This window comes from Lithobates pipiens, unplaced genomic scaffold, assembly GCF_037356315.1.
Source record: "Lithobates pipiens isolate NorthernLeopardFrog02 unplaced genomic scaffold, aLitPip1_a1.2 Scaffold_16, whole genome shotgun sequence".
NCBI lineage: Eukaryota > Metazoa > Chordata > Amphibia > Anura > Ranidae > Lithobates > Lithobates pipiens.
The window spans coordinates 640,414,682-640,544,940 of record NW_027507748.1 but is presented as its reverse complement, the minus strand read 5'-3'; the positions used below and the strand labels follow the sequence as shown (position 1 = coordinate 640,544,940).

At 43.3% G+C, this 130,259-nt stretch overlaps 2 protein-coding genes across 3 annotated transcripts; one reads left to right on the top strand and one right to left on the bottom strand.

Moving 5' to 3' along the window:
- The first annotated feature begins 23,319 nt into the window (after positions 1–23,319).
- TRIM13 (tripartite motif containing 13) lies at positions 23,320–60,195 on the top strand. Its single transcript, XM_077484282.1, has 2 exons — positions 23,320–23,813; positions 47,361–60,195. Exons 1-2 carry the CDS (start codon positions 23,805–23,807, stop codon positions 48,588–48,590), a joined length of 1,239 nt encoding a protein of 412 aa, XP_077340408.1. The 5' UTR covers positions 23,320–23,804; the 3' UTR covers positions 48,591–60,195.
- Positions 60,196–66,479: 6,284 nt separating this feature from the next.
- Positions 66,480–124,657, bottom strand: CDADC1 (cytidine and dCMP deaminase domain containing 1). Of its 2 annotated transcripts, none has more exons than XM_077484279.1 (9): positions 124,490–124,657; positions 116,201–116,304; positions 114,037–114,217; positions 112,404–112,973; positions 111,054–111,103; positions 102,862–103,034; positions 92,587–92,776; positions 74,491–74,553; positions 66,480–73,769 (listed from the first exon to the last, which is right to left on the bottom strand). In XM_077484279.1, exons 1-9 carry the CDS (start codon positions 124,554–124,556, stop codon positions 73,758–73,760), a joined length of 1,410 nt encoding a protein of 469 aa, XP_077340405.1. In that variant the 5' UTR covers positions 124,557–124,657; the 3' UTR covers positions 66,480–73,757. The 2 variants fall into 2 exon arrangements, with proteins under 2 accessions (XP_077340405.1, XP_077340407.1); XM_077484281.1 differs by having other exon boundaries at positions 114,037–114,214.
- Between the last annotated feature and the right edge of the window lie 5,602 nt (positions 124,658–130,259).

Sequence of the window (130,259 nt, the reverse complement as noted above, 5' to 3'; positions counted from 1 at the left end):
TATTATTAAACAAGTGTACTTTAACTGTACTTCTGTCTAGGTCTGATTCATGGTGTCTGACACTCTCCTCCGCTATGTGTCTTTCGTGCTCTACCTTAGTCTAATTGCACCCTTACATTTCTTGTTGCATTCTTAATAAAGTCTGGATGCTGATGATGATCCCTCAACCATGCATTTTTTGAAGGCCTTCTCCTTTGCTTTTATGTGCATTTGTACATTGGAGTTAAGCTTTCCATGACTTTTGTTCGCTCTTTTAAATGTATTACCCAATGACATGCACTGACTAATACCCTTATTTAATATGCTCTTAAAGCACCCCCATCTCTCCTCGTGTTCTTTGTGCCTAAGGTTTGTTCCTAAGATTTTGTCATAATTCATGCCTTCTAGCATTCATGCCTTCTAAAAAAAATGCCAGCGGTATACAACCACTTTAACCACTTGTGGACCGCCCACTGTACATTTAAAGCAGCAGGGCGTCCACTCTGTGCCTAGATCACATACGTGATCTGACACTTCCTGGGTCTCAGGCATGTGCACGTTGCCACAGGCGACTCACTCCCGCACACACAACGGGAGGCCAGAAGTGGGTACCATGGACTCAATGTCTGCCGGTACCTGCCGATTAGACAGTGCACTGGCAGAACTGCAATTTGCCTATGTAAACAAGGCAGATTGCCGTTCTGTCAGAAGGAATGGCATTGATCCTGTTTCCCTGCAAAGCAGGGACATGGATCAATGCCTTTCCCTAGTCAAAGTACCTCCCCCACAGTAAGAAAGCACTGGCTAGGCACACAGTTAACCCTCTGATCGCCCTGATGTTAACCCCTTCCCAGCCAGTGCCATTAGTACAGTGACAGTGCATATTTTTAGCACTGGTCACTGTGTTGGTATCACTGGTCGCCAAAATGTGTCAAAATGTCAGTTGTCCAATTTGTCCACCGCAATATCACAGTTCCACTATAAGTTGCTGATTGCCGCTATTACTAGTAAAAGAATAAAAATATCCCATAGTTTGTAAACGCTATAACTTTTGCGCAAACCAATCAATATTCGCTTATTGGGATTTTTTTTTTTTTTTACCAAAAATATGTTACAGAATACTTATTGGCCTAAATTGATGAAGAAATTAGATTTTTTAAATTTTTCTAGTGAGTATGTTTTATAGCAGAACGTAAAAAAAATTTTTTTTTAAAACTTGTCAGTCTTTTTTTTGTTTATAACGCAAAAAATAAAAACCACAGAGGTGATCAAATACCCCCAAAAGAAAACTCTATTTGTGGGAAAACAAGGACAAAAATTTTATTTGGGTAAAACTTCGCACGACCACACAATTGTCAGTTAAATTAATGCAGTGCCGTATTGCAAAAAATGGCCTGGTCATGAAGAGGGGTAAATCTTCAGGAGGTGAAGTGGTTAACCACCTCAGCCCCGGAAGGATTTACCCCTTAACCACTTCAATACCAAGCATTTAGACACCTTCCTGCCCAAGCCAATTTTCAGCTTTCTGTTGCAATTTGAATGACAATTGCACGGTCATGCAGCACTGTACCCTAACACATTTTTTATCATTTTGTTCCCACAAATAGAGCTTTTTTTTGTGGTACTTGATCACCTCTGCTATTTTTATTTTTTGTGCAACAAATAAAAAAAAGACCGAAAATTTTGAAATAAAGAAAAAGATTTTCTTTGTTTCTGTTACATTGTTTTGTAAATAAGCAAGTTTTCTTCTTCAATGTCGGGCACTGATATGGCTGCACTGACGGGCACTGATAAGGCAGCACTGATGGGCACAGATGAGGTGGCACCAATGAAGTGCCACTGACGGGCACTGATAGGCGGCACTGATGGGCACTGATCATTGGCACTGGTATGTGACACTAATGGGCATTCATATGTGGCACTGATGGGCACACGTAGGTGGCACTGATGGGTACTTATGGGTGGCACAGATGGGCACTGATAGGTGGCACTGATGGACACTGATGGGTGGCATTGCTGGGCATCCCTGTTTTGTAATGTGCCACAGAGGTGCCAGTCAGTGCCCATTTGTGGGCACTGATTGGAATAATTTGGCATCTTTTTTCACATGTGAATGGCCATGGGGGATGTACCTGGCCATCCACATGCTGGGGGCTTCCCTGGTGGTCTAGTGTGGGCATCTGAGGGGGGGGGGGGGGCTGCGCTGATAAACATTCAGCGCAGACCCCCCATCAGGAGAGCCGCCAATCGGCTCTCCTTTACTTGCGTCTGTCAAACGCGAGTGAGGAAAAGCTGATCAACGGCTCTTCCTGTTTACATCGTGATCAGCCGTAATTGGACATGGCTGATAATGCGGTAAAGAGCTCCTGTCGGAGGCTCTTTACCGAGATCGGTGTAGCTGTGTGTCAGACTGACACACCACAACACCGATGGCTGCGATGTGGTGGCTGTTATCCTGAAGGATGTCAAATGATGCCCAGTCAGGATAACTGAACCACCGCCCGGCCGTCATTCTGCTATAAGCTGGATGGGAAGTGGTTAATGACCAGGCCATTTTTTTTTAGATATTGCACTGCGTTGCTTTAACTGACAATTGCGTGGCCATGCGACACTGTACCCAAACAAAATTGATATCCCTTTTCCCACAAATAGAGCTTTCTTTTGGGGGACTTTACTTTCTGCTATAATATAATAAGGAACTGTGACATTACGGCAGGCAAATCTGACCCCAGTGACATTTTTTGGGGACCAGTGACACTATTACAGTGATCAGTGCTAAAAAATGCACTGATCAATGTATAAATGACACTGGCAGGGAAGGGGTTAACAGTAGGGATGATCAAGGGGTTAGCTGTGTTCCCTTGGGGCGTTCCAATTGTGTGGGGGATGGGCCTACTGGATCAACGCAGAGATCGCTGTTCCTGATCACTAGGAACAGCCGATAACAAAAAAATCAAAACAAATAAATATGATATACCTTCCTGTCTACAGTATCTCACAAAAGTGAGTACACCGCTCACATTTTTGTAAATATTTTCTAAATTCTATCTTTTCATGTGACAACACTGAAGAAATCACACTTTGCTACAATTTAAATTAGTGAGTGTACAGCTTGTAGAACAGGCTAAAATTGCTGTTCCTTCAAAATAAACAGCTGGCAACAAAAGTAAAAAAGTCCAAATTGGGCCAAAAGTGTCAAAATTTAGTGTGGCCACCATTATTCTCCAGCACTGCCTTAACCTTTTTGGGCAAGGTGTTCACCAGAGCTTCATAGGTTGCCACGGGAGTCCTCTTCCACTCCTCCATGATGACATTACGGAGCTGGTGTATGATAGAAAAGTTGAGCTCCTCCACCTTCCGTTTGAGGATGCCCCACAGATGCTCAATAGGGTTTAGGTCTAGTGACATGCTTGGCCAGTCCATCACCTTTACCCTCAGCTATTTTAGCAAGGCAGTGGTCATCTTGGAGGTGTGTTTAGGGTCGTCATCATGCTGGAATACTGCCCTGCAGCCCAGTCTCCAAAGAGAGGGTGTCATGCTCTGATTCAGTATGTCACAGACAGTACATGTTGGTATTCATGGTTCCCTCAATAAACTGTAGCTCCCCAGTGCAGCCCCAGACCATGACGCTCTCAGCACCATGCTTGAATGTAGGCAAGACACACTTGTCTTTGTACTCCTCACCTGGTTGCCGCCACACACGCTTGACACCATCAGAACCAAATACGTTCATCTTGGACTCATCAGACCACAGAACATGGTTCCAGTAATCCATGTCCTTAGTCTGCTTGTCTTTAGCAAACTTTGCTGGCTTTCTTGCACATCATCTTTAGAAGAGGCTTCCTTCTGGGACGAGAACCATGCAGACCAATTTGATGCAGTGTGCGGCATATGATCTGAGCACTGACAGGCTGACCCCCCACCCCTTCAACCTCTGCAGCAATGCTGGCAGCACTCATAAGTCTATTTCCCAAAGACAACCTCTGTATATGACGCTGAGCATGTGCACTCAACTTCTTTGGTCGACCATGGCGAGGCCTGTTCTGAGTGGAGCCTGTAGTTCTAAACCGCTGTATGGTCTTGGCCCCTGTGCTACAGCTCAGTTTTCAGGGTCTTGGCAATCTTCTTATAGTCTAGACCATCTTTATGTAGCGCAACAATTCTTTTTATCAGATCCTCAGAGTTCTTTGCCATAAGGTGCCATGTTGAACTTCCAGTGACCAGTATGAGAGAGAAATGAGAAATGTCCAATTTGGACATTTTCACCTAGGGGTGTACTCACTTTTGTTGCTAGTGGTTTAGACATTAATGGCTGAGTGTTGAGTTATTTTGAGGGGACAGCAAATTTACACCGTTATACAAGCTGTATACTCACTACTTTACATGGCTTTACATGGCTTTCACTACCATTCATATGCTGATGACACCCAAATCTATCTCTCTGCCCCTCAGCTCACCCCATCAATCTCCTCACGCATCACATCTATCAGTCCATCCCAACATGCCAGGGTGCTAGGGGTAACCTTAGACTCTGAACTGTCCTTTCAGGCCCAAATACAATCCCTGTCCAAATCATGCCGCCTTAGACTCCGCAACATTTCCAGAATACGCCCCTTTTTAACTAATGACACCACCAAGCTTCTAATTCACTCCCTGGTCATCTCTCGCCTCGACTACTGAAACTCCCTCCTCATTGGATTACCTTTACATAGACTATCCCCCCTTCAGTCCATAATGAATGCAGCTGCCAGACTCATCCACCTTACCAGCCATTCAGTGTCCTCCACCCCTCTCTGCCAATCCCTCCACTGGCTTCTACTCACCCAACGAATAAAATTCAAAGTACTAACAATAATTTACAAAGCCATCCATAACTCTGCCCCTAGTTACATCACGAACCTAGTCCCAAAATACCAACCAGGCCGCTCTGTTCGGTCATCCCAAGACCTCCTGCTCTCTAGCTCCCTTGTCACCTCCTCCCATACTCGCCTCCAGGATTTTCTCCAGAGCTTCTCCCATCCTTTGGAACTCCCTACCCCAATCTGTCCGACTGTCCCCCAATCTATCCATCTTTAGACGATCCCTGAAAACCCTTCTCTTCAAAGAATCCCATCCTGCTTCTAACTAAAACACTGTTTTACTTCCTCCATCAGATCATCTCCCACAGCTATTACCTTTTGTATTAATTGACCCTTCCTTTTTAGATTGTAAGCTCTAACGAGCAGGGCCCTCTGATTCCTCTTGTACCAAATTGTAATGTAACTGTAATGTTTGCCCTCGTGTTGTAAAGCGCTGCACAAACTGTTTGCGCTATATAAAACCTGTATAATAATATAATAATAATAATTGTACCAAGTTGTAATTTCTTCAGTGTTGTCACATGAAAAGATATAATAAAATATTTACAAAAATGTGAGGGTTGTACTCACTTTTGTGAGATACTGTATTTATTTGCTTTTTCAATGACCATATGCTTTTTCTGAATATTGTTCACGTTCATTTTGTCATTAATTTCAAATTCTCGGCTTTCAGCGCTGTTGCAATTTAAATGACAACTGCGCAGTCATGCAACACCGTACCCAAACAAACAAACTTTTGTGAGATACTGTATTTATTTGCTTTTTCAATCACCATATGCTTTTTCTGAATATTGTTCACATTCATTTTGTATGTATTTAGCGCCAACACCTTTACATTTGATAATTTATATGGTTCAGTGTTTTCACTTTCTTAAAGGGGCAGCTGTGTTTTAAAACAATACACTAGGTGCTATTTTCAACCCACTCTTCATCACATTATGTTGATAATATGCTTATTTATTTAGAGGACCCACAGTCATCCCTACATCATTTTTTTTCATACAAATAGAGCTTTCCTTTTGTGGTATTAGACTGGGTTTATTTATTTTTTGCCATATAAATGAAAAAAAAACAAGTTTTTATAAAATTTTGCAGACATATAAATTTAGGTCAAAATGTATTCTGCTACAATTCTTTGGTAAACAAAAAAAATAACCCAAATCCGTATATATTATGTAGTCTGTTGAAAGTTATAGAGTTTACAAACTAAGGTATAAATATTTGAAAATCGATTAATCCTGATGTACTGATGGCCTATCTTATTTCTTGAGGCCCTACAATGCCAGGACAGTACAGTCCAACATATTTAGAAAGAGGCATAGTAAGTTTTTTTAAGTTGTATTTAACCTCCCTGGCGGTACGATTATTTCAGATTTTAGGTGCTAAAAGCGGTACAATTATTTTGCATGAAAATTTGGCGTTTTATATTGTAGTCCTGTAATTCTTAGCAATAACTCACTTAAATCTGTCCAAACCAGAGTCTAGCAGACATCCCGGGTATGATAAAGTTTGAAAAATGAAATCATAAATTATAATATAATAAATAATTATAAATAATTGTACCAAATAACAATATAACAATAATAAAAATGATTCAATAATGTAATCAAATCAAAAACACTGACATTTGCTCAGTGGCAGAATTGTCACTGTCATTACTTTTCAGTATTTGATGACGGATCTCCCCACAAATCGCTATCACTCAATTCTGCGAGTGATTCTAATTTATTATCGCTGTTTTCTAGCTGGTCTAAAATAATTTTTGATGTAAAGGGACAGTTTTGGTTGCTATGGACAATCTCCAGTTTCCAGGCATAAAGAACAGTTTTTATTATATAAAACTGCATGTAGAACACTGGGCAGACCACTAGGGACAAAGGGGATGTGAAATTATTACATACAGCAATGTAATCTGTAAGATTACATTATACTGTATATATAGTGAGTGTTTCACTTTTTGAATTTGGTGCCGATCTCCGTCCCCGTGCGTCGCAACGCTCGCAGGGAACGGAGATCGGCTCCGTGATAGATCGAGCAAGACACGGCTCGCTCGTACAGCATGGGGACATCGCTGGATCCAAGGGAGAAGGTAAGTAAACGTCCTCCTGGATCCAGCGATGTGGTCCCGAGTCTGGCTTGGGGTTACCGCTTTTGGTATAAAAATTCCACCCCGAGCCAGACTCGGGAATACCGTCAGGGGGGTTAAATAACTGTTTTATTTTTTTTTATATATCCTGTCACAAATGCAGTACAGTGTAATCATCTGACTGGTGTGGTGGTGATCGGGTATATTGATTGGTAACAGTAAGTTAAAAATAAAAAATAAAAAAAGTTTTCTGAGATTTGGTGTTCACAAGTTAAAAACTGTTTTTTTGCTAGAAAATTACTTAGAAAGAAATATATATAATGTTTTGTGGTTCTAACACCCTAGAGAATAAAATGGCGGTCATTCCAATACTTTTTGCCACACCATATTTGCGCAGAAAAGCGTACTTATTTTGGAAAAAATACACTTTTTTGAATAAAAAAAAAATAAGACAACAGTAAAGTTAGCCCAATTTTTTTATATTGTGAAAGATAATGTTATGCCAAGTAAATTGATACCCAACATGTCATGCTTCAAAATTGCGCCGCTCGTGGAATGGCGACAAACTTTTACCCTTAAAAATCTCCATAGGCGACGTTTAAAAAATTCTACAGGTTGCATGTTTTGAGTTACGTATGCGTTTGCTGCTGCATGCATGCTTGGCTGGACGGGGCGCGTTTAAATTTTTTAAATTTTTTTTATTATTTATTTGACCTTTTTTTTTTTTTTTTTTTTTTTTTTTTTACACTGTTCTTTTTTAATAAAAAAAAAAAAGTCACTTTTATTAGGATTGTAAACATCCCTTGTAATACAAAAAAAATCAGGACCTCTTAAATATGAGATCTGGGGTCAAAAAGACCCCAGATCTCATATTTACACTAAAATGCAATAATAATAAAAAAAAATGTGAATGTCATTTAAAAAAATAAAAAAATGAAAATGTTGCTTTAAGATCTATGGCATTTAAGAGCTAGTGACGTTTTGACGTCTGCAATGGTATTGAAATGGGTGGGGGCCATCTTCCCCTCACTTGTCTCCGTACCAAGCCAGGAAAAGGACCCGATTGCCTCCATCGCCACCAACGGCTCCGGCAAGCAGTGTAGGGCACCGGGGAGCGACGGGGGACCACTGCAGACACCACTTTTATCTGAAACCGGATCACTCACTGAATAAGAGGATACCGGGGTTATGGTAGCTAGCTGCTGCCTTAACGATATCCCTCTTCAAAGTGCCAACATATATCGGCGTGAGATGGTTTTAACATTATTTTTCTTTTTTTACTATTTTTTTTTTGCATACTTTCATCAGAGTACTTCGGTGTCACCTTAGTTACACTGTACTACTCTGAGTGGTGATCAGGGATTTTTTTCTTCACTTTTATTGCTTATAACAGTGATGTACACTGTTATAAGCAATAGTTAACTGTCATTAATGGAAAGTCATGCTCGCTATTGACATGCTGTGATTAGCTACAGCTAATCACATGGGTGCTGTGTTTAGCCCAGGTACCATGTGATAGCTGTGGGCCAATCACAGCATCACAATACAGTCATGAATGAAAGCCATCAGTGACTGTTTTGTGAACATTGTAATCATGTGATCAGTATGACCAACCATAGCAATCACATGATACCTCGGGCGTGCACTAAGCGCCGTGATCCACAGCTATCATGGAATCACACTGTTGCATGCTCCAGGCATGTGCTACAGTGGCATACCGGTATCGCCTAGCATGGCTGTGCCGCCTGTCCACAGTAATGCCGCGTACACACGACCGGACTTTCCGGCAGACTAGGTCCGAAGGGATTAGTCCGTCGGACAATCCAATCATGTGTGGGCTAGTCTGATCATTTTTCTAAAAAAAAAAATCAGACGGACCTAGAAATAGAACATGTTTCAAATCTATCCGACAGACTCAAATCTGACGGACTAAAATCAGAAAAACGGTTCGTCTGTGTGCTGGTCCAACGGACCAAATATGACGCAAGGGCAGCTATTAGCTACTGGCTATTGAACTTCCTTGTTTAGTGCCGTTTATGTCATCAGGTTCAAAACGAACAGACTTTTGAATGGACTTAGTCTGTTCGTGTGTGGCCAAGTACGTTAGTTCGAAAAGTCCATCGGAACTCCGCCGAAAAAAAACGTCGGGAAGACCAGCGGACCTAGTCTGCTGGAAAGTCCAGTCGTGTGTACGCAGCATAAGTGTAGTGTGGGTGAGCAACAAGCAGTTAATGACAAAGCGTGTAACACTGTGCTTTGTGTTTATGCTATGTATATTGCTATTGTATTGCCCATGACAATGGTGCTACTTCTGCTCCTCTTTAGAGGAACATTTATTAAATTATTATGTGCAGGCCGCCAAAAGAACAGTGTAAATAGGATTAGATGGTATGTGCAAACACAGACAGTTCTTACTTCAGGCTCTTTGACAATAAAGGTCATTGGTGTAAATGGCTTCCCAAAACTGGAGCTTCACTGCATAAACGTGTGATTTATTTTATGGATAGTCGAGCAGTTCTATATTTTCACCAGTGGGTGCCACTGTGACTCTAATTTACTAGCCAAGTACTGTACAGGACACAGATAAAATAAAATGTTTTGGCTTAATGCGCATTGACTAAAAAGAAAGACATCATAGACTGGTTGTAGTGAGATACAAATTTTGAATATTTAAGTGCAATTATCTGTATATATGGGTATATAAAAATGCAGTTTAATTTATGAATGGAAGTGTAATGCCCCGTACAGACGATCGGACTTTCCGACAACAAAACCATTAATTTTCGTTCGAAGATTGTTGGCTCCAACTTGTCTTGCATGCACACGGTCACACAAATGTTGGCCAACAATTACAAACATAGTGATGTACAAGACGGCTGTGATATCTCCATTACGAACGCTAGTTTTACAAGACTGAGCGCTTCCGGCTCGTACTTGATTCCAAGCATGCGTGAACTTTTGTGCTAGGGGGTTTGTGTACTCATGATCGAAAAGTCTGACAACAAAATTTGAGAACCTGCTAACCAACATTTGTTGGCGGAAAGTCAAACCACAAATGTTCGATGCAGCCAACAAGCTCATATCCAACATTTCCCACCGGAAAGTCCGATCGTGGGTACGTGGCATAACTCTCATTACAAAGTACAATCATTAAAGCAAACCAAGCAAAATACTTTCCAGCAGACCCCCCTCCCAACCCCCCCCCCTTTTTATCTTCCCTTTCTTATGACCCAACCCATATTGCCCTGTTACCCCCCCCCCCCCCCCGGGTCCACTAATCTGTAAGAATTCTAACCTTAGAAAAGACTTTAGAGAAAAAAGAGACAAGACCACACCTGCAGGGTCAGCCACGCCACCGCTCTCCTCGCCTAGACGAGCCATACCCCTCCCCAGAGGGGACAGTGTCGGCCATGGAAGTAATTTGTGTTCAGGTGGCCTTACGCTCTAAGCCCACCTCATGGTGAAGTCTTTTGTCGCGTACACAGGGGCGGACTGTATGGCCTACTTAGTCCGCCGAAACACATTTCAGCGGACAATCCACTCGTGTGTGGGTTTCAGCGGACTTTTTCAGCGTGCAGTCCGGCGTACTAAAGCCGCGTACACACGGGCGGACTGTATGGCCTACTTAGTCCGTCATACAATCCAACGGACAGTCCGTCATACTTTCGAATGAACGGACTTGACCACACACACCACTTTTTGAGCGGACTAATACGGCGTACTAAGTCTGCCATACTATCCGCCCTACTTTTGAAATGAACGGACTCGCCCACACACGCGGAGGAAAGTCCGCTCATTTCGAGCGCGTCTCCAGGTAGGCAGGGCCCGCGAAGGAGACGTCGCTGACCCCGCCGCCTGGTATGGACTTAAAGGGGAACCCCAACGCCGAAAAAAATCGGCGTGGGGGTCCCCCCAAAGTCCACAACAGACCCTTGTCCGAGCACGCTACCCGGCCGGCCAGGAAAGGGGGGCGAGCGAGCGCCCCCCCCCCTCCTGAGCCGTACCAGGCCGCGTGCCCTCAACATGGGGGGTGCCTTGGGGAAGGGGGGGCCGCGCAGCCACCCCACCCCAAAGCACCTTGTCCCCATGTTGATGAGGACAAGGGCCTCTTCCCGACAACCCTGGCCGTTGGTTGTCGGGGTCTGCGGGCGGGGGGCTTATCGGAACCCGGGAGCCCCCTTTAATAAGGGGGCCCCCGGATACCGGCCCCCCACCCTATGTGAATGAGTATGGGGTACAATGTACCCCTACCCATTCACCTGTAAAATAAAAGTACAAAAAAAACACAACACACGAGATAAAATACTTTATTGCACAGCTCCGGGGGTCTTCCGTCTTCGGGGGTCTTCTCGCCGGACTCCTCCGCTATCTTCTTGTAGCTCTTTTGCTAGCGGAGGAGTCCGGCTTTCTTCCTCGCCGCCGGCCTCTTCTCCCGACTTCGGGGGTCTTGTCCCCCTCTTCGGTTCTTCTGCCGGGCCACCGCGCCTTCTTATAGCTCTTTTACAGGCGGTGGCCCGGTCTTCTGTCGCCGCCGCCGCCGCCTTCCGTTCTTCTTCTTCTTCTTCTTCTTCTTCTCCAGGAGATGTTGCCTCCTAAACCGTACCAGGCCGCGTGCCCTCAACATGGGGGGGTGCCTTAGGGAAGGGGGGGCCGCGCGGCCCCCCCACCCCAAAGCACCTTGTCCCCATGTTGATGAGGACAAGGGCCTCTTCCCGACAACCCTGGCCGTTGGTTATATATTTATTAGTCCGCTCAAAAAGTGGTGTGTGTGTGGTCAAGTCCGTTCATTCGAAAGTATGACGGACTGTCCGTCGGATTGTGTGACGGACTAAGTAGGCCATACAGTCCGCCCGTGTGTACGCGGCTTTAGAGACGAGAATCCCGCCTGAGTCAGTATAGATGTATAGCCGTTTGTTTAACTACAGTTGTATTGTTGTCCATACTGTTTGTTCTGATCCCTGTATACGGGTCTTCTTGTGTTAAATAAAAAATTTGAAAAAAAAAATTTAAATAAAAATACTTTCCAACAATTCCTAAATGACCAATCTTTAGCATAAAACCCATGCTGAGAGAATGTTCATTTATGTTCTATATTCAAACTAGAAGAGTGCAGCATTGCAGCATATCCAGCATTTTATTTCCAAGACTACAATGTTACTGACAGCTCCAAGTCTCTACTAACCATTCTGAATGACTCAGTGATTACCTTCACAGCCCATCATAATAATCACATGGGTTTGTTTATAAAACAATACTGCACACTGTAATTTTGCTTCACACAAAGAGAGGAATGTTGACAGTAGCTGGAAAGGTTCTCATTAAGTGGTGTGCGTGCAAAAATCACAGCTGATCACGATGTAAACACACTTGCCGGTTATCGGCAATTCTTTTCTCATGCTGTCACAGTACAAGGAGAGGAGAGAGCTGGTAACCGGCCAGTGTGAAAGGGGACACCTACACTGATAATCAGGACACTGATCATCAGTATCCTGATGATCAGTGAACCCCCAACAGTGCCCATCAGTGCTGCCTATCAGCCAATCAGTTCTGCCAATCAGTGCCTCCTATCAGTGACCTCCAGTGCTGCCTATTAGTTCCTGTCAGTGCCCACCAGTGCTGCCTCATCAGTGCAACCTATCAGTGGCAACCAGTGCTGCCCATCAGTGCAGCCTATTAGTGCCCATCAGTGCAGCCTCCTCAGCACACATTAGTGAAGGAGAAAAATTGCCTGTTTTGCTAAATTTTATAATAGAATCTAAGAAAATTTTGGATCAAAAAAGGTGTGCTGTTATCCCTTAAAAATCCAATTAATTTAATCCATCATTTGTCATTTCCAAGGGTTCTTTTTTAAGTTGATCTAATAGATGATAGCCTATTCTCATTGATATACCGACATTTATATCAAGCCCTTTTTGTGATCAGTATGTTGGGTCAGATGCCCCTTTTAGTGAAATCTGAAATCACATCTGCTTTTTGTCTGTTCTTGTCACGATCGATCGACCGTCCCGATCGTACATAGAAAACTCACCCGCAGGTTTCCTGTACAAGAAGCTCGTCGGTGTCCTCGGACGCGGGCTGGCGCGAACGAACGCACGCGAGTGCACGTAGTCCCTAACAGGCGCACGCGGGTGCGCGTTGACACGAATGAGCGCACGCGGGTGCACGATGAACCGAACGGGCGTACGCGGGTACGCGGGGTCACGAACGGGAGCACGGTTGCCGGCGGGGGCACGCAAACTCGCCGTGCGACCGTTCTTGGCGCCCAACAGGCTATTTAGGGAATCAGCTCCTGTTCTCCCGTGCTGTCCTGTCTACAGCGTTCCTGTGACTTCTGCTACCAGTTCCTGCTTGTTCCTGATACTGTACCCGGCCTGTTCTTGACCTTGTTTGATTGCTGCCTGCCTCCGACCCTCTGCCTGACTGACCACGTTTCTGCCTTCTGCTGTGTACCTCTGCTGCTCGCTAGTTGCCGACCCGGCTCGCCTCTGACCACGCCTGCTGCACCCACCTGAGCATCAGCACCTGCTATTCCTGCTGTTCCTGCCTGACTGCCAGTGCCAGCTGTTTCTGCCATCCCTGCCCGGTTGCCAGTGCCAGCCGCTCCTGCTGTTCCTACCCGGCTTCCAGCGCCGGCTGCACCTGCCGTTCCAGTCAGCTACCTGTTCCTGCTGTGCCCGTTGTCTACTGCATTACGTCCTCTGCCTGACCTCCTGCACCAGCTGGTGGTGGATCTCCGTTGCTGCAACCCGGCTTGGCACTTGTGCCCTCCGAACTCTGGAATCCCTGTCTCCATCTCCAGGGGCTCTCGAGCCGGAGGTTTACGAGGCGCCGCTCCCTGCACTGTTGGGCTCTCCAACCAGGTACGTGACAGTTCTCTGCTTTTTGTTGTGGTCGGATATTGTGGAAGCCAACCCGTGTAATGTACATTATTGATGGTGAATCGTTTTTAGGTTTATATGCCCGTGTTTTATTAAATTTTGTACAAAAAAACAACTATTTTACTTACCACTGTCTCCTATGCTGAGCCTCTAAAGTCCGGTTTGTGAGTGAGTGAGTGACTTTGTATATGCGGGTTCCAGTTTATCTGGCCTGCATTCTTTTTTGATGGTAGACTATGGATGTGGCTCTAGACAAATTTTTCTAAGAAAGTTTTAAAAAAATAAAAAAATAAAAAAAAACAGTGTTAATTAAAGCGAAGTTCCACTCGTTCTTCAGTTTATTAAAAGTCAGTAGCTACAAAAAGTTTAGCTGCTGACTTTTAATAAACACACACTCACCTGTCCTATGGTCCAACGATGCGGCCCGCCATAGCCTTGGATCTCTTCCCCCCCCCGCCTCTCCTATGCACCGGCATCACTAGTGTGGACGGATCACGCTGCGTTGTTATGAATGGCCAAGCAATCTTCTGGGGCTGTGACGTGTCCCAGAAGATTGCAGGGAGGAGGGGGGAGCGGAGGAGTCGCCTAGCTGCCGCGGGTGGAAGTGGGAGCTGTCAAAACTAGGTACCCTCCCCCCTAAAAATGACATGCCAAATGTGGTATATAAGGGGGTTAGGAATCCTTAAAGTTGAAGTTCCACTTTTGGGTGAGACTCCAATTTAAATACCACCAAAAAAGGCATAATCTTTGTGGAATCTCCACTGGTCCATCAGGGCATCCACTCTGAAGGCCTGAGGGCAACGACACCTCGTGTAATATTTCTCCAGTTTGAAATTGCACGGGGAGGCAAACAGGTCCACTTCCGGTAGGATCCCCAGAGACAGAATCCAATCGAATACCTCGCTGTGGAGAGACCATTCGTTGTTGTCCAGGGAGAATCTTGAAAGAAAATCTGCCCTGGACATTTTGAACTCCTGGGAGATAAACCGCTGTCAGATCCATCAGATGCGACTGGGCCCAGGACATAATCGGGCTTACTTCCCTCAGTAAAGAGAGACTGCGAGTGCCCCCCTGTCTTTTGACGTAAGATACAGCTGTTGTATTGTCCATTCGAAGGAGAACTGAAGCTCCTGACGTCAGGTGAAGAAAGGCTTGCAGCGCTTGAAAGGCGGCTCATAGTTCCAGCACGTTCGATACCACGCTCTGGACAGGGAAATCCCAACTGCATTGGGCTACTTCCGAGAGACAGAGAGCACCCCAACCTCTGCTGCTGGCATCCGTTGTCACTGTGACCCAGGAAACAGGTACTATGGAATGACAATGAAGAAGATTTTTCCACTGTAGCCACCAAGGGAGGCTCTCCCGCATGGAAGGGGTTATCCGGACGAGATGATCTCGAGCCCCTGGATCCCACTGTTGGAGGAACCCTTTCTGAAAGGGACTCATCTTCCATTGTGCCCACTTCACCATAGGGGCTGTGGCTACCATAGTGCCGATTTATCTTTTGACATTGAGAGACTCTGAGGGGAGAAGAGGACATTGCAAGACGAATCCTGTTTCGGATCACCGGAATTTTCTCCAGGGATAAGGAGATGGTCTCATTACCGCGTTGAACTGGGCTCCGAGGAAGATTAGAGACTGTGTTGGCTCTAGATGGCTCTTCTCCTTGTTCAGGAGCCAGCCGAACTCCGTTAGGGTAGAAATAACCTGTTCCCAATGAGACAACAGTTGCTCCTTGTCTTGAGAAAGTAGGAGCAGATCGTCCAGGTAGTTGTCAGGGCTCTGCACGCGCGGTTGGACAGACCGGGCATCGGCGTGTGTGTGCGCGTCAGTGTGCATCCTGGGCACGCGCATCGCGGGGGCGTGCGTGCACGCGCTAGCGCGGTTTGGCGCCAGCGGGCCTATTTAAAGGTGACAGCTGCACTTGTTCAGTGCTGTTTTGTCTGCAGCTGTACCTGAGACTTCTGTTACTTGCCTATCTATTTACCGTTATTGACCCGGCTCACGTCTGACTCTGCTGCCTTCTCCTGCTCTGATCCCGGCTTGCCTGACCCTGCTTATGGACTGCTTATCCTTGTTGCTGAACCTCCGCTAGCCTGTGACCTTGCTTCTGCCTGCCGCTCCTGCTTCCTGCCTGCCTGATCTGACCCGGCCTGTTTGACTAATCTTCTGCTTGTTCCAAGTGTGCTGCATTCCTTCCAGGATCCACTACCACTGTTCCAGTGTCTGCTGCTATCCGGCCGTGTGATCGTCCTTCTGTTCTACCAGCTTCTGCCAGTTCCAGCCGTCCAGAGGACTACTCCCACTGCCTGCATCAACTGCTTCTTCCAGCTCAGACACTCCTACCCCGCTGCGCTCACGGGTCCACTGTCCCACTCCAGTGGACCCTGAACCAGAGTCGAAAGAGAAGTCTTCTCCACCAAGTCAGGCTCACCTCCCAGGTACCTAACAGTAGTGATGTAACCGGATGCGTCTGATCCTGATTAAAGCCAAGACAGCCAGTAAGAGTTTTGAAAATACTCGAGGCGAAGTAGAAAGCCAGAACGGGAGACATGTAAACTGAAGATGCACCTGATCTACTGCAAACCTGAGATACTTCTGGTAATCTTCTGCAATCGGTACGTGGAAATAGGCATCCTTGAGGTCTATTGAGATAAGCCGGTTGCCTGGTTGAATAGCCTGGGGTATTGTCAGCAGAGACTCCATTTTGAATTTTTCCTTTTTTATGAAGGAGTTTAGATGTGTCAGATCGATGACCGGTCTCCAGGAGCCATTCTTTTTGAGGACCATGAAAAGAGGGGAGTAAACTCCTTGAAATCTTTCCTACGCTGGAACCGGAATGGCGGCTCCTTGAGCCATCAGTGATTCTGTGTATGATACAAGAATCTGTCTTTTTTCTTCTAAATGGGGAAGAACCATTGGCATAAACTGGTGAATGGGTGGATTGTTGAAGACCCAAGAATGTCCTGAAGAGACCGTTTTGACGGTCCAGTAGTCCTGAATCGAGGCTGCCCAGATGTGCTAAAAACTGAGTAAACGAGCCCCGACTTGCTCCGCCTGGACAGACCCCGTATCAAAAGGACTTCGAAGCCTCCCGACCACCAGAAGAAGAAGCTTTTGAGGACTTTTGACCTAAAGGCTGGCTTCTTTTCCAGTTCTTCCTAAACTCGTGACCAGGTCTGTAACGACGTGCGTCCCTAGCACGTTCCAGTTCTTGTCTGGGGAGAACTCTTCTCTGACCCATGAGACGACGATCCTGGGGCAGAAAACCAGATTTTCCCCCGGTAGCACGGGTAATAGCTGAGTCAAGTTTGTTCCCAAAGAGGGAAGATCCCTCGAAAGGAATTTTACCCCATGCCTGTTTAGAGGCAGGATCCGCAACCCATGGGCGCAACCACAGGGCACGTTTGGCCGTGACCGAAGAGAGCATTACGCGAGCTACCAGACTAATCATGTCCAGGGATGCCTCCCCCAGGAAAGCCGAGGCCATCTTCAGTTCATGCACTGGTGAACTCTTGACCAGCTCCTCAGAAATGCTTCCTAAGGTCGTACCTATATCATCCGTCCAGGATTCCATGGCCTTAGATAACGCAGCGAGGGCTAGGGCTGGTTTACAAGCCACGCCTGCAGTAATGTAGATGCGCTTGAGGTCCGTATCTATCTACCTCTCCAGACCATCTTTGAAGGAAACAGAATCTCCCAGAGGGAGAGTAACATGCCTCACCAACCTCATTAAAGCGGCATCAATAAGAGGTGCCGACTCAAGATGTTTAACCTCATCGCTCTTGAAAGGGTACATTTTTGCTACCTTAGAGATCAAGGAATTTTTCCTCTCAACTTTGCTTCACTCATCAGAAATAATTTCACCAAGTTCTTCCAGAAAAGGAAAATTTGGATGGTCTTTCTTGAGATGCTTGAAGTATTTGCTCTGCTTAGAGGGAGCTTCCACCAGTTCATGCCATTTTAAAGCATCTTTGACTGCTCTGACTAAGAACGGAACCTGAGAAAATTCAAAACCTGCGCCAGGTTCATCCGTCTCCACCTCGCTATCCACTAATAGAAAGGCTGTGATGAGAGGGACCTGGAGCCTCAGGATCAACCACATCAGTAACTAGGGCTGGAAGAGAAGGAGGATTGAAAGTATGGCTGGAAGCGGAGCGGCCGAATGAAGAAATGCCGTTGTAAACAGCATTTCTCCATTCTGCCTAGCAACTAGTGACGCTGATCTCTGCTCCATGTGATTGGAACAGAGATCAGTCTTCACTAAATTAAAGCCCAACCCCCCCACAGTTAGTAACACACCCCTAGGAACCCTTAACCCCTACACTGCCACCCACTGGTTAACCCTTTCACTGCCAGTGTCATTTACACAGGAATCACTGCATTTATATAGCAGTGATTACTGTATGAATGACAATGGTCCCAAAAATGTGTCAAAAATGTCCGATGTGTCCGCCACAATGTTGCAGTCACAATAAAAATCGCTGATCGCCGCCATTACTAGTAAAAAAAAAAAATAATAAAAAATTATTAATAAAAATGCCATAAAACTATCCCTATTTTGTAAACGCTATAACTTTTGCGCAAAGCAATCAATAATCGCTTATTGCGATTTTTATTCACCAAAAATATGTAGAAGAATACGTATTGGCCTAAACTGAGGGAAAAAAATGTTGTTTTATATATTTTTGGGGGATATTTATTATAACAAAAAGTAAAAAATAATGCATTTTTTTCAAAATTGTCACTCTATTTTTGTTTATAGCGCAAAAAATAAAACCCGCAGAGGTGATCAAATACCACCAAAAGAAAGCTCTATTTGTGGGAAAAAAAGGACGTCAATTTTGTTTGGGAGCCACGTCGCACGACTGCACAATTTTCAGTTAAAGCGACGCAGTGCCGAATTGCAAAAAGTGGTCTGGTCTTTGACCAGCAAAATGGTCCGGTCTGTAAGTGGTTAAACTGCTTTTTGATAGGAAGGAAGATCAAAGGTCCAGGTGCCAGAGGGGGCAACCATCCAGAGGAGCGCCAAACAGGTACTGGGATTTCGGAGGCTTTCGCCCAACCAAAGACTTCAGAAGGCACTGGAGGGGTACTGTTAGGTTTCCTGGTGATGAGCCCGACTTGATGGAAGAAGACTTCTCTTACAGCTCTGGTTCAGGGACCACTGGAATGGAGACAGTGGCCCCGTGAGCGCAGAGGGGTAGGAGTGTCTGACTGGAAGCAGCGGCTGGTTCTTCTGGATGCTGGAACTGCAGAGAAGTTGGTAGACAGGCAGGCAGCGATCAGCAGGCAAGGCAGTGGCAGCAAGGACTGGGTGCAGCACACTTGAACAGCAGAAGAATAGTCAGGCGGGCTGGGTCACAATGGATAAGCAGGCAGGTAAGTACAGCAGGCAGAAGAGAAGTGCAGGCAGGCAGAGGTTCGGCAACAAAGGTACAGTCCAAAGCAAGGTCAGGCAGGCCGGGGTCAGAGCAGGAGAGGTCAGCGAGGTCAGACGGGTCAGATATCACAACAGCAGGCAGATAGCAAGTAGTTCGGGTACAGAGCTGCAGACAAACAGCACCGAGTAGATGCAGCAGCCTTCTTTAAATAGGCCCACTTGCGCCAAACCGCGCTAACGCGCACGCGTACGACGCGCACGCGCGAACCGCGCTCCGCGCGCGTGCAAGCGAACACCGCGAACGTCGCGATCGCGTACGCGCACATCGCGTACACGCACCTGCGCATTCGCCCGTTTCATGCGGGAGAAACCCTGACAGGTACACAGTCAACCTTCGTAAGATCGCAGCAAGCTAAGACCCCTGCGGCTCCCCAAGATACCCAGGAGCCCTTTTAACGCCAGGAGGCAGTCTCCAAAACTACCTCAAGAAGCTGAATCTATTTATTCGGAAAGACTCAAGATGGAGTCTCTCCATACCATAATCCAGGTTATTCAACCAGGAGACTGGAGGACTTCAATATGCCTACCAGCATGTCCCGATCCTTCAGTCATACCAGCAGTTCCACAGATTTGCGTTGAGGGACAGGCATTACCAGAGCCAGCTGGAGCCTACACAGAATATGGTCTACCCAATTCAATACTCAGGTGGCCACAGTTTCTTTGCCACCTCAGAAACGCCCCAAAATCAGGGAGAAGTTCCAATAGGCATTGGCTGCACCAGTGATGTCAGCATCCCAGTGCATGAGTCCTCTTGGAACGATGGCTTCATGTATTCTGATGATCCCCTGGGCTCACTGGAAACTCAGGGTTTTCCAACAAGGCTTCCTGATGCAGTGGAAGAGTTAGCTAAACAGCATGGTCCATTAGGGAAGCAGCCATGGATCATTGTTACCACAAATGCCAAAGCAGCAGGGTGGGTGTGTATATATATATATATATATATATATATATAATGTATTTATAAAATGTTTGGGGTACTAAGTAATTTTCTCGCAAAAAATACAGATTTTAACTTGTAAGCAACAAGTGTCAGATAAAAGCCTGGTCTTCAAATGGTTAAAGGAATTTCTTGGGGACCACCAGTTCACCAGAACTAGTGTCCCCATTAGAAGATTTCCCCTTGATTACTTTTCTGGGGACAACCCAAGATTTGGGTTATTCTTTTACTTTCAGCCTGGGTTCACATTTGTGCGTTGCAGACACCGCATGTGATTCTCACAGCTGTAGATATACCAACTATAGGCTACATGCCCACGGATGTTTTAAAAAACGAGCTGCAAAGCTAGTACTGACACCAGGAAAAAAAGCGGCGTTAAAAACACAATTTTTTTTTCACGTTTTGTATTGGCGTCAATGTGCGTTAAGCCACGCTAGCTTTCAGCCGCCTATCTCTGTCTATATTCAAAATCAATGGTTCCCTATGGAAGCCCATTGATTTGAATAGAAGTCGCACCAATAGTTGGATGACTTGTTGTGTTGTTAGCGTGAGGGGAAAAATAAGCCAATCACCGGCTTCTGTCAGAGGGACATCGGTCCCTCACAGAGAGTCACGGCTGCTGCCTCATCTGTGCCACCTGCCAGTGCCATCTACCAGTACCCACCCGCGCCACCTACCAGTGCCCACAGTGCCACCTACCTTTGCCCAACAGTGCCACCTATCAATGCCCACCAGTGCTGCCAATCTACTTATTTTGATTGAATCTAATCCTAATTGAGTTTAAATCAATTTCCATTTTTAGATTTTGATAATTTTGATCGATTGGATAAAAAATTTGAAGTGTGTATGGCCACTATAAAGGTGGTCATTTACTATACAATCTGATTGTCCGATCCCTGTACAATCTCATTTACCAAAACTATATAATATGAGGGCAAACCTATACAATCCAATCAAGTTCAATGATGCAATGAAATGACACTTCATTCAACGATATGTTCCATAGTGCATTGCGATGTGCCCCAGTGACATGCTGTGAAGTGTGGTGCGTAGAAATACAATGCAACGCAATCAGTCTCAACGCAGTGTTATGATGTGAACAGGGGACAAATAATAATAATAATAATAATAATAAACTTTATTTTATATATCGCCTTTTAAAGGTAGTTTCTCAAATCGCTTTACAATGAAAACACAAGAAAAACACAGGATAACATAGAGGGAAAAAAGGAACAATTAAGTGAAAGTTTGCCTTAAAAAAAAAAAAATTTAGATTTGATTTGAATATGAGTTTAGAGACTCTCTGATGTTGAATTCCATAGTTTTGAAGCATAGCAGGAGAAGGCTCTGTCCCTCATTGAGTCTAGGTGAGTAGAGGGGACACTCAGAAGACCAGAATTTGAGGAGCGGAGATTACAAGGGGGGGGGAGTAAGTTGCTAAAAGTTCATAGAGATAATGGGGTGCCAAGCCATGAAGTGCCTTATCGGTGGGCCAGAGGAACTTAAAGTCTATGCAAGGGGTGCCCAACCTTTTGAAGAGCGAGGGCCGCTTGAGCAACTTGGTAACCTGTTGCGGGCGACAATGAGCGGAGCGGACAGATGAAAAGCCAATAATAACACGTTATCTCCTCCGATTCTGTAACATGGCTGGTTGACGAACGGCCGTTCAGAAACAAACTGAAAAGTGCAAATTGAAAAGTGCGAATTGAAAAGCACAAAATTAAAAGCGTGAAATGAAAAGCACGAATCAACACTCACCAAACTTCTACTAGCATGACATTAGCAGGAGTCCAAAGGGTGGCACCAAAGAGCTGAAAAACCACATAGTACGTCACTACGTTGGTGTTTGTTGGCTGACAATTCCTTGCCATTTGTATGCAAGACAAAATCCACAGGTTTTGTCTGCAGAAAATCCGATTGTGTGTACAATGCTTAAGGTACACTGTGCTGCACCTGCGGATCAGTTTAAAAGCAGCCCAGTAACCTAACCACTACAAAACAGATCTGCCCATATATAGACTATGATTCTAGCAATACACTTGCCTTTAATAACAGTCTTTCATTCGGGTATCCATAAAAGAATAAATAAACCTCACTGTCTCTTTAAATGATATATAGTAGCATCCAGTACAACAAAGTTTGTATAATAAGTAGACTATGTATATAATAAAGTGCAGCGCTATAGTGATATCAGTGGGATAAACCCCAACCAAACAACCCTATACTCAGTACAAGGACCTCATAAGTATATAGAAAGTATATAGAAAATCATATAAAACGATGTTTTATAGTAGATAATCACACAATACTTTGCATGAACAATAATAAGAAATTGGTTGAAATATAGTGAACAAATAATGTTGTAAAACAAAAGGTAAATGTGATAGGGGTAATAGGATCGCTTGTGTCAGACCTACTCAGGATTCTGGCTGCAGAATTTTGAACATATTGAAGTCTATTAACAGTGGATTTGGGTACACTAGCGAGCATTGCAGAAGTCGGGAGAACACAAATGTATGGATCCGCTTTTCAGCTACAGTGTATGATAAGCGGCTTGCTATGGGGGGCACCCACGCCGAGTCACAGCTCCCTGTGTCCATTTAGACACAGAGCTGCAGTCTGACCCCCTCTCTATCCTGATTGGCCAACTGACATTGACAGCAGCGGGAGCCAATGGCACCGCTGCTGTGTCTCAGCAAATCAAAATGGGAGAATATCAGATGGCTCAGACACTCGTGGACATTGCTGGATAGAGATGGGGCTCAGGTAAGTATAAGGGGGTCTGAGGGCGGCTGCTGTACACAGAAGGTTTTTCATGCATAGAATTCATTAAGATAAAAAAACCTTCTGACTTTACAACTGTTTTAAACTAACATCAAATATCACCCCTAGATTTTTCAATCTAGACTGAAGCTTAAGTACAGTGCCTTCTATAGATAAGATTTTAGGACTGGCCTTAAGTAATTGATTTGGGGTGCCAATAAGCATGACTTCAGTCTTGTCACGTTGTCACAGTTTAATTAAAGGAAATTATAGACCATCCAAGTTTTTATATCACAAATACAGTTAGATAGGAGAGAGGCCGCCAAAGTCGAAACTGGTATACTGAGTGTCGTCAGTATAGGAGTGATAATTGAGCCCATCTGATCTAAGCAACAATTGCTATCTGTGTGCCTTTGCATCAATCCATATAGATCAATGCAGCTCTGCTGATATGCTGTGAACGAGCCCTAAAGCGTCTCCAGTGTCGTAGAGCACGACAGAGGAGACTACACTTCCCATGATGCTCCAATCATCTTTGGGCGGCGTGATGATGTCAGATCCCAGCCAGCATCTTTCAGATCCTGCTGTGGTCTGCCTGTAGTAAAAGCATGAATGTGTGTGTGTGTAGGTTACAGCAGGCCAGGGCTGCCTGAGCTTTCTAAAACTCCCCTGGGGCCAGATCTCTTCTCTAACCTTCTCCTGAAAGACATTGATCATCAATATTCTGCAACAGAACACCATGATCACAGCAGTAAGGATCTCTTTGTAGTAAATCCATGGACAGCACAACTTCCCTATAGAATGATAACGAACCTTTACACGTGGGAATCTGGGATCTGTGAAAGACATCGGCTTCACAATGACTGCGGTGAGTTCGAATGAAAAATACGTTTTATTGATACGGTGTACGCTGCGCCTGCGTGCCATAGAAAGCAGCAAACTGGAGTTGTTTTAGCTGCTAAGGCTGGCCCTACACTTCTTCATTTTAGGAATGCTTATTTGATTTTCTAATTATTAGTGGGGTAAAATTAACATTCGTTTTATTTCATTCGATGGAAACTTTTATCTCGAACAAATGAATTTCTAAAAGTGTATGGGGTTTTCTTTCAGCTAAGTCCATTCATTCTGAAATCAAATGTTAAAAACAAACAAAAATTTTGAAGTACTTTTGAACGACATTCATCAGGTCATCAAATGTACTGAGAATTTTCATGCAAAAGTCTACTGTACTAGTGTAGGCCAGCTTAAGGATCGATGGAATAGTCCAGCTAAATATTTAGGAACTTAACCGTGTTGGAAATGTTACACTGTAGAAAAATTTAACCAAAAGTTGGTGATTTATTGTTTCATTGTTCTTCAGGAGAAGACAGATCAAGGGAAGCTGAGGAGTAAGAATGAGCTTTGGCGTGTTCGCATACTCCACGTGCAGAGCCCTCCAGGAAGGCAGCGCATCGCTGCGCTAATCACAGGCAGTGAGACATTGTCCCGATGCGCGGCCGCAGAAATCGTGAAATGTCTCACTGCCTGTGATTAGCTCAGTGCCGACTTCTTGGTGGGCTCTGCACGTGGACTGTGCGTACACACCGGAGCTCACCCCTACTTAGAAGGTAGGAGAAACTCAAAGGCAAATATAAAGCCATCAGTGCCCATCCTAAGGCCTTGCCTAGGCTTGCAGTTGGGCAGCAGCAAAAATGCACGGTTGAGCTGCGTTTTTGCTGCCCACCAACCACCTCCTCCTTAACCACTTTCTTACTGGGCACTTATACCCCCTTCCTGCCCAGGCCAATTTCCAGCTTTCAGCGCTCTCACACTTTGAATAACAATTGCACAGTCATGCAACACTGTATCCATATGATTTTTTTTCACACAAATAGAGCTTTGATGGTATTTAATCACCATTGTGTTTTCTATTTTTTTTGCTAAACAAACAAACAAAAAAAAAAGACTGAACAATTATTTTATTTTTTTCATATTTTGTTATAACATTTTGCAAACAATAGCCAGCACTACAGATTTATCTATCTGTGCTGTATAGTGTGGATGGAGGAATCTAGAAAAATAAAAGAGTGACAGCAAGAAAAAAGAACAAGTGGACCATCTAGTCTGCCCCATAATTTATGTATTTTTATTATTTTTATTTTGGTCTAATTATAGATGTATGTTTGTCATAAGCATGTGAATCTACCTACTGTTAGATTGATTTTTTTTTTCAGGTCGAAGGGGAAAAAAAAATCATTATATGGCCAGATTAAGCTGAACACTGCTTTGTGTGCAGACTTAATTTTTTTTTATTTTTTTTTTTTTTTTTTTTTTTTTTTTTAGCGTCAATGTAATGTGTTTATTTCATATACTGCAGTCCTTCAAAAACTTTTAACACAGAGGAACCCTTGAAATAATTTTCAGGTCTCTGGAAACCCCTGCTAATATTGTCAGTGTCTGCATCCCACAGTTAGCATAAACTGCAAGTTAAAGCGGAGTTCTACCCAAAAGTGGAACTTCCACTTATTGTACTCCTTCCCCCCTCTGGTGCCACATTTGGCACATTTCGGGGGGTGGAGAGGCGGGACAGGATACCTATCTTTCACAGGTATCCTGTTCCCATTCCGGGAGCCTCTGCGACGGATATTTGTGTCACCGATCGGACTCCCTCTTCCTCCACCGGCTTCTGGGCCAGTAGAGAGAGGAGCAAAGCCTCGCGCATGCGCAGTAGGGTTCCCAGCATGCAGCCGAAAGGCTACCCTGCCGGGTTCCCTTACATGCAATGGAGGCAGGACAAAAGAGGCAGTTGCCCTGGGCCCCATCATTGTTGTGGGGCCCAAAGCAGCTGCCTCATACTTGCCAACTATCTCAGTTTAAATTCACTTATCCCTTGAAGTTTTAGTCCCTTACTGTGTCCTGATATCTCAGTGTAAAGTTCTGTTGCTGCTGCCCAGCCCTGCTCTATTGCCATGTACAGATGACTCCCCTGCAGACCTTGTGTTTATATGTAAATAACCGGCATTGATAAGCAAATAGTGGCGGCATTAATGCGTTAAAAGTCAGGGGCTGCTGTATTGATATGTAAATAGAGGCAGCATTCATATGTATATCATGTCCCCTTGAGGTCATGTCTACCATCACTTCTGCTGAATGCTGCTCACTGGAGAGGTAAAGGAGCATGCTCAAAAGTCCTGCCTACAACTGTGGTCATTCAGCCTAACATCAGCCTGTTCTGCAAAGGTAAGAAAATCGGAGATGGAACCCTTCTTCAGAAAAACATGGTGCCACAGAACCTGAATTTTGGTGCATGTGAATACGCACATCACAGCCGATGCATGAGGGTGTCATTAACAATTGTCCCCTCGCCTCCCCAGTTCATGGTGTGCAGGCAGTGAGGAGATGATGTGCTGTAACTTTTAGCAATCAATCAGTGAGCAGTAATGCTGTGCACTAACCTCTTGCAACCAACCATTGAGCGGTAAGGATATGCAGTAACCTCTAGCAACCAATTAGTGAGCAGTATTGATGTACAGTATTCTCTAGCAACCAATCATCAAGCAGAAGTCTTGTTCTGTAACCCTTTAGAAAATAAACAGTGAGCCATAAGGTGTGCTGTAACCTCTAGCAGCCAGTCAGTGAGCGGTAATGCTATACTGTAACCTCCGGAAACCAATCGCAATCGCTGCCTGATCTGATTCAGTAAACTGATTTTGAGTCTAGCTGATATTTATTGTATGTCTTAGAGCAGGTGGAGAGTGAAATTGCATGGAAGAGGTTGCCCAAGAAAATGTTTGCCCAGGGTCCAGTCAATATTAAAGATGGCCCTGAATGGAGGCAGCAGCACCCGCCAGCTGATGGAAACATCTGCTGCGGTGCCGACATCGCTGGACTCAAGGACAAGTAAGTGTCCGATAATTAAAAGTCAGCAGCTGAGTATGTGCAGCTGCTGGCTTTTAATTTTTGCAGCGGTGGGTAGACCTCCCCTTTAAGACCTAAGAATAAATAATATATAAGGACTGTGGCATACTTACAGTATTTGTCACTAAAGCTGATGTCAGACAGGTGACTCTGCTAGCGATCCAGAAGACTGGCTGTGTGTCAATATGGAAATCGCTCCCTCTCTAGCTGAGGCAGCGTGATGTCGCTTCCATCACTAGCAATCAAGATTCAGCAGTGTTAAGGACAGCAACATACCGATATCTCGCTGCATCTGGCTACAGAGGGAGAGGTTCCGTGGGGACCGTCAGGAGGCCTCTTTAACAATCCTGCCACTTGTGATGTGTCTGTAGCAGCAATACAGCCTGTCTGTCAGCCTTAGCCTAGGTTCACACTAATGCAGTATATGATTCGTACAAGTTTCCCACACCACAATTCGCACTGCCCTTGCCATCCGCTCTGCTGCGGGTGTCAGTGCAATTTTAATGATTGCAGGCTTCAAAAGTGCCAATGCGATCTAGTTGCAGTGCGGTTCCAAAATTGTTGCAGTGTGAACTGAGGCTTAGGCTACATTCACAAGAATCTCCTGTGTTTAGGCTATTTAAAAACGATAGAGAAATGAGATAAAGCATAACAAACTTTATGCTTTCCAGATCAAGTTCTCCTGCGTTTTCATGCGTTTACATGAATTTAGGCGCATTCAGAGTATTTAATCTGCCCCTGGATGCACAAAATTTGATTGTTTCTGAATGCTCCTAAACATATGTAAACACACAGCGTGACTTACCATTAAACGCCATAATATTCTTCCTTATGTGATTAAAAAATGCTCTATAAACATTTTGTAATCACAGGTTTGTCAAGCGAGTGAGGCCTTAGGGATGCTCTATAAGTCTATTTGACAAAATAATTTTCTGTAATTATAATAAAACCAATGTTACTTTATAATAATGACCAAAATACATACCCCAGGAGATATGGTTTCATTAAATGACAAAATATGTACAGACTTCTGATTTTACATTGCGTTGCCCACTTATGCATATACTATGGATGTGCAATATTCATTTTTTACTTGTTCCTCTACCCTCCCTTCAAATGGTTGTCATTGTGAAAATACTCCCTTAAATTGGTGATCACTTGGAGAAGGACCCCCTTTCATTGGTGTTCATGGAGAGAAAAACACCCTTATTGGTGATCACTGGGAGAAGACTCCCTTAAATTGGTAGTCATTGTGAATAGACTTCCTTAAATTGATGATCACGCCTTCCCAGGGGGACTGGGCGACGGAGGTGGACCGCATAAGGGACCTGGAACGTCTGTTGGCAGAGGAATGTGGTAAAAATGAACAGTTTACTCTCACCTGGACATCATGGTCCACGTTCCGGTACTCCTCTGAGTTTGTCTCCTGGGCTGAACATGGCCTGGATGGCGTCGCCCTGGGACCATGATGGAGTGATCCTTGTCCCCTATCTTTATGCCCTCTCTTATATGCCCTTGATCCTTTTTCCTTTCTGTATATTTCCATACATCCCTAGAAATCCATATAGCTAATGTACCATGGCTTCGGCTTATCTGTTGTTCCTGAATCGATGTAAGAACCCCACGTAATATTTTTCTATAGATTTCTATATAATTTCGTCTGTTGCTCTGCGCGGGGGTCAGCCTTGCTCCCCCTGACGGAGCGGAAGACGAAGGGTTCTTTAGCTTATATGCTTTATCCATTTTAGTCTATATGGATGTATGTATGTATGTATATATATATATATATATATATATATATATATATACACATACATGTTTTTTCCTTTTCTTTGCCCCCTTTTCCCCCAAACAAGGATTGTTATCATTAAAGGTTTCCTGATATGCTTTCTATGCATGCTCTCAATCCTTTTATTTGTACCATGGACATGTTTTTGTTAAGACACATACGATACATATTGTTGGTGTATCTTGTTATTGTTTGTAATGTTTAACTTCTCTTTCTCAACCTTTCTCCTGAATAAAATTAAGATTGAATTAAATTGATGATCACTGAGAGAAGGATCCCCTTATATTGATTGTCATTGGGAGAAGGATTGCCTTATTTTGGTGGTCATGGGGAGAATGATCTCCTTATATTGGTGGCCACTGGAAGGAGGACACCCTTATATTGGTGTTATTTGGAGAAAGACCCCCCCCCCTTATATTGGTTTTCATTGGAAGAATGATCCCCTTATATTGGTGTTAATTGGAGAAGGGCCCGTTATATTGGTTGTCATTGGGAGAAGGATCCCCTCACTGTATATTGGTGGTTATTGAGGGGACGAACCCTATATATTGGTGGTCATTGGGAAAAGGATCCTCTTATATTGGTGGTTATTGGAAGAAAGACATAATTATATTCATGGTCACTGGGAAATAGATCCCTTTTTATATTGATAATAATTAAAAGAACAATATATTAGTTGTCATTGGGAAAAGGGCCTCCTTCACCAGTGGTCAGTCATAAGATGCACAGTGGGAAGAATATTCCTTCTATTGGTGGTCAGTGGGAAGAAAGCCTCATAGATTGGTGATCTATAGAAAGAATGCCCTTTACATTGGTAGTAAGTGGGACGAATGCCCCAATTGCTGATTGCTCAAGGAACCCTGGTTGAAAATGACTGATCCATAGTAAAAGGTGGATTTTAAAGATACGTCTTTAAAGCAGACAGAATATTATTAATGTAAAAACATTAGCTTTGCTGCATGCATTTACACATTCACCGCAAATTTCCCCTCTGTTTTCACTGCAAATTTTCAAAGCAGCTGTTCAAAAGATTGGATGTGATTTTGTTTATTTTTTTTAAACAGCAGCCACCAGTGCCTTTTAACAATAGTTGGTTGTCATGGAGCAGGGTGGGAAGCTGGCCGTGTCCTTAAGAACCCATAGAGAGACTCCTAAACATTGTAGACAGCCTTCTCAGAAGAGTTGAAGCTGTTAAAGCTGCAACGGGTGGGTCAACTCAATATTGAACCCTACAGACTAAGCCCTTGTACACACGGTCGGAGATTCCGACGGAATGTGTCCGATCGGACCGTTTTGTCGGATATTCCGACTGTGTGTGGTCTCCATCGGACTGTTTCCATCGGAATATCCGACGGACCAAGTTTTCCAACATGTCGGTAAAATTTTCCGACAAAATGCTCCGATCGGACATACTCTGATCATGTGTAGAGAATTCCGATCGGACAAAGTGCCACGCATGCTCAGATCAAATTCCTACACCAAAGCTATTGGCTACTAGCCTGAACGTAGTCCCGTCGTATCGAAATAACGTCATCACGTTGGATTTTCCGACAACTTTGTCCGACCGTGTGTATGCAACAGTTTCGGACAAAATCTTTCGTACAAAATCCGGCGGATTTGGTTATCGGAATCTCCGACCGTGTGTACAAGGGCTAAGACTGGGCTGCCATTAAAATGTATGTGCATGTGAAGGCATCCTAATACTTTTGGTATTATAGAGTATGTGAACCTGTTCCATAGACATTCGGTTTGGTTCGCATGGTGTGCTATTCAGATGCAGTTCAAAATGCATCCAATTTGCATATATGTGAAGCCTTACCCATATTTTATATTATCTGTATCATCTTGCCTATTTTTTTTTTCATCAGCATTAGAAGTGATGGAGTGCTGCTATGTAAGGGAAGCATGTAATCATTCTTTATTGGGAAGTTCGTTGTAGGAACTTTTTTGTATTCTTTGCCAGAAGCCCTGCAGGCAATAGGGTGTTTCCATTCCCACCCTAATCCACTCATTGTTTTATGTGGCTCTATGAGAGATGCATAAGCAGCCTGGTATTTGTTTTAAAAAATTCAGCTATCAACAAATAGGAAGAGAAAACGCAAGACTGCCCCAATTGCCCTGTACGGAAATGTAGGCGCATATACTGAAAGCCTATGACCTCTAAAGGTGGCCATACACTATGTGGATTTCGCTACCTTGTTGTCACCCTTCAACATCCTGTGGCTAAAAAATTGAAAAAAAAATGTATTCGGCCAGTTGCCCAAATACAATAGCCAGTTTTAGCCCTTATTCACATGGTCCACCTGCATTTGTTTTAGTTAGGCTGCTTTCACACTGGGGCGGTATTCAGGTGTTACAGCGCTAAAAATAGTGCCTGTGTAGCGCCTGAAAAAAACCGGCCCCTTTAACTCCAGTGTGAAAGCCGGAGGGCTTTCACACTGGGGCGGTGCGCTAGCAGAACAGTGAAAAAAGTCCTGCTAGCCGCATCTTTGGAGCGGTGAAGGAGCGGTGTATTCACTGCTCCTATACCGCTCCTACCCATTGAAATCAATGGGACAGCGCGGCAATACCGCCAAAAAAAGCGCCGCTGCAGCGGGCGGGTTTAACCCTTTTTCGGCCGCTAGCGGGGGTTAAAACCACCCCGCTAGCGCCCGCAGACCGCCGCTAAAACGACGGTAAAGCGCCGCTAAAAATAGCGGCGCTTTACCGCCGACGCCCGCACCGCCCCAATGTGAAAGCAGCCTTAATGTAGAACTCCAGGCTAAATTTTATATTTAAAAAATCTGCTGTGTGGGGGAAAAAAATAAAAATTTAGTCCCCATTAGGTTTATGGCATTTTAAGGCTTTCTGTCATTTTCTTTATGTACAAAAGAGAACATGGAGGCGGGACTTTAAATGAAGTACGCAGAGGGTTAAGTGTTGTGTGGCATTATAATTGACATATCTATAATATATGTAAAGGAGTATGGCATTTGTCTCATAATTCATATTCGATAAAAAATCGATATACTACACATATAATTGACATATCTATAATCTATGTCAAGGAGTAGGACATTTTGTCTCATAATGCATATCAATAGAAAATTGATATACTGCACATATAATTAAATACCTGCATGGAGTAAGATAATAAACTTTATTTCATACAGCAATATATAATACATAAATAATCCCAAAAAATGAATGGCACATGATACATATGGAAAAGCCCAAAATTGGATAGCACATGATTAGAATATAGTCAGATACATAATGCATTAACAGAATCCACAATGGCGTGGTAGGATGAAGTATGCGATTTGAACACAACATCTGTTAGCTCAACGCGTTTCGTGACTTGATGTTGGATTAAGCGTGTACATGTGGAAGGTATCTAGGGCATCCATGTGCAATTGGTACGGCATTGAGGGTCATGAATATCCCCACGTGGGGAACATCTCCTCCGGGAGCGGAGATGGTATGTTAAGTGACAGCCTCCATGGTTTAGGAGATATTTGCAATTCCCCATATGAGGATTCCTTCTGCGCATGCGCCTCTAGTACTCGGCGCATGCACACTTTAGAAGGGTCACAGCGTGCTGTTTTCATTAAACGACATGCCGTGACTGGCGTCTTTCACGCGCACACGACTCCGGCCAGTCACAGAGCCGGACTGCGTGACCCCAGAAGGAAGATTGATGCTTCCAGCCGGCGAGGAAATGTGTCAGGTAAGTGACACATAATGGATTATGTTTTGCCTTTGCAGGGAAACAAAGAGGAAGTAAACCCAACAGGGTTTATTTCCTCTTTAATACTACATTTCTGATTTTTTTTTTTTTTCGGTAGGCAGGGGCACGAGACAAGGGTGCCCAATGTCTCCTGCCCTATTTGATTTGGTGATCTGGTGATAGCTCTGTGTGCCTCTTGAGATTAGAGGCATTCTTAAATGCACTCCTCTCTATGTGGATGATCCAAGCCCATCCTTACAAGCATTTTTTGACATATTGACAACATTTGCAAAGTTTTCAGGTCTCAAAGTCAATTGGACTAAGTCGAGTGTGATGTCAATTGACACTGGGCCCAGTCATATGCCGATGCTAATATCCCTATTGTTTGGGTACCCTGAATAATTGGGTATTCAGATATCACCTAGAGTGGGGGACTATATGACCCTTAATTCCAACAGTTAAATATAGATTGGAGGCCTGGAGAAACCTACCTTTATCATTGATTGGAATGGCGACTGTTCATAAAATTTTAAATCTTACCATTATTTTTAGATTTTCTTTTAAACTCTCCGCTGTGTGTTACACAGACCTACTTCAAATGCACTGATAGCCTTTTTAACATGTTTTTTATGGCCTAAATCGCATCCTAGGATCAGTATCTGCACCCTACAAGAACCGTCTGGACAAGAGGATGCTTCCACAGTGTTAGAGGCAGAGATCCTTGAATCTTATGAGGGTCTATCTAATCTAGTACATAGAGGTTCTTGGATGCATTCATCTTTACCGGGATCTATGAAAGTAACAATACGGGCATGGTATAAAGTACAAGAGCTCATGACTCCTGGGATAAAATCTGTCTCTTCATCAACTCCATTGTGGTTTAACCCCAAACTACAGCACTTCAGTGGAATTCCAGATCCGCTCATATGGGTGGGGGTTGGAATAAAGAGCTTACATGATGTAATAGAAGGGGGGGGGGGGGGCGCTATGTACTTTTGATTGACTTAAGGCCAGATATCAGTTGCCAAACTGCTATCTGTTAAGATATCTGCAGCTGAGGCATGCATTTGTGTGTCAATTTGGCTCAGATGCCCTGGATTTTCGTTCATCTGCATTGGAACTTTTACACAATGCTTCGCTTGCCAAGCTTATGTTGGAAATGTATAAATAACTGTTTTCTGTAAGGCCAAAGGCACTAACCAAAATGCAGAGATGTTTGGATGTAACTCATTCCGAACATTCAGGGAGAAGACTGGGACGGCATATGGGAGGTTCCATTTAAGCCTCTGGTATCGTTTAGAGATCGCCGTATCCAATTCAAACTGGTCCACATAATTTATTATACCCCAGATTGGTTAGCCTACAGCTGACTGTAGAAAAGAGAAAATTCTCCCAATCATCTATTTCCGAGGATGACATTTTCTGGCTTCACACCAAGCAATATAAGTCTTCCAGACCTTATGAGAAATTTTCCTACTGACAGCTTTTCTAGCATTAACTAGGGTAGACACTACAGATCCTGAGATGCCACGGTCCTTTAACACCCTGGCTTCAATAACCATGCCATCAAATTTAGAGACTGTAAATTGGGGTGGAATATAGGACCTTGAGACAGTAGATCAGGGCAACTTGGAAGCGCCATGGCCCGTCGATTGTCAGTCTCACAATCTCCGGGAACCAGGGCCCTCTGGGCCAGGCTGGTGACACCAGAATGACTGGAACCCCCTCTTTCCAAATCCTGAGCAACAAATGTGGAAGGAGAAGGATCGGAGGTAATGCATAAACCAGGGAGTACTGTCTCAATGGAACTATCAGAGCATCTGCTCCGATTGCCAGAGGATCCCTAGTTCGGGACACAAATAGCTGTAGCTTGTTGTTGAACCTGGATGCCAATAGTTGGACCTCTGGCCATCCCCAATGCTGGCAAATTTACTGGAACACCCCTGGGTGTAGGGACCATTCCCCCAGGCAGATCTGCTGGCAGCTGAGATAATCTGCCTTCCAGTTCTCTACTCCCGGTATATGGACTGCCAATATAATCGGCACATGTCCCTCTGACCAGGATAGTATGTGGTTCACCTACTTCAGAGCTGAATGACTCCTGGTACCACCTTGATGGTTTATATAGGCCACTGCAGTGGCATTGTCAGACTGAACCCTGATAAGGGAGTCCTGAAGCTCAACTATCCAGCAGGACCATAGGGCCAGATGCACTGCCTGTAATTCCAGGACGTTGGTGGGCAAGATCTGTTCTGTCCCTGACCATTTTCCCTGAGCTGTGAGTCCTTATAGGATCGCTCCTCAGCCTGAGAGACTGGCATCTGTAGTTAGTACTCTCGAAGTTACTGGGAGGAATGATTTTTCTCTGTCGCAGTTCCTGATCCCACAACCACCAGTTTAGGCTTAAGCGTGGCGGAGGAGATAAGCACATTGGATAATCCAGGGCTCTTCCTTTTCTGATCTAGGCCAACAAGATGTCTTGTTGTAAAGGCCTGGAATGGAAGTGGGCATAGGGCACTGCCTCGAAAGAGGATACCATCCTCCCTAAAGACTCATAAAGAGCTGAATGGAGGGTTGTCTGGTGCCCCTTATCTGATGCACCTTAACCTTACAGGTGGCGAGAATATTTTTGCTTTAATGTTATATAGGATCAGACCTAAATAGTTTAGACTTTGAGCTGGTTTCAAGGCTGATTTTTCGGTATTTATGATCCAACCTAAGCTTTTCAAATACCGCACTGTGCATATTATGCTCTGTTCTAGAGCCTGTAATGAGTGATCTGACTAGGAGGTCGTAATACCCGATTCCCTTGGGCCCTTAAAAGATCCAGTACTGGTGCTAGGACCTTTTGTGAACACCTGGGAGCTGGAGCCAGCCCGAAGGGTAGAGCCACAAACTGAAAATTACGTTCCTCTACTGCAAAAGGTAGGAACCTCTGATGAGGCTGAAAGGCTAGAAAGTCTCCCCTCGGGAGTGAGGCTACTACGGAGTGGACAGAATTATAGATATATAGATATATATGGTGATATGAAGGTTTGAAAGACAAGTGGCTCATTATAAGGGAGATATAGAAGTGGATGAGTGATTGACTATTGATGTTAAGGTGTGGCAGGTTGCTGGGAAAGTGGGTATCTTCTACCCTACCCTAATTAATTCTATATCTTGGCTAATATTGCCAGCAACTAGATACATTTTTATGGGATACAATATAGTGTACTTCTTTTTTTGGCCATGGATGGGCCCCCTTGCTGGGGAGAAATGGGGTGCATTTTCTGACCCTGGGGCTGCAATGCATGGCAGTCTATCTCCCCCACACTTATCCCTTATACAGGTTGGGGGTGGGGTCTTGCCTCCTATGCATCGGCATCATGATTGGATGCTCTGCTCAGTGCATTAATCTGCCTGAGCATTGAGCAGATTCCCTCTTTCCATCCAATTGGGGCTCATGGTGCTGGTGGGGACCCGCCCTTTTCCAGGGATATAAGCTGCTCAGGCTGGCCAGCTGACCATTTCACATGAACCATTCACACAAGCAGGACATCAGGCATGTCTACAGCCACAGACCCACACAGGTAATTTAGTTTGGCTCACATTCAACACAATATCTCTTTGGGATTAATTTTTAGTTTTCACATTAAACAGACCACCATCCATTGTTGGTTTTGTTTTTATTTTTAGCGGGCATGGTTTTTGGTTGTAGGTTTTTTTTTTGTTTTTTTTTAGTTCATACACATCACATCACCACTATTCATCACTTCACTCATTCACAGGTATAGGCTCATTTCATTACATTACTTTAACACATTCGTTTCACATGGTTTCATTTTCCTACCCTTGCAGAGCAGTGTGGACTGTTAAGCATACACCAGATTCACATGGTCATGACATGGTCACCTGGTCTTCACCTGGCTGTTGTCTCCGATCTGGATGGGACTCCTCACCACAGCCCCCGGGGAGATAATCATCCTTGTCCCTCTTCTTCCCTTGGATTTAAGGTTGGGCGTCACCATTTGGCCATACTGTAAGTTACACACCTTTATTTTTGGAGATTGTTCTCCGTTTAAAGGATATCCTATACTTATAGATATTACTGATTTAATTTCAGCGCATTTTGCTCCTGATGATTGGCACGAGTCATGAAACGTGCGTCGAGTTACATCGAACTGATGCTTAGACCATTTTGGCTCACCATGAAAAATCGATTGTGTTCATTGAACTTTTTATGAATGGATGAGTGTCCTTTTGTAACTATAATGTTTATGTTTTATCTTACTCTGTTTAACTATTTGTAGCACTGACCCTGCTGGTTTTGCTGGGTTTACCGTTACCTTCTCTCGCTCGTTGCTCATCTAGGGGTTCCCGAGGTTGATGGCCCAATAAACTGCAGAGACCGACACTTAAATCCCGTTAGGAATTTTTATTTGCATAAAACTTTGAACAGAAACACAGTCTCTCAGTTGGGAATAGAGGGTATGGGTAGGAAAGCTCAGGCACTTTTGGAAACTGCTGACACTTAAAGATGTCTCTCTCTAGATGATCCAGGGAATAGCCAATCGCAACTGGATATTTCAACTGTTGGATAAATCCTTGTTTGTGGATTTAGCAGCCAACAGGTTTAGCAAAATCTCTGCCACAGACTTGGTTGTAAAACTTTAGATGAACACAAAGAAAAGTCTCTCAAAGAATTTTAGTTGTAACCGAAGGATGAAATTAGGAACTTTCTTACAGTACCAGAATCTTGCAGCCGGTCCGGCGATACCGTAAGAAATGCGGATTCAATTAGTGTCCTTACAGCTCAGCTTCCAGGCTCTTACCGAGCAGCCAGCCTCGTGCATGGCCCTCTTCCGAAGAGTCCTCCCCTGGTTGCGAGATGCTAGACCTCTCCAAACCCGAGACGGCACCGGACCACCTTAGAATCCTCCTTCCAGTTACTGCGCCTCGGACTAGCCAGTCCTGAGACTCGGAAATGGATGGATCCGTACCCAAGGCCATGAGGGCCCCTGGGGGCTGGTCAGGACAGGAGGACCAGGACCATGGAGTCAGAACATGCTTCTGGACCGAAAGCCAGAACCACATGACCTCAGCAACTTAAGTACCCTCTCCCGGAATACACAGCGAGACAACGCACCAACTGATTGGCTCAGAGAGAGAGATTGGTACCCAATGCGTCCAACCAGACTGCATTCCAATGCCCGTCAAAGGTGATACCTACACCCATGACCAGGCAGAACATAGTATAGTCCAGGCAAACTGATGCCAAAACCACAATTTTGTGAAATTAACCCTAAGACCCAACTATAGTCTTAGGAAAAAACTAAATTTACAAAACCTAGCGTGTGCTCTTTAGGAGCCCGGCGCTACATATTTATGAAAATGTATTACATTATACTGTGTCCTGTATTTCAGATTGACACTGTCTATAATGTGATTTGTTATTAATAAATAATTTTATAAATTAATTGAATAAGGTATGCATTCAGTGACATAAAGTCCCATTTCTTTCCTCCTTTTGTTGAATACATATCAGGGATGGAGGCTTGTCATTGTTACAATTAGGATGTGTTAGGTCGCATCCACTATAGTGTCAGCCATAATGTCGCAGTCTCGATAAAAAAGATTGCCACCATTACTAGTAAAACATTTTTTATAAATGCCATAAATACATTTACCGTATATACTCGAGTATAAGCCGAGATTTTCAGCCTCTTTTTTGAGGCTGAAAGTGCCCCCCTCGGCTTATACTCGAGTCATCGTCGTCTGCCTGCCCGATCAGCGTGTCGAGCAGACAGACGGCGGCCATTCTACTATTCAAAAGCCGCGCCTCCGTCTGTGATAGGCGGAACACTCAATTTCCCAGCAGTCAGTGGTCCGCCTATCACGGACATCCGCTCATCCTCATACTACGGACGAGGATGAGAGGATGTCCATGATAGGCGGAACACAGACTGCTGGGAAATTGAGTGTTCCGCCTATCACAGACGGAGGCGTGGCTTTTGAACAGTGGAATGGCCGCCAAGGCGCCGACGAAGAGCGGCGATCCTGGCATGGCAGAAGGACGGAGGCTCGGGACGGAGGCTCGGGACACAGGCATGGATGGACACACACACAGGCATGGATGGACACACACACAGGGATGGACGGGCATGTCTCACCCTCGGCTTATACACGAGTCAATAAGTTTCCCAGTTTTTTTGGGGTAAATTGGGGGCCTCGGCTTATATTCGGGTCGGCCTATACTCGAGTATATACGGTAATATACTCTTATTGTGATTTTTTTTTTTTATTACCAAAAATATGTAGAAGAATACATATCAGCCTAAACTGAGAAAAAAAATAGCTTTTTTTTAAAAAAAATTGGGGATATTTATTTTAGCAAAAAGTACAAAATATTATGTTTTTATCAAAATTGTCTCTTTTTTTTGTTAATAGCCCAAAAACTAAAAACCGCAAAGATGATCAAATACCACCAAAAGAAAGCTCTATTTGTGGGGAAAAAGGATTGTTAGGGTACAGTGTCACACGACCGCGCAGTTAAAGCGATGCAGTGCCATATCGCATTATATGGCCTGGTCATTGAGCAGCCAAATCTTCCAGGGCTGAAGTGGTTAATGAACTTCTCATCCATGGGATATAAAAGGGAAAACCTCTTAGGAGGAACAAAAATCCTGTCAGGATGTTCCCAATCAGCATACACTGCCTGTTCCAACAGGGGGTGTAGAGGGAAAGCATGTGTGGCCTGAAGAGGCCTCAGGGATCCCAAAGAGGACCAGGGGGGCTCAGTCACCTCTGCAAGAGACCACTTAAAGGCAGAATTAACCATTTTGGTCAGAGTCAGGATCAAAAGCCTCTGCAACAGAGGCAGACATTAACTGGATATCTTCTTGTCCAGATTGCTCGGAAGCAGACTCATCTGCCATGCCCTCCACAGAGTACTGAGCTTTAAGCTCTTCCCCATCCTCAACCCATTCCTGCTCCAGACTAGGAGGCTCCGGGGAGAGGGATCTGTCACACTTCCTGATACCCTGTGGGATGGAGGCAATCATGCCAGCAATCCTGTGCTCTAACCCGGCTAGGGCAGGGGACAGTTCATCTTTAGTGATAAAGGGTGAAGCAGCAGCGTTAACGGTAGGCACAATACCAGATAGGCGCAGCGGCTCAGATTGCCCGGAAGCTTCTGGTCTTCCAGGGGATACAACACTAGGGATACGACTAGGTCCATCAGCAACTACTGACGACATCGGTGTGCCCTTCCCTGTTCCTGCTCCTCTTTTTTTTTTTTTAAGACATTTACTAGCCACAAAAAGAGAATACTATGCCCCTATGAAAAGCCCCTATGTAACAATCCTGCTAAGCACCTTTAGCCTGCCAAGCAACACTTGGTGACTCATGTGACCTGGGTAAGGAAAGAATGAACCGCTGCAAGTGTCTGTTCACAGCTTGCTCTGTGTCCCACAGCTACCTTCTGGAAGCACCGCATGCTTGGCCTCTACAGCTTAAATAAGCTGGGCATGTGCTGGAACGTTCTGTGCCGGTGTGCGCACGCACATGTGTGGGCCTGGCGTATGGGCATAGCTGTATTTGTGTTTGATGCAAATCCTTGTGCACCCAGATAAAGGCTACGGCGCATGTGCAGCGAAGCTGAGTACGCCATGGCCACCAAACAAACTTCTAAGTCCAGTGGCGCGTTTACGAATGCAAATCAAATCATACAGGTAAGAAACAGCTATAGGTAAGAAACAGCCAGACACAAGCAAAAAAGGTACACTTTGCAAACATCCACAGCTAGCCCAAAACTCTGTATGGTCACTGCACACAAGCTCTAGCTAGCTTGACTGATTGTTACAATCACTGGGACACCCCACAATAATGAGTAAAGGGGTTTCACTTACCCGCCCAGGCGCAGGGCAGCTTCGAAACAAAGAGCCCAAACGTTGGCGTCACGCACCGTGTCTCCGCTGTGATGTGACTTCTAAGCATCATTGCGGCAAAGCAATTTCTTTCACCATAGCTGGCACAGCTGTAATTTGCGGGCATTGGTTACGGTAGTGATTAACGCCCGGCTCGATGGCCCCTCCCCCCCCCCCCCCGCCGTGACAACGTGTGTGTGGGGTGTATATATAGCACTTCCCCAGACACAGTTCTTCTTACCAAATATTTAAACAGGTTGCCCTTCACAGGAACTCCCTGCTCTTATGCACACACTCCAGGTAATTGCCATGCTATCTTTTCACAATGCCTCTTTCACTTTTTCTTTACTGCATTTTGGTGCCTTGGTAATTGGTCATGGTGTTTCTCTGAACACTCTTCTTTCATTCCTGTCTCCCTGGTTTGCGGCTCACTACTATAACCTCACCTGCACATGGTTTCATTGTCACCACGGTCTTATCTGACTGACTATCTTCAACGCACCCCATTTAAATACTATATCATTCATGGATATGATTTTTTTTATTGAACATAGATCTGTTGAATATTACCATCTTGCTCACTTGCATACACCATGCAGACTGGTGATCTGTGTTCTGGGGACCCTGTGTATGCGCCCTACTAGTGCGCGGCCTTAGACTACCTCAGCTCCCGGGAGAGACAAATCTTTCTGGCCCTGGCTCCATACTCACCTTACACCAATGTACTTTATCTCATGTAAGTACCCAGGATTGGCATCCTTGCCTGTTCCTGTTACTTCTAGTGCTATATTAACCACTTTCAGACCGGACCATTTTGCTGGTAAATGACCAGAGGTCTTTTTACACTTTGGCACTGCGCTGCTTTAACTGGTAATTGCGCGGTCATGCAATGTTGTACCCAAACAAAATTTGCGTCCTTTTCTTCCCACAAATAGAGCTTTCTTTTGATGGTATTTGATTGCCTCTGCGATTTTTATTTTTTGCGATATAAACGTAAAAAGACCGCAAATTTTGAAAAAAAATGATATTTTCTACTTTTTGTTATTAGAAAAATCCAATAAACTCAATTTTAGTCATACATTTAGGCCAAAATGTATTCAGCCACATGTCTTTGGTAAAAAAAAAGTCAATAATTGTATATTTATTGGTTTGCGCAAAAGTTGTCACATCTACAAACTAAGGTACGTTTTCTGCAATTTACGCAGCTTTTAGTTTACGACTGCCTATCTCATTTCTTGAGGTGCTAAAATGGCAGGGCAGTACAAAACCCCCCCAAATGACCCCATTTTGGAAAGTAGACCCCCTAAGGAAATTGATAAGAGGCATGTTGAGCCCATTGAATATTTTATTTTTTTGCCTCAAGCGATTGAATAATGACAAAAAAATAAATTTTTTTTTTTTTTTACACAAAGTTGTCACTAAATGATATATTGCTCACACATGCTATGGGCGTATGTGAAATAACACCCCAAAATAAATTCTGCTGCTTCTCCTGAGTACGGGGATACCACATATGTGGGACTTTTTGGGAGCCTAGCCGCGTACGGGGCCCCGAAAACCAAGCACCGCCTTCAGGCTTTCTAAGGGCGTACATTTTTGAGTTCACTTCTCACTACCTATTACAGTTTTGAAGGCCATAAAATGCCAAGATGGCACAAAACCCCCACAAATGACCCCATTTTAGAAAGTAGACACCCCAAGCTATTTGCTGAGAGGCATGTTGAGTTCATGGAATATTTTATATTTTGCCACAAGTTGCGGGAAAATTACAAACTTTTTTTTTTTTTTTTTTTTTCACAAAGTTGTCACTAAATGATATATTGCTCACACATGCCATGGGCATATGTGAAATGACACCCCAAAATAAATTCTGCTGCTTCTCCTGAGTACGGGGATACCACATATGTGGGACTTTTTGGGAGCCTAGCCGCGTACGGGGCCCCGAAAACCAAGCACCGCCTTCAGGCTTTCTAAGGGCGTAAATTTTTGAGTTCACTTCTCACTACCTATTACAGTTTTGAAGGCCATAAAATGCCAAGATGGCACAAAACCCCCACAAATGACCCCATTTTAGAAAGTAGACACCCCAAGCTATTTGCTGAGAGGCATGTTGAGTCCATGGAATATTTTATATTTTGCCACAAGTTGCGGGAAAATTACAAACTTTTTTTTTTTTTTTTTTTTTTCACAAAGTTGTCACTAAATGATATATTGCTCACGCATGCCATGGGCATATGTGAAATGACACCCCAAAATAAATTCTGCTGCTTCTCCTGAGTACGGGGATACCACATATGTGGGACTTTTTGGGAGCCTAGCCGCGTACGGGGCCCCGAAAACCAAGCACCGCCTTCAGGCTTTCTAAGGGCGTTACAGTTTTGAAGGCCATAAAATGCCAAGATGGCACAAACCCCCCCCCAAATGACCCCATTTTGGAAAGTAGACACCCCTAAATTTAGGGGTACACTAGTGAGACTAGGTAATAAATGGCGGGTGCCCTGAAACTATAAAAAAATAACTAACCAACCAGCGTCACCTGTAACAGTTATATGGTGATCACTGGTGAAAGGGTTAACTAGGGGGCAATCAGGGGGCTTTATGCGGTAGTATATGGGGGTCCCTGGCGCTATAAAAAGCTGCGGCGAACCTAAATACCTACCTGCCTAACTAGCGTCACCTGTGACACTAATACAGCGATCAGAAAAACGATCGCTTATTAGGCTGGGTTCACACTGGAGCGATGCGGGAACGCCACGAATGCGCGGCGGGTTCCCGCATCGCATGCCTCCCGGCGGCAGTTCACACTGCCCTATGCGAACTGCTGGGAGTGTCAGTGAAATGTTACTGACACCCCCAGATCAGTTCGCATATCGCAGTGCGATCTGCAAACTCGGATCGCATGGTGTGAACACCCATGCGATCCGATTCTGCTGCGGGCCAAAAAAAGGGTCCCGTGCGAATTTGCGGCGGGTGCGGCGGGTGTGGCGGGTGCGGCGAATGGCTGAACTCGAATCGCACAGAGATCGGATGTGATTTGCACTGCAGTGCGGTGCGAATCACATCCGTTCTCATAAACCGCTGCAATGTGAACCCAGCCTTAGTGACACTGGCGACGGGGGGTGATCACGGGGTTAAACCTTTATTGGGGGGGTTAGGGGGGTACCTTAGAACTAAAGGGGGCTAACCCTAACTGCCCTAACAGTTATTAGTCACAAATGACACCCGCCGGGTGATCAGGGGGTTAAACCTTTATTAGGTAATAAATGGCGGGTGCCCTGAAACTATAAAAAATAACTAACCAACCAGCGTCACCTGTAACAGTTATATGGTGATCACTGGTGAAAGGGTTAACTAGGGGGCAATCAGGGGGCTTTATGCGGTAGTATATGGGGGTCCCTGGCGCTATAAAAAGCTGCGGCGAACCTAAATACCTACCTGCCTAACTAGCGTCACCTGTGACACTAATACGGCGATCAGAAAAATGATCGCTTATTAGGCTGGGTTCACACTGGAGCGATGCGGAAACGCCGCAAATCCGCGGCGGGTTCCCGCATCGCATGCCTCCCGGCGGCAGTTCACACTGCCCTATGCGAACTGCTGGGAGTGTCAGTGAAATGTTACTGACACCCCCAGATCAGTTCGCATATCGCAGTGCGATCTGCAAACTCGGATCGCATGGTGTGAACACCCATGCGATCCGATTCTGCTGCGGGCCAAAAAAAGGGTCCCGTGCGAATTTGCGGTGGGTGCGGCGGGTGTGGCGGGTGCGGCGGGTGCGGCGAATGGCTGAACTCGAATCGCACAGAGATCGGATGTGATTTGCACTGCAGTGCGGTGCGAATCACATTCGTTCTCATAAACCGCTGCAATGTGAACCCAGCCTTAGTGACACTGGCGACGGGGGGTGATCACGGGGTTAAACCTTTATTGGGGGGGTTAGGGGGGTACATTAGAACTAAAGGGGGCTAACTCTAACTGCCCTAACAGTTATTACAGTCACAAATGACACCAATGCAAAAAAAAAAAAAAAAAAAAAAAAAATGACATTGGTGTCACTGTGACTGGGGGGCAGGGGTAATTGGGGGGGTGATCGGGGGGTAAAGGGGGGGTGTGAGTGTGCCTGGCATGTTCTACTGTGTGTGTAGAGTGTTGGTGCAACTCACCGATCCGCTCTCCTCCGTGTCGGAACGAAAAATACCGACACGGAGGAGAGAATACATCACTTCCTCTCCTGTGTTTACATTACAGGAGAGGAAGTGATGTCACGGGGGATTCCTATTCGTCGGGAGCGATCGCGAGGGGGTGGCCATGAACGAATGGCCGTCCCCTCGTCCGGGATCGCTCCCGCACGAATACCGACCGCCGCAGGCACCGGGCGGGGGCCCGATCGGGCCCCCGACCCGCGGGAGGCAAGGGACGTACATGTACGCCAATATGCCTGCCCGTGCCATGCTATCGACGTACATCGTCGTGCGGCGGTCGGCAACTGGTTAAACTAATTATATTCTATATTTTGTAGATAATTTTGAGCACCCACCCTGAGGAAGTGTCATACATGAAACGCGTCAGTAATTTAGGATGCAGTCATATTCCTGCCAATAGGAATCTATCTAGACACACTATCTACAACCAATGATGTTTACAATGTATACATATCTTTTATAACACTGCAATGTGTCGCTCAGATGACATGTCTGTATATATGTATGAATTTACAACAAACATTTACTTATCAATTCACTTTATATCCTATACCACGAAGCCAATATGTATACAATCATGATTTTTTTTTATGTCCATGCCCTGAATGCATGTGTATATAAATTACGTTAACAGTTTTACATGCCTGCTCAGTGCCCTGGGGGGGAGGGACACCATGTTTTACAGCACCAGGTGACAACCCTAGTGATGCCACTGTTGTCCAATGTTGTATGCTGTGTGGGTGCATGACCTGAATGCAGACAGTGTTAAAATGTTTAGATTTCCCATCACTTCCTGCCCCCGTCACCAGCAAAACTACAGAGTGCAATTCTATCCGTTGAATACAAAGACAGGAGTAATAACTAGTGGTTATAACACTTCGCCATTCTATCCAAAACAGAAAAAAAAAGGTTTCAGTTTACACAACCGTTTTTTCCATCAGAATAAACTCTGACAGTTTTTCTGATGGAGTTTCGCTGAAACGGTCTTGTCTACACATGATCACACCAAAGTCCGATCGTCTAGAACATGGGTCTTCAAACTATGGCCCTCCAGTTGTTCAAGAACTACAATTCCCATCATGCCTAGTCATGTCTGTGAACGTCAGAGTTTTACAATGCTTCATGGGATGTGTAGTTTCGCAGCATCTGGTGGGCCGTAGTTTGAGGATCCCTGGTCTAGAACACGGTGACATACAACACGTAAAACGGGACTAGAAAAAGGAAGTTCAATAGCCAGTATCTGCCCATGCGTCATTTTTGGTCCGTCGGAACAGCATACAGAGGAGCGGTTTTCCCGATAGGAATTGATTCCGTCTGAAAGATTTAAAACATGTTCTATTTCTAGATCTGTCAGAAGTCCCATGAGGCCCAAACATGATCGGAATATCCGATGAAAACATTCCGTCTGACTTTTTCTGCTGGAAAGTCTGACCGTGTGTACACGGCATTAGGCTTCATACAAGCAGGATGTTTGAACACCCTTTTCTCTTTCCTACATCATGGGACACAGGCTAATATTCATTACCTACTGGGTTATACTCCATCACCAGGTGAATGGACACTGGTAGACCAAAGGTTTTCAGACAGGAAGTGATCCCCTATATAACTCCTCCCACACAGGAAGCACTTACGTTTTGCAACGTGGAAGGCACGGTTTATTTGAGCTCTCTGAGCTCCAGGTCTCTAGTGCCACAAATGGTTCTTAAATTAATCCAATATACACAAGCAAAAAAGGTACACTTTTACAAACGTCCACAGCTAGCGCAAAACTCCCCCCGTATGGTCACCGCACACAGGCTCTAGCTATCGTGACTGATTGTTACAATGACTGGGAAGCCTTGTAAATGGGTTTTACTTACCCGTCCAGGTGGAGGGCAGCTTGGAAACTAAGAGCCCAAACTTCACCCATCACGGCGGGTTCCTGTCACTTGAGGACCTTCAAGGACTGGGTTTTTTTTTTTAAAAGAACAGTGTAAAAAAAAAAAGTTTAAATAAATAATACAAATGTATCAATTTACTCGGTGTAACATTATCTTTCACAATATAAAAAAATTGGGCTAACGTTACTGGTCTTATTTTTTTTAATTCGATAAAATGTTTTTATTTTAATTTTGAATGTTTACATATGAGATCATCTCTCATTGGACACGCCGATTGTGCTGTAAACGGCCACTGTGATTGGCCATTTACAGCGATCTGTGACTGGCTGTGTCCAAGGGACACAGCCAGCACAGAACTTCCTCGATCCACTCCCGCGGTGGCGCGCAGAGGGGAAGTAAACAGGAGGACGTCCAGGGATGCCCTCCCGGGCAGTTAGCATCTGCGCTGTAGCCGTCTTTTGGCTATACCGTGGGCACGAACTGGTTAAAGTGTATCTATACCCCATTTTGTAAGCTTTGGATAGAATGTGGAAGGATTAGAACCCTTGTCAAATTTTACTGCTATCAGAGGCTCCATTGAAGAGAGACTTTACCTGTTTATCTGCCGTCTTCTCTTTTCTACATCTGTTTAAATCCACAATTTATAAAGCTTGCCTGAGCTGTCAAAAAAAAAAAAAAAAACGATGAGCTGAAATTACACACTGCAGAGCTCATGGTGTCAGGAAAACTTATCAGAAGTGACTCATGTTGATGGCACTGGGCAGCAGACAGAAATAACACTTAGTGCTCTGGATTGAGACAAGTACACACTATAGAAGGATATGTTTTGTTCATAGCTTCATGTCTGAGGTTTTCAACCACTTTAACTGACGACGTGCCCTTTTAAAGTCAGCTTAGTTTGATAAGCAAGATTTTTTTTTTTTGTGCACCCATATAAGAAACTGCACAATATGATCTGTTACTGTGCTTTTAAACGTTTAGTGATCACATTATCTTGGAATGTTATCTTTGACTTTTTGTGATTTCTTTAGAATACAATGGATGTTCTGGAGGAAGAGCTGAAGTGCCCCATCTGTCACTGTGTCTTTGAGGACCCTCGAGTTTTACCTTGCTCACATAACTTCTGTAAGAAATGCTTAGAAGGTGTCCTTGAAGGCAATTCTAGGCACGTGCTATGGAGACCTTCCAGCTTTAAATGTCCCACCTGTCGTAAAGAAATTTCAACAATGGGTGGCAACAGCCATCAGGTTAACTATGTGCTAAAAGGAATCGTGGAGAAATATAACAAGATTAAAGCCACTCCAACTATGCCAATATGTAAGGATCACAATGGACAACCCTTGAATATCTTCTGCTCCACAGACCTTAAACTAATCTGTGGTTTCTGTGCTACCAGTGAAGAACACAAAGGCCATGTCTTCTCCTCCTTTGATGATGCCTATAGTCAGGAAAAGCGTTCTTTGGAAACCCTGTGCCATGGGATTGAAAACTGGCGAAACATGGACATCCAAACCCACTTGAATATATTGGAGACCAGTAAGAGAGAAGCTCTTCAGCTGCTAGCAAAGGATTCAGACAAAGTGAAGTCTTATTTTGAAAAGCTGCAGCATGTGCTAGAGCAGAAGAAAAATGAAATCCTCTCAGATTTTGAAACCATGAAACTTGAAGTCATGCAAGCTTATGATCCAGAGATCAACAAGGTGAACTCCATTATGAATGAGAAGAAGAAGGCTTGCGACATTGCTGAGGATTTTAAGAACATCACAGATCCATTTCTTTTCCTTCAGAAAATGGAGGAGTTTCGAGAAAAAGTTCAGCGTATTAAAGCTCCCTTGCCATCTCCTGCAGATGTCGCTGCCATTTCTTGTATGAAAAATTTTGATACCAGCATGTGGGATAGCATCAGACTCATAGATGTTGACAAACTAGGTTTACCACAGAAGGGACCCACCAAACCTCAACAAGTTCGTCTGAAGTTCCCCTTCTCCGCTAGAGTTAGATCGGTGGCACTTCTGGTTTTGGCTTCGGTATTGGTGGCTTTTTACTTTGCTCCATACATCGACTTTACTCAGTTCACTGACAGGTACCTGCAGCCTACGATTGTCTACTTATCAGAAGCATCATCTCTGATTGCAGAGGAAGCTGAGATTTACAAGGACCTGATTATAGAACAGATGTATCTACTTGGTGAAAACATCCATAAATATTCCACAATGTTACTGGAGCAAGTTGCACTTTATATCTGTAAATACAGACTGTAACATTTATTGTACAGGTAGTTATACCATGAGTGGTAAACAATTCAGGTGAGCCTGCTCTTCACATTCTATGACCTAATTTTCCCAGCAGAAATAGAATGCGTGTCATCTGTTGGCCTTCAGCCTGATCTGCAGTGTGACTTTGTTCTACAATATAGTTATAGCCAAAAAGGTGACAAGTACTACCTACTGCATCGTAAATAGCACAACAAACGGTACATGTACTGTGTACAAATTATCAGCATCCTTCTGTACATTCCCAGTGTGCCAGATGTAGGAACTACTCTTTCTGTAAGTCATTTGTACCATAAGGCTCCATTCACACCTGAGTGATGGGCACTGACAGCTGCTACAGCTTTTTTTTTTTTTTTTTTGCTTATTTTTTTGATTTTTAGCTGAGCGTTTTTTAGAGCAACACCATTCAAAAGAAGCTCATATACCAAATCTTGCCAGAGAGCCAGGGGCGTTTGCGGTCGCGATTTCTGCCACAATTGTCGAGTGATTTGTCACTTGACAATCATGGCAAAATCACACAACGTTTGGGGTATCATTAAGAAATAATGGCATTGCAAATGCGTTCTGCTGCGTTTGTAGAATTGCGGGCAGAATCGCAGTGATGCTGCCCATGATCCAGAACGCTAAGGTGTGAATGGAGCATTAGGCAGCAGTTCCCAAACGTTTATAGTCCACAGACCATCCAAATCACAATAGAACACTCAGTGCCTATTCATACCTTTATTACTTATTAATGTCTAACTAATACTGAATTCCATTTTATATAAAATACTAATACTTTTACAAACAGAACTGTAGATATCACATATGCATTATACTTAAAATGTTCTCAAACCCAGGACCCTGCATTGATTATATCTGGTCTCCCACAGTACACATAACATGGCAATGCAATTATTTTAGTAAATATAAACTGCTAAATACCTTTTCTCACCAGCAGTATATAGTAGTCTTGTGATTTCTATTGATGTCCATCTGAGCACTGGTTAAAGCTTGTAGGAGGAGTTTTCATTCCCCTCTGATTGTCCTATGTGAGTGCAGGACCCCTGAATCTGTCTGGACAGTCCTGATAGGCCCTGTGCTGATCACATGGAGCGTACCCCCCCCCCCCCAAAAAAAAAAACGGCTCTGTACTATCAGCAGATGGATTGGGGACTGTGGAAGAAGGGGAGGATCAGAAAAGACAGAATCAAACAGCCCCAGTGGGGTTGGGTGGTGATCTCTTATCTATGAGATGTCTATAGACTGTTCTTGCTGAGGCTTCTTGAGGGCATTAACAACTGGACAGGTTAGGAATCCCATGTCCTGTCACTGCTGTTTTCCCGATAAGGTGAAGTTATATGCAGCTTCCTTCCCCTGTTTCTTGCTATAGCTTTTTAAACCCAGAAGCAAAAATGTAATATATTGCAGCTAAGCATCCTCCCAGGATCGGGCCACGCTGATTTCTGTACCCGGCCTGGGCCAGGCAAGAAAAAAACTTTTACTATAAGGAAGCCAACCAGCCCTCAAACATGGTGCAATAGTTTTATTTTTTTCAAGCATTTTTCCCATTTTTTTACCAGGTGATTCTGCCAGTAACTCAATTCCTGTCTTAAGGTGACAACACCTCCAGCTGTTGCAAAAGTTCCATCATGCCTCTGCCTCTGGGTGTCATGCTTGTGGCTGTCAGAGTCTCGCTACGCCTCATGGGATTTGTAGTTCTGCAACAGCTGGAGGTCGCTAATTGCATATCACTGCTGTACTGTATCTTTGGTTTTGTTAAATTGTCAATCTAGGCTTCTAGGTCCTGATTTGGACTACAAAACACTCCCCTCATCTTCACAACATAAGGGTGGCGTTCAGTAGCTGAAGTGAACTATGCAAAGCAGTGTTTGAGATTTAATTCCAGGACAGGCAGACAGCACAGGAAGTTAGGAGCTCACTTGATTCCTGGCAGATCAACAGGCATTTTCCTGTATTTACTGCATTTCTTTCCTCAAAGGCCACATTATCAATGCAGTGGTAACTAAACTGTCATAACTGACAGATGGGGTGGTTTTTATTGCAAGGTTATATTAATGGTTATAGGTTCTCTGTACCACATTATGCCACATACATAAGTATTATTTATAATAGTTATATATATATATATATATATATATATATATATATATATATATATATATATATATATATATACACACACATATACAGTTGTGCTCATAAGTTTACATACCCTGGCAGAATTTATGATTTCTTGGCCATTTTTCAGAGAATATGAATGATAACACAAAAACATTTCTTTCACTCATTGTTAGTGTTTGATTGCAGACATTTATTATCAGTCAACTGTGTTTACTCTTTTCAAATCATAATGGCAACAGAAACTACCCAAATGACCCTGATCAAAAGTTTACAAACCCTGGTGATTTTGGCCTAATAACATGCACACAAGTTGACACAAATGGGTTTTAGGCTGGTTTCACACTTGTACGGGGTCTGCGGACGGGGGGCTTATCGGAATCTGGAAGCTCTTTTAACAAGGGGGCCCCCACATTCCGGTCCCCCACCCTATGTGAATGAGTATGGGTTACATTGTTCCCCTACCCATTCACCTGAAAAAAAAGTGACAAAAATAAAACACATTACACATGTTTTTAAAGTAATTTATTAAGGCAGCTCTGTCGTCTCGTCCAATCTCTTCTCCCCTCTCCGGCCTCCTCCGCTGACGTATTCTGCCTCTGCCAGTTCTTCTCCCCTCTTCGGGTATTCTCCGCTCTCTGCTGATGTCTTCTAGCCCATTCCAGTTCTTCTCCCTCTGTCTCTGCTGGGTCTCACTTTTTTGCTGGGTCTTCTCCGCTGTCTCTGTTCTTGTGCCCCTACTTATATTGGCATGGGGCAGGGTCACCGGGTGACTTCATCTGGAGGCCCACCCCTTATGAAGTCACTGCCCGGGGCATGATGGGACGGTCCTCCGGTGACCCCGCCCCATGCCAATAGAAATCAGAAGAGATGACAGAGCTGCCTTAATAAATTAAACCTGTGTACTGTGTTTTATTTTTGACTTTTTTTTTAGGTTAATAGGTAAGGGTACAATGTACCCCATACTCATTCACATAGGTTGGGGGGCCAGAATCTGGGGGCCCCCTTTGTTAAAGGGGGCTTCCAGATTCCGATAAGCCCCTCGCACGTAGACCCCGACAACCAGCGGCCAGGGTTGTCGGGAAGAGGCCCTTGTCCTCGTCAACATAGGGACAAGGGGCTTTGGGGTGGGGGGCGCAGGGCCTCTCCTGCCCCAAAGCACCCACCCTCCATGTTGAGGACATTCAGCCTTGTACGGTTCAGGAGGGGGCACTCGCTTGTTCCCACTCCTTCTGACCTGGTGGGCTGTGTGCTCGGATAAGGGTCTTGTGGATTTTGGGGGGGGACCCAAAACAGGAGAAAGGTACAAAAAATTTCCAAGGCATTAGCTATACCATGGAACACCGGGAAGACAATCATCATCTAGTGGAGAAAATATGGCACAGCAGTGACATTACCAAGAACTGGACGTCCCTCCAAAATTGATGAAAAGAAGAGACGAAAACTGGTCAGGGAGGTTGCCCAAAAGGCCTACAGCAACATTAAAGGAGCTGCAGGAATATCTGGCAGGTACTGGCTGTGTGGTACACGTGACAACCATCTCCCGTATTCTTCATATGTCTGGGCTATGGGGTAGAGTGGCAGAGGGAAGCCTTTTCTTACAAAGAAAAACATCCAAGCCTGGCTAAATTTTGCAAAAACACATCTGAAGTCTTCCAAAAGCACATGTTGTGGTCTGATGAAACCAAGGTTGAATTTTTTGGCCATAATTCCAAAAGATATGTTTGGCAAAAAAAAAAAAAAAAAACGCTGCACATCATCAAAAGAATACCATAGCCACTATGAAGCATGGTGGTGGCAGCATCATGCTTTGGGGCTGTTTTTCTTTAGCTGGAACAAGGGCCTTAGTCAAGGTAGAGGGAATTCTGAACAGTTCCAAATACTAGTCAATATTGGCACAAAACCTTCAGGCTTCTGTTAGAAAGCTGAACATGAGGAGGAACGTTTCATTTTTCATCATGACAATGACCCAAAACATCCAAATCAACAAAGGAATGGCTTCACCAGAAGATGATTAAGGTTTTGCAATGGCCCAGCCAGAGCCCAGACCTGAATCCAATTGATTGCTTTTGCAAAGAAGAGTGGGCTAATATAGCCAAGTCAAGATGTACCATGCTGAGTGCTGTAATAAAATCAAAAGGCGCTTCAACAAAGTATTAGTTTAAGAGTGTGCACATTTATGCAACCGTATTATTTTATTTTTACTTCTCTCCACCTAAAAGATTTCAGTTTGTTGTTCAACTGTACAGTTTATAGGTCATATAGGTGGAAAAAGTTCTGCAATAATTTATCTTTGTCTCATTTTTTTACATCACAGAAACCTCACATTTTAACAGGGGTGTGTAGACTTTTTATATCCACTGTGTGTATATATAATATGAATAATATTCCAGCACTGTGGAACATTTATAATACTGTATATGATATGATAGTACTGTACATAAATGTGAAAGGGGCATGCAGGCTTCTCTGTCATAGTGTAATGTAAATGGTTCTGCGTACTCTACATGTAACATGTATTAACTTCTGCACTGTGCATAACACAAGAGGCAGTGCGTGTGCGGTCTACAGTACATGTAAAGTGGTAGTAAACTGCATTTTTAAAACCAAAAAACACCCTGCGCATAATGTGCTAGTATGCATCGTAGCACATTATGAAATACTTACCTTAGAATGCAACCCTCATGGCATGCTGTCACCGCTGACAGGGCTTGCATCTTTACCCGGTCTTCCTTCCGGGTTCGAGTGCTTTGGTCGTTTGACCGAGCTGCGATGACCTCACTATGTGTACACCCCTGGCTGCTGCCTTTCCGGTGGGAGTCCCGGTCGCAGCACGGGGCTCTGAAGGAATGGCCGTCCCTTCAGAGAGCATGCGCAAGTGACGCCACTGGCTGCATGCATTGTGAATAAATCCTAAACAGTGCACGTTTAGGAGATATTCATAGTGCCTACAGGTAAGCCTTATTATAGGCTTACCTGTAGGTACAAGTAAAAAAAAAAAAAAGAAGGACTTTACTACCATTTTAAATGGTTATCACTAATCCTGTGCACACTTGTATGAGCCACCTATACTGAACTGTTAGGGCTCATTTACACTAGCAGATGAGTGGCAGTAAAACAACATGGTTGAGTTGCGACTGGTCCTCAACCGTTCCCACTTTAACTGAAAAGACAGCCACTGAGGGTGTACACACAGCATAGCATCAAGGCCTCAGGAACTACATCAAAACTAAAAACTAAAACAAAACAAAAAAATAACATGTTTCCAGCTTCGGCTGTGCCTAAGGCTAGCAAAACATTATACAATTTTCTTGTACAATTTTCCTTTAGATATAATATGAGGTCAAACCTAAACACATTCTATTTGTATGCAATCAGGCAGGTCCTTGCACTCCATAGTTGAAGGTAAATCTAAAGGAAATTGAACAAGAACAATTTTTATAATGTATGGCCTGCTTAGGAATGAAAAAGTGATTGTAAAGTCTCCTTTTTGTTCCTTATAAAAATAACAAACATGTTATACTTATCTGCCCCGTGCAGTGGATTTGCACAGAGTGGCCCAGATCCTCCTCTTCGGTGCTCCTGGCTACTCTCTCCTGTCAAGTGCCCCCACAGAAAGCAGCTTGGTATGAGGGCACCCGGGCTGAACCGTAACTCTGTGTGTCCATTCAGACACAGAGCCGTGGCCTGGCCCCATCCCCTCTCTCTCCTGATTGGTTAGCTGACTTTCATAGCAGCGGGAGCCAATGGCACCGCTGTTGTGTCTCAGCCAATCAGGAGGGAGAGACTTGGATGGCCGAGACACTTGTGGATATTGCTGGGTAGAGATGGGGCTCAGGTAGGTATTAGGGGGGCTGCTGCCCACAGAAGGCTCTTTATCTTAATGCATAAAGATAAAAAACCTTCTGACTTTACAACCACTTTAAGAGGTTTCCAATAGTATTTGTCTCCTAAGTAAATCCTTAGAGACAAAACAAGACGATGGCCTTCATTTATCATAGAGTGGGCGCTGCGTAAGCTGTTGGCGCTATATAAATCCTGTATTATAATAATGGTAAAGCCACCTGTCAAGGTTTTTTTTATGTCCCATCAAGGAGTTTTTTCCTTCCTGCCCCATAGACATAACAGGAAATAAGAAGGAATCTCTCCAAAACATTGATAAATTAATTCTTAGGCAAATGTCCTCATTGGAAGATTTACCCCCAACTTCTGTTAAAATGTTAATGTCATTAGAACTCTCCAGTGGGGACACAAACATTAATTAAAAAATTAAATGTATAGATAAAAAAAGAAGTTTTGGCTGTACATTAACTTTAGGCCATGCTAAAATGACATTCAATAAAATTGGTTGAAAAAAAAAAAAACTTTCAGAATTTTGTGTGCACCTAAATTCCATTGCAGCTTGAGAATCTTTCACCCTGCCTTCTGAGCACTACTGGGGGCACATGCATATAGGCTTGACCTGTATAGGAAGGACTTATACAACAAATGCTCATAAGGATCAAGAATATATCCTCTCTATTTGGTTACTGACATTGTAAAACTTCAATAAGCATAAATGGTAACCTATGAGCTACTCCAGGGGCCTCCAAACTTTCTAAACAAAGGGCCAGTTTACTGTCCTTCAGACTTTAGGGGGGTCATACTAGGGCCAGTGGGAGTAGAAAATGTCCGGGCGTCCAATGGGAGTAAGGCCGCGTACAAACGGGCGGACTATCCGTCCAACTAAGTCCGTCAGACAATCCGACAGACAGTCCGTCCTACTTTTGAATGAACGGACTTGACCACACACGACGAACAGACAGTCCGCTGAAAGCTTGCGCGATGACGTGTACGGCACGTACGACGGGACTAGAAATTCGACGTCCAATACACTGCAATGCAACCTTCGGCCGTGTAAATCCTTTCTGAGCATGCGCCATACTTAGTCCGTCGAACTAGCCTACTCACGAGCTGACTGTCCGCTGAAACCAAGTTTGGACGGACAATATTACGGAAATTCCGAAAGACTTAGTCCGCCAGACTGTCCGCTGAAAAAGTCCGCTGAAGCCCACACACGAGCGGATTGTCCGCTGAAACGTCCGTCAGACAGTCCGCCCGTGTGTACGCGGCCTTAGAAGTGCCCCATCATTGGAAGGAATTGTGCCCCAGTGTTGATGTCAGTGGGAGGAATTGTGCCCTTTTGTTTGTGTCAGTGGGAGGAATAGTGCTTCATTGTTGGTGCCAATGGATAGAATTGTGCCCCAGGGGCCGCATAAAGGCAAGCAAAGGGCTGCAGTTTGGAGACCGCTGAGCTACACAACCTCTTTTGGATAATTATAGTTTACCTTCAGAAGTTTGCTGCTTTGAAAACAGCTTGCCTTGTTGTGCATTGGCTTATTAGGCTGAGGTAATATTTGCTGCTCGTGACTCAGGCATCTTATCATTTCATGCCTTCAAACTGGTTTCAGATAAGATGATACTAGCAAAAATCTGAATACAGGAATCAACTGGTAAATTTTCCATCAGAAAAGCAAAGAAAAAAATATACATATTTGACAAACATTATCACTTTTGCATATTGCCTCTGTGACTGTAAACAACTGCCAACATAAAAAAAAGAAAGAAAGAAAAAAGAAAAAGTCCATGTCAGGAAGTGGCACACATCCCCGCCAGATGGTAACTCACCAGATAGCCCGTGACTCTTCCGCTAAGTAGAGTCTGAATGCACTCCAGTGACTCCTGTGTTACTTCACTCTTTTCCTATATCATTAATGTGAGTGGATCTAGGAGGAGAGTGAAGTAACACAAGCGTTGCTGGAGTGGTGGAGTTGCACTGTGAAAAGTGCATTCAGACTCTACTTAGCGGAAGAGTCACAGGCTATCTGGTGAGTTACCATCTGTTGGGGGTGTGTGGCACTCACTTGAAGGACACTTTATTGGAATGGTCACAGTACTTGATCATAGCGATCTTTTGAGGATTTTGCATTTATGTGTACATCCAGCAAGTGCACAGTGAAACTTGGCACTTTATTGGCGTGGACTTTTTATTTTCTTGGTAATTGTTTACAGTCACAGGCAGCGCTAGGACAATATCCTCCAGTGCCCAGGGCAAAGATGTCAGATTGCGCCTCCTCTCCCGCGCGAGAGAGCACACCCCACACCTCCTCCCGGCTATTTCCTCCTCTCCTAGCGCTGGGCTGACAGAAGTAGTGATGCCACTATCACTACTCCTATCAGCCTTATAGTAGAAGGAATTTGCAATGCCCCCATCCCTACAATACAATCTGTGCCCAGGGTAGCCTCCCCCCCCTTGTCCCAGCCCTGGTCACAGAGACACTATGCAAATGTGATAGAACATTTGTTGTTTGTCACATATATATATATATTTTTTTTCTTTGTATATAAGTACATTTTTATTTAATCTTTAACTTCTCATAGCGCTACTCCAGGTTTTTTTTCACATGGCATAGCATAAGGTTCACACTTAGTTGAGGAGAAGGCTGTGGTCACATACACGATTTTGTCTGGCTTATAGTATTAGAATATTATATTCACCGTCTGTGGTGCAGGTAATATCTGTTTTTCAGCAAACTTTCCATCAGCATGGGTATGTGCCTCTGCAAGGAGCAATCATCTGTTCCTGGCTCTTAACAGGATTATAAAGGCATACGTACCTGTAGATTCCCATATGATATCTTACCATACTCTTATTAGAGAAGATATGCTGACTACTCAACATAAAGGCAATCCTAATATTAGGATTGCCTTTATGTTACTCCCTGATTACACCAATTCAGTCTCCGTTAGGCAGGAAAACTACTATATTCAGCCTTAGTTTCCTGTTACGCAGGAGACCACACTATGCTAATTATATACATCTTAGCAACCTAGCTAAGAGGGTGCTACATGCACAAGAAAATTGTATAACGTTTGGCGTTAGACACATGCAAATAGGTCTATCCTTGGGCCAGAGTTGAGGGCACTTACCAACTGGAACACTACCCGGACCTTACCTTTTTTTTATGTGCTATACATGTACAGGATTGCACCAGCTATCTTTTTTTTTTTTTTTAGCATCCTGTATATTAAGACACTATCCTTGTGTTCTAGGGAAAGGCGTTTGTGTTTGTTTTTCTTAAAGTGGTAGTAATCTCTAGTCTAGGAGTTGAAAATCCACTGATAGGCAGGCTTTGTATAACAAAGGAGTAGACGTGAAGGTAAAAATCTTGAGCCTTTACAACCACTTTAAAAGGGATTGTATACCTCTAATAAATGCTTTTTAGACTAAAATGTAAGAGTGCACGTGATGTAAATATGATATGATGTAAATATGTTTTCTAATGTTTTAAAAATCCTGCTTCTATGTATGATTGGTAATTGGTAAATTTACATGGGGACAACCATTTTTGCTTGTGACATACTGAGGCTCTTGCTGCTTTGCAGTGTACCTGTGCTGTCTGCTAGTAGCCCACCTCATTGAGGACCATGCATTCCCTGCAATCAGGGAGGTATTAGAAACCCTGTTTTCTTCTCACGTAAAATATCACGAGCTGGGGCAAAGACAGCAATACAAAGTTCATAAAGAGTCCTAACATTCCCATTATATAAACTTTTTAAAAAAATTCTATCGCTGCCTGTGCAGAGGAGACATTTTCTTTCTCTCCCTGTCGGGGTCACTGCACAGGAAGTACATGGAGACACACAACAATTTAAACCATAGGTTGTAAACCTACCCGCTTTATCCAAGCAAAAATAAAAACAGTTTGACACAACTCAAATCCCTTATTGCACATTTTAATGAAAAACGTTTTCTTTTGACATCAAGCATAATTAAAGTTTTCCCCATGCAGTGGGGCTGTGCCTGCACTGCACAGGTTAACTACTTGTTTTTGGCTAAGGAATTCGAGAAGCGAGATATACTTATCCGATCCTCTCCACACAAGACCGGTCCCTGAGGCTTCTGCCACCCACAGTCTAGCAATCTTGTGCAATGAACTGTTCCTGACATCATCACACTCCTAGACCTGCTCTGGAGGTGAGGACATCAGGAACAGTCCACCTCTGGATCGGGGGAGTACTGTGGATCGGGAGAGTATACAGCTTTCTCCTTTACAAAACGAGCAGTTAACCTGTGCAGTGCAAGCACAGCCCAACTCCATAGGGAAAGTTTTTTTTTTTTGCCAGAAGTTGGGCTTTAAGTTATTCATGTCATGTTTTCGCTTTTCTAAAGTGCTATATAAGTGTATTAAGTGAAATATTTACAGACAACACAACATTCAGCCTACAGTACTGTGATATATTTATATAATATCTCTCTTTCTGGCAAAACTAGAACTGGCCTTCTATCTGATCTGCAGTTACTGCACATTATTATGTATTGGAATAGCTTTATATATCTTTGTGACACAAGCAATGGACATAATCTCTGTTAGTCTGTATTTTGTAAAACAACCACACTATATTGTAGTTCTTCAGAGACTACTGTAGACCACACTCTCTTATTCACTTACCCTACCCGTCAATGAATACTGGGGGCCACATACTGCACAGTGACTACTACAGAACACATCCTACTGTTCAGTGACTACTCTAGACCACATCCTACTCTTCAATAACTACTGTAAACCACGTTCTGCTCTTTAATAAGTACAGTAGACCACATCATACTCTTCAATAATTACTGAAGACCACATCCTACTGTTCAATGACTACTGTAGGCCACATTCTACTCTTCAGTGACTAGTCTAAACCTTATCCTACTGTTCAGTGACTACTGTAGACCACACCCAACTCTTCAATAACTACTGTAAACCACATCCTACTGTTCAGTGACTACTGTAGGCCACGTCCTACTCTTCAGTGACCACTGTAAATCATGTTCTCCTCTTCAGTGACTACTGTAGACCAAATCCTACTCTTCAATAAGTACTGTAGACCACATCCTACTCTGCAATAACTACTGAAGACCACATCCTACTCTTCAGTGACTACTCTAGGCCTTATCCTACTGTTCAGAGACTACTGTAGACCACATCCAACTCTTCAATAACTACTGTAAACCACGTTCTACTCTTCAATAACTACTGTAAACCGCATCCTACTGTTCAGTGACTACTGTAGGCCATGTCCTACGCTTCAGTGACTACTGTAAACCATGTTCTACTCTTCAGTGACTATTGTAGACCACATCCTACGCTTCAATAACTACTGTAAACCACATTCTACTATTCAAAAAATACTGTAGACCTCATCCTACTGATCAGTGGCTACTGTAGATTAAACTTTTTAAGTAAATATTCTGTTATTTTTATTATTGTCTATTTTAAATACTAAAACGTAAAAGTACCTTTCATATAACTGAAGTGTGGAAATGTGTGTTCATTTTAAACTTGACCTGTAATGCTGTATTTATTAAACATAATCTGTCAGTGTGTGTTTTCATAATGCTCTTGCATAACCCAAAATAAAGACTACACCTATTGTCTGTGTATACATTGACTAATGAACTATTTTCAGAAAGACTGAGCTATGTTCTGTCAGGACACAGATTGCACCTGCCACATGATCAGTCTTGACTCATCGCCATATTGCATTTTTGCAGTTACACACGGCAACCATCTCTCTGAAGCATCACTGAAGCATCCTGTGAGTGTTATCCTGTGAGTGTTATCCTGTGAGTGTTATGAGCATGCATATATAGTCATGTTGGCCCTATTCAGATCCTTTGTGTGCGTACAGCCACAATCATCACATGTGATTGCTGACTATGCGAAAAGTCACAAAAAACTGTGGTCGATGATGGCCTGTCATTGCACTGTATGGTCTCTGCTATCCGCACACAACTGTCAATCCCAGCTGCAGAATCAGAAGATTTTTTCCACTGGGATTTGCAGTATGCCTGTGTGTATGTAATCTGTAAATGCCAGAACTGCTTCATTTCTGGTCCAGATCTTAATCTAATGCCACGTACACACGATCGGAATTCTCGTCGGAAAAAGCTCTGGTGGTTTTCCCGTCAGAATTCCGACAGAATTTCACTCAAACTGTTTTGCCTACACACGGTCACACCAAATTCCGACGGGACTAGAAAAAGGAAGTTTAATACCTAGTAGCCAATAGCTTCCATCTCGTAGTTGAATCTGAGCATGCGTGAGTTTTTGTGCGTCGGAATTGCATACACACGATCGGAATTTCCGATAGCATGTTCTCAATTTTCCAGATGGAAAAACTTTCTATCAAATTTTTGCTGGCGGGAATTCGGCCAGCTAAATTCCGATGGAGCATACACACGGTCAAATTTTCCAATGAAAAGCTCTAATCGGTCTTTTGCTGGCTGAAATTACGATCGTGTGTACGCGGCATGACTCATGATTTCAGTAAGCAGTCACAAATCAATATACATTATATGCACATGATTGGTTATATTGTATTTGGGACTCATTTCTTCTCATCCTGATGTCAAATGAAAAGTTGCTGCTGAGACAGCAAAGAAATAATCAGCAAAGAAGTGTTGCAGTGGACCCAATTGATGTGGGGAAAACCATTGCCGACAGTCTTCAGAAATTTCTAGTTGCCTAGCTGGGACAGCAATGACAGCTCCATATTTCTCTAAACTAAATCCTTCCTTTCCACTTTCTTTGAAGATGTTGCTTGCTGAAGTGAAGGTATTTACAACAGTAATGCTTGCATCACTGTTGCTTACCGTCAGAAAAGACACACTGAACACAGATTGATATTATGTGGATTTATTTCTTTACTCTAACTGTTCTCCCTTAAAGCTGTATTAAGCCCAAAAGCAAACATATTACAGCTTAATAGATGTAATTGCTGCATTATTTTCTTTTTTAGAAATTCTTTTTAGTGGTGCACCGAATGGGTTTTTTGGTGCCGATACCAAAAATGAAAAATACACTAGACCGAAAACCAAAATCAATACCGAAAATAAACAGTTTTAAAAAATATATATATATTGTATTGGATGATAAAATCAGCAGAGCTTCCCCTCATTTTAGAGCTTCCCCTCAGATCTACAGCGACTTGTAGTGCAAAGTGGATTTGCCTTTAGTAAATCAACCCCTGTATATTGCAGCTTAGCTGCTGGCTCTGGGCTGTGAGAGATACACTCCCAGCTCAGAGCCCTGCAGCTATTGGGGAGCCACAGTCTGGGCTCCTGGGCCAGACCCCACACACAGTGGCGGAACTCCAGGCACTGACCTTTGTGACCCTAGTAGTTCCACCACTGTCTCAACCCTAAGTTTGCTACATATGCAGGAAGCTTGTTCAGTTGGAAAACAATAGACTTAATGGCTAGAGTACCTGGTGAAAATAAAAGCATTAGGGATGTACCAAAATTTTGCCCGCTGAAACATATTGGCAAAAAATTGTGTTTTCGGCGCATTGCCGAAAGGAAAATCTTGCAGATAATGGGGCTGAAAATGGGGGTGGGGCCTGGACGGGCACCCTGGTGCCGCCCATTGTGGGGGTGTCTTCCTGGCTCACCCCAGTACTCCCTCCTCCTCTCCTCCCTCCCCACAGAGCAGCGATCTCCGGGTGTCATGGAGAGCTCACTCACAATTTTGCACAGCCATGAATAAAGAATGGTACAAAAACATCCTCTAAGAGCAACTTCTCCCAACCATCCAAGGACAATTTGGTTTCCAGCACGATGGAGCACCTTGCCATAAGGCAAAAGTGATAACTAAGTGGCTTGGGGAACAAAATATCAACATTTTGGGTCCATGGCCAGAAAACTCCCTAGTCCTTAATCCTGTTGAGAACATGTGGTCAATCCTCAATAGGTGGGGTAACAAATAAATCCCCACCAATTCTGACAAACTCCAAGCATTAATTATGCAAGAATGGGCTGCAATCAGTTAGGATGTAGACCAGAAGTTGATTGACAGCATGCCAGAGCGAATTGCAGAGGTTTTGAAAAAGAAGGGCCAACACTGCAAATATTGACTCTTTGCATAAACTTATTGTAATTGTCAATAAAAGCCTTTGACACTTATGAAATGCCTGTAATTAAACTTCAGAATACCCTGTTATACGGGAGCTCCCTTCACATAAAGCACCTGGCCCTGACAGCCTTCCTTATTTATATTATAAAACCTATTTGGACATCTTGGGACCGCAAATGCTTACCTTATACGATTCTCTACTAGAGGGCACCCCTCCCCACCCCCATTTCTCACACTCCTTTATCTCAGTGATCCCCAAGCCGGGTAAGGACCCCTCCATTCCAGATAATTATAGACCTATAGCCCTTCTAAATTCGGATTACAAGATATTTACGAAAATCCTTGCTTCTAGACTATCAGTTCTTGCCCCCAAGCTTGTTCACAGAGATCAGGTTGGGTTTGTCCCTGGCAGGCATGCCAGGGATAACACCCGACGCACAATCAACCTGATTGACCTTTTGGACAGGACCAACAAATCAGCACTACTACTCAGTTTAGATGCCCAGAAGGCCTTTGATAGGCTTAGCTGGCCCTATATGTTCGCCATGCTCAAGGTCTGGTTTTAGTGGCCCCTTTTTAAATGCGATCGAGGTTTTGTACTCAACGGTTACTGCCCAGGTACAGATGTCGTCCTTCTTGTCGCCACGTTTCCCCTTGATGAATGGCACTCGGCAGTGTGTCCTTTATCACCATTGTTATTTATTTTATGTCTAGAACCCCTAGCCGCGGCCGTACGTTCTCATCCATATATCCGCGGGGTGACGATGCGACAGGGAGAGTATAAACTATCACTCTTCGTGGACGACATCTTGCTAACTATTACTAATCCACAGATATCCCTCCCCTCACTGCATAAGCTATTATCATCCTTTGGGAGTATCTCTGGGTAACGTTAAAGTTAACACCTCAAAGACCGAAGCCTTACCCATACACATACCCGCCACCCAACTCTCTAGGCTGAAGGAAACTTATCCTTATAGATGGTGCAATGTCTCAAATACCTGGGTGTCTTTCCGACTCCTTCCTACTCCCACCTTTTTCGTGCAAATTTTCCTGCCCTATTCCAGGATATAAATAATTCCCTACTGTCCTGGTCCAGATACCCTTTGTCCCTTCTGGGCAGGATTAACGTCCTTAAAATGTCGGTCTTGCCCAGATTACTTTACCACTTTGAGACACTGCCGGTTGCTATTGCGGCCTCACAGCTCAAACTTCTGCAAAGACGTTTTCTAAAATTCATTTGGGCTGATAGGTCTCACCGTTTTGCCAGTTCTGTGGTGTTTGCGCCTAGGGATCGGGGTGGTTTGGGGGCTCCGGATATCGTGAAATATTACCACGCTACACATTTACGAATTATTACCACCTGGTCCTCTCTTAATGCCACGAGTCAGTGGGTTGCTATTGAGAAGGGGGTCTTATATCCGGTTCACCCATGCTCCTTGATCTGGGGCGCTCCATCCCCTTTACACCTGAACCTTAGATGTCAATGTACGGCCCCAATGCCCTTTACCCTGGACCTGTGGCAGAAGTGCAACAAAAAATACTCCCTTTCCTCACCCTGCTCCCCCCTTACGAATGTGCTGTTTAACCCTATTATCCCCGATGGACTGTCTTTGGGTAGAATTTCCCCGTGGCTAGATCCCCCCCTTTTCCAACTTAGGAACTTGGTACACCCTGTTACGCATAGGCTTCATGCCTTCGAGACTTTACGCGGAAAATATGACATCCCCAAGCATTCATTTTACTTTTACCTACAGGTTAGGCACCTCTTTAGCTCCAAGTCTCCGACCTTAATCCTTGATAACCCCACGGCTTTTGAGCACCTCAGTGCTCAGGGACCCCACCAACTACATTTAATTTCCTCTATCCACCGAATCCTCCATGAGTCGACCCCCTAAAATGAGCTTACACATCTGTATATGGGTAGGTGGTCTCGGTTGTTAGACAAACCTATCACCCTACAAACATGGGATAGAATTTGGTCCTCTACCTTTAAATCCTCTAAGTGTGTTACGCAAAGGGAAACGGCAATTAAAATCCTCATGTTCTGATATAGGACCCCCGATGTCATCCACAAATATGACCTCTCAGTCTCACCGCGCTGCTGGCGATGTGGGCTTGACATTGGGTCACTGTTTCATATTTTTTGGCAATGCCCCCTGATAAGTCCATTTTGGATATCGGTGGGGACATTGGTGGCAGAGGTGATGGGGGTGTCCCTCCCAATCGACCCCTTACACTGTCTGTTAGGTCTTCCTGTTTCTGGCCTTCCTAAAAATACCAACAGGCTAGTCTCCTATATTCTATTGGCTGCTAAGAGGCTTATCCCGTTGTGCTGGCTGTCGGGCGCAGCTCCCCCATGGCCTAGATTCCTACAATTGGTGTCCGATATTCAGAGAATGGAATACCCTAGCACCATCCCCTTTCTGTCATCTTCTCCCATCTCCCTTCCTCCTAACCCCCCCCCCCCCCCCCGAGATTCACCATGATGACCATGTGAATGTTATGTTTCTATGTCTCCTTCTGGCCTACGGCCTTTTGTCAAATGACATTTTTGTTTTAGTAAACTGTTTATTAATCATTCTACATGATATGGTTACGCAGACTACCCTTGTGCCTGCATATATGGACAATATTTTCTGTCTTCTGTAGTCAGTGTTTGTATTATAATCTATATTCACTTCTGTTTATTGATTATTCTAATGCTCGATTACTTTGTACTTGATTTGAAAATTAATAAAAATTACAATTTAAAAAAAAACTTCAGAATACCATAGTAACAACTGACAAAAATATCTAAAAACACTGAAGCAGTAGACTGTGAAAATTTGTATTTGTTTCATTCTCAAAACTTTTGGCCATGGCTGTAGTACATTTTTGGGTTTAAATCTCTCAACAGAAAACTGGATTTCATAACAAGCAAAAGAAGCCAGGGGTGTTGTCTATTGCAGCTTCAAGCACCAGTATAGAAGCAAGCACCAGATTTTATTTTTATTTTTTTACATTAAGATACTTTAAGTTTAATTCAGTACGATGAGCCACATTACTTGCTCTGATCACTATTTTCAGCCATGGTACTGCTTCCTTCAGCTATCATAGACTCTTCTTGATTAAAATTCAGTTACAGCAAATAATGGTATTTATAATATACCAAATTAAGCTTTAAGAAACACTGTCAATTTGCCATTTTAAGAAAACGCGACAGTGTCTCAAGTCTTTGCAAAGGTGTATTTCCACCAACACATACTCGCCTTACCAGAGCACCCCCTGCGGCTTCTTCTGCCACCTCAGCTGGTAAAAAAAAATACCAGATTCTCCTAAATATGGAGGAAACAAGTGACTACCGCTCATTTCTGGGGTCTGGCAACCACTCGCTAGGCCCAAGCACACATGACAGAGGAAGTGCCGTCACTTTTCCCCTTAGTGTCTGATGTCCACAAACCCCTGGGCTACTGGTGCCAGATGCAGTAAGGTAGAAGTGGTGGAAAAAAACTGGCAAGGTGGGTTGGGGGCCCCTTTATACAGATAGTCACTTTGCCCTAAATTGGCATGGTGAAAGTTTGGTTGATTTACTAAAACTAGAGAGTGCAAAATCTGGTGCAGCTCTGCACAGAAACCGATCGGCTTCCAGATTTTTTATTTTTTTTGTCAAAGCTTAATTGAACAAGCTGAAGTTAGAAGCTGATTGGCTACCATGCACAGCTGCACCAGGTATTACTTTCTCAGGTTTTAGTAAATCAACCCCAGTGTTTCTTAAAAAAAAAAAAAAGTAGATTTTTGTACAACACCCAGAGAAAAAAAGAACTGACAGACGTTCATAAAATTAACATTTATTATGATTTTCAGACTGACAGAAAATTCAATAATAAAAACAAACTTCCATTATGAATGATTGAGGATTTCTGGTTCTATATAACTGCATGATACTCCATATTAGAGATGAGCTTGGGCAGCCTTCAAATTCCCCTGTAGCCAAGCTTGCACTTTTTTTTTTTTTTACTCCAACGAGCTACAGGTTGGGTCATTCTTGTTCCGTGGTCCATATAAACAAGTGAGGAGGGCAGCGGAGCAAGAATGAGTAGGCCCACAGTTCACTAGCATGAAAAAAGAACACAAGAGCACCCAAGTTCATCTCTACTCCACAGTATTTATGATTCCAGAGGAACCAGTCACAAAGAATGCATATGGAAACTTGCATATATGTTCTTTTCTTTTCAAACACTATCTCAGGTCACAAGGCAGATTTCTTTTAAAAGAACACCTAAATTCAAACAATTTAACATTTATTTTAAACATATGGTTTTGAACATTTGGAAATTAATATATGGACACCTGTAATCCAAGTGCAAGCTTCTTTTTTTTTTATTTTTATCATTCAGCACATGCTGAAACACATAAAGCAGGTATATGTGAACACAGGTTTAGATGTTATAAGATGAGGAATAGCACAGTACAATATTATTGCCTGCCCCTATCTTAAATCATTGTGTTAAAAAAAAAAAAAAAACAGTTACCGACTGGCCATAAACAGCTCTATCTAGACGGAATTAGCTTACTACAACGTTCATATGAGAATTGTGCCATCTGCCAGTCTATAGCTTACCACCCACATGTTGCAATCTTACTGCAAAATTTCCTTTAATACCAAAAGTGCATTTATTGCAAGGGTCTGACTAGCTGCCAATTACATGGATAAGTAGGTCCTCAAAATATATAGTTCGGGGAAGCCTAAAGGAGATTGTACAGTCAGATTGTATCTGGTGAGCTTATGGTTAGCCTTGTCAAGACTTGAAAATAACTCAGATACTATTACCAGCCCCAGACACACATAAAAAAATCCATACATGCCCACATTATGAATACTGTATCTTGCAGGGAGCTATATTTTTCTACCTTACAGCCTATCTCTGTCCTGGAAATGGAAAGATGTGTCCCTGTTACAACATACAGATATGGGATCCCAAATACAGAAAGGATTTAGGATTTGTTTACAAGCCGGTATACTCCCTCCTACCCAGATTTGTGAAAAAGAAGGTGGAGATACAGTATAAGAAACTTCATGCAGAGCAGGTTATTATTTAATAGTAACAGTGTTCTGTGTGTATGTATGTATGTATACACATTGTCCACTCATCCTAAAAGATGCCCACAGAGAAATAATAATCATGGTCTTATCCTACCGGGCTGGAGATATTTCCTAAAATGTGTCTGCAGAGAGAAAATGATCATGGTCCCATCCTACCAGGCTGGAGATGAGCTCATGCCTATCAGCATGTGCCAACAGATCTAGGGAGACAAGGGGATGTGACATTGTTTCAGGAAAGGATGCACTTCTCTGTGACTTTTACTTACAAAACATTCAAAGGCTCACAGCAATTGTTTATGAATTGCATTTCTGCCATTTACACTGACTCTAAAATTGACTTTCAGACCACAATAACAAAAAATGGACCAAACAGCAGAGTACCATTTTAAAGTGTTAGTTAACCTTTACAGAACATCTGTAAAGGTGACCCAACACCATCTCCCAGTCCCTGCTGTATATACCTCCCGCAATCCTGAGCGGTCAGGGCTTCTGCAAGCCGTTCCACCAGTCTGGGGATTGAAATCCCTGCTGCTGTCTCTCCTTGCAGTCCAGCACTGCCAGGACCGACCAGACAGATACCAATTGGTCAGAACAATCACATGGATGAATGAATGAATGAATGAAATACTTATATAGCGCACAATGCGAACTGAATCGTCTCTAGGACATGGATAGCACTGACCAAACGGAATCCATCTGGTCTGTTCTTGCAGACCTGAACAGCAATGAGAGAAAGCAGCGGGGATCTCAAATCTCCAGACTGGTGGAACGGCTTCAGGAAGCCCTGACAGCTCAGGATCACGGGAGGTATATACAATGTCAGAATTATTCAGTGTATAGGACTAATTTTAAACCCTAAAAATCCATTTTAGATGTCTGAAGAGCTCCCCAGTCCCCGGGCATACTGTCTAGCTCAGCTCCAGCTCAGCCCTGTTCCCATTGGTTTGACTTGTCATGGTATTTGACAGGTAGAATGCATGGAGGTAAAAAAACTTGTGCCTTTACAACCACTTCAAAGTAATTAATACATGTGACTTTACAACCACTTTAAGGCAATGCTGTTTATGTCTAGAGGGAATGAGGGTCCCCTTGACAACAATATCTAAAAGTTCACTCATATCAGAAACCATGAAAACCTTCACACAGCCACTGCGGCCAGAAATCAAACATGAAATGTTACCTGAAGTAGGCAATATACAGTATAGTTCCTGTATCTAAGGTATGGCAGCAGGTGCAGAAAGTTGTTCCATGGCAAGTACTGAAGGGTCCCTTTTGATAGAATATGTGCAGGCAAGTAAACACTCTGTACAATATATCCATTTGTACACATGTCAAACACATGGGAAAATAGTGGTTTAACGGACCAGACTATGTCCCTTATATCCAACACTTAAAATGTCCAAGTCCCTAGAGTTCTGAATAATAGATCCCATATCTGCATGTGTCGTTTTATAAATTCACAGTTCAGTATTCTAGGCTCACTTCATAGACAACACTAAAGTGCTTTAGAGGGTTTGGATTCCTTGTAGTGCAAAATATGACTGTATGTAAAAAGGACATTAATAACCTTCCTCCTATTAAAAGATAAAACAAAGATCAGTCAAGGAGACACTAACGGCAGCAGCACCGCTTCCTATTTCTTCTGCAGTTTGCGAACCACAAATGTAGGGTCTGCCTAGAAAGGGCAAACACTTTTACATTTCAATTTATGACAGGTCTATTTTACTTCCCTATATACTAAATGCATGTTATTAATTGTGCCTTTGGTTAAATGAGGTAGTGCATGTTTATGCTTTAACTAGAAAGCAATTATACTGAAATCTGCATACCATTGAGAGGAGTTTCCCAGCTGATCGCTACTTCTCCCTCAAGGTTTTTGTCAGCTCATCTCTTACTATACACATGAATGAACATCTTTGCTTCTGTGGCTGATATGATACAAGTAAGGCACAGCTGAGACTTATCAGGGCAGTTATTAATTCTCCCACATATGTAGAACAAAAAAAGACCCAGACACGCTGACAGGCAACAGCAGCAATGTGACTGGGAATGGGAAGAATTTGACAGAAAACTTCATATAAAGAACTCATATTCTTAAGTATAAAACCCAGAGCAAGGAAGCCAATGACACTCAGCCCAGTACTAGATGGATTATGATTAACTGCACTTAAAAGAACTCTTCATTGAACAAGAGTGATAGTGCTAAAGAAGAACTATCATTACAAACGGTACACTGTTCTGCCTCTCAAGGGATAAAGTTTATGTAGTACTTTGTCCTATATTGCTGGGTCCTTCCCAAGTCTAGTTGCAAGGTCCAATCTCATCCCCTCATGGCAAATCTGACAACACCTAGGAAAGAGACAGTCTCTAGAAGGGAATGCGATATTGTAAGCTTGTCTCAGCTCAGAGCAAGTCTATGATATCACATTCCCAGAGAAGCAGAATGCGGACACATACCTCTTCCCTGTGCATTCTTCTTGTCTCCAGAAAATGATCTGAGCCAAGACAGTCTGGCATTATAATGAGTTTGTCTCCTTCCTAGCTGTTGTTGGATTTATGCAAGGAAGCAGGTAGGGGCTAAATAAGACCTCAAACAAGACTTAAGCTTGCCATAGATGGATTTATTCAGACCAGACAAATTTCAGTCTATCTACAGCCATTCCTACTATCAACTTCTGTCAAGCGGGAATGTTGGAAAATCTTAATTTGATCAGCAGGTGCAGCCACTCGGCTGAGGTGCTGATCAGTGTATTCTGACAGAGGAGGAGGAGTCCCCGTTGTCAGAATACAATGGCACAACAGGGAGGACTCCTCCAGCCACCTCGTGTGGAAGAGGGGAATCCATTCATTGTTTTTCAATGAGCCCTGCAGCTGATTGAGAAAAAAAAAAAACCCATCTATGGCAAGCCTTAGGCAGCATCTAGCAACATGAGACAAAATACTACATGTACTTTGTTCCAGGGGTGGCAAAACAGTGTAATAAAACACGACAACGTTCTTTTAGTCTTTTCTTTACCAGGTAAAGTACTAAATAATTACACCAGGACTGTACAGGTATCTCTAATAGTACATAACATTACATGGCTTTAGTAATGTTGGGTGTGATTTTTCTTTAATTAGTAAAGCATGCGTTCCAAAAAGACATCTGCTTTTGTTTCACAAGTACCAATAATCCCCATGACTGCATACTACTATATAACAAATCTCTACCTGTTTTGCCTTAGCCAGAACTATTAGTAATTTTAGGGCTCATGTACACAGGGCAGCCTTTTCTACAGCAACTTAATGTTCTACCCTTCGGCTTAGTGGACATTTAGGGAGCTATATTGCACTGCTGATGCCCTCCCTCCTCCCAGAAGCTGCTTAATTCCCTCCCTGCAGCTCCCAGCACCTGAAACATGGCATACTGGCAACAAACGGGCAGATTTTGTCTCAAGTTTGAGCGGTTATAGCCACAAAATCTACAAATGTGTAGGTAGAGAGGCTCCATCTGATTGGATATAATATGAATGGTTTGTTTGGTTTGTTTAGGAAGGCCCCAACACTACAATGTTGTAAATACATTATTATGATCTGAAGGACAATTGTAAAAGTAAAGCTGAACAGGACCAAAGTGGCTCACAATGCAGGACTTCCTCTCTGTCCTGATCTGTCTGATCTCTGCTGTGCAGCAAACTGAACCATAATATAAATAAAGGTTATATCAGGAGCATTTTACAATGCATTTAAAAAAAAGCAAATATCTGGATTATGTTTACTTTAACGTTTGCTGACAGGTCTGATGCATATATTCTTTAAAAGATTGCATTGCATTACATATTTGGATTTTGCCCTGCTGATAATTTTTGCACAAATAGAATGAACATATTCTATTTCTATCTATTCAATATTATATTCTACATTGTATTTACCGTACCATCATCACAGCTACAATGTGTCACCTGCCAACCGTACTAAACTTTTTACATGGGATATTAATCGGATTATCTTTCTACCAGTTGCCAATTTAACACAAAATTTACATATGTTTTATGCTTGATGGAAAAACTTGGTGACAATATACTGCCCCTCAGATAATATAAGAGTGCAGCCAGGCTAAAGTGTTGTTGCCAGCTCCAGACAAGGATGCTATACTAACAGTTGGAAAAAGAGACACATTTTGTGTGTAAAGTGATATCATTTTCACTTTAAATAGAAATCCATATTAGTGATCATTTAAAACCAAGGCAGAGCTCTTGCTACCATTAACTGTATGAACTCACTGCAGTACTACATTCAGCCAGCATGAGATGCCACAGATGAGCTCTAAATTTACAGTTCACACTCCTAAGAAAGGTGACACACACTCATACATGTTGCTGTATAATGCTAAAAGTCCCATTTTAAAAATTCCAAACTAAAGCCTGTCATACATGGATCAAAACTCAGCCACGTCAGCCTTGGCTGGCTTCATTTCTATCAATGTCTAGACACCCTGGTTATACACAAGTCAATTAATCTGGTACAACCAGCCTGTCAGGGTTTTCCCGAATGATTATTGCAGCCAGCTATAACTGGCAATCCCCACTGGCAGAACACAATAGCTCATTGGGAATCCTCCATCAAAATAAAAAATTGCTTGTTGTGCCTATGTGTCCTATTTAATTTGATATATTTTCAGAATATATGTTTTTTTGTCTACCTGATCTGTACTGTTTGACAATTCTTATTAAAGATTATTCAACATTTTTAAGAGAAATTGCTTGATCTAGCAATTTTCTTTCCTCCCACCTGTGATGGAAGGAAAGGAAATTACATAATCTATGGCCTGCCTTAAAACACCAGGAACACAAACTGCTCACCTATATCATCATTACCTTTTGCACATTATCATCCTATTTTTGGATCTCATCTTCAGTGTACTTTACTGCCTATTTTTAGTGGTTATTATGAGCCTTAAAATTAAATTTTTTAAAGAATTTCCTGTAAAAGGCTTAATGTCGTCATATTTTTCCTGTATATCATGGCAGCTGGCCTCACAATTGTAAAAGTGCATAATCCATACAGGACTGGGTCAATCCATAAAATCATATTTTATTCTGAAGCATTCAAACAAGATCTATTTTACTTCCAACACTCATTAAGAATGTAAGCTCTTGTGAACATGGCTCTCTTTCACACATTGTCAATGAATCGCTGTGTGCACAAATTTTCGCTCTTTGATGTTAAAGTGCTGCGAAATATCTCAGCAGTAAAATATAAAAAAAATTTTTTAGTTAAAGGTGAACCCCCACCCAAAAGTATTTCAGTTTTCCATGGAGGATGCCAACCTGAATCAGATATTTTTTATTACAGAGCCAAATGAGGATCGTCACACTCCACTGATGGATTCCCCCAGCCGGTTGAAATGAACGAATATTTGGGGATTCCAGCTGTGTGACTGTGATGGCAATGCCTACTTAAGGCCTTATGGGAGAAGGTAGAGACACAAAGTGGAAATCTCATTACAGCAGGCTCCAGCCAGTGGCGCATATTCCAGCACATTTGTATTAACACTGGCACCCAGGTATAGTAAAACAGCTCCTGTGTTATGTATAAAATGTTATCAATTCTACATATTTGGATTATGGTATCCCTCAAAACATGAAACTCTTTTCAGTGTCACAGGAGATATAACCTGAGTTTCGGGATCTTTAAAACACCCTGGCCCAGTGCTTCTGGATTAGACAGGTTATAGATGCCAACCTATGCAAGTGTGTGCGGCATTCAGAAATCTGAGTGCGCGATTCCTTTTCTGCTGTAAAAGAGTAAAAACTCCATCAGTCTGTATAAACTAGTCAAATAATTAAAATAAATAATTCACTGTAAATCTTAAAATAGAACTTTCTGCTGTGCAATAAATAAAATCTTTTCTAAAATAACTCAAAAAATAAAACATTCTGTGGTGAGAAAACCATGTATCTTATAGGCTTTCCCCAAGATGTATTCTCTTATTCTTAAGGGATAGATCATCTTGTGCATTGTTTTTCAAGGGTCCATCTGCAAAATGAATAACAAAGAAGAGAAATCAGTACAAAGTTGGACCAGAAAAAAAAAAAACTGGACTATACAAGAGAGGTCTTGATGGGAGTCTAGAAACCCCAGCGAGAAATCAAACCAGTTGTTATTACATTAGTACTATATATTACAGACATATTTACAAAGAACAAAGTGGCAAATCTGGATAGAATAGCATGTCTGGAATGCACTGCATTCACCACCTGTCGGAAGACATTTGCCCTTTAGACTCAAGCTAGTTATAACAATTTGAGAGGTAAAATGCCAACATATGTAAAATGGGCCATTAGGCTGAAATTCACCTCTGCAATCCACAGAAAGTGGGGCAAAGTGTACGGCAATGAACAAGTGATATTACAATTAAGGATGAATTATCATCTTAGTAAGTCTTTTTTTTTTAACAGAACAAGCTCAATTGCAAATGCAGCAGTAAAGTGTTAAGACAAACCATTTAACACTGACAGGGGTGCTTAAAATGGTCAGCTTTTATATATTCATGCAAAACCTTTATCCCCAAAAAAAAAAAAGAAAGAAAAAAAGTGAAGTTTTTTTTACCTTCATGCATAGAATGCATGAAGTTAAAAAAGCTTCAGTCTTCACAACCACTGTAACAATTGGTAAGCTGCAATACATTACATTTTTGGCTTTGGGTTTAAGCATACGGTAGAGCTAGAAATCTACAAGCAATTTAGAGCATACTCACTTTTTCCTCATAGATGGAATCAGATGAATTATCAAAACAAGAGCTTTGCGGGTTTTTCTGCCACTGTTGAAATAAAACAAGGTTTATGAAGATAGCCACAACATTTTTTCAAAAAACTTAGTTTATAGAGACATTGTCACATTACCCATTCAGGACAGTAACAGTTTCTGTATCACCCACCCACTTTGAAGTTTAAGTTTTGAGGTTTCAAGCCGATTTAAAAAACGACTGAGCTGGGTGGAAAATGATTGGCTATCCTATCATATGCAGTCACTATTTGGCAGCGACATTGTACTCGGGCAAGCAATCAAGGGTGCCACAGCTGACTGAATACAATAGCTGTCAGTGAAGATTGCTCCATTCACACTGTTTAGTGTGATGCTGCAGCTGTCTCTTGCTGGCTTCAAGACAGAACTAAGCAATCACGTGACCACCGATCACTCAATTCTTAGTCTTCCTAGAGCAGAAAGTGGTAACTTACAGTCACTATTCTCTGCTCTGCCTCTCCAGTTCCAGGCTGAAGAGAGCACGGGTGCAGCTGGCTTCAGCTGTTGGCTAATATTAGGCAGCTGGCTGAAGGTGGATTCCAACATTATTGTCAGGATCGCCTGAAATGGCTCTGTGATGTCAGCTGACATAAAGCATGCTGTCGGCTATTTCTGTGTCACGGGAGAGCTACTTATGACCCAAAAGATAAGTAGAACCAAAAAAGCTTTTGCCATACTTCTCTTTTAACTCTCCACTGTTTCACCTTCCTCCACTGCTGCCAGCTCACAATACACAGGGTGTATTGCTAGGCTCAAGCATTGCCACAGTTATCACTCCCTGTTAGGCTGCTTTCACACTGAAAGCGCAGCCGTTAGCAGTAAAGTGCCACTTGTTTTAGCGGTGCTTTACTGCTGTTTAAGTGGATATTTTGGGCCACTTTCCGTTGGCTAGCGGAGTGCTTTTAACCCCAAAAAAGGGGTTAAAAACTCCTGTTTTGCAGAGCTTTAAAATGGCCTTCCAATGGGCAGGGCGTTTTGGGGGCGCTGTATACAGCGTGCATACTGGAGGGAAGGTGAGGCTGTTTTCAGGCGCTTAGCAGAGGCTATTTCTAGCGCTATAGCACCTGAAAACCGCTCCAGTGTGATAGAGGTCTTAGGCTTTGAAACCAGCTGGCACATTTTGGTGGCAGCTATGATTAAGGAAGAAGTGGCCTGTGAGTACTGGACAAGTATCAGTGTGTTGGTAATGCCTAAACACAGACAGTGACTGTGTCTCTTTAAAAAGACCTGCATAGGGAGGCAAACGTAGCTTGCTATTGGTGACCATTGATTCTAAAAATAATAATACATTAGATAATCCAGGATAACACTTTCTCTATTAGTGGGCCAGAATAGGAATGCAGTGCAGGAGTTCTGACTTTACTTCCAACTTGACTTACAGTGCCTTGACGCCTCTCCTTTGCTTTCACTTTCACAGTAAACAGCGTGCCCAGCTCCTGCACAGCCGATTTACACATCGGCTGAGGAGACATATGGAGCCACCGCTGTGGAGAGGGGGACTTTACAGCAAGACCCCACAGCCCCGTGATGGGCGGCACCGGGGGCTGGGCCAAGTCCAGCAGGCCCCGCCCCATTTTCGGCACCAGTATCGGCGGAAATTCTCTTTCGGCTTTTTGCCGAAAGGGCCATTTTCGACCGATATGTTTCGGCGGCCGAAATTTCGGTGCATCCCTAATTAAAAGGATATCCAATAGGAGCATAATGAATGGTGCAGTTGTATTGGGCCTCCCCCTTTTTTTTTTTTTTGCATAACCACTTCAGCCGTGGAAGGATTTGCTCCCTTCCTGATAAGTACCGTATTTTTTGGACTATAAGGCGCACCTAAAAGCCTTAAATTTTCTCACAAATCGACTGTGCGCCTTATAATGCGGTGCGCCTAATGTATGGCAAAAATCTGTCAAAATGTTTTAGCACGGCCAGCATGTTGTACTGCGTGACCGATAGCCTTGAGTTTGAAATCCGCTTCGTAAGCATGTCTCTTAACAGGAACCATTTTTTGGGCAGCGAGTATAGAAAATGAAAGAATGAATGCGCACACCTCCTAACTACGATGGCCGTAATGCCCAATCCAAGCAGTGCAGCTTCCTAGCTTTGGTAATCCTACGAAGCTGGATCCAACATGGAAATAGAGCAGTTGCGAGAGAATTCAACATTAATGAATCAATGGTACGGAAGTGGAGGAAGCAAGAAGATGCCCTGCGCCAGGTAAAGAAGACCAAACTGAGTTTCCGAGGAAACAAAGCAAGATGGCCACAGTTGGAGGACAAAATTGAACAGTGGGTTATTGAACAGAGAACCGCAGGTAGAAGTGTCTCTACTGTCTCTATTCGACTCAAAGCAACATCAATAGCACGCAACATGAAGATCAACGACTTTCGAGGAGGTCCCTCTTGGTGGTTCCGTTTTATGAAAAGGCGTAATCTCTCTATCCGCACAAGAACTACTATGTCACAGCAACTGCCAAAGGATTACGAAGGAAAGCTGGCCATTTTCCGTACCTACTGCAAGAACAAGATCAATGAAAAGTAGATCCCGCCAGAACACATCACCAACATGGATGAGGTCCCCCTTACCTTTGATATCCCCGTAAACCGTACTGTCGAAAGAACAGGGACCAGTACGGTATCTATACGCACTACAGGAAACGATAAGTCATCCTTCACTGTAGTTCTCGGGTGCCAGGCTAATGGCCAGAAACTACCACCCATGGTAATTTTCAAGAGGAAGACTCTGCCAAAAGAAAAGTTTCCGGTTGGCATCATCATTAAGGCTAACCCGAAGGGCTGGATGGACGAGAAGATGAATGAGTGGCTGAGAGAGGTTTACGTCAAGAGATCGGACGGGTTTTTCCACAAATCTCCGTCCCTATTGATCTATGACTCCATGCGTGCCCATCTGACCGATACTGTCAAAACCCAAGTGAAGAAAACGAATTCGGTGCTTGCCATCATTCCGGGTGGATTAACCAAAGAACTCCAGCCACTAGATATTGGTGTCAACAGGTCGTTTAAAGTTAAACTGTGAGCTGCATGGGAGCATTGGATGACAGAAGGCGAACACACATTCACCAACACAGGGAGGCAACGCCGGGCGAGTTACGCTACTATCTGCCAGTGGATCGTGGATGCCTGGGCGAAGGTATCAGTCTCCAGTGTCATCCGAGCTTTCAGGAAGGCCGGAATTATCACTGAACAGCTAAGTACCGATGACAGCAACGAGACTGACTCGGATAATGATGAGAATGATGAGAGGGATACGGGTGTGCTTGATGCCGAAATCGCCCAATTGTTAAACTCAGACACTGAAGATGAAGAATTTGATGGATTTGCGGGAGAAGAATAAAGTGAAAAAGTGAGTGTATTGTTTTCTATTTTACTGAACAATGTTGAGAGTTATTGTTAAAGACCATGTTATGGTTATTGTGAAAGAGTTGAATAAAATTTGACTTACCGTATCAGAGTTTTGTTTCATTTAATGCGCCTTATAACCCAGTGCGCCTTATATATGAAAATAAACCCCGTTAGTAGCCGATCATTGCTAGTGCGCCTTATAACCCGGTGCGCCCTATGGTCCGAAAAATACTGTAAATTTTTTCGATTTTGGTACTGCGTGGATTTAACTGACAATTTATAAAATATAAATGTTTTTTTTTTTTTTTCGGGACTGCAATATTATGACAGTCAGATCGGACACTTTTGGCACTATTTTGGGACCATTGGCATTTATACAGCGATCAGAGTTAAAAATAGCCACTGATTACTGCAGGGGTTGACAAATTTGCTTGGAATCTAGGAGCCAGCTTAAAAAGTTAGGAGCCAGGTCCGTGACGGCGATCCGGACCTGTCCCTGGCCTGACATGGAGACGAGTGAGGGGAAGATAGCAGCGCTGTCGCCGCCACCCCCCCCGTCTCCAAGTCATTGCCCATAGCTCTTAGAGGGACATTTTATTTATTTTATTTTTCAAATGACAATTTTTTTTTCAATTGCATTTTAGTGTAAATATGAGATCCGAGGTCTCTCTGACCCCAGATCTCATATTTAAGAGGACCTGTCATGCTTTTTCTATTACAAGGGATTTTTACATTCCTTGTAATAAGAATAAAAGTGACACAACATTTTTTTTAAAAGAACAATGGAAAAAAAAAAAAGTTAAAATAAGCAGAAATATTAATAATTTTTAAACGCGCCCTGTCCTGCCCGCATATAAAATCGGTGTTCGAACCACACATAGGAGGTAGCGCCGTGATCGGTAGAGCAAGAGCAATAATTCTAGCCCCAGACCTCCTCTGTAACTCAAAACCTGCAACCTGTAGAATTTTTTTAAACGTCGCCTATGGAGATTTTAAAGGGTAAAAGTTTGTCGCCATTCCATGAGCGGGTGCAATTTTGAAGCGTGACATGTTGGGTATCAATTTACTTGGCGTAACATTATCTTTCACAATATAAGAAAAAATTGGGCTAACTTTACTGTTGTCTTATTTTTTTATTAACTAAATTATTTTCCCCAACAAAAGTGCGCTTGTAAGGCCGCTGCACAAATACGGTGTGACAGACAGTATTGCAACAACCACCATTTTATTCTCTAGGGTGTTAGAATAAAAAATATATAATGTTTAGGGGGTTCTAAATAAAGGGAAGAAGATGCAGGTAATATAAAACAGGCAGAGGAAACTTTGCAGAGGAAATTAGCATTGCTGGTTTGTCATACCAACAACGACCACAAGAGGGCGCCAGATTCCATAAGGAATCATAGGACCGCAGAAGGCCTCAAAGCCGCGGCCTAAATTTTCAGCCGCCGGCGGAACGGCCCGACGCGATCACGCTGGGGGGGTCCACAGAGACAGGATACCCCCAGCTGTGCTGCCCCAGGCGCGAGGTCGCTATTTCTAGTCGCCAATGCGACCTGGCGACCGGGTTTTGTCGAGCCCTGGATTACTGTATAAATGTCATTGGCAGGGAAGTGGTTAACACTAGGGGGCGATCAAGCGGTTAATTGTGTTCCCTGGGTGTGTTCTAACTGTGAGGGGGGTGCGGGGGTGGGACTGACTAGGGGAGGAGAAAGAGTTGGTATGGACACACGATCTGTCTCCTCTCTCCTGAGAAAACCGGGATTTGTGTGCTTGCACACACAGATCCCATTTCTCGCTTTGTCACACAAGATCGCGGGTACCCACAGGTCATCGCGCCCCGTCAGGCACGCATATCAGCTCCGGGGGCACGCCTACTGTCACTGAGCGACGTACAGCTACGGCTGGTTGGCTACTGGATAAACACTACTGAATTTTTCACAGCGATACAAAAGAAAAAAGGGTAATGCGTAGTTTTACAAAGTCACAAGTGCATGTAATAACAGTGGAGCTCAGACTGTGAATACCCAGAAGGTGAGTATCAAAAAAGAGAGAAAAAAAAAATGAACCATTTCTAAACGGTGAACTGGTACACACATCCTTGCAGCGTTGACCATATGCATCACATTTGATTTGTAGTAGGGTTTTTTATTTTTTTTTATTTTAAACAGGTGTAATAGATTCTGCGCTGGAGAGAACTCCAGCGGCAGAGAGGATACCTTTGTGATTACATCATGTACCTTATGCTAAAATGGCTGGAGTGATGGCAGCTCCACCAAATATGGAGGAACGTGCCCGTCTCTCTTCCACATCACCAGCACTGATCAGAAACTGAGTGGGAAATTTTGTGAATCCGGTCGGGGGGTTCTCTACCAGCGTTTTTTCCATTTATAGCCAGTTTCCTGCATGGAGACATTCAAGGACACCTTGTGGATATAGAGATTTATACGGTCCCAGTTGTCCTTGTCTATCTTTTTTTTGTCATCTGTATATATTGAATATGAATGTATTCGTTTTAAGTGTAAATTAAAAATTGATGTTAATAAAAATTAGAAAGTATAGGATTACAATCTGCGACCAAAACCTGGTGATTATAGGATATGTACATGTACAGTATGATGCATAGGGCCATTTTCTGCTGCCCCTCTGAAAGTTAAAGAAAAGCTGGACTGGAGAAACGTATAGGCTGCTATGTATGACCTTTTTTTGAAAACACTAGGTGTCTTGCTGTCACTGGCTTTAGTATTGCCTGGTTCATTTCCCACAGCCCTAGAGATACAGTGCATTGCGAAAGTATTCGGCCCCCTTGAACTTTTCAACCTTTTGCCACATTTCAGGCTTCAAACATAAAGATATAACATTTTTATTTTTTGTGAAGAATCACCAACAAGTGGGACACAATTGTGAAGTGGAACGAAATCTATTGGATTTTTGAAACTTTTTTAACCACTTGCTTACTGGGCACTTAAACCCCCCTCAGTCCCAGACCAATTTTCAGCTTTCAGCGCTGATGCACTTTGAATGACAATTGCGCGGGCATACAACACTGTACCCAAATGAAATTTTTATCATTTTTTTCCCACAAATAGAGCTTTCTTTTGGTGGTATTTAGTTACAGCTCGGAGTTTTATTTTTTGCTAAACAAACAAAAAAAGATGCAAAAAAAAAAAAAAAAAAAAAAATCATGTTTTAACCAGTTGCCGACCGCCGCACGCCGATGTACGTCGGTACAATGGCACGGGCAGGCATAAGGACATACATGTACGTCCCTTGCCTCCCGCGGGTCGGGGGCCCGATCGGGCCCCCGCCCGGTGCCTGCGGCGGTCGGTATTCGTACGGGAGCGATCCCGGACGAGGGGACGGCCATTCATTCATGGCCACCCCCTCGCGATCGCTCCCGACGAATAGAAATCCCCGGTGACATCACTTCCTCTCCTGTAATGTAAACACAGGAGAGGAAGTGATGTATTCTCTCCTCCGTGTCGGTATTTTTCGTTCCGACACGGAGGAGAGCGGATCAGTAAGTTGCACCAACACTCTACACACACAGTAGAACATGCCAGGCACACTCACACCCCCCCTTTACCCCCCGATCACCCCCCCAATTACCCCTGCCCCCCAGTCACAGTGACACCAATGTCATTTTTTTTTTTTTTTTTTTTTTTTTTTGCATTGGTGTCATTTGTGACTGTAATAACTGTTAGGGCAGTTAGAGTTAGCCCCCTTTAGTTCTAATGTACCCCCCTAACCCCCCCAATAAAGGTTTAACCCCGTGATCACCCCCCGTCGCCAGTGTCACTAAGGCTGGGTTCACATTGCAGCGGTTTATGAGAACGAATGTGATTCGCACCGCACTGCAGTGCAAATCACATCCGATCTCTGTGCGATTCGAGTTCAGCCATTCGCCGCACCCGCCGCACCCGCCGCACCCGCCGCAAATTCGCACGGGACCCTTTTTTTGGCCCGCAGCAGAATCGGATCGCATGGGTGTTCACACCATGCGATCCGAGTTTGCAGATCGCACTGCGATATGCGAACTGATCTGGGGGTGTCAGTAACATTTCACTGACACTCCCAGCAGTTCGCATAGGGCAGTGTGAACTGCCGCCGGGAGGCATGCGATGCGGGAACCCGCCGCGCATTCGTGGCGTTTCCGCATCGCTCCAGTGTGAACCCAGCCTAATAAGCGATCATTTTTCTGATCGCCGTATTAGTGTCACAGGTGACGCTAGTTAGGCAGGTAGGTATTTAGGTTCGCCGCAGCTTTTTATAGCGCCAGGGACCCCCATATACTACCGCATAAAGCCCCCTGATTGCCCCCTAGTTAACCCTTTCACCTGTGATCACCATATAACTGTTACAGGTGACGCTGGTTGGTTAGTTATTTTTTTATAGTTTCAGGGCACCCGCCATTTATTACCTAATAAAGGTTTAACCCCCTGATCACCCGGCGGGTGTCATTTGTGACTAATAACTGTTAGGGCAGTTAGGGTTAGCCCCCTTTAGTTCTAAGGTACCCCCCTAACCCCCCCAATAAAGGTTTAACCCCGTGATCACCCCCCGTCGCCAGTGTCACTAAGGCTGGGTTCACATTGCAGCGGTTTGAGAACGGATGTGATTCGCACCGCACTGCAGTGCAAATCACATCCGATCTCTGTGCGATTCGAGTTCAGCCATTCGCCGCACCCGCCACACCCGCCGCACCCGCCGCAAATTCGCACGGGACCCTTTTTTTGGCCCGCAGCAGAATCGGATCGCATGGGTGTTCACACCATGCGATCCGAGTTTGCAGATCGCACTGCGATATGCGAACTGATCTGGGGGTGTCAGTAACATTTCACTGACACTCCCAGCAGTTCGCATAGGGCAGTGTGAACTGCCGCCGGGAGGCATGCGATGCGGGAACCCGCCGCGCATTCGTGGCGTTCCCGCATCGCTCCAGTGTGAACCCAGCCTAATAAGCGATCGTTTTTCTGATCGCTGTATTAGTGTCACAGGTGACGCTAGTTAGGCAGGTAGGTATTTAGGTTCGCCGCAGCTTTTTATAGCGCCAGGGACCCCCATATACTACCGCATAAAGCCCCCTGATTGCCCCCTAGTTAACCCTTTCACCAGTGATCACCATATAACTGTTACAGGTGACGCTGATTGGTTAGTTATTTTTTTTATAGTTTCAGGGCACCCGCCATTTATTACCTAGTCTCACTAGTGTACCCCTAAATTTAGGGGTGTCTACTTTCCAAAATGGGGTCATTTGGGGGGGGTTTGTGCCATCTTGGCATTTTATGGCCTTCAAAACTGTAACGCCCTTAGAAAGCCTGAAGGCGGTGCTTGGTTTTCGGGGCCCCGTACGCGGCTAGGCTCCCAAAAAGTCCCACATATGTGGTATCCCCGTACTCAGGAGAAGCAGCAGAATTTATTTTGGGGTGTCATTTCACATATGCCCATGGCATGCGTGAGCAATATATCATTTAGTGACAACTTTGTGAAAAAAAAAAAAAAAAAAAAAAAGTTTGTAATTTTCCCGCAACTTGTGGCAAAATATAAAATATTCCATGGACTCAACATGCCTCTCAGCAAATAGCTTGGGGTGTCTACTTTCTAAAATGGGGTCATTTGTGGGGGTTTTGTGCCATCTTGGCATTTTATGGCCTTCAAAACTGTAATAGGTAGTGAGAAGTGAACTCAAAAATTTACGCCCTTAGAAAGCCTGAAGGCGGTGCTTGGTTTTCGGGGCCCCGTACGCGGCTAGGCTCCCAAAAAGTCCCACATATGTGGTATCCCCGTACTCAGGAGAAGCAGCAGAATTTATTTTGGGGTGTCATTTCACATATGCCCATGGCATGTGTGAGCAATATATCATTTAGTGACAACTTTGTGAAAAAAAAAAAAAAAAAAAAAAAAGTTTGTAATTTTCCCGCAACTTGTGGCAAAATATAAAATATTCCATGAACTCAACATGCCTCTCAGCAAATAGCTTGGGGTGTCTACTTTCTAAAATGGGGTCATTTGTGGGGGTTTTGTGCCATCTTGGCATTTTATGGCCTTCAAAACTGTAATAGGTAGTGAGAAGTGAACTCAAAAATGTACGCCCTTAGAAAGCCTGAAGGCGGTGCTTGGTTTTCGGGGCCCCGTACGCGGCTAGGCTCCCAAAAAGTCCCACATATGTGGTATCCCCGTACTCAGGAGAAGCAGCAGAATTTATTTTGGGGTGTCATTTCACATACGCCCATAGCATGTGTGAGCAATATATCATTTAGTGACAACTTTGTGTAAAAAAAAAAAAAAAATTTTTTTTTTGTCATTATTCAATCGCTTGAGGCAAAAAAATAAAATATTCAATGGGCTCAACATGCCTCTTATCAATTTCCTTAGGGGGTCTACTTTCCAAAATGGGGTCATTTGGGGGGGTTTTGTACTGCCCTGCCATTTTAGCACCTCAAGAAATGAGATAGGCAGTCGTAAACTAAAAGCTGCGTAAATTCCAGAAAACGTACCTTAGTTTGTAGATGTGACAACTTTTGCGCAAACCAATAAATATACAATTATTGACTTTTTTTTTACCAAAGACATGTGGCTGAATACATTTTGGCCTAAATGTATGACTAAAATTGAGTTTATTGGATTTTTCTAATAACAAAAAGTAGAAAATATCATTTTTTTTCAAAATTTGCGGTCTTTTTACGTTTATATCGCAAAAAATAAAAATCGCAGAGGCAATCAAATACCATCAAAAGAAAGCTCTATTTGTGGGAAGAAAAGGACGCAAATTTTGTTTGGGTACAACATTGCATGACCGCGCAATTACCAGTTAAAGCAGCGCAGTGCCAAAGTGTAAAAAGACCTCTGGTCATTTACCAGCAAAATGGTCCGGTCTGAAAGTGGTTAATAGTTTGTTATAAAATTTTGCAAACGGGTCATTTTTCTCCTTCATTGAAGTGCGCTGATTAGGCGGCACTGATGGCTGCATTGGTGGGCACTGATGGGCTGCATTGGTGGGCACTGATGGGCTGCACTGGTGGGCACTGATAGGCATAGTTAAGGCGGCACTAATAGGCACAGATAAGGCGGCACCGATGGGCACAGATAAGGCGGCACTGATGGGCAAAAATGGGCACAGATAAGATGGCATGGATGGGTGGCACGGATGGGCACTGATAGGTACCACTGATAGACGGGACTGATGGGCACTGATAGGTGGCTCTGATAGGTGGCACTGCTGGGCGGCACTGCTGGGCACTGATGGGCGGCACTGCTGGGCACTGATGGGCGGCACTGGGTCGCAGCACCTTTGAGGCAGATTGTGGGCACTGTGGGTGGCACTGCTGGATGGCACTGTGGGTGGCATTGTGGGTGGCACTGTGGGCACTGATGGGCACTGATGGGGGGCACTGATGGGGGGCACTTACTTTTATTCAGGATGGCACGGCGGTGGGCAGGTGGGCACTGGCAGGGGGCAGGTGGTCAGCTGTATTGCTGGCCGTGATCGGGACTGATGTCCCGATCACGGCCGCCGGTGATCGGCTTTTTTTTTCTCTCCTCGCGCTGTCAGCGCGAGGAGGAATAATAGCCGATTACCGGCTCCGTTCTATCACATGATCAGCTGTCATTGGCTGACAGCTGATCACGTGATAAGGGGTCGGGATCGACCCCTTGCACGGATCGGTGATCAGGCGAGTCTCACGGACTCGCCGATCACAGGGCGCGCAGGCCGCTCGTATCCGGGACGACGTCAATAGACGTCGTCCCGGAAATGTAGGTCCGCGCTGTTGCCGTCATTTGGCAATAGCGCGGATCTGAAGTGGTTAACTAATAAAAAAAATGAAAAGTGGGGCGTGCAAAATTATTCAGCCCCCTTGCGTTAATACTTTGTAGAGCCACCTTTTGCTGCGATTACAGCTGCAAGTCGCTTGGGGTATGTCTCTATCAGTTTTGCACATCGAGAGACTGAAATTCTTGCCCATTCTTCCTTCCAAAACAGCTCGAGCTCAGTGAGGTTGGATGGAGAGCATTTGTGAACAACAGTTTTCAGCTCTTTCCACAGATTCTGAATTGGATTCAGGTCTGGACTTTGACTTGGCCATTCTAACACCTGGATACGTTTATTTGTGAACCATTCCTTTGTAGATTTTGCTGTATGTTTGGGATCATTGTCTTGTTGGAAGATAAATCTCCATCCCAAGTTTCAGGTGTTTTTCAGACTCCAACAGGTTTTCATCCAGAATGGTCCTGTATTTGGCTGCATCCATCTTCCCCTCAATTTTAACCATCTTCCCTGTCCCTGCTGAAGAAAAACAGGCCCAAACCATGATGCTGCCACCACCATGTTTGACAGTGGGGATGGTGTGTTGAGGGTGATGAGCTGTGTTGCTTTTACGCCAAACATATCGTTTTGCATTGTGGGCAAAAAGTTCAATTTTGGTTTCATCTGACCAGAGCACCTTCTTCCACATGTTTGGTGTGTCTCCCAGGTGGCTTATGGCAAACTTTAGACGAGACTTTTTATGGATATCTTTGAGAAATGGCTTTCTTCTTGCCACTCTTCCATAAAGGCCAGATTTGTGCAGTGTACAAAGTATACAGAGTGATCATGGGCCTCTTGGCTGCATCTCTGATCAGTCTTCTCCTTGTCTGAGCTGAAAGTTTAGAGGGACGGCCAGGTCTTGGTATATTTGCAGTGGTCTGATACTCCTCCCATTTCAAAATGATCGCTTGCACAGTGCTCCTTGGGATGTTTAAAGCTTGGGAAATCTTTTTGTATCCAAATCCGGCTTTAAACTTCTCCACAACAGTATTACGGACCTGCCTGGTATGTTCCTTGGTCTTCATGATGCTCTCTGCGCTTTCAACAGAACCCTGACACTATCACAGAGCAGGTGCATTTATACAGAGACTTGATTACACACAGGTGGATTCTATTTATCACCATCAGTCATTTAGGACAACATTGGATCATTCAGAGATCCTCGCTGAACTTCTGGAGTGAGTTTGCTGCACTGAAAGTAAAGGCGTCGAATAATTTTGCACGCACCACTTTTCAGTTTTTTATTTATTAAAAAAGTTTAAAATATCCAATAGATTTTGTTCCACTTCACAATTGTGTCCCACTTGTTGGTGATTCTTCACAAAAAATTACAATTTTATATCTTTATGTTTGAAGCCTGAAATGTGGCAAAAGGTTGAAAAGTTCAAGGGGGCCGAATACTTTCGCAAGGCACTGTATTTCTAGGGCTGTGGGAAATGAACCAGGCAATACTAAAGCCAGTGACAGCAAGGCACCTAGTGTTTTCAAAAAAAGGTCATACATAGCAGCCTATACGTTTCTCCAGTCCAGCTTTTCTTTAACTTTCAGAGGGGCAGCAGAAAATGGCCCTATGCATCATACTGTACATGTACATATCCTATAATCACCAGGTTTTGGTCGCAGATTGTAATCCTATTCTTTTTTAATTTCAAATTTTTATTAACATCAATTTTTAATTTACACTTAAAATGAATACATTCATATTCAATATATACAGAAGACAAAAAAAAAAAAAAAAGATAGACAAGGACAACTGGGACCGTATAAATCTCTATATCCACAAGGGGCCCTCGAATGTCTCCATGCAGGAAACTGGCTATAAATGGAAAAAACGCTGGTAGAGAACCCCCCGACCTGATTCACAAAATTTCCCACTCAGTTTCTGATCAGTGCTGGTGATGTGGAAGAGAGACGGGCACGTTCCTCCATATTTGGTGGAGCTGCCATCACTCCAGCCATTTTAGCATAAGGTACATGATGTAATCACAAAGGTATCCTCTCTGCCGCTGGAGTTCTCTCCAGCGCAGAATCTATTACACCTGTTTAAAATAAAAAAAAAAAAACCCTACTACAAATCAAATGCGATGCATATGGTCAACGCTGCAAGGATGTGTGTACCAGTTCACCGTTAAGAAATGGTAAAAAAAAATTTTTTTCTCTTTTTTGATACTCACCTTCTGGGTATTCACAGTCTGAGCTCCACTGTTATTACATGCACTTGTGACTTTGTAAAACTACGCATTACCCTTTTTTCTTTTGTATCGCTGTAAAAAATTCAGTAGTGTTTATCCAGTAGCCAACCAGCCGTAGCTGTACGTCGCTCAGTGACAGTAGGCGCGCCCGGCGCGTGTCCCCAGAGCTGATATGCGTGCCCGACGGGGCGCGATGACCTCCGGGTACCCGCGATCTTGTGTGACAAAGCGGTTTTCTCAGGAGAGAGGAGACAGATCGTGTGTCCATACCAACTCTTTCTCCTCCCCTAGTCAGTCCCACTCCCCCCCCCCACAGTTAGAACACACCCAGGGAACAAAATTAACCGCTTATCGCCCCCTAGTGTTAACCACTTCCCTGCCAATGACATTTATACAGTAATCAGTGGCTATTTTTAACTCTGATCGCTGTATAAATGCCAATGGTCCCAAAATAGTGCCAAAAGTGTCCGATCTGACTGTCATAATATTGCAGTCCCGATAAAAAAACAAAACAAATATATATATATATATATTTTGTTTGTTTTGTTTGTAGACGTCGCACAACCGTGCAATTGTCAGTGAAATCCACGCAGTACCAAATCGAAAAAATTTACTTATCAGGAAGGGAGCAAATCCTTCCACGGCTGAAGTGGTTATGCAAAAAAAAAAAAAAAAAGGGAGGCCCAATACAACTGCACCATTCATTATGCTCCTATTGGATATCCTTTTAATTAGGGATGCACCGAAATTTCGGCCGCCGAAACATATCGCCCGAAAATGCCCCTTTCGGCAAAAAGCCGAAAGAGAATTTCCGCCGATACTGGTGCCGAAAATGGGGCGGGGCCTGCTGGGCTTGGCCCCTCCACCGGTGCCGCCCATCATGGGGCTGTGGGGTCTCGCTGTAAAGTCCCCCTCTCCACAGCGGTGGCTCCATATGTCTCCTCAGCCGATATGTAAATCGGCTGTGCAGGAGCTGGGCACGCTGTTTACTGTGAAAGCAAAGGAGAGGCGTCTAGCAGTGTGTGCTGTGCCCTCTGCCTCCCCCTAGAGTGCAGTACCCAGCATGGAGATTAATGTAGAGCTGCAGCTGCCAATTAAAAAAAAAAAAAGACTGTCATATATATATATATATATATATATATATATATACATGTTTGTATGCCTCTGTGTGTGCATGTTATATGTGTGCATGTTTATATATGTGTGCATGTTTATATATGTGTGTGGGTTCTATGTGTGCATGTTTATATATGTGTGTGGGTTCTATGTGTGCATGTTTATATATGTGTGTGTGTTCTATGTGTGCATGTTTGTGTATATGTGTGTGTTCTATGTGTGCATGTTTGTGTATATGTGTGTGTTCTATGTGTGCATGTTTGTGTATATGTGTGTGTTCTATGTGTGCATGTTTGTGTATATGTGTGTTCTATGTGTGCATGTTTGTGTGTGTGTGTGTGTGTGTGTGTGTGTGTGTGTGTGTGTGCGTTTATATGCACTGGTGAGGCACAGGCAGGCTACATGGCGGGCACTGGTAGGCTGCTGGGCACAGTGAGGCTGCATTGATCTCCTGTAGCATGTTCTTAGTCTCTGACCAGCCCCTGTACCATGCCTGCAGTCTCTGACCAGCCCCTGTACCATGCCTGCAGTCTCTGACCAGCCCCTGTACCATGCCTGCAGTCTCTGACCAGCCCCTGTACCATGCCTGCAGTCTCTGACCAGCCCCTGTACCATGCCTGCAGTCTCTGACCAGCCCCTGTACCATGCCTGCAGTCTCTGACCAGCCCCTGTACCATGCCTGCAGTCTCTGACCAGCCCCTGTACCATGCCTGCAGTCTCTGACCAGCCCCTGTACCATGCCTGCAGTCTCTGACCAGCCCCTGTACCATGCCTGCAGTCTCTGACCAGCTCCTGTAGCATGTCCCCAGTCTCTGACCATCTCCTGTAGCATGTCCCCAGTCTCTGACCATCTCCTGTAGCATGTCCCCAGTCTCTGACCATCTCCTGTAGCATGTCCCCAGTCTCTGACCATCTCCTGTATAAAAATATTTTTTGTAAATAGTCAATTTCGGTATCGGTGCTGTTTCGGTATCGGTTTCGGTTTTCGGGATCAAGGAAGATTTATTTTCGGTATCGGTTTCGGCACCAAAAAACCCATTCGGTGCATCCCTACTTTTAATCATATGTACTCTTATTATTCATATAGATATCACATCCTCTTCCCTTCTCCCTCTTCATCTGTCAATCCTATTTCCTCACATGGGAAATATCACTCCTACCTTAGTGCCAAACCCCATACGGATCTATAGAAGACACAGCAACAGTCCTTTTATATCCTAATCTTATCCCTCTACCCTTTTTTGCTTATCCTTCCTTGCTTGCTTTCTTTTTTCTATAGTTTGAAAAGGATCTATCCAGCCCTGGGGTTTCATCTGATACTATGATAAAAGGTGTCATACCAAGCATTTTTCTTTCAACCCCTTGTTCCGAAAAGACCTGCCATTCTTTTAGTAGGGTGTCATTAAAGTGGCAGTAAAGTCATTTTTGCAACGTTTACCTACAGGTAAGCCTATAATAAGGCTTACCTGTAGGTAAAAAGAATATCTCCTAAACCTGTACGGTTTAGGAGATATTCCCCTTGCAATGAGCCGCTGACTTCAGCGGCGCATGCGCTCTGGGGATTCTTGGCTGAAAGATGGGCAGACGTCGGACCTTGCCAGAAAGAAGCCTCCTGCGCGCATGCGCGGGAGTGGCGACATCGCGGCTCTGGCCACTCTCAGCGCCGGAGCCGCGATACCCGCAAGACACACCGAGGGAAAATGTCAGCTCCCTCGGCGTGGACGGGGTGAGATACCGACATCTCATTCTAAGGTAAGTATTTCATAATGAGCTAGTATGCAGTGCATGCTAGCTCATTATGCCTTTTCCCTTACAGGTGTAGGGAAAAAAAAAAAAAGTCAGCAGGTTTACTACCGCTTTAACCTGAATTGTGTACGCCATTCTTCATATGTTGGTCCAGTCGGGGATATCCATTTTTGTGCAATTATCTTTAGTGCTATAAATAGCAACTTGTTAATAGCGGTCCTAACTGCTGGTATATAGGTTTATTTTTCTAAATAATGTAATAAATTTATTTTAGGATCCATTTGTATCCGTGTTTGATATATCCAATTAATATATCAGTACCTGAACAATTTAGGACATTTCCATAACATATGTATTAGATCAGCAGAGGTTCTCCGACACAGAGGGCATTCGGATGCATCTCGTCTGCCCCACAGATACAATTTAGCTGGGGTCCTATACACGCCATAAACTATATATAATTGTGGTAGGGACTGCTGAGGTGATAGAGATACTGATTGTACTTGTTTCAAAATATTTTGCCATTGTTCACCTGTTAAATCTAAATACTTTTCCCATCCCCTTCTAGCTGGACAAATAGCTTCTCCCTAAGATTGCCCAGTTATATATAATAGAAATAAGGCACTTCTTAGTTGGTATCTTTCCAAGAAGATTTAATATTGGCCTCATTTGTACCTTTAAATTGGGTCTGCAAAGCATGTCGAAGTTGTAAATATTGAAAGAAGATACATGGGGCACAGATTATTTTTTGAGTAATTCTTTAAAAAAATTTAAATTTTTACTGGAATATAATTGTGAGATATATCGAATCCCTAGTCCTCTAAACATCTCCAATCCTTCCAACTTATTTATCTCCCTATACTTTATATTTTCCAATAAAGGGGTGTGAACTGATATATCAATGTATTGCATTATATATCTCATTTCCTGCCATATTTTATTCATCAGCAATAAAGTGGGTTTTTGAATAACATTCCCAAGAGAACCAGATTCCAGCTGAGCTATTAAATGGTTATGGGAAGATCGAGTCAACAGTATTGATTGAATTATTGAATTGAAGCTATCCAATCTATAGAGCCCCATCCTATATGTTGAGAAGCAATAAAATACATCCTAGCATTTGGCACAGCTAATTCTCTCCCCCCCCCCCCCCCCAGGAAATTGTAATTTCTAAAAGCATAATTCTAGGATTTTTACCCTTTCATAATGAGATATGAAACAAAGTCTATTTTTTAAAAGGTATCCATATTGGGGGAAGTATATAAAATATAAACTAACTGAGGGCCCCAAAACATTTTAATCAAAATTTGCACGACCCACCACCACCAAAGGTAATTTAGCCCATATTTTACTCTTCCCCTAAATTTATATAATAACGGCGGCAGATTAAGATTCAAACATTCCTCCGTTTTTAAAGGAGACCCATATACCAAGGTATTTAAAAGACGTAACTATTTTATTCTGATTTATCTTCTGCGGTAATATTGGGGATCTCCTATTCTAAGATATCCCTACATGTAATTTAGTAAATATTATTCAAAATTCATCCTAGCTCACGTTGACAAAACAGAACTTTGCTACTGTTTATTTTGTAAACTGGAGATTCTTATCTTTTTTCACATTGGAACTATTAGCAAGCACATTTTTTTGGCCCAGTTAGGCCCTTACCACAACAGAGCAGACTCAGCCAGGAGTCCGCCTGCTTAACGGGGAATCTGTCCGCTGATTTCTACTCAGCAGGTGGATGGCTGGTCTGTGCCAGCTCTGCTTATGAAAAACAATAATTTCATCAATACATCTACCCCGATAGCTAAAGTGACAGGTTCACTTTATTCAACACTTACTACATATTTACTGACTCCCTTGAGCTCTGCAAACTTCATGTATGAAATGTCAGCCTTCTTCTTTCCAATATCCACATCTCCTGCATAGATCTGTTTGATGCCGGAGCCTTTAATCAGGGGGACACATTCGTCACACGGGCATTTTGTCACAAAGATCATGCTGTTTTCATCCGGTTTAATCTCATTGTATCTGCAAAGGGATTGGGAATACAGTGACATGATGAAAGCTGAAGTAACAGGAAATATAAGGAATAGGTAAAGCTGGGTATTCACTAGTAGAATTTGGTTTAACATTTTTCATTGTATTGATGAGAAAATGCGAAGCAGCAGTGTGGGATTTTCTTTTTCGAATGTATGAATTTCTAAGAGTGTATGTGGTTTGTAGTTTGGTAAAGTCCATTCATTCCAAAATGTAATCTTAACCACTTGTCAACCAGCCGTCATTATACCATGGCAGGTCGGCATGATCCCGCGAGCCATGGTAGCTATACGTTGGCTCGTGGGATCAGGATAGCAGGTGCATGCACGTGCCTGCTGCACTGCGGGGGTGCCGATGCTCATGGCTGATCGGGGGCATGAGAGGCAGAATGGGGACGTGTGTGTGTAAACACACAAATCCCTGTTCTGTGAGGAGTGACAGATCGCTAGTTCCTAAGGCTGGATTCACAACTATGCATTTTGCAGATTTGCACTACAGAACATGTTCCATAGGAAACCATGGTAAATGGACTGTAGTACAAATCTGCAAAATGCAAAAAGCACTAAAAAATGCATAGGTGTGAATCCAGCCTAATACCTAGGAACCACGATTTGCAATTTCCTCTTGGTCAGTCCCCTCCCATTACAGTTAGAAACACACACAGGGAACAAAGTTAACCCCTCGATCGCCCCCCTAGTGTTAACTCCTTCCCTGCCAGTGACATTTTTACAGTAATCAGTGCATTTGTATAGCACTGATCGCTGTATAAATGCCAATGGTCCCACAAATGTGTCAAAAGTGTCCGATTAGTCCGTCATAATGTTGCAGTCCCAATAAAAAAAATCACAAATTACTAGAAAAAAAAAATAAACCCTATAAATCCATTTCCCATTTTGTAAACACTATATATATATATATATATATATATCGGTTTAAACTGAGAAAAATATTGCTTTTTTAAAAAAAAGGGGATATTTATTACAGCAAAAAGTACAAAACATTGCGTTTTTTTCAAAATTGTCGTTATTTTTTTGGTCATATCGCAAAAAATAAAAACCGCAGAGGCGATCAAATTGCACCAAAAGAAAGCTCTATTTGTGGGAACAAAAAGGACGTCAATTTTGTTTGGATGCAGCATTGCACGACTGCGCAATGGTCAGTTAAAGCGATGCAGTGCCGATTCGCTTTAACTGACCGATTCGCCAATTCGCAAAAGATGACCCAGTCATTCAGCAGCCAAATCTTCCAGGGGTGAATTGGTTAAAATCAAAATGAAATCTTGAACTTCTAAAATTCTCACTACGTTCAAATGTCATTCAGAATTCTATCAATGTATACCAAGCTTTACTTATGCTTCATACTTTACAAACAGTGAGGTGCTTTCGGGAAGTGGTATTGCTTGACTTTTCTTAATCTAAATCTGGCGTTTGTCTGCTCAAAAAACCTTTGGAAAAGATGTTTATCAAGATTAGCTATGTGGCTGAATTCCTATTATACAGGATTTATACAGTATAGCGACAACAGTTTGTGCATCGCTTTACATCATGAGGGCAGACAGTACAGTTACAATACAAATCAATACAGGAATCAGAGGGCCCTGCTCATAAAATTGTTTAAGGCTGTACCATTCTAACCAGCCATAGATGGATCAAAATGTGGCTAGTTCAGCAGGGACCCACTGAATTTCAATCCATCTATGGCCAGCTTAACCTTGGGTGTGATTTACACTTTATGACCAAAAGTTTGTGAACACTTGAACATCGGATCTCACAGAGAATGTTGCTCATCTTTTAAGGTTTTTGACAAACTCATTTATGTGTTTTCTCCCCAATTCCAGATCCTAAAAGTATGGAAGGATCTAAAACTAAATCCAGGTGACTTGTCAATTGTTACGAGACATTTATATATAAGGAAATGTTTGGAGACTCAAAACAGCATCTGTTTCATGTACAATTTGTGTAAAACGTGAAGAAAAAGTCACCTGGATCCAAACCAGACACTGCAAAAATTACTAAATTAAAGAAATCTCTGTGTTTGATTTGTTTGCCTCTTGTGATCACAGTCTAGGGTACTTTTTGATTAAATTACTTTAATTGTAAGGGGGGTATATATAAATAATGTGATTTGACAAGTAGTTCATCCATGTTGAAGTCATATTTGTCTTTTGTACGTCTTCAATTTTATGTAGAATTGTCTGTTTTTACATATTCTGATAAGTCAGTATGCCAACAAATCAGCTAAAAGGCTATTCTGGCCACAGGAGTGTACAACCAGTAATCTGTAAATATGTCTTACCAATCATTTGTTTTTCAAAATGAAAAGTAATTTTGCAATGAAAAAGCTGCTCAGCTATTATTTTCTCCAAAATTGAGTTTTTGCCTCTTTGGCCAGGACTACCTCCACCACTGGAGGTTCTAGGTTAAAGGCATGGTTAGTGATCAAAAGAGAGGAGAATGTTAAGGAAATTTGTAAGTTCTGTATATAATTGTATTCTATTTTGTATGTATTGCACACTGCCCTCACTGTGCACACAGCACTAATAATGTTTTCATTACATGTTTACATTCTTTTGAGTCCTGGTTAGAATTAGTCTGCCTTCGCTACGCCCCTTGTTACCATAAATGTACAATTGTAATATTAATGTGATACCTATGTAATCATGTGTATAAAAACCTTCAATTGCGTCAAAATAAAGCAGAACAGTTATTTGGGAAGATGCTGAGCGTATCTGTTCCCTACTGTAGTAGTTATTAATCTGGAACCACTAATCAATATGAGGATAGGAGTTGCCTATCTATAAAATGTCCAGCTCAAATCTAACTCTAATGGGCAAAAGTATGTGCAGGTGTTTTCAGTAAAGTGTACTGTTAATGCTAAAGAATACAAAGACATTTTAGACAACTGTGGACTTTCAACTTTGTGCAAGAGTTTGGGGGGGCTTTGTGCACAAAGCCAGCTTTACTAAAGCTGGAGAGTGAAAAAATCAGGCTTACTTCTGCATAGAAGCCAATCAGCTTCCAGGTTTTATTGCCAAAGCTTAATTGAACAAGCCATTAAGAGCTGATTGGCTACCATGCACAGCTGCACCTGATTAGGAGTGCACCAGTTTTAGTAAATCTACACTATGGCATGATTAGCTTTGTGTAGAGGAACTGGAGTGGTAAGCCTTGACTTCAACACTACCAAATCCTTTGGAATAAATTGGAATGGTGATTGTTAATCAGATCTTCATATCCAAGAGTCGCATTTAACTCACAAATGTTTGTTTGGCTGAATGGGCACAAATTCCTATAGACACACTCTATAATCTTGTGGAAAGCCTTACCAGAGGAGAAGACGCTTATTAAGCAACACAGAGGTACCATGGTTTGCAATGGGATGTCCAGCAAGCTCATACATACAAGCATTTTGGCCAGGTGCCCACAAACATTCGGACATATAGTAGATATTTTTACTCCTCTTAGTAGGATGCACTGATATTTTTTAGACTCTACTAGATCTAACTCTTTAATATATAAACTAGGAGCCAACCTTTGGCAGGGACCAAATATTATTTATAAATTCAGTGTTAAAAGGGAGAGTTAAGTTAACATATGAAAGTTCCTTATTGCAAAAGATTTGCATGCAACACTCACAAGCTTGCATGTTAGAAAACAAAGTTAACAATGTTTAAAGCCTGATGCTTTACACAACCGTTTTTTCTGTCAGAATAAACTCTGACAGTTTTTCCGACGGAGTTCAGCTGAAACGGTCTTGCCTACACACCAAAGTCCAATTGTCTACATACATGTACAACACATATGACGGAACTAGAAAAAGGAAGTTTAATAGCCAGTAGCTTCCCATGAGTCGTTTTTGGTCCGTCGGAACATACAGACGAACGGTTTTCCCAATAGGAATTGATTCCGTCAGAAACATGTTCTATTTCTAGGTCCGTCAGAATTTTCGAAAAAAATGTGTGAGGAGGCCCACACACAATCGGAATATCCGATGAAAAGATTCCATCTGACTTTTTCTGCCGGAAAGTCTGACCGTGTGTACACAGCATAAGTGCAGCACAAAATAAGCATGCAAGAGAGCCTGACTATGCCTGTCCTTTCCATCCAGCTCCACAATACATAGAAGCCATACTACAACTTCTGTGCCTGAAACAGGATCTATGAACAAAGGGACGGATTAATCAATTATCCACCCGCCCTCCATTTTTAGATCCAGCTTCATTCACAGAAGTTGTAGTATGGCTTCTATGAAAGGCAGAGCTGTATGAAGGACAGGCATAATCAGGCTCTCTTGGTAATAGCCTGTGACATGCTGTTAGTTGTATGAACTCCACCACGCTGGAAGATTATGGGGGCAGAAGGGAAAATGATTTTCAATAAAAGAAGAGGAATCAGAACAAGGGACATAAATGATGTGTAAGATATATCCCGTGTGCCGATTTTATGCTTGTGATTTTGGCTGCACTTTGGCTTTAAAGTGATTCTAAACTTTTTTTTTTCTTTAAAATAACAAACATGTCATACTTACCTGCTCTGTGCAATCATTTTGCATAGAGCAGTGTCAATCCTACTCTTCTCGGGTCCCCTGCCAGAGCTCCTGGCTCCTCCCTCCTCCTATGGGCCCCCATAGCAAGATGCTTGTGTGGGCTTGTTCCCAAGCCTCACTGTCTGCATCTATTGACTTTCACTGGCTTTGATTGACAGAAGCAGGAGCCAATGGCTCCCGCTGCTGTCGCTGAGCTAATGAGGAAAAGAGCACACAGTGCCTCTGCTGTTATGCACGGGGACTACATGCAGGAGGTTTTTTTTTTTTTACATTAAGCCCTGGTTCATAGTGCTGTGATTTGACATGCGATTTGATATGTGAAATCGGTGGCAATTGCTGGCAATGGCACCATCGTAATCGGTACGGTGCCGCACCGATTTTAAAAAGCAGTTTCTGTACTACTTTTTGCAATTTCCATTGACATCTGTGCATAAGCCTGCACAGATGTCTCTGAAATCGCAGCCGAAATCGGGACTAACATGTGGGAGTGAAATCGTGCTATTCCAGCTAAACTCGCACGGCTTCATTCCCGCAGCTCAGTGTGAACCTGGGCTTTTTCAGAGAATGCATTTAAGGTAGAAAAACCTTCTACCTTTAGAACAATTTTAAACCATTTTCTGCAAAGGTTATTGTAAATTATCAGCCATTTTACGCTACAAGAAAGTAGAGGTTGCCAATAAACTTTTATAACAGTGCTTATCAAAGCGTAATGTGTGACACTGGTGGCTTCATGAGTGTTAAAAACTAAAAAATCTCTCACCTATGTGTCCCTCCTGCACCCCCCCCCCCCCCCCCCCCAGGCTTAGGCAGGCCATAGATTGTGTGATTTTCTTGCTTCCAACCATGGGTTGCAGGCAAGAAAATCTCTAAATTCCCCTATCAATACAGCCAGTGTTAATGAATGAAACTCTCCCACGGAGCTATTGTGTTCTCTTGGCAGGGGGCGCGTGGAGTCATAACTGCCAGAACACAGTGATTATTGCTAGCGGCAATAATCACATGGTGAAAATCTGACATGCTGGTTGTACCCAAGTGAAATGATGGATCGACATGGGTACATTCAGTTATCAAATCTCAGCTAGTCCCTGCTAAACCAGCCAAGATTCGAACCATCTATGGCCGGTTTTACTTTACTCCATTGTCAGTTTAACCACTACAGCCCTGGACCAATAAACACCTTAAGGACCAGAGGTCTTTTTCCAATTTCGCACTGCACTGCTTTAACTGGTAATTGCGCAGTCATGCAATATTGCACCCAAACGAAATTTGCGTCCTTTTCTTCCCACAAATAGAGCTTTCTTTTGATGGTATTTGATTGCCTCTGCGATTTTTATTTTTTGCGATATAAATGGAAAAAGAGCGAAAATTTTGAAAAAAAATGATATTTTCTTCTTTTTGTTATAAGAAAAATCGAATAAACTACATTTTAGTCATACATTGAGGGCAAAATTTATTCAGCCACATGTATTTAGTAAAAAAAATGTCAATAAGCGTATATTTTTTGGTTTGCTCAAAAGTTATAGCGTCTACAAACTAGAGTACATTTTCTGGAATTTACACAGCTTTTAATTTATGACTGCCTATCTCATTTCTTGAGGTGCTAAAATGGCAGGGCAGTACAACCCCCCCCCCCCCCAAATGACCCCATTTTGGAAAGTAGACACCCCAAGGAAATTGCTGATGGGTATGTTGAGCTCATTGAATATTTTTTTTTTTTGTCCTAAGGGATTGAATAATGACAAAAAAATAAAAATAAAAATATTTTACAAAAAGTTGTCACTAAATGATATATTGCTCACACATGCCATGGTTATATGTGGAATTGCACCCCAAAATATATTCCGCTACTTCTCCCGAGTATGGGGATACCACATGTGTGGGACTTTTTGGGAGTCTAGTCACGCACGGCACCCCGAAAACCAATCACCACCTTCAGGATTTCTAAGGGTGCAAATTTTTGATTTCACTCACTACCTATCACAGTTTTGAAGGCCATAAAATGCCAAAATAGCACAAACCCCCCCCCCAAATGACCCCATTTTGGAAAGTAGACACCCCAAGCTATTTACTGAGAGGCATGTTGAGTCCATGGAATATTTTATATTTTGCCACAAGTGGCGGGAATATTACAAACTTTTTTTTTTTGCACAAAGTTGTCACTAAATGATATATTGCTCACACATGCTATTGGCAGATGTGAAATGACACCCCAAAATAAATTCTGCTGCTTCTCCCGAGTACGGGGATACCACATGTGGGGGACTTTTTGGGAGCCTAGCCACGTACGGGACCCCGAAAACCAAGCACTGCCTTCCAGATTTAAATATAAAATGCTACCAAAAAAACTGTTAGCGATGGCAGGGATCAGGCCTGACTCTGCGATCGCTGCAGTTATGTGTTTAGTGTTTTGTAAGTGACAGTGATCGATCGATACTGCACTTGGGTGGGCTGGGCAGAGGGGCAAAACGCAGGTGCTAGCAGGTATCTGGGCTGATCCCGCTAACAATGCGTTTTTTTGGAACCCTAAACTGCTGGGGACGCTAGTATAGATCTGATCAGATCAGATATTGATCTGTTCAGATTCTATACCACTACGGGAGGTTTATGCTTTGCGTGTGGGTGTTAGCGGTACTGGCACTAACCTAGCGCTGCCTGGGGCGACGCAGACCCTGACCCTAAAACCTAATTGATATCACCCGCCGGGTGATCAGGGGGTTAAACCTTTATTGGGTAATAAATGGTGGGTGCCCTGATGCTATAAAAACAAACTAACCAGAGTCACCCGTAACACTTATACGGTGATCAGTGGTAAAAGGGTTAACTAGGGGCAATCAGAGGGTTAACATTTTTATTAGGTAGTATATGGGGGTCCCTGGCGCTATATAAAAACCTGACGGGGAACCTAAATAACTAACTGGCTAACCAGCGTCACCAGTGACACTTATACTGTGATCGCTGGTGAAAGGGTTAACTAGGGGGAATCAGGGGGTTAAAACCATTATCGGGTAGTATATGGGGGTACCTAACGCTATAAAAACCTGGCGGTGAACCTAAAAAAATAACTAGCTACCTAACGACACTAGCGACACTAATGCAGCGATCAGAAAAATTATCGCCTAGTGACACTGGCAAAAGGGGGTGAAAGGGTTAACTAGGGGCAATCAGGGGGTTAAAACCATTATTGGGTAGTATATTGGGGTACCTAGCGCTATAAAAACCTGGCGGTGAACCTAAAAAAATAACTAGCTACCTAGCGACACTAATGCAGCGGTCAGAAAAATTATCGCTTAGTGACACTGGCAAAAGGGGGTGAAAGGGTTAACTAGCGGCAATCAGGGGGTTAAAACCATTATTGGGTAGTATATCGGGGTACCTAGCGCTATAAAAACCTGGCGGTGAACCAAAAAAAATAACTAGCTACCTAGCGACACTAGCGACACTAATGCAGCGATCAGAAAAATTATCGCTTAGTGACACTGGCAAAAGGGGGTGAAAGGGTTAACTAGCGGCAATCAGGGGGTTAAAACCATTATTGGGTAGTATATCGGGGTACCTAGCGCTATAAAAACCTGGCGGTGAACCTAAAAAAATAACTAGCTACCTAGCGACAGTAGCGACACTAATGCAGCGATCAGAAAAATGATCGCTTAGTGACAGTGGCAAAAGGGGGTGAAAGGGTTAACTAGCGGCAATCAGGGGGTTAAAACCATTATTGGGTAGTATATCGGGGTATCTAGCGCTATAAAAACCTGGCGGTGAACCTAAAAAAATAACTAGCTACCTAGCGACACTAATGCAGTGATCAGAAAAATTATCGCTTAGTGACACTGGCAAAAGGGGGTGAAAGGGTTAACTAGCGGCAATCAGGGGGTTAAAACCATTATTGGGTAGTATATCGGGGTACCTAGCGCTATAAAAACCTGGCGGTGAACCTAAAAAAATAACTAGCTACCTAGCGACAGTAGCGACACTAATGCAGCGATCAGAAAAATGATCGCTTAGTGACAGTGGCAAAAGGGGGTGAAAGGGTTAACTAGCGGCAATCAGGGGGTTAAAACCATTATTGGGTAGTATATCGGGGTATCTAGCGCTATAAAAACCTGGCGGTGAACCTAAAAAAATAACTAGCTACCTAGCGACACTAATGCAGTGATCAGAAAAATTATCGCTTAGTGACACTGGCAAAAGGGGGTGAAAGGGTTAACTAGCGGCAATCAGGGGGTTAAAACCATTATTGGGTAGTATATCGGGGTACCTAGCGCTATAAAAACCTGGCGGTGAACCTAAAAAAATAACTAGCTACCTAGCGACAGTAGCGACACTAATGCAGCGATCAGAAAAATGATCGCTTAGTGACACTGGCAAAAGGGGGTGAAAGGGTTAACTAGCGGCAATCAGGGGGTTAAAACCATTATTGGGTAGTATATCGGGGTACCTAGCGCTATAAAAACCTGGCGGTGAACCTAAAAAAATAACTAGCTACCTAGCGACACATGCAGCGATCAGAAAAATGATCGCTTAGTGACACTGGCAAAAGGGGGTGAAAGGGTTAACTCTAGGGGCAATCAGGGGGTTAAATCTTTATTGGGGGGTGATAGGGGGCTACCCTGGACCTAACACTAACTGTCCTGACAGTTTTTACTGTCACAACTGACACTGAATACAGTGATCAGTAAAGAAATGATCACTGCAATCAGTGACACTGTGACTGGGGGGGGAGGGGGGCGATCGGGGGGGGGGGGGGTTTGTGTGCCTGTGTGTACCTACATGTCAGTGTAGTGTTGGTGCACACTTACTTTTAGTCTTCTCCTCGTAGTCCGGTCAAAAAGACCGCCCCGAGGAGAATGACATCACTTCCTCCTTCCTGTGTAAACAATACACAGTGGGAGGAAGTTCGTCATTGGCCAGGAGCGATCCAGAGGGGGTGGCCAGAAACCAACGGCCATCCCCTCATCACGGATCGCTCCTGGAGGGAAACGGACCGCCGTATCCAGCAGGAGGGGGTCCGATCGGACTACCCACCCGCCGGAAGGCAGGCACGTACATCTACGTGCTTGTGCCTGCCTGTGCCATTGTAATGACGTACAATGGCAATACGGCAGTCCTTAAGTGGTTAAACCTGCAGATTTCTTCTCAAGATAACACTTGGAGTAAAAAAAACCTCTACACAGAAATGACTGCATAGAGTATGTATTGAGAAAGAAAAGAAGGCTGCACAACAACAGAAAAGACCCAACATGATTCATTCCAAAAAAAGTCAAATGACAGCCACTAAGACAATGACACAGGACCCAGGAGGTGACGTGTTTCACACTGCCAACAGCGCTTCTTCAAAGATTTCAAAGGACTTTGAGGTTTTCTTTTTTTCATTGATCGGTGGTGAGCCATGGCTTGCACCCAGCACATCCGGACTCCAGCGAATGCTCACCTGGAGTGGTGTTCCTTTCTTTGAACTAGTGTATCTATAAATGCTCTGTTTAAATCAGTGGCTGCTTTTATTTTCACCAATCCTTTACCCAGTAACGTCTTACCTGAATGTTATGGCATTCTGCTCTGCATGAACAATGTAACGAAATTTCCGGATTTCTCGGTCTTTCTGCTTGTCATCCATGTGAGGGAAATCAGCATATTCTGAACCAACAGGGAAAGCATTATATCCACAACCCAGAAAATACATAGGTCCTGTGCCGTCACAGTCTGAGTCCTAGAAACAGGAAAAGTCACTGGGATGCATTTACAGTTTGACAGAAAATCATCCTATGCAAGTAAACAATGATAGAGATCAAATTATTTTCCAAAATGTGAGCTGTACTGACAATACTCTTCTTTATTTGTACAGTATTCACACCAAAAACGTATATTTGTGTTTTTAAATACACTATATATATATATATATATATATATATATTATATTTATTTTGTGTGAACCCATGACAAAACTATATATGTTTGTCATGGGTTCACACAAAATAAATATATATATATATATATATATATATATATATATATATATATATATATATACACACACACACACACACACACATACATACATACACACACATATAGGGCTGCAACTAACGATTATTTTCATAATCGATTAGTTGGCTGATTATTGTTTCGATTAATTGGATAATAACCTTAAAGTGTGGTGTATAATTTAGTTAATATGTTTTTTTTTAAAAAAAGGCAATTTATTATTAAATATCTCTATGCAGTGGTAAATATAAATAACCAACTATCTGGTTAGGGTGCAAAATCTCCAATCCACTCTGAGAATAACAGACAGAAGAGATATACTATTAGAAGAGATACAGTATACTGTATATACTATTAGAAGAGATATACTGTATATACTATTAGAGGTTGAATCTGGTAAATATCATCAGACTCCGAGATCAAATTTTTTATTTAAAGAAAAAAAAAAAAATGAAAAGACTGTTTTTCAGATTTTCAGAACACTGTAATATATTATGTATGACAGACTCCCTTGTCATTGGTAGGTGGCTTGATAAAAGCTCCCTGCACCTGCTGTCGTTTATGCTGGCCATACAAAAACAGTGTCTTCCTTCAAAAAAAAAATGATTTTAAGAACGTTTGTTCGATTCAAATTGATGTTAGTTTTTGACCAGAGTGACAGGAAAATTCAAAGAAGCAGAATAGAAAACTTATTGGTCAAATTAATTTTCAGACAGTGTACAGTATAGCATAGAGCACCCCTATAGCAAGGTAAAAAAAAATCTGCGTTTAGAACCACTCACTTCCTGCCCAGGACTACATGTCCCAAGTTCTCAGGCACTTACTGACATGTATGGACTGTATGTGTGCTGCACTGCATTTCCCGATGTGTAAACAAATAATGCATTCTGTATGCAGGGCAACTAATCGGCTGACCGATTGATTATGAAAATAGTTGACAACTATTTTCATAATCGATTAGCTGTTTTGGCCACACACACACACATACTTTTATTTTATATTTTTCCTTACCTTTTTGGTGTTTTTTTTTTTTTTTTTTGGAGCAGGTTTATAGATATATGACTGTAAGCTATTCTGAATAAGTCATTATTCCCTCATTAACATACAATGTAAAATCTAAGATCTCTAACCCTTTGTTAAGAGGCAATGTTGAAATCTAGTTTATAACCAATAACTAGATCTACCTGCACACTACAGACAAGTTTAATTTCGGTAAACTTTAAAACAGCCCACTCCTATAAGCAGAACAATTGTTTTAATTTTGGATAGAGTAAGAGAGGGTTATAACCCCTTATGCTACGTACACACGATCGGAATTCTCGTCGGAAAAAGCTCTGATGGTTTTCCCGACGGAATTCGGCTCAAGCTGTCTTGCCTACACATGGTCACACCAAACTCTGATCGTTTATAACGCGGTGACGTAAAACACGTACGACACGACTAGAAAAAGGAAGTTCAAGAGGAAGTAAACCCTTCCAAACAACTTGGACCTATAGGTAAGCCTAGATTAAGGCTTACCTGTAGGTCCAAGCAATATCTCCTAAACCTATATGGTTTAGGAGATATTTGCCCGAAAATGGGCACCGCTGTCTACGGCGCATGCGCCGTAGACAGCGGCGCGCAGGCGCACTAAATGCGGCAAATCCAAGAATGGATTTGCCTAATTTGTCGACTCCCGTGCACATGCGCGGGAGTGACGTCATCGCGGCTTCGCCGTATGGCAGCGGCGGAGCTGCGAGACGCGACTCCCGTGCGCATGCGCGGGAGTGACGTCATCGCGGCTGCGCCGCTGTGATTCGTCGGAGCTGCGAGACGCCACCAGCAACATGGATGCGGCGGACTACAGGGGACAGCGGCGACTTCGCTGGCTCCTGTGTCAGGTAAGTGACACATAATGAGCTACTATGCGATGCACAGTAGTCCATTATGCTTTACCTTTGCAGGGAAAAAAAGAGGAAGTAAACCCATCAGGGTTTACTTCCTCTTTCAATAGCCAGTAGCTTCTGTCTCGTAGTTGAATCTGAGCATGCGTGATTTTTGGCGTGTCGAAATTGCATACACACGATCGGAATTACCGATAGAAATTTTTTCCATCGGGAAAATTGAGAACATGCTATAAATTTTTGGCTGGTGGGAATTCAGACAGCTAAATTCCGATGGAGCATACACACGGTCGCATTTTCCGATGAAAAGCTCTCATCGGTCTTTTTCTGTCTGGAATTCCAATCGTGTGTACAGGTTTTTTTGCCATGTGTCTGTTTCCCTTCACTTCCTGTTCCATAGCCAAAGGAGGAAGTGAGAGGAAATCCCTGCAATTAAAGGAATCCATTGGCACACCCTAGGTCACAGGATCTAGTGTCCCCACTATTACTATTCTGGGGACAACCCAAAATTTGTGATTTTCTTCTACTTTAATTCGCAGTGATGATGGTAAACAGGACATATGGAGAGAGTGGAGTTCCCTGATTGGGGCACAGACAGCAATAAAAGCTGATAGGTGTTCTAATCCCTCTCCACTCTGTCCAGAGCTTAAAGTTAGGGTTTTTAGCATTACATAGGAGAAAGCTGTGTAGATAGCTTAGGCAAGTAAAAAACACTTCAAATATAAGCAGCAATTTTAAATATTTTTTATCATATGAATGAAAACACAAAACCGCTATACCAATTTGGCTGCAAAAGTGGACACGCGCTTTAAAGTAGAACTATGGTCTCCCATAGAGGGCTGAAACAGGGAAGTATACCTATAAATATATTTTAAAAAAATCTTTTAGAATAGAATGGGACTCCGATTGTGTCTTGGAGGAGTATGAAAAAAAAAAAAACAACAGGGATATATACAGTTAATATGCTGTTTTTTTATTATTTTCTATTGCAGTATATGTAGTTTATCAACATTTGCTGTAACGTATATATTTATTTGTCATAAATGTATGTATAGACCATTAGTCAACACCTCTATGTCATTTCCATCATTACGTATTTATATTAATTATATGATGTATGATTTATTAATTAATGTTTTCTTTGTAGAATTTATATCAACTTTTCATCTGTGCTATTCTCAAGGCCCTGACGAAGCGTTTTCACCCACGAAACGGGTAGGCCATTCTTTGTATAAACCTGTTGGGAACCAGCACATCCCCGCTTTCAAAATCTGAATCACTAAAGACTGTAATGTATTTTAAACTTTGTCTTTTAGTTTAATAAAAACTTGTTTACTTTTGTATAAATATCAGTTTTTTTTTGTTTTGTTTCATACTCCTCCGAGACCCATTCTGTTCTAAAAGATTTTTTTGAAATATATTTACACATTTTCTTGGGATGGTGCCTTTGTAGGAGTATCAGTGTTTCATGCTCACCCCACCCCTACACAGGGAAGTATACCTATTTTTTTCCCCTCTTACATAGGTCAGGCAGCATAGGTTGGAGGTGGGGGGAGGGAACACTATTAAACAGAGTTGGTGTTAGGAAAGAATTCTACAATAATACGTGTTCTGCATCAAAGTAGTTCTACATCTGCACATGTTTACACCTACATAGAGCTCTCTGTACACCATGGGTGCTCAACCTGTGGCCTCCAGCTGTTGTGGAACTACAAGTCCCATCTCTGCCTTTGGGAACCATGCTTGTGACTGTTAGTGGCTTGCAATGCCTCATGGGACTTGCAGTTCTGCAACAGCTGGAGGGCCACAGGTTGAGCACCCATGCTGTACACTGAAGGTGTTTGTGGCTCTTATTAGACAAAGAACTTTGAAGATCAAGGAAACAAAGATAACCAAACTGAAATAAGCAACATAAATGGGTGTGTTCTGTGAACTTTGAGACTACCAAGGTTAAATTAGCTTTGATATGAGAGGCCAACAAACTACTGAAACTGAACCTTAGGCAAACAACAAAATAGATGAAATATAGGGCGTTGTTGTAGCTGTCAAAGGAATTATATTTCTGTCCATCCAGATCTGAGATTTCACAGCTTTGCCACACAGCATAGCCCAGTCTGGCAGGGAAGGAGACTTTATTACTCTGCTGCAGTTCAACACACACAGGTCTCCCAAACCCAACCCATGACTAGAGAGTTAAAAGGCAAGCAACAACTTGATAAGCTCATCTCTCTGCAACTGTGTTCCTTCCACCTAAGGCAGGCCCATAGATGCGATTTACCTTCCTGCATCCACGGGTTGCAGGAAAGAGAGAAAAAAATTAATAATCACTGGATTCCCCAGTCAGCATTGATGGGGAATAATTCCTACAGAGCTATTCTGTTCTCCCAGCAGGGGGGCACAGGAAGCTGTCCCTGCAGGGAGAACACAGTGATTACAGCAAGCGGCTATAGCCGATGGCAATAATTGCATACTAAAAATCTGACAAGGAGGGAGGGGTTAGGACCACAGTGGAGAGAGGATACAGCCGACTTCTGTGCAAGCTGGCTTTACCTGCTCTCATTATGTCACTATAACACGCTGCCAGAGGCTGTGGAGCGCTGGAGCTAGAGGTATAGCATTCTTGATCTCCACACTGTACAAGTCGGTCATGGTGCCTGGGGGAGAAGACGCTGCTCTGCCACCTTGTTTATCCCCATCCCTGGGCCCCGGCTCATCCTCTGACACCCTGCATCCAATAATAGAGCTCCAATCGGCTCGATATGGCAGTGTGTGCGATAGGAGTGAGCAGTGCGAAGTCACTGTGTCAGCAAGAAGTTTTCCCGCCCCCCACATCCTGTCCCACCTTATGGTGATGCCGGCCCTGGAAGGGAGTCGAGTCTGTACCAAGGCGGGGGGGAGAGGGGGTTGTGACACCATGTTTTACCGCACCAGACGATACCAATCCTAGTGACACCACTGTTCTTCTAATTAGCATGCCCCTTGCACTGCAGCATAGCTGACTGTCTCTTTGCGATGCTCCCCGAGTCTGAGCTCTGCTGTAGAGTGGATTGCAAAAGGCTGGTGTTAAATCAAATTCTGGTACTTACACTGCTTATATGACATTTAATGGACGTAATAATTAATACAGAGCTGCATTCACCTGTGCATGTTAAATCTGCCTGGCTTTCAGACACGCACAGGTAAAAACAGAACATTCATATAGGCTGCATGTGCAAGTTAACACCCTGTGCAGACCAAGCTGATACCAGGCTGCTATGAAAACTGATACTTTAAGATCTGTATCTAGTATGAGGAACCAGACTGCTAATATCACATTGGCTTTATTGTCATACTCGTCATACTTCTTGTGAATGAAACCGATCAGTTAACACTTTTACTGCCAATTCTAGGTCTCCTTCCTAGCAGGTTTGTCTAGGTTAGCATAGGGCAGCTTGCCTGTAAAAGTCGGAAAAAAGAAGGCAGTCTATATTGCCTATGATAACTAGGGGTGCACCGAATGGGTTTTTTTGTTCCGAAACCGATACCGAAAATGAAAAATACACTAGGCCGAAAACCGAAACCGATACCGAAACAGCACCGATACCGAAAATGACTGTTTTTAAAAAATATTTTTATACAGGAGGTGGTCAGAGACTGGGGACATGGTACAGGAGGTGGTCAGAGACTGGGGACATGGTACAGGAGGTGGTCAGAGACTGGGGACATGGTACAGGAGGTGGTCAGAGACTGGGGACATGGTACAGGAGGTGGTCAGAGACTGGGGACATGGTACAGGAGGTGGTCAGAGACTGAGGACGTGGTACAGGAGGTGGTCAGAGACTGGGGACATGGTACAGGAGGTGGTCAGAGACTGGCGACATGATAAGAGATAAGTGCAGCCAGTGTTGCCCCCAGTGATGCAGCCAGTGTTGCCCCCAGTGATGCAGCCAGTGTTGCCCCCAGTGATGCAGCCAGTGTTGCCCCCCACTGATGCAGCCAGTGTTGCCCCCCACTGATGCAGCCAGCTATGCCCCCCACTGATGCAGCCAGCGATGCCCCCCACTGATTCAGCCAGCGATGCCCCCCACTGATGCAGCCAGCGATGCCCCCCACTGATGCAGCCAGCGATGCCCCCCACTGATGCAGCCAGCGATGCCCCCCACTGATGCAGCCAGCGATGCCCCCCACTGATGCAGCCAGCGATGCCCCCCACTGATGCAGCCAGCGATGCCCCCCACTGATGCAGCCAGCGATGCCCCTCTGCAGTGAAGAGAGCCGTCTGGTTGAATAGAGCGCCGGGAACATCACAGCTTTAATTTCAATAGCTGTGTGTTCCCCGTCTCGCGCCGTCACACACAGCCCCTCCCCCTTGTCCAGGCACTTTGATAGACAGATCAACCGTCCAATCTGGACAGGTGATCTGTCTATTAAAGTTCCCCGGACAAGGGGGAGGGGCTGTGTGTGACGGCACGCGACGGGGAACACACAGCTATTGAAATTAAAGCTGTGATGTTCCCGGCACTCTATTCAACCAGACGGCTCTCTTCACTGCAGAGGGGCATCGCTGGCTGCATCAGTCCTGCGCTATTCACCCCCATCATGGGCGGCACCAGGGGCGGGGGCGGAGTTCCACCCCCAGACGCTGCCCCATTTTCGGCTCAATTATCAGCCGTTTTTTCCTTTCGGCAAATTGCCGAAAAGGGCATTTTCGGCCGATATGTTTCGGCGGCCGAAATTTCGGTGCATCCCTAATGATAACCAATTTGATTCTCTTTATTTCATTTATGTATTTATTTATTTTTTAATACTGGCAACACATGCAGTTCCCTCTGTAATTTGCTTCCCATTTTTTTTATCAATAACTTTACAAAGAACAAAGTGACATGCTTGCTAGTTGCTTGTGTATGTCACAATTAATAAATAAAGCAAAACTCCAAAAAAACAATAAAAAAAAAAATCAATGAACCAGCTGAAATGTCTGTTCTGTTGGCTGTAAAAAACGCTCATAAAGAGCATTTTTTGTACAAAGTTTAAATGTGTTTTGGAGAGTTTTACATTTTTTCTGACAGAAAGTTCCAATCAGAAACACAATCCAGAAGGGATTTTTTCCTACCTCTAAACGCTGAGCTCAAAATATGCCTCTAATCGTCCTAATGTGCATGACACATTGGATAACATTAAGCTGCTTCTACAGGCAGAACACAAAACTCCTGTAGAAGCAGCGTTTTTTTAAAGGGGTTCTAAAGGTTTTTTTTTTTTTTAAAAACCCACTCTGGGAGTTTTGCACAGAGTGGACCCGATTTTCCTCTTCTGGGGTCCCCCAACAGCGCTCTTGGCTCCTCCCTGCATAGAGTGGCCCCTCGAAGACCCCCATTCTAAGGGGACACCCGCGGCCGCACTCCCAAGTACTGTTGCTGCGTCTATTAACATAGACAGCAGGACTCGCGCCCCCTGTCACTAGATTTGATTGACAGCAGCAGGAGCCAATGGCTGTGCTGCTATCAATCTATCCAATGAGGAACTGAGACAGCGGCTGGAGCTGCTGTGCTCATCCCCATCGCTGGAAGGACCAGGTTCAGGTAAGTAAAAGGGAGGTTTTGGGGGGCTGCTGCACTAAAGAAGGTTTTCCTCCTTAACCACTTGCCGACCAGGCCATAGCCGAATGACGGCTACAGCGCGGTTGGATAACTCAAAAAGGGTCAAGCCGATGGATGTTCCAGTGATAAAGCTCCACTATATGCTGAATTGTGCTTCACTTCTTCTAATGGAAAACATTTCCCTTTAAAGATTAACATTTTCTTTTGATTTTCCCTGATCAGCACAAATTACACAACCAATTTCAGATCAAAATGAACAAACACAAAAAAACAAAAATTACTTACAGACTGACGCTCTGCCCAAATAACGGCACCAACTCCAATCTTGTGGTCTTCTAAAACAGCAAACAATAATTAAATTGGTAAAAAATTAAATGGTGGATGAGTGCCCTAATATTACATCTTCTCTGATGCCTGCGATGGGCCGTCACATGAGTGCAAAACTTGATTTCAAAAGTAAATTAAAAAAAATATATATACTTTTCTAGGCAAATGGAAGGCAATGAATGGCAGATTGTGTCATCACTACAAGATCTGCCCATCTAGCTTTTTTTTATTTAACAAGTTGACGGGTAGCTTTAGCTGCCATCTGATTGGCTGTTTTTCCTGTTTCAACTATCATGAACTGTTTGAAGGTAATTTAAGAAACAGTCCACCTACCAGAGGATGTCAAACAGTACATGAGCTAAGCATGCTTTGTGTATCTAGTTTACAGATAAACAAGTAAACATAGTGACTTTATGCCACCGGTGTGATGTTTTTTCAGAGGACGACAGAGAGGGCAGTTGGCGGTATTCCCCACTCCCCCTCCCTTTTTTATTTCTCTTTCCAACACCTTTTTGAGTTTTCAAGATCCTTTTTTCCTACTTCCATCTCTTCTTTTTAAAACTTAGTAGGATCTTTACCACAGGCTACCCTTTTGGAATTTTTTGTTGATGGAGAGGGCTCTTTTATTCCTCTGTCCCTTTAGCCCCCTTTGTGTTGGGGCAAATGGAAGGTAAGGGACTGGTTTAAGATAGCTGTTTGATGTTCTTACCCTGTTTCCCCGAAAATAAGACCTAGCGCGATTGTCGGTGATGGCTGCAATATAAGCCCTACCCCCCAAATAAGCCCTACCCTGTTTCCCCAAAAATAAGCCCTACCCTGAAAATAAGACCTACAAGGACTTTAACTAGGGCTTATTTGGGGGGGTAGGGCTTATATTGCAGCCATCACCGACACTCACGCTAGGTCTTATTTTGGGGGAAACAGGGTAGGAGAATTGGATAACTAAATATTAGCCTCCTTAAACATTGTTTATGTGATTTTTAAACCTATAGGTATACTATTATACTGGTTACTTCAGTATGTACTTACAATTTATATGCCATTACTGGATGCAGATTTTTGTTATGTTCTTATTCTTTTTGGTGACTACGTTTAATCACCGCCACTTCTTTATAGAAACCGTTGATGTTAAAACATGTATTATTTTTTTGATTGTGTGCTACTAATTTCCCTAATGTACTTCCTTGTTCGTTTAAATAAAATGTTAATGCAAAAAAAAAAAAAATTTGATTTTGCTGAATCAGTCACTAGTTTTCATGTACTGCTGGAAAGAAAAGGTGCAGACAAGTGTAAGGTCATCCTACTAACCTGTTCGATACGCCAGCAGCCGGGCTTGAATTATACAGTGCTGGGCAATTTCTTGGGTTAGACTTGGGCCACTCTCACTGCTTGTCTTACTGAGGTAGAACCCAAAATCAGAACACCTTGGAACACTGGATGCCACTGTGGCCAGTATGAGCACCAGCGCTTTCATATTCTGTCTCAGGCTGACAAAGTATGGATTCTCACAGAGATTCTCCAGCCCTATTGTTCTAAGGATGTCCTTGTGCATGTCTTCACTGGAGATTAAAAACAATGTTTCATACTGCCTTATCCTCTCTTGGCGATACTCATAAAAAGTGCTTATTGGGAAGTCCGGTTCCTTCCGTGCAATCTTCTGGACAAAGTCACATTTCAAGGAGGTTTCTTCAACAAACTGCACCATGTAACATGCTAGTGGCTGCAGCAGCACGCAGACATGAGCGCGACTATTTGATTTCAGCCTCTCTACTGCCTTGGCATCTAGCCTGGCATCTCCGTTGACACTGTGGGAAGATATTTCTTCTTGGAGACTCATTTCCGGGTCTGAGGGCCAGTATGAAATTCGTTTCACTCCAGCTACAAACAAATAGAATATAAAAAGAAGAGATTTAAAATAGAAACCCTCACAAGAAAAATGTTGGGTGAAAATTATTTGTGTAAATTAATTTGGTGTATACACTTCACAATGATTGCCTCCTAGTCCTAATGTTATACTGCACAGCACCTGTATTAGACTATGTAAAATAGTGATTGAGGCTGTAAAAGGATTCATATCATCTATTAAACAGATAAAACACATACGGCTATTGTTGTGTTTGAAAAAAATGAGGAAGCGTATAGTAAAGCAGCCTCCAGAAAAAGAAAAAAAAAAAAAAGCAGTTCCTGTCAGTGTTTTTCATTTTTTTTTTTTTTTTTTTTTTAACAAAGTGTTCATTTTTTTTTAGTACATGCATGCGTGATTCACTCGTGCTCATCTACAGCCACCCAGTAGAACTGGTTCATTATACATACTGTAACTGTATTTATTGCACTTGCAGTTAAATCTTTGCTAGAAGAGTTACAGCAAACCAAACTTTATCTAAAAAGTGCTCATAATAGGCATGGCACTGAAGTGCAATCAATTCTATTAGTCTTCACTATAGCAGGCACAATGAACACCACTACTCCTAACCAGCCCAGGTGAATAAAGAGCGACCTCAGCCTACATGTCTCCACCAAAACACACATGCGTGCACACACACACATACGGGTGCGACAAAATGCATTAGGGTGTGTGGTTTGGCAGGGACATGAAGGCTGGGGCCGCTCTTTATCGTTTATTCACCTGGACTGGTCAGGAGTAGCATTGATCCTTTCCTCTTTACATTTACTAACCCCCTGGATTGATATTAGGACAAGTCTGCGCCCCAAGCTCTGGGACACAGGGATATGCTTTCACCTCCACTTTGAGTGACGTCATAAGCAATCAAACAGGCACAAGGAATGCCAAAGACTTGGAGCAATCTGATGAGACCATGTGCAGGCGCACATGCAAAAAATAGCAAAGGTACATAAAAGTGTGCTGCATGCTAATTCTCACCAAATCTTCCCAAAATACACACACATGCAGACACTGGAGACACAGATGATTGTTACTTACCATTGACAATCATTTTCAGGCAGGCAGAGCATGGTTTTCTGGAGAAGTAAAGATCGCAATCCTTGAGTCTTGAGCCGTGTTTAATAACAGCAATCTGCCCTGCATGAAGCTCACTGCTGGAACAGTGCAAGCCAATGATCTTCATGTTACCCACAACTACAAGACCTGTCTTCTTTACCTGCTGTAAGAAATTATGAGTTAAAGTATTATGGCAAATTCATCCCTAATCTGGTACATACTTAGGGTCCTTTCACACGGGGCGGATCAGTTCTGATCCGCCCCGTGGATATCCGTTTGCTCAGCGGGGATCACTCCGCCGATCCCCGCTGAGCAGGGAGATGACAGGTCTGTCTCTGCACACTGCGCAGGGACGGATCTGTCACAGCGCCGCTCTCCCCTATGGGAGATCGGATGACGACGGACCGCAGTGCCCGTCGTCACCCGATCCGATCCGCAGACGGATGGAAAAATAGCTTTTTCCTCCGTTACACTTTTTCGGATCGGAGCGGGTCGGATGTCAGCGGACATGTCACCGCTGACATCCGAGGCTCCATAGACCTCTATGGAGCACCCGTTCAGGTCCGCCTGAAAAACTGACAGGCGGGCCTGAACGGGACGTCAGTGTGAAAGAGGCCTTAGACTCTTGAGTAAGTGAATAACACCTTTTGGTAGGAATCCTTAGGTGGATAATTGAGTGTAGCTTTGGTTTAGTGTCAGGTTGGGCACTATGTACTATTTTCAATGTATATGTTTTTATTGATGTGTATGTATTGAGCCTAAGTATGCACAATAGGCTCTGTTTTGTACCAAATTTTTCTTTTTTGAAAATAAAAAAATAATTTTCAAAAAAAAAGTATTATGGCAAAGATAGATTAAACAATAATTGCTTTCTATTAGCATGTCAGTCTGTCCAAAATGAATATAAAAATTGGAGTCAAGTCATTCATTCATTAACCTTGCAGCTTCATTTCGTCTTGTTCAAAGTCAGGGTTCCTTGATGTGGTCTCACTTTTGCATTCTCCAGCAAACAGCAAAATGGAATGCAGAGAGCATGTCCCCTTCATAGCTGCCATAATGGGAGGTGTCAGTGGCATGGCAAACAAAAAGTTAGGGTTTATACTACCTACCCACTGCTCAATAAATGCACATGCTTTATAACATCAAACAGCCTAAAGTGCCTGCTTGCATTGAGTCAATGTCAAATATGTAAGCTTACCAGAGTCCGGACAAATAAAACTGGACAGCAGCTAAGGAGACAGAGCTGCAATTATACGAATTGCCAAAACAAACTATAAAAGACTGACATATTCCAGGCCTAGTCAAGTCTTCATAAAAGAAAGGGGTCGAAATGGCTGATATTACAATACAGGAGTGGGCAGTATCAAGGAACTATAAAGAAGTGAGAAACGATCAGTCTGGATAATGGTTTCCTCTCACACTCCAAAGACATGATATAGTAGATTAATTAGCTCTGGTCTAGCCTTTTCCCTAGTGTGCATGTATGTATGCATGGGAGATAGGGAGCGTAGATTGTAAGCTCCTTGAGGGCAAGGGCTGATGGGAATAAATAGTATGCTGAGAACTGCGTAAAACAGACAGCACTATATGAATACCTCTAATAAACAATAAAAAAGAGCCAACTTTTATTAAGGAGAGAGCTGGGAGCATCACAGCTATCAGGTGTCACTGCTGCAAATGGCCTTGGCCTACAAAAGAGATGACAAGACTTGGGAAGGCTGCCCAACTAGAAGCTGGTCTTTAAGTTTGTTTCATGTAAGTATGCCAATACATTATACAATCCTTGCAGAGTACTATTGGCCCTGAACATAAGACCCCATAGATTTTCTGCAGATTTTTGGCTTCAGATTTACCAAAACCATATAATATGAGGTCAAACCTTAAGAGTTTCAATTTGTATGCAATCAGGTGGGCCCTTGCACTACATGGTTTTGGTAAATCTTAAGACAAAAATCTGCAGAAAATCTAATAGTGTGTATGGGGGCCTTACAGTCATACACAGCCAGTACAAGTAAGGGAAGAACATTTCTAACCTTGTTGCTATTGTATCATACATGTGCAGTACATGTATTACAGTATTTAGAGGATTGTCTTAACGGACAATGAAACATCGTTACATTTCTCAAGTATGCGGCTCAACACATACCTGTGGTTGTTTCTTGTTCTCTTCATCTTCACGAGACGGGAAAACCTCCATCCAAAGGCTTAGCAGAGTAAATAAGTTAACTTTCGAAAGCCTCGGAACCTGACCTGTATTAAAGAAACACACAGAACATATCACTAAGGCTGGGTTCACACTATTGTGAATTGGATGTGGACATGTCATAGAGAGCCGGATCATAACTCTCCGGAGCGGCTCCGGTGTGAATTACACAGAAGCCCTGAGCGTCTTCTGGTGCGTTTCAGGTCCAAATCCAGCAAAAAATTCAGACAGAAATCGGACCGGAAACGGTGAACAGGGACACACTGGACCCCTGCTGTGAGCCGCTCTGTGCTTCAGTGTGAACCCAGCCTAAATGTTATTTGTTCAATGAGATGATTAGTGCAGAGTTCAGTAATCCAATAGAATCAATCACAAACTACTGTAAATCGAAATATGACTGGCTGTTAGAAGATAGTATACTTAAGCCCCATACACACTATCAGATTTTCTGCTGATTTTTTCCTTCAGATTTACCAACCATATAATATGAGGTCAAACCTTAGGAGTTTCAATTTGTATGCAATCAGACAGGCCCTCGCACTACATGGTTTTGGTAAATCTGAAGGAAAAATCAGCAGAAAATCTGATAGTGTGTATGGGGCTTTAGCACTACTTTCTTAAATAATGTTATAATATTGCAAATGGGTTATATTTTATTTCTCCATCAAGAATCAATGAAGAACTCGTTTCCAATAAATAAGCCAGCTAGTAATCAAAATCACTCTGCCAGCCTCTTAAAAAAAAAAAATCATACCTGCACTACCCTGCAAGAGAAGAACTTTTAAAAGGTCCCCATAGATGGTTTGAATTCCAGCCCATTGATGCCGAATTTATCAAAATTCAAGCCGTTGGTGGCTATGATGCACAGCCTGGCTCAACAGAAGTTAAAGAGTTAGCTCACCTTTACTGAAAAAAGTGCCTATGCAGATAAGGGGCATCTGCAGATAAAAACAAGCTGTGCAGCTTTGACCAAAGTTTTATAATGGCCTTGCTATAGGTGTAGGCCATTTAAATACCTCATGGAGTCTGACCCAACTATTACTGTTCGTTCTCACCATGAGGGGAGGAGAGGTGTTTACAAACACTACTGGTGGCTGCAGCCGTGAGAATCGTGTGGGGCTATGGATCCCCCTCCTGCACGCTCACCCACCATGTTTCCCAATCTCCATGCACCCATCGGTGGACCCAGGATCAGCATAGCAGGTGCCGCCAGGTAAATGGGAGGCTGCTTATTATCCCTTCATGCGAATGCCCCGAAAGCTACGTGTAAAACATTAATTCCAGGTCCTGATGTCACTTTCCCCAGTATACCTGGGGAAGAAACGAACTGCATTAGTTTCATTGTAGCACAAATGATGCACAGGCTTTTATACCCCTGATGTCTCATTAAAGAAAACCTATCACCAAAAAAACGCATCACATAGGGGACTTTTTGTCCCCTATGTGTTGAATAAAAAGTTTGAAAAAAGTGTAAAAAATTTAAGTTCTGAAGCGCAATTGTGCGCAGCTGCCTGAGACGGACATGTCCGCCTAAGTGATCTGCTTCAAGCGGCACATAACAGCCCATTACTTCAAGCCTTGCTCACAAACTGACCTCTACCGGAGACAGGTATATCATTGATCCCCACAGGCACAAATTGAAATGATGTACAGTGGGAGGAAGAGCTGCACAATTACCCGTTAAAAAATCGTGATCTTGATTCACCCCCCTCTGACATCTCTCCTGCAGAGGTTGCCGATTCTTTCATATAAACAAGCGGAGAAACCATCTGCTCACTCACTGTCAAAAGAAATCCTCTGGGCAGTCTGCCAAGTTTTTTTTAACTTGCAACATTGTAACTAAGCTTCCTTCTTAGATCAAAGGGATAGAACTTCTGTGTAAATAAAGCAGACTGCCAAGAACCACTTAAAGTCTAAATCTTTTTCTGACACTTCTTTCTTAAGTTAAAAATCAATATTTTTTGCTAGAAAATTACTTCGAACCCCCAAACATTATATATATTTTAGCAGAGACCCTAGGGAATAAAATGGCAATTGCTGCAATATTTTATGTCACATTTGAAAGACAGCTGGGCAAATACAATTTTTTGGGAAAAAATTCACTTCAATGAATAAAAAAAAAAAAAAAAATAGTAAAGTTAGCCCAATTTTTTTAGTTTTAATGTGAAATATGATGTTACGCCGCAAGAATCATGATCTATCTTCTAAGCAAAAAATCGTGATCCTCATTTTAGCCAGAATCGTGCAGTTCTAGTGGGAGGAAAGAAAAACTAAAGATGGGAAAAGCACAAAAACAGTTGAATAGATCTGCAGGTAAAATGGCGGTATCCTCTCACCGTCTCACTCACTGAAACAGCTGCAGTCTCCAGTCTCCTCACTGCACAGTGAGACAGATTATGAAATTGGGAAAACACCTAACTATTTACAACATATACCACTTCATTCTGACTTAACCACTTACAAACCGGACCATTTTGCTGGTCAAAGACCAGACCACTTTTTGTGATTCGGCACTGCGGCGCTTTAACAATTGCGCGGTCGTGCGACGTGGCTCCCAAGCAAAATTTACGTCCTTTTTTCCCCACAAATAGAGCTTTCTTTTGGTGGTATTTGATCACCCCTGCGGTTTTTATTTTTTGCGCTATAAACAAAAATAGAGCGACAATTTTGAAGAAAAAAAACACATTATTTTTTACTTTTTGTTATAATAAATATCCCCCAAAAATATATAAAAAAAATTTTTTCCCCTCAGTTTAGGTCGATATGTATTCTACATATTTTTGGAAAAAAAAATTAGCAATAAGCGATTATTGATTGGTTTGCGCAAAAGTTATAGCGTTTACAAAATAGGGGATAGTTTTATTGCATTTTTATAAAAAAATTTTTTACTAGTAATGCCGGCAATCAGCGATTTTTATTGTGACTGCGACATTGTGGTGGACACATATCGGACATTTTTGACACATTTTTGGGACCATTGTCATTTATACAGCAATCACTGCTATATAAATGCAGTGATTCCTGTGTAAATGACACTGGCAGTGAAGGGGCTAACCAGTGGGTGGCAGTGTAAGGGTTAAGTGTTCCTAGGGGTGTGTTACTAACTGTGGGGGGCTGGGCTTTCATTTAGTGAACACTGATCTCTGCTCCAATCACATGGAGCAGAGATCAGCGTCACTAGTTGCTAGGCAGAATGGAGAAATGCTGTTTACAACAGCATTTCTCCATTCAGTCGCCCCGTGAGACGATCGCGCTTGCAATGGCAGGGCGGCATTAAAGATTGGACGTACCTGTACGTCAATATGCCTGCCCGTGCCATTCTGCCGACGTACATCGGCATGCGCTGGCCAGGAACCGGTTAACTCGTCAATTTGAAAATTCTTAATAAAGCTCTTCAGACCACCTCAGATGACATTACTGAAAAATTAACAAGAGAAATTTGTGAAGTAGGAAGACGCACCTCAATGCTGGAACAAAGAGTTGATGAAGTTGATATTACTACTTCTAATCATGCTGAGGAACTAGAATACCTTCAATATCTTCAATCAACAGTCACTGCATTATTTACTAGTATTATTACTAGATGGTATTTAGTTCCAGCCACAATAGCCAACAATACCCTTCCAACTGCTTTCGAGGTTGTACCACATTGGGCACCCACATACATATTTGGTGGAAATGTGCTATTGCCTACTCATTTTGAACAAACTTATTCAAAATCCTCTCTACAATGTTTGAGACAAATCTATCTCCTGATCCTATTGTAGCATTACTGAATAAAAAGCCTCAAAATTTAACTCTCTGACAATTCAAGCTATTACTCTTTATAACAGCAGCTAAGCAACCCATTGCAAAAGCATGGAAACATGACTCCCTTTGCATACTATCTGTTAAACAAAGAGTAACGCAAGCTATGATCCATGCAAAGACTGAAACAATCTACTTAGATACAGTAACCAAATGTGAACACTTATGGAAACCATGGATCAAACATTACCTTACACCTGATATTGATAATACCTTATTATAATCTGAAACAACCTGGATATCTACTTTACTTCTCAGCTTTTATATTCTCTGAATATTTATTCAAATAATCCTCTCTGGAATACCCATTTCCCCCTTTCTTTCCCTTATGCTAAACTTTCCCTAATGCCGTGTACGCACAACTGGACTTTCTGGCAGACTAGGTCATACGGTCTTCCCGACTTTTCCGACGGACTTCCTGAATGAACGGACTTGGCCATACACAATCACACCAAAGTCCGGCGGATTCGAACGTGATGACGTACGACCGGACTAGAATAAGGAAGTTCATAGCCAGTAGCCAATAGCTGCCCTAGCTTCGGTTTTCGTCTGTCGGACTAGCATACAGACAAACTGATTTTTCGACCGGACTCGAGTCCATTGTAAAGATTTGAAACATGTTCTAAATCTAAAGTCCGTCTGAATTTTAGACAGCAAAGGTCCGATTAAGCCTACACACGATCTAATTGTCCGGCAGATTTGTTCCGTCGGACCTTTGCTGTCAAAGTCCGGACGTGTGTACACGGCATTATCCAAATCCATGTACCACTTGTTCTATTATAAATAAGGACACTTGGGATGATTGATGTCTGTAAATTCTTCTTACCAGGTACTGCCAAGCCATAGAGTCAGATCTTGGCCCTGGTTTGAATGACCTATTCATCAACCAACCCATAAAATTCAGAGTTAACATCCCATTACTGATATTACTCCGAATTAATGCTTTAACTCTTTCTATGTATATATCCATACTATATAATTGAGGTTATATATTCCTACCCCTATCTTATAATTTTTTAGATATTAATGTCAACATAACATTACTAATCTTAAAAAGCATTAGTAGTTATAAAGATAGTCAGTATATACCAATATATAACTTTACCTTGTTAATCTATACACATTTATAAAGCTTTGTTATATGTTATAAGTTTTTGACTCTCTAAGAATTCTTATCATGCAATTAATTTGTAACTTGTAAAACACAATAAAAGTATTTAAACGAGGAATAAAAATAAATTGATGTTCCATCCAAGCACTTAAAATTCCCCCAAAAAACAATTTTGAGCCCCTCACCCCCATATACACACACACATGCAAATGTAAATGCATGCATCGTGGGAGCGCCTATGCACCAAAAGTCTTTTGCGCTGCATGTTACATATTGCCACGTACACCAGATTGAGATCAATAATTCTAGGCCCTTTATCCATGGCTAACTCTAAACTGATGACCTGTAGTGGCATTTAAAAAGCCACCTATGGAAAATATAGGGTGCTGAGGTCTGTCACCATTTCACAGGCGAACGCAATTTTAAGGTTTGACATGTTCAGTATCTATTTACTCGGTGCAACCTCATCTTTTATATTTTAGCAAACAATTGGGCAATTTATTGTGTTAGTATATCTTTTACAGTCGTGTTATTTTATGTTTCCCGAACCATTGCTCTAATATTGTGTGACATAAAAAATTTGAATTACTACCATTTTATTCTCTGGGGTGTCTGCTTTCACAAACAATATAACATTCGGTGTTTTACCTAATCTTCAGTCCTGCAATGATTTTTTTTAACCACTTGCCCACTGAGAACTTTCACTCTCCTCCTGACCAGGCCAATTTTAGCTATGCGAACACACCTGAGCTCATCCCTAGTGGTGGCTCTTGACTCCAGCCTCAGTCTACTCCTTGTGAAAGTCCCCAACACTTTTGAATGGCCTCTTCCTGACAATCCTCTCCAGGCTGCAGTCATCCTTGCTGCTTGTGCACCTTTTTCTTCCACACCTTTCCCTTCCACATAACTTTCTATTAATGTGCTTTGATACAGCACTTTGGGAATGTTTAACTTCTTTTGCAATTACCTTTTAAGCCTTTCCCTCCTTATGGTGGGTGTCAATGATGTTTTTCTGCACAACTGTCAGATCAGCAGTCTTCCCCATGATTGTGATTCCTACTGAACCAGACAGAGACCATTTAAAGGCTCAGGAACCCCTTGCAGGTGTTATGGCTTAATTGGCTGATTAGAGTGGGACACTTTGAACCTAGAATATTGCACCTTTTCACAATATCCTAATTTTCTGAGATCGTGGATTTGGGGTTTTCATGAGCTGTAAGCCATAATCATCATAATTATGACAAATCACGGCTTGAACTATCTTGCTTTGCATGTAATGAGTCCATCTCATATATTAGTTTCACCTTTTAAGTGGCATTAGTGAAATAAATTAACTTTTGTACGATATTCTAACTTTTTTTTCCTTCACCAATAAAGTATTTACTATATGTTTTTTTTGTTACTGCTCATCAACCATCCTTTGGAACAGCACTCCCCCCATTTGTTTTACTAATGATCAGTGCTCTGATTATCAGTGTATATATGTGCTGTCACAGGATTGCCAATTATCGGCTTTCCTTTCCTCAATACAGCATCAGCGCTGAGATAAGGAAATGCTGATAACCGGCAATTGTTTACATAGGATCAGCTGTGATTGGTCACAGCAATCACATAGGGTGTCCGATGTGTATCCTGGGGGCGTGTCTCTGGGAGGACGTCAATAGACACTTTCCTAAAACTGGACAATAAAGCTATAGCCATCTTTTAACCATTACAATACTGGGCACTTTCGCCCCCTTCCTTCCCAGACCAATTTTCAGCGCTCTCGCACTTTCAATGACAATTGCGTGGTCATGCTACGCTGTACCCAAATGAAATTGTTATCATTTTGTTCGCACAAATAGAGCTTTTTTGGTGGTATTTATTCAAGACTCAGTTTTTAATTTTTTGCAATATAAGTGGAAAAAAAATATTTTCTTCTTTCTATTTTAAAAGAAATCCAATAAAATCGAATTTTGTCATAAATTTAAGCAAAAATGTATTGTGCTACATGTCTTTGGTAAAAAAAAATCCGTTAAGTGTATAATAATTGGTTTGTGTGATCACAGACAGATGTACGCAAATGATCATGTACAGATGTGCGCAGGTGATCACGGACATGTGTGTGCAGATAATCACTGGGACATGTGATTTTAGTGGGACATATGTGGGGGACAGGTGTTTTTATTATTTGGGGACATGTGTTTTACATTGTGTGGTGACACTAGGTTGGTGATCAGCGAGTAAAAAGCTGTAAAAAACAGCTCATACTCACTGATCACCAGCCGGCTGCAGAGATCCCCTCTCCTCTGCTCACCGACAACTTCTGTGTGAGGAGAGGTGAGCCCATTGCCTAGCAACCAGCTCTGTGTTTACATCACATGATGGCTGTGATTGGACATGGCCATCATGTGATCAGGAGGGCCAATCACAGAGCCCTCCTGCCGATTGGAGATGCACCGTGTCCGGGTCACACAAGTGCATTGGGACCGTGCCGCTGTGCGGGTGATCCCCCTCCTTCTGAGGGACATTCCTGAACATCCACTTAGAAGGAGAGAACGCCCGCCTGGCCGTTTATGTACATTGGGCAGGTGGGAAGTGGTTAAGCTACATTCACACTGGGGCGGAGGGAGCGTTAGCGGTAAAGCGCTGCAAATTTTAGCAGCAATTTACCACGGTTATAGCGCCGATTTTCGGCTGCTAGTGGGGTGCTTTTTACCCTCTCGTGGCCAAATAAAGGGTTAAAAATCACCCGCAAAGGGGCACTTTGGCAGTGGTGCTCATTGATTCTCAGGTGGAGGAGAGGTGTATTCACCGCCTGAAAGATGCTCCTTGCAGGACTTTTTCTAACGTCTTGCAAGCACACCACCCAATGTGAAAGGCTCTCACATTGGGGATGCGGGGGAAGCCTTTTTCAGGCGCTATTTTAGCCCAAAAGCAGCTGAACAATGCCTCCAGTGTGAAAAGGGGTCTTCGTGGTTAAACAGGTAAACAAAACAAAAAAAAAAAAGCAAAAAAACAACTCTGGCAGCGAGAGGGTTCAGGCTCGCGTGTTGGGCATCCAATGACTGGACATCGCCTCGTCTTCTATATTTTACCAAACACTCAGGTGTTATACTGTGTTGGTGTGCACAAACATCAATCGGAGTGTATTTTTTACTAAAAACATAGATTGTGATAAACAACCATCACCGCCATTGTATTCTCCAGGGTCTCTGCTTTCAGGGAAGATATCATGTGTGGGGGTTTCACTAATCTTCAGGCCTACACTGGACATTTTACCAGTGAATGGGTGGTAGGTGTGTCCCCTCCATGGTTCTAGGCGGCTCTCTCACCCTGCATGCTCTCGGTCTGTGTCCCGGTGGAGGCCCGGGTTTCCCCGCCTTCTTGGCTCCGGTACATGGGGTGAGCCGGCTCTCCTCCGCCTCTCTGCGGTTCGGCATCACCTAAACACCGCTCCTCTACTGACAGGTCGGAGCTGCTATGCGGCGCGCCTTTCTGACGTCATCGGCTAGCACCTACTACCGGAGCGGTCACTAGAGCGCCAGGACTCTCATAGAGAAAAAATAAATCCACCATTGTTCCGGAGTCCTGGTGCTTTTTCCGCTCTAAGCCGCACCACGGCAGCCAAGCCTCCGTAGAGGAGACATTTATTAGACGTACGCTGCCCTCTAGTGGACGTTCTGGGTGTCAACAGTCACATTGAGAGCTCAGGACGCTCTCTGAAAGTGGTTGTAAACCCTTACAAACCACTTTGACCTACAGGTAAGCCTAGATTAAGGCTTACCTGTAGGTCCAAGCAATATCTCCTAAACCTATATGGTTTAGGAGATATTTGCCCGAAAACGGGCACCGCTGTCTACGGCGCATGCGCCGTAGACAGCGGCGCGCAGGCGCACTGAACGCGGCAGTTCCAAAAATGGAGCTGCCGCATTTGTCGACTCCCGTGCGCATGCGCGGGAGTGACGTCATCGCGGCTTCGCCGAATGACAGCAGCGGAGCTGCGAGACGCCACCAGCAAGATGGATGCGGCGGACTACAGGGGACAGCGCGACTTCGCTGGCTCCTGTGTCAGGTAAGTGACACATAATGGGCTACTATGCGATGCATAGTAGTCCATTATGCTTTACCTTTGCAGGGAAAAAAAGAGGAAGTAAACTCATCAGGGTTTACTTCCTCTTGAAGTGTGTGTCTTGTGCAGAACGGTATTGTTGCAGGAAAATCAATTCAATTAAAGGATAAATTCCTGCATAACTGGCTCATATCTGTATGCTGATAATAATAGCAAATTTGTACATTCCCATGCTTTAATCTAAATCTTATATCTAAATCAGTCCAACCTATTTTGGTGTACAAGTAACTGGTTAGTATTCACCCCTCAAATCAGAACTAAACTGTCTTAATCAACATTGAATATTTTTAATCCTTATGCTGCAAGCATTAGTAAATAATTAGGAAACAATATAATATTTACTTGTTTTAAAGTGGTAGTAAGCTGTCCCTTTCTTATTTTACTTTATTATTATAATACAGGATTTAACAACTAAAGCGGGGTTCCACCCTAAAGTGGAACTTCCGCTCATTGGAACCCTCCCCCCCTCCGGTGTCCCAATTGGCACCTTTCAGGGGGGAGGGGGGTGCAGATATCTGTCTAAAACAGGTATTTGCACCCACTTCCGGCATAGACTCCCACGGGAGTCTATGCCTCTTCCTGTCCCGGCGCGCTGTCTGCTGGGTCACACACGGGTCCCAGAGACAGCGCGGACAATTCCTATTGCGCTGCCCCACTCACACATGCGCAGTAGGGAACCGGGAAGTGAAGCCGCAACGCTTCACTTCCTGATTCCCTCAACTAGAATGGCGGCGGCAGCAGCCGAGAGCCGAGCGATTGAGCGGCTTTGGCTGCCGACATCGCTGGATCCTGGGACAGGTGAGTGTACATTTATTAAAAGTCAGCAGCTGCAGTATTTGTAGCTGCTGGCTTTTAATAATTTTTTTCACAGTGAAATCCCTCTTTAAGCCCCGGACCAATTTGCAGCCAAAGGACCAGGCCCCTTTTTGCGATTCGGCACTGCGTCGCTTTAACTGACGGTTGTGCGACGTGGCTCCCAAACAAAATCGGCACCCTTTTTTTCCCAAAAATAGAGATTTCTTTTGGTGGTATTTGATCACCTCTTCGTTTTTTATTTTTTACGCTATAAACACAAATATCCCCAAAAAATATATAAAAAAACATTTTTTTTCCTCAGTTTAGGCCTATACGTATTCTTCTACATATTTTTGGTAAAAAAAATCGCAATTAGCGATTATTGATTGTTTTGCGCAAAATTTATAGCGTTTACAAAATAGGGGATAGTTTTATAGCATTTTTATTAATATTTTTTTTTACTAGTAATGGCAGCGATCAGCTATTTTTATTGTGACTGCGACATTATGGCGGACACATCGGACATTTTTTACACATTTTTGGGACCATTGTCATTTATACAGCAATCAGTGCAATTTAAATGCACTGATTCTCGTGTAAATGACACTGGCAGTGAAGGGGTTAACCACTAGGGGGCGGGGAGGGGTTAAGTGTGACTTGTGTTTTTTTACTGTTGGGGGCGTGGCTTGGCATGTGATGTCACTGATCTGATCTTTCCCTATAACAAGGAAAAGACGATCAGTGACAGCCACACTAGGAAGCACAGGGAGAGGTTTGTTTACACATACCTCTCCCCGTTCTTCAGCTCTGTGACCCGATCGCATGACGCCAACGGAGATTGGGTCCACGGCCACGATCACAGAGCTCAGGACAGGGTCGCAAGCGTGCCTGCGGTGGCGCCCGCACGCGACCCACGGCTGGGCACTTAAAGAGCAACGTACCTGTACGGTGATGTGCCCAGCCATGCCATTCTGACGACGTAAATGTGCAGGAGGCGGTCCTTAAGCAGTTAAATAGCGCCAACAGTTTGCGCAGCGCTTTACAACATGAGGGCAGACATTACAGTTACATTACATTTTGGTACAAGAGGAATCAGAGGGCCCTGCTTGTTAGAGCTTACAATCTAAAAAGGAAGGGTCAATTGATACAAAAGGTAATAGCTGTGGGGGGATGAGCTGATGAAGGAAGTAAAACAGTATTAGTTAGATGCAGGATAGGCTTCTTTGAAGAGAAGGGTTTTCAGGGATCGCCTAAAGATGGATAGATTAGGTGACAGTCAGACACATTGGGGTAGGGAGTTCCAACGGAAGAGAGAAGCGGTAAGCTCATAATTTCTTGGGAGGAAAGCAATGGAAAACCTAGACAACATTATAAAAAGCAGAGACATCACCCTACTGACAAAGTGTCATATAGTCAAAGCTATGGTATTCCCAGTAGTAACCTATGGCTGTGAAAGTTCAACCATAAGGAAGTCTGAATGCCAAACAACTGATGCTTTTGAACTAGGGATGCACCAATATCAGTATTGATGCAGATAAAAAGCATTTGCACGACTACTCGTTGGTACTCGTGCAAATGCTCCTATGCTACCTGTTGTATCGGTTCAGGCATCCTCAGAGTAGCAGGGGGGGTTGGGCAGCCTCACAGGTGATCAGTGCAGCAGTGGGGGAGGTACAAGCATTGATCCCCCTATATAGCTTTCAATAAAGCATCTGACAGCTGCTTCTCCTCCTCTCCCTCCCACGGCTGTCAGATGCTTTACTGAAAGCTATACAGGGGGATCAGTGCTTGTACCTCCCCCACCGCTGCACTGATCGTCCCCCTATGTCCTTCCCTGGGTCCCCCTCTGACTCCCCCGTGTGCTCCTCGCTCTGTCGGGTCCCCCTCCAGCTCCCCTGTGTACTTCTCGTTCTGTCCCGGTCCTCCTCTGGTCCCCCCTTTGTCCCGGATCTGTCAGGATGGAGAACGGAGGAAGGAGCAGGTAAATCTCTCATTTACAGACTCCTTCCTTTTCCCGAATGCAGAGTCAGTGATCATTGACTCTGTCCAGTCATAACTGAGCATTGTAAACTGTGTTTAAGATGCTACAGTTTATGAATGAACAGGAGCCTCTGTCTCCGTCAGTGCAGCTGAGGAGGCAGAGAAAGGGACTGGGGATTCTGTGTCCTCAGTCCCTTTCCCATTCTCAAAGGGGATGTGTCAGGGGTCTGTTTAGACCCTCAATATCTCACCAAAGTTGCTCCCCCTCCAACAGGGCTGATGAAAAAAATAAATAAATTAAGAATTATAATCAATAAAAATGTAAAGGTTAAATTGTAAAAAAACAAAACAAAAAAAAAAAAACACTGTTTGAGGTCGTTGTTGGAATACTGCCCTGCAGCCCAGTCTCTGAAGGGAGGGGATCATGCTCTGCTCCAGTATGTCACAGTACATGTTGGCATTCATTGTTCCATGTTGATTCAATGAACTGTAGCTCTCCAGTGCTGGTAGTACTCATGCAGCCCCAGACCATGACATTTCTACCACCATACTTGACTGTAGGTAAGACACACTTGTCTTTGTACTCCTCACCTGGTTGCTGCCACACACGCTTGACACCATAAGAACAGGCTGACCCCCCACCCCTTCAACCTCTGCAGCAATGCTGGTTGCACTCATACATCTATTTCCCAAAGACAACCACTGGATATGACGCTAAGCACGTGCACTCAACTTCTTTGGTCGACCATGGAGAGGCCTGTTCTGAGTGGAACCTGTCCTGTTAAACCGCTGTATGGTCTTGTCCACCGTGCCGCATCTCAGTTTCAGGGTCTTGGCAATCTTCAGATCCTCAGAGAGTTCATTTCCATGAGGTGCTATGTTTAACTTCCAGTGACCGGTAAGAGAGTAATAACACTTAATTTAACACACCTGCTCCCCATTCACACCTGAGACCTTGTACTAATGAGTCACAAGACACCGGGGAAGGAAAAAGGCTAATTGGGACCAATTTGGACATTTTCACTTTGGGGTGTACTCACTTTTGTTGCCAGCGGTTTAGACATTAATGACTGTGTGCTGCGTTATTTTGAGGCGACAGCAAATTTACACTGTTATACAAGCTGTACATTCACTACTTTACATTGTAGCAAAGTGTAATTTCTTCAGTGTTGTCACATGAAAAGGTAGAATAAAATATTTACAAAAATGTGAGAGGTTGACTTGGCCTTGTGTTTTGGATCATTCTCATGTTGGAATGTTCAAGTACGCCCATGCCCTGCTTCCTGGCTGATGAATGCAAATGTTCCTCCGGTATTTTTTGATAACATACTGCATTCATCTTGCCATCAATTTTGACAAAATTTCCTGTGCTTTTGTAGCTCACACATCCCGAAAACATCAGTGATCCACCTCCGTGTTTCATAGTAGGAATGGTGTACCTTTCATCATAGGCCTCTCCAAATGTAGTGTTTATGGTTGTCACCAAAAAGCTAAATTTTGGTCTCATCACTCCAAATGACTTTGTGCCAGAAGGTTTGAGGCTTGTCTTTGTGCTGTTTGGCGTATTGTAAGCAGGAAACTTTGTGGCATTTGCATAGTAATGGCTTTCTACTGGCGACTCAACCATGCAGCCCATCTGTCTTCAAGTGCCTCCTTATTGTGCATCTTGAAATAGCTACACCACATGTTTTCAGAGAGTCCTGTATTTCACCTGAAGTTATTTGTGGGTTTTTCTTTACAACCCGAAAAATTTTCACAGCAGTTTTGGCTGAAATTTTAGTTGATCTACCTGACCGTGGTTTGGTTTCAACAGAACCCCCCTTGATTAGAGTTTGAACACTGCTGATTGGCATTCTAAATTGCTTGGATATCTTTTTATATCCCTTTCCTGTTTTATACAGTTCAACTACCTTTTCCCGAAGATCCTTTGACAATTCTTTTACTTTCCTCATGACTCAAAATCCAAAAACATCAGTGCAGCACTGATTTAAAAAGTGTAAACACAGTTGATTGATAATAAATGGCTTCAGCCAGTGGCGTAACTAGAACCTTCAGGGCCCCGATGCAAGAAACCATGAAGGGCCCCTCTGAACGCCAGCCAGGGCCCTTCCCTCCGAGTCCGGCGGTGGAACTCCAGGGCGTGGTCACAGGTATGACCTTTGTGAGCCCTGTAGTTCCACCACTGGCATCAGTAGTTT

What these genes read in the sequence shown, in the direction of transcription:
- CDADC1 (XM_077484279.1), bottom strand. Translation starts at nt 124,556, where the DNA reads ATGTACCGGAGCCAAGAAGGCGGGGAAACCCGGGCCTCCACCGGGACA. An exon ending in CCTGAAAATGATTGTCAATG is followed by an intron (nt 112,974 to 114,036) that starts GTAAGTAACAAT and finishes ATTTGTTTGTAG; the next exon opens with CTGGAGTGAAACGAATTTCA. An exon ending in CAGAATGCCATAACATTCAG is followed by an intron (nt 92,777 to 102,861) that starts GTAAGACGTTAC and finishes ATCCCTTTGCAG; the next exon opens with ATACAATGAGATTAAACCGG.